A 122,084-nucleotide genomic window follows, 5' to 3' on the forward strand; every position below is an offset into this window, starting at 1 on the left:
TTCCACTGTTGAAGAGTTTTAACAGCGTAACTCATAGAATACCACCAGTGATGACCGTGAATAGATGTAAAATTTTGTTTGGTTAAAGCATTTCCACCGTTGAAGAGTTTTAACAGCATGCTCTTTGTGAGTTTCCTGTGTTGTGATCGGTTTCCTATTACATAAGCTGTAAACTGATAAATTAAATTCAAACCAATAACCGTTGGTAACGCACTCTCTAGTAAACACTCAGATCGGCGCTGTAAACCGATAGAATTCAAATCAATAACCGTTGGTAATATACTCTATAGTAAACACTCAAAAGAAGAGAAGGGCTGCAACAAAACAAGTTTTATCGTATGATCATCACCTCCAGTTGTTCGGACCAGCTACTTTAGTACAACCAGCAGGTCTTGATAATTTTCATGTTTCGATTGCGTCATGTTGTTCGAAAATGTTCAAGATGTAAAATCCTGTAAACAAGGGAATTCAATTTTTTTGTTTTAGTGACTATTTCAAATTTAAACGTTTTATAAACTAAAACAATTATAATTTTATCAGTTCTAATAAGAAAATGTTTTAAAATGTTGAAAAACTTTTCGGTCTGTAAACAGGAACAGTGCCAGAATCTCAAATCTTGAAGATGCACAAGTCGACTTCAGATAAAGAAAATGTTTTGCCTGAGAATGAAATCAGCAGGATAACAAAACAAGTTTTTCCTATGATTACTTTTCATAAAGTCAGACTCAAAGGAAAGCACAGCTGGGCATATAAAGGCATTGGAATTAGACCAAAGTCAGTAAAGGAACCCGCAATGCTTACGCTTAAAGATTTGGAAGATTTTGATCCAGGTTATGGATTTCATCGGGAAGTTTGCTGTGATAATTTTTGCGAATGGCATAAAATACTACCAGACAAGTGGAATGGTCAAAAAATGGCGATCGAAGTTAAGATCTACAATTTTATTCAGGTTCAATTAGAGTGGCTGGTTTTCTTCTAGATTTGAACACCATCGGTATGCCAGACATGGAGAAAACCCAAGATTTCTTTACAATGATATTTCATGCCTTGTCAGTGGCAAAAATATGTAAAGGTTTTCGAGTAAATTCATCTAAAGAATAACTTAACATCAAAGGACAATTATATTATATGAAAATTTAGATGAATGTCAAATCATATCAAAATCACTGCGGACAAAAGCTTACGTATCGATTTCCGGTGGCGTGACATCCGGTATTTTAGTCAAAAACACGACCATTTTGGAGGCTCTTTTGACTATTTTACAATGATAATAGATTATAACCTCAATTTACCTCCACAAATGAGTTAAGTGATATCTTACCATTTACTGTTAACGGTTTGAAGTCATTGTGATCTGATTTCAGTGGGGCAAATTTTAATTTTCGGATGCTGACTGGAGACATTTTTAACTAGGCGTTCCTACATTTAAGTCAACCAAGTCGCGAAAAACTGGGTATAACTTGAATACGCATGTCCCAAATTCGATTTTACCGCCAGAATATAAATTTTGAATAAATTTCCCGCATTTTGATACCTAGGATAGATACCTTGGAACTTAGGGGACAGAAAAGAGCCTTAGAGGAAGATTTTGTGAATGAAGTGGCAAAAAGGATGAAAGTTCAAGAGAAACTCCAAAAAGCTCTTGCAAAATTAGAAAAATCTGCAAATTATTACAAGAAAAGATTTAAGAATATAGTTAAAAAGGTTGCTAAACTTAACAAGCAAAAGAGAGGTCCACAAAAAAATAAAAGCTTCCACGAATACACATATAGGCACCAGGCTAGAATTAAAACCCAAATAAAAGAACAAAGTATTTCAACACTTTCATTTCTTGGACAGTATGATTTTATAGCAACAAAGGTAGAAGTATTCAATACTGAGACCCAAGAATATGACACAATCCATCTCATTGATGAAGACAACAAACTTCCTTTCACGGAAACCAATGCCAAAACCCTTACCAATGAAGATATTGATGATATTAATTTATGGATTTATATAAAAGATAAATTCAATATTTCAAATCAAGCCTGGAATGAGCTGTCAATTAAAATCTTCTGATATACCAAATATATATAAAATTAAGAAAAAGATTGCAGAGATTAATGCACAGTGGAAGTTGACTCCTACTCCAGGAGAGACAGATGGAATACAGACCACCTTCAAAGATAGTATAAAGAAGCAAATTAAAAGACTGAAAGATAGAGGAGACCTGAAAGATCAGACTACCATAAAGATCAAGTTAAGTGGGGATGGAACTAATATTGGAAAGAGACTCAAGATTGTCAATTTTACTTACACTATTCTAAATGAAAAAGAAAATGCAATGAGTGAAAAGGGGAATTACATATTGGCAATTATAAAAACCACAGAAACATGACAATCTAAGAGAAAGTCTTTCAGACTTGCAGTCTGAAATGGCTCAGTTAAAGGAAATTCAGGTAGACAACTTGAACTATAGTATTGAATATTTCTTAGGTGGAGATTGGAAATTTCTAGCTTGTATTTGTGGGTTGGGGCCAGCAAACCAAGAATATGCTTGTTTGTGGTGTAAGTGCCCAAGGGATAAAAGATATGACACTAGCAAAATTTGGTCTATGACTGATAAGAAACATGGAGCTAGGACCTGTGAAGATATATCCCAAGATTCAAAAAAAAGGAAGTTCAATTGTCAGCACACTCCTCTCTTTGATTTTATTCCTATGGATCACGTGATTATTGATACTCTGCACTTATTTTTGAGAATATCCGACAACCTAATTGAACTACTTATTAGAGAACTGAGAAAACAAGATGCTATTGATAAATCAAAAACATTTCCCAATGGATTCAATAGGGAAAAGTTCAAACATATGGCTGCATATGAAAATTTTATTAAACAGCTAGGAATTTCTTTTGAATGGAGAGTGGAGCCAAATACCAAAAAGCTAGAGTACCGAGATCTAACTGGACCTGAAAAGCTACGTGTTTTCCAGCACATCAATTTCCACTCTCTATTATTAAACTACAACAATGTTGACAGAATAGAGAAACTCTGGAGTGATTTTATTGAAATCATTGGTGATTTAAAACTTGATTTCCTTACACATGAATCAATTAAGCAACTTCAAGAAAAAATACAATCATGGTTCGAACAATTCCTTTTCCTTTACCAAGCAAAAGATGTAACACCATACATGCATGCATTTTATCATCATGTGCCAGAATTTTTAAAACTGTATCAAAACATTGCATATTTCAATCAACAAGGCATGGAAAAGTACAATGACATTGCTTCAAAGGACTACTTTCGCTCTTCAAACCACAGAGGACTTTCTGCTATAAAACAGCTATTTTTAAAGAAAAATAGAGTTCAATTCTTGGAGGCAGCTGGCTGTGAAAGAACAAAAAATCCTGGAAGATGTTCCAACTGTCAAGATCATGGGCATAATATTAAGACCTGCACAAAGCAATGTAAACTATGTGACTATTCAGTCTGCTGTGGACACCTTGAGAAGGTAGACAATAAGTGGATACAGAAATGCACTTTATAAACAAGTTCAGTTGCAAACAATATATATCAGTGTTTTGAGTTTGAGTGTTCACTCGAATATCCATTTAGGGCATAAATAAATACGCGTTATTTTAAGTTCCTTTGCATGTATTGTCTTTTGTTGCCATTACCTCTAACAAATGCAAACACAGCAAAAAAGGAGTCCTCGATCTCAGATTTAACATATTTATCACCAATATATTTATACTCCTCTATTGGGCGTTTCTTTGAGATCCAGTATCGAGCAGTGTTGTTTTCGACATAAGCAAAATCACCATTACAATTTAAGATCCTTTCGTCCCACTTTGTTCCTAGAAATCCATCTAAAATTCGGTTGTCCTGAACAGTATAAACTTCTTTCCCTCTTTGTAAAGTACTGTTGCTTAATTGACCAAGTCCTGTAGAAAATACATCGGGATCAACATTGATTTCGATTCGTATCTCAGGATCGTCCCTACGACCAGACCACAGCTTTCTCTTGATAGCACGATACAGTTGACTGTGAAATATATTTTTTCTGTCTTCCAAAGATACTTGGCTGGGAACAAAATTATTTTCAAGGCGAATAAAAGGAAAGTAATATTCCTCAACGTCATAATCACGCCACTCGTCGAACTCGTCACCATATCCAACAAAATGAATTTTTAGCCGTTTTCTGTCCTTGTCTACTTCCTTCACTTCTACTTCATACAAATTTCTGTCAACCTTTGGCTTTCGATATATTCTCACAGGTTTCTCTTCACTATATTCACGGAGTTCGTCCATGAAACGGTTTGGAGGACATGATATTCTTTTTCCTCGGTCCGCCATCTTTGAAATCTAGTAAACTGCGCAAGCGCAATAGTGATCCAATCATGTCCCGGTCACCAATATCAAATGTATGCAATGATTTTGATATGCTTTCATTTCAAATTGGACGTACACCAGATACATCCTGTTTCATAAGCTAAGCGGTCCAAGCAACTGGAGGTGAACATATAACTAAAACTTTCCTTTTAAATATCACTTTCAAGGATCGTTACTTTTACGAGTTCACCAAATAAAAAATCCCGCTCCAAAGTTTATTCATTAAGCAAACACTACATCACAGGTAGCCCAAGCTTGCTTTCTGTGGTGTCCTGTTATAAGGAAATGTATGGGGAATCATCAAAAATTTCAATAAAATCATCAAAACGTGAAATAGAGCCTCGAAATTTTACCTAATCATTGAGAAATAGCACTTCTTTCGCTCTGCGTGGTTATTTTTTGAATTTAGCCCGTTTTAAGATTTTCTTTACCCACCACTAAGAAATAAGAGAAGGTTGGAAACTCGGGATCCAAAAGCGAGCCATCACGAGTCTTTGAAACCTCGTACGTCTTCTAATTTTCTTTCCAGCGCCAAATTTTAGTCATAACCCTTCTCTCACATCCCTATAGAACCGAGAAAGTCGCATTAGAGATTAGTCTTCGCGTCTTTAAGCCATGAAATTTGCCTGTATTCACATACTACCTCGCTTGTTCTGACCTGTACTGGGAGCTCACTGTACACCAGTTCAACGGATTTCCTTCGGCAACCGACCCGAGGTCACGCCGGGAGTCTTCGTATCATATTCGCCGAACTTCGACGTCATGCCTCGGCAAACGTATTGTCATAGAGTAACCAATCACAAGAAGACGCAGGGAAGACCCGCTTGCTTGTTGTTTTCCGATCGAACTGTTTTACGATCTCTACTACTTTTTATAACTAGCTAGAATAATACAAGAATACAATCCATAAAAAATTAAAGGAATTATGAATGAATCAATACTGAAAGACCAGGATGGATCTCAGGTGAGGTCAAAATGCGGATTTGGATATAGTCTTTCTTCGAAATTATGGTGAGTGTTTTTAACGGTCGACCGTTGTACTAATTTTTAAATTGAGAAATCAATCTGAATTGCTACTGTACGTAGTAACACTTTTAAAATCATCGCTTTCTTTTAGCATATTCAAAAACTATGAATACAAAGAAGACGAGTTTACGTCAATTGACGACAGTGAAAATAATGGAAATGGAGAAGGAAAATTTAACCCTAAACACATCGCGTCGAAGTATTGGACGGATCGTTATCGAGCTATGGGGAAATCTTGGCGTGAAGCAATCAACGAAGGGAAAGAGAGGTGAGCGTCGAATCAAAGGGTATGTGAATTTATCGACGAGGAAATTCCCCAAGGATTACGAACTTCACTTGGACCCTAAATGGCAAAAGCTTTGCGGCGACGGAAATTCGTTTACCCTCATACGGAACGAACCTTGGTTCTTGAATGGTATGCGATGTTGTACCGAGATTGCAGTTACATCCCAAGAAAATAGTCACAGGTTGGACATAACGAGCCAAGGGTTTAGACTTCCCCATTCTACGCTGAACATAGCAAAGCAGCTCAATGGTCTAACACTACCAGCACAATTACACCTTATGACTAGTTTTCTTGACAGTTGTAGTATTTGTAGTGGATTTCCTGCAGGAATTGTACATCCAGGCCCCCATAATGTTACAAGAGAGAAATTTCATAAAGAGGACCCATCAAGAGTCGAGAGATTAGTTTTTTCCAAAAACTGTCAAGTCATAGCTCCTGATGGTCAATGTTGTGCAGCTTGTTCATATTTGTATATTCCAATTAGTTACATGGCATGGCATAAAGGCACATGTGTATAGCTATAGCTAAACACATGTTAAGCCATACAAATGTGCCTATACGCATGTCCTATATTTGAATTATTATAAATGTATACCCGACAATCTTCAATATATATGATATAACTAATACCAGTATATAACTAATGCTGTACTTTTTTTAAAGCACAACATAAAAAAGATTCGCAATAATTTGCAGAAGAGCAATATTGAGGAAAAGCCAAGATGCCTAACTGTTGGAGGGAAAAAGATTCTTTGGGCACAGTTAGCTAGTGCATACAATTTTGACCAGGTTTCTACTTCCCTCCACATTCACGAGAGGCTTACAGAGCATCATTTCAACCTGGATGCAGCATCAAAGATGCGAAATCACCTTGCAGAAGAAGTTATGAATAAGTCAATGCTTTATCTAATGCAGGTAATAGCTGGATACTGTAATTAATTTAACCAGATCAAGTTACAGCTAATAATACACTGAACTTTAAAAATAAATAAAACAGAATTATGGACTGGTCATAAAGTATGACCAAGTTATTTTCGTGAGATCTTTACCTATTAGTTTAATTATTTTGGTTCTCCATTTTTCAGGCACATAAAAGGTTCTTGGACGATACAGGGAAAGACGGCTCTTCTATCGACGAGACAATTAAGTTACTTAGCCATACCAGTGAATTGATTGATTTTTTTTGCACTAGCAAACAAGCCCTCCACTCTATGTACGACAGCAGGATCAGAAAGTTGGATTCCTTTCTTTCTTATTTCTTGAGATGGAGAGCCGAAAGCAAAAACCAACCCAAGAATTTCATTTCGTCAAAGCTGTGGTTCGACTTGCAGAGCATGGTACATGGTTTCAAATCCATCGTTAAGATTAAGCTCACGAGATTTCCTGAGTCTGCAATCAAACCCTGGATTATAAATCAAGACGTAGTGGAAAATCACTTTTGCCAGGTCAGGGCTTGTAATGGGCAAAACAACAACCCAACCTATCGTTTACAAGAGTCGACCCAGAATTCCATTCGTCTTGGTCAAAATACGATAAGTCGCAAATCGAATGCAGGGTTACGTTGAGTCAGGGCTGGCCCCCGGGGTAGGGGGGGGGGGGGGGGCGGGTACTCCCCATATGGAATATATGGGGATGGTCCGCTGAACAGTGTATGGTTTTTCGAGCTTCTTGTCATGCAGGGTATGCAATTTCACTCAAGTTCCAACTTCTTCCTGAATTTCCTGTCATATTCAGGGATTCACAAATTTGAGGTTTTTTTTGTCATAAACAGGGTACCCCTTTCAGAATCCCAGCAGAACACCCCTACTCAAATCCTGGCAGAGTACCCCCCCCCCCCCCCCCCACGGCAGCTAGACAGAAAAACGCTACTTTCCCCCTACTTTCACTATTGTTTTATTTAATTGAGTTATCAAATGGAGCTGATCCTCGCAGTATATGAAGCAACTTCTGCAGCTGAAAATTGAAATACTCAGAAAAAATTCGGGATTTGAACATGTGCCCTGGCGAGTCATGTACCATGCTCTCTAAGCATCGAGCTACCAAGTCTTATAGAGTGCACGCACTAAAACCGTGAACATTAAATAGTACTAATTAGTACTATTTCATACAGAATCCTTTGTTTTCTATTGTTTAATTATCACTATTTAGTGATAGTAGTAATGGATCTTGTGCTGGCCTGACTTAAATTTTCAATAAAAGAAGCAATTACAATGTATTAATCATACCTTAATCATTGCGGAGGATCGTTGGGAACGGGATTTTCCTTCCATCATTGTCGCTGCGTGAATTTATGGTATGTATTGCAGATATCAATTCTGCAACCATGAGAGATTTTTTGTGGTTGACCTTTACATGTTCTGCTCCATAAGCGCGGCAAAGCTTAAGTAGCTGCGCCTTCACGTACACTCGGGTCAAACCTTCTTTCCCAAACTTTGCCACGAACGAGGACAAGTTGTTGTGACTGTCGATCTTACCAGCGCTTCCATCACTAAGGATTTGGGCAAAAGGAGGGTGCTGTTTCTTCTGATCCGCAACCACAGTTCTTTGCAGAATTCGTTTACGGTGCTCACACGACTTCTTGATGCGGTAACTTCTTCAAAAGTCTCTGAGAAATTGGCATGCACCCATTCTCATATACCGCGTAATGATGCTGGTGTATATTTCCTGCGTTAATGCCTGAATATAATCATGAATAAAAGAGAAAAATCAATGTATGGGTAGGTTATGAGGTTAGATAAGTACTAAGTACTGCAAATAAAATAAGGTGGCTTTTTGTAATTCACATCTCTTGAAATTTCCGTCTGATATTTCTTTGCGTCCTTGGTTTAAGTTGCCCTTTTGATCATATAATTCGTAACCTACCTTTTCTTTTTCTGCAATACCCAGAAATATTTCTCTCCACCTTGACTCAATCTCCAGATCATTTTCGATAGCTAGAATTGCGGTGTCAATAAAACCTTCTTTATCCGCGTCTCGCTGCATTCTTGAGATGTTTATCAAATCAACCCTCTTCTGCTCTAATTCTCGTACAAAATCAAACGCCGCATCACAGATGTGAAGGAGGCCATGCTCTCTATATTGCCTATTTTCGGTAACGTCAAGCGTGCCGGGATATGCCGTATTTTCTTGGAGCCAAGAGTGCTGTACAACGACGTGTTCTTCAAGGAGTAGACACATCTGGTATGATGCTGTCATGGTTTCTTGCGTCGAAGAACTTGGAGAAAACATGTTGCTTCGAACATATTTTCTCCTTTTCTCGAGCTCCTTTCGGAATGCCCAACCTCCAACGTGACGAATCTTTGCAAGGCCTTCTGGAGGCATATCATCAACTCTAATGATAGTGATCTGCTCTAACTGGTGAGATTCCACAACTTTTGCGGCAAGCAGATGAACAAACATGGTAAATAAATCCATACAGAGAGTTGACCCAATAGAATAGTGCTCTTCTTGTAACTCATCGACCAAAAATACTGATCTCAATTCTCTCCTAAAATCAGCAGAATTTAGTAGCTCTATGTAAAAAAAATGAGTTGCATCTGTAAGTTCCTTCCTGGTATACAGTTCGTCGGGATTCTTCGCCAAATGGTTGACAAACATATTGAAAATCTTGATCCATTGTATTCTGGCGAAAAGATAAATCTGAGAATTGTTGGAGAGAATGCCGCGTATGGCACAGTTCTTTTTAGCAGCGAAATCTGTTAAAGGGTCAGTGACAATTTTCTTTTAAAGCAGCTCGTCGATTCGCAGTTCTTCTGGTAAAACAGCCATTTCGTTTTCATTATCTTCTAAAGTAAGCAAAACGTTGCCTTGCAAATCTGCCACTACGGTTTCTTCCTCTTGCTCGAAAAATGAGCAAACGATTCCGTCGGGATAATTATCCATTGAAAGGCTTGAAAGATTCTCGGGCTCATCTACATGCTCCTCACAAAGTTCTTCACGTCTGTCGGACACCTGGAAAAACTCGAGACCAAGTTACTGCTGTGTACAGCAACTGTGATTTTCAATCATTGCTATATTCTTGTCGCATACGCTGATAGCATCTCGTGGGGGAGGCAATAATTGTTTCGGGCTGAAATTACAAAGCTGTAACTGTTTTTCGTTGCGTACGCGTGAAACCGCGACATAAATTAAGCCTGGTACGAACTCTTTCGTACAGTGTACCACAGCAGCAGGCAGGGTCAATCCTTGTACCTTATGGCAAGTAGAGGCATAAAACAAAACTATAGGAAACTGGGTCCGGCTGCCGACCACAGCACCTTCTAGATTGCGCTTTTCCCATGTTTGACGCTTCAGTAAGATTTTACCCTTCGCGCCAAAATCAACTTCGAGCAAGCCGTTTCTGACCATGAGGAATGTTCCTGGTGTTCCATTCTTCAGTTCATCGGTCAGGTTCCACACCAGCATGACCCTTGCGTTCTTCTTTAGCAAAAGTTTCTCTGAAGCAGGGCAACTAATTTTCTCGACTTTGCCAACATCTTCGCACTCGTATTGTATTAATTCCCCTGGCATTTCCGTAATAGCCTTGAAGTTATGGAACTCAACTGAAAGTTTCTTGAAGTAGATATGGATGGCATTTTCCTCTACGATGGGCCTGTTTAAGGATTGTAGATAAAGGCTACTCTCAGCTGAACATTTACCAAGGCGAAGTTGCTGTATGGCTCTAACGAAAGGTTCATCTGCAGTCTCCTGACGTAATGGTTTTGACAACATAAAGCGGTGAGGAACTGCGACGTCAAATAATTTAGATCTAAACATAAAATCCCCAGCATCAAATATATTGGGTACAGGCCGCAACTGAAGAAATTCGCCCACCAAAATCATCTGCTTTCCACCGAATGGCTTACGATTTGAATCATCCTCCTCGTCAAGCTGTTTGTGGATCTTGTTCACGAGCTGAAATATTCTTTTACTGGACATACCTGCCTCGTCCCAGATGATAACATCTGCAGCTTTAATCAGAGCCACCCGATGGGGCATCGACAAAGATTGAGATGTAACCTTATGTGAAGGCATATCCACTGTAAGGAGGCCATAGTACGAGTGTACGGTCTTGCTTTTTATAGTGCCATCGAAGACCGAAGATGAAATGCCGCTCGAACACACGACAACAACACATCGATCTAACCTTCTTAATCTTTGGACGATTGCATTTACAACAAAAGATTTTCCGGTGCCAGCTTGACCACTCAACAACAGGTTATGCCCTTCTTCAGCAGCGGTTAAAACTTGTAGTTGTTCACGAGTTAGGAGCCTAAGATACAAAAATATTTAGCTTAAGTCTAAACTTGTCAACGCACGTGTTTCGGACAGCCGGATAATCACAAAATCGAAATGCTTCAAAGTACTTTAAAGCTTTAAAATCACCTCACCTGAGATCCATCCTGGTCTTTCAGTATTGATTCATTCATAATTCCTTTAATTTTTTATGGATTGTATTCTTGTATTATTCTAGCTAGCTATAAAAAGTAGTAGAGATCGTAAAACAGTTCGATCGGAAAACAACAAGCAAGCAGGTCTTCCCTGCGTCTTCTTGTGATTGGTTACTCTATGACAATACGTTTGCCGAGGCATGACGTCGAAGTTCGGCGAATATGATACGAAGACTCCCGGCGTGACCTCGGGTCGGTTGCCGAAGGAAATCCGTTGAACTGGTGTACAGTGAGCTCCCAGTACGGGTCAGAACAAGCGAGGTAGTATGTGAATACAGGCAAATTTCATGGCTTAAAGACGCGAAGACTAATCTCTAATGCGACTTTCTCGGTTCTATAGGGATGTGAGAGAAGGGTTATGACTAAAATTTGGCGCTGGAAAGAAAATTAGAAGACGTACGAGGTTTCAAAGACTCGTGATGGCTCGCTTTTGGATCCCGAGTTTCCAACCTTCTCTTATTCCTTAGTGGTGGGTAAAAAAAATCTTAAAACGGGCTAAATTCAAAAAATAACCACGCAGAGCGAAAGAAGTGCTATTTCTCAATGATTAGGTAAAATTTCGAGGCTTTATTTCACGTTTTGATGATTTTATTGAAATTTTTGATGATTCCCCATACATTTCCTTATAACAGGACACCACAGAAACCAAGCTTGGGCTACCTGTGACTACATGGGTTTTTTGATTAAGAGCGAGTCCGTGTGAAAACCATGCAGGCAGGTCTACATGGTACCTCACCGATTTTCTTTAAACTTAGCTTGTTTGTACATCTTGATGATCTTACTACTCAAGCAAAGTTGTTTGACCTTAGCGTAAAAAGCGTTGGAGTTACAGCTGTTTGAATGTTTTAGCCTCAAAACGGCCAAAATTAGCATAAAATTTTCCTGAAGTTTGAGGGTCTCGTATTTTCTCTACAGTTTAGATAGAGAATTCATATCTTGTCCACGACTGACTTGTGACCTTATAAGCATTGTAAAGTAAATAAAAATTTAAGTATTTAAAATTTGACTGTTCTGTAGATTTTTGAATTATGGATATTATGCAGTTGTTTTCGAGCTTATAAAAATATAGATTAGAAAGGAGCTATGTTCAAATATGCGGCTTCATTTCCTTTGACTTCGAAAGCTATCACAGATATATCAATGATAGGGCAACCTGTTTAGCAAAAAAAATCTTTGTAAAGGTTTCATTTTTCTAGGAAAAATTACATCTCAAATGGATGAAATTTCGCTTGTTAGAAGGTGTCACGTGACCCAACAATACGTCCATGACGATATTTTCAAACAAAAAACGGCGTAGACTTAGTTCATATTATAATGTATAAAAACCTTTACCGTGTAAGAATAGTAAATACAAGTTCACAATTTAGATTTGTTGTTTACATATATATGTTCTGTGCTCGTTGACTCAAATATAAGGCACTTTGTGTCGATCGATGCTTTTTATACAATTTCATCTTCATTTTAAATTCCCTTATTCGTTCGACATCCACTTAACTTTATGTTGCTATAAACAAAACTACGCTCACATACGATAAACCAAATTCAAAAATACTTTAACATTTTAATATATTTATCTGATACGATCGATCAGGATCGAAATCATTTCAGGCGTGAGAATAGTTGTCTCTGATTGGTTGCGCGGAATTTCTTTTAACTCGGTTCACTATTACATGATCCAGCTTGTTCATCTAATCACGACGAACTTGAAAAATTTTAAGATTCTATAATATTTTCTTAGATTTCTTTGATACATCTTATAGACTTCTTATAGACTTCTTATAGACTTCTTGCTTCAAATGTGTTTTCATTAGACGTATTTAAATACACACCAAATTTGCATACATTAACAGTGGAGACATTAAAAGTGACGTAACGATCGATAGTTAATTATCCTTCAATCATTTCTTTAACTATATGAGAACCTTGTTTTGGTTCTGATAATGCAATGGCGTTTTGCTCTTTCCAAAAATATTCGAAAAAATCTTGTGGGATTTCTAGGCGAAACAACAAACAGACGTTTTTTCTTCCACTAAAATCATGTACAAATAATGTCTCAAATCATCTAAAAGGCTGCTTCCAGACTTCACCGAATGATGTGAACGCGGAATGGAAGTTGTGTCTTCTCAGAGCGGGATTATTCAATGAAGAGGATGTGGACACTTTCATAATATGCCCACTCCACAGAGATCAGTTTGGGCTGGGATGGCGTCCAAGCAAATCATGCAAACATCCAGCTCACGACAGCAAACAAAAACCGGTTAGAGGCGTAACAAAGCGACTGTCATCAGAAATATTTGAAAGTTGGGGGGTTTTGTGCGAAATCGGTCAAGGTACTGCTTTAATTTACTTTATTCTTCAGTTTTGCTAATTAGATTTATGAAAAAGCTAATTCAGAACGTTGTTTACCATTGTTTCATGCAGGGATTTGCATGAAATGTTTAGGAATTCACAGAAGAACTCTAGAGGGCTCAGTATCGCAGGTATGATTTTATTTATCCCATGTTTAAGTCGGTCAGTCAGTCAGTCAGTCAGTCAGTCTGTCAGTCGGTCCGTCGGTCAGTCCGTCCGTCGGTCCGTCCGTCCGTCGGTCCGTCCGTCGGTCGGTCCGTCCGTCGGTCGGTCCGTCCGTCCGTCCGTCCGTCCGTCCGTCAGTCAGTCAGTCAGTCAGTCAGTCAGTCAGTCAGTCAGTCAGTCAGTCAGTCAGTCAGTCCGTCAGTCAGTCAGTCAGTCAGTCAGTCAGTCAGTCAGTCAGTCAGTCAGTCAGTCAGTCAGTCAGTCAGTCACATGCAGATGTGCCAGATCTAGAAGGGTTGTTAGTCCATTTAATTTTTGTCTTGTTTACATTTCATCCCGCCGGTTGCAAGACTCAGCCTGTAGCTTGAACGAAGAGAAAGGTATTATACCTCCTCTAGCCCTAGCCGACAGCGATGACGAAGTGGCGGCCATCACAAGAACAAAGCGAACAGAGGTTCGTATGTCTGCATGTGTTTTTATCGTCCGGTATGGTGTAAACGCAGCCTAAGTCCTATCCATATATGTATCTATTTATAGGCGCAACCTGGGGTATACTTTAAGTTAGAAAACAAGCATGATGATTTGACGTCACCAGTGTCTCATTTAGTCAGTCAAACAGTCTTTATCTTTGAATGATCAAGCTGACCAATCTGATCAAGAATACATGCCTACTCCCCTTCCAAACCGTAAACTTCAAACCCTGAATCGACACATTACCAGTTTGAGCGACAGGCGAGTGAGCCCGGTGCGATTTCAACTAAACCAAGCCATAACAGAAGTTGCCAGAAGCACTCGTTCTTATATTAAACGAAAGGCCAATGAAGTTGTCACAACAACTCTTGAATGTATAGCGCCCGGACAGTCTGAAGAACTTCTCGGGCTAATAACGGTATCTTCTTCAACAATTGATGACAGACCTGAAAATGATGTCATGAAGACGCTAATTTCACTATACAATGGGGCCACATCACGGCACACCAAACTGACATTGTTGTCAATCTTCGTCAAGCACTACACCAAAACGCAACTCAAGGCAATGGTTCCTGGACTAACAACATGGCGAATCGACGAAGCAAGAAAATACGCAGTCGCTGGAAATTTGTGCGAAGGAAAAAACCCTGTGATTCGTTATCGGTTAGGTGAAAAGAAAGTCGATCATTTTATAGATTTCATCAGCAGCCCTTATTATCTTCAGGACGTGGCATACGGAACAAGGAAGCTAAAGTTGTCGAATGGAGAAGTAATCGAAATACCAAACATGGTTCGGACTGTGATAAATTCAAGAATGATAAGGCTCTATGAATCATATTGCCAAGAAACAGGCTTTACACCACTTGGACGATCGACGCTCTTTTCCATTTTAAAGGTATGCATTTAAAATCAAACAAACATTATATCTTTTCAATGAAAGAAATTAAACTATTTCTAAATAAAAAAGACACTAAATGAAAATAAATCCTAAGGGGCACGTGACACCAAAACTCTGAGCTCTAAATAGCAATCGAACGCATGATCCTACGCAGGCTATCTGCGTACTAGACGGATAATCTAATTACTAGGCTACAGATTTTTGCGGAGTCCAGGCTTATGGTTAATTTTCATGCAGTGTGTGTGTTCATTTATTCGTTTGTACGTTTATTGATCTATCCACCCATCCCATCCCATCCCATCCCATCCCATCCCATCCCATCCCATCCCATCCCATCCCTCCCTCCCTCCCTCCCTCCCTCCCTCCCTCCCTCCCTCCCTCCCTCCCTCCCTCCCTCCCTCCCTCCCTCCCTCCCTACATCCATTCATTTATCCGTCCGACCGACCGACCGACTGACCGTTCATTCATTTATTTATATGACATATAATAATTTGATATCTGATCTCAATGCATTTTCCCATTGGTATGTGCATCGTTTCAGAAGAAAAGTCTTGCAGGACTAGACAACACAGCGACTGAAGGAGCGTCAGCTTTTGACACCATGGAAATGATCATACATACCATGGCATCCCTCGGTAAACATCTATTTTGCAACAAATGTGATGAATTATCTTACGACCCTCTTTTCTGACTCTTAAGTGGCTTATATAAGATCTTCTTACCCCTTTTCTTATGTGTACAGGTTTATCTGTTGATCATGCCAACAACTTCATACAAAGGATTCAAACAGCTAAGAGATATCTGAAAGCTGATTACAAACTCCATGTAATCGAGGAAAATCCCTGTGCTGATCATTGTATACGATTCGCACTGTCTTCAAATGAAAATCAGTATAAGTCAGATTGTAAACATGATCATGATATGCTATGCGATCGGTGTCAGGACTGCAGAGACGTCTGTGAAGATATATTTTCCGAGCTCGACTCAAAGGCTATTTCATACAGGTATAGTCAAAACTTTATAACGAGCGCCTGTGTCTGCGAACAAAGTTTTGCATCGTTTTCAGTGCTACATTTAGGGTGTGTTCAATTTGCTTCATCACAACATGTTTCGATGATAAACAGAGTACCATGAATATTTCATTATTTCATTTTTAATCAGCACTCGATCTTTAAGTTATAATTTCTTCCCTCTTCCCTTTAAGTGATAGACCCTTTGCAGTTAGAGGTCTTGTGACCTCACCTACCTAAAAACAAATCAGCAATTGTCGTCTAACTAAACTCGACCTGTCCTTTCCATTTCTGGGCATCAGTTTGGCACTGCTGATTGATTTAAGGTAGGTGAGGTCACTTGACCTCTAGCTGCAAAGGAACTATTGTAACGATATTCATACAGAATAGCCCGACTTATCCACAGGTGCTTCAAATAACTATTTTAACCTTATTATTCCTAGTTATCCAGAGCAACAAGAGCTAAAACATGATGCCGAAAAAGCAGCAGAGAAAATCCTAGATTGGAAATCACACATTGTCAGGGCTATCAACCAAGAAAGGGCCAAAAGAGAAGTTCTTGACAACCTTGCTTACGAACAGACGTTGATCATAATGGATTGGGCTATGAAATGGCTCCCTCAAAAGTACCGTGAAACCCAGAACGAGTGGTTTGGGAAAAAGGGAATTAGTTGGCACGTTTCGGCCTGTATAACAAAAGCAACTAGTAACAGAGAAAACGACGTCGAGGTACTTTATTTGTCTTTTAGTAAGAATGTAATGAATTGCTTTTTATACAAATACAACAAATTTGATTTTATGATTTTATGCATGTTTGCTACTGTTCACAGGTGCGCACCTTCGTTCATATTTTAGAAAAGTGTAATCAAGATTGGTTTTCGGTGCTGTCGGTATTAGAGAATCTGTTTCTTGAACTTCCAAAAACCTTGCCAAACATCAAAGAAGTATTTTTGAGAAGCGACAATGCTGGTTGCTATCATAATGCTGCCTTAATCACAAGTATCCATACCATTGCTAAGAAACAAGGGCTGATTCTGAAGAACTACAGTTTCAGTGAGGCAAATAGTGGTAAAGACGTCTGCGACAGAAATATTGCACCACTTAAGGCACATATTAACAGATATTTGAATGAAGGTAACGCAACTTTATTCTTTTTTTTTTTTTTCAACGTAAATCTATTGCAGGGAATATGGCTGGTGATATTACTTTACTTTAATTGATATATAACTATTTTTACCTACTAGGTCATGATATCACTACTGCTGAACATCTGAAAGAAGCTATTGATTCCTATGGAGGGTTGAAAGGATGCCAAGCTGCTATAATTGAGCTAGATACAAAGATACAAAGTGCTACGAAACCTTTTAAATTAAAAGGCATTAGCAAGCTTAAACAATTCGAATATAACACTGATGGAGAAATGACGGTATGGCAGGCGTGGAATATCGGAAAGGGTATGAAAATATCGAAGACTGGCAGTCCTCAAGGTGAGACGGGCGTAATCGTAATGCGGCCATTTCTTTAACCAAAAGTGACGTCTGGCATTTTAAAGAAAACTATAGTGGAACCTTCATCATGTCCAGCTGCAAAAAATGAGCCAAATATCCCTGATGTAAAAGACAAAGAACCTGTCAAGTTTTATTGTCCCGAAGAAGGATGTATTAAAGCATATAGCTGCAGTCGCTATCTTAAACAGCACCTTGATATTGGAAAGCATGAATTCAAGCTTCACGAAGAATCACAGTATGATCAAATACGACGGAAATGGGCGCAAAAATGCACTTCTCTAAAACCTCCAAACCCCTCGTGTCCACCAATGGTTAGCTCAGCTTCTAATTCAGAAGAAGTACATGTTCCTGATCTAGTGACCGGCTGGGCATTGAAAAAATCGAAGCAGTGCAACCGATTTCCACTGCACGTGAAGAGCTACCTTGTAGGGCAGTTCCTGATTGGGGAGGACACAGGTAGGAAAGTGACGCCAGCAGAAACATCGACACGAATGCGTTCCATGCGTGATAGTTACGGGAAACGAGTCTTTGATAAAGAAGATTGGCTAACGGTACAGCAGATCACCAGCTATTTTTCAAGACTGGCGGCGATGAAAAAACTTGGTCAGTTGCCACCAGCACCTCTAACTGAAGAAGAAGACGAAGAAGTCGAAGTTGCCGTGCGTACGACCGAAAGATATAATCTGCGGGAGAGAGTCTTGAGGAAGCTCACTTTGTGACTTCTTTAATCGGTCTAGCTAGAGTGTATTTTGGGAGGACCTTGCGATGACTCTAGCAAAAATTTAAGGGCACCGGAAACTAGTTTCAAATGATGTCGCACATGTAATAACAATATGATGTTGCAGCTTAAAACATGAAATGGTCGGCTTTGAATGGCCATGGTACCACTTGGAGGATTATATTTGCTGTATTTTGATTTTTTTTCTAAACAAATGTCTTTTAAACTTCTTATGTTGAAGATATATCAATACCTAAAGACGTCCAGATCAATGAATGTGTACTGTATTTTGGTGTATGGCTTTTTGACTTTGTTAATGTTGTATCATTCTCTCACAAACAGTAAGTAGCAGAGCTAAATATCTGACTTCTTCTAGATTTTTTTCCTTTATTTACTACTGGTTTGCAATGGTTTTTCATTTGATGAGTTATCTTTGTTGTAATCAGCCATTAGCTCGTTGTGTAAGATAATCGCTAAATCACGCAATTTGCGGTGCTCTCATGCTTCACAATTAATACTTTACAAAAATATTTTTTCGTGCACTTGTTTCCTATTATCTATAGTAAAGAAAAATCAAACTGCGTACTTTTCGAAGCCCGCCGCAGCGAGAATATACGATGTTTATTTCAGGCCAAAAATACCTGTTTTAAATTTCGATTCCAACGACTTAATCGTAAATTACCTTAATTATTTTCTTTCGAATTGCTATGATAGTTTGATACCTTCATCGTAGTGTTCAATAGATATACTACACTTGTATAAGTTTCCATTTCGAAAAGAGCTGTAGTTTTAGAGAACTGTTTGCGAATTTCGCTCTAATTTCAAGTAATTTGCATAATTTGTCTGGGCATGATTCATTCGACATCCATATCTTCTCGGCGTTTTAAAATTTTCGTCTGATATTCCACACATTTAATAATCACATCAAAGTACATAACTGTGCAAAATATCAAGATAATCGGAGATACCCCATGTAGACACATTTTTCAGCATTGCATGGTTTTCAGGTGGACTCGCTCTTAATAAATTGGCTTTATAAATAATTTGAACAGGGGTTTTTAAATCGGACACTTGCTTTGTTGCAGCCCTTCTCTTCTTTTGACTGCTTACTAGAGAGTGCGTTCCACACCACAGGCTACCCATAAGAAACACAAAACCAACGGTTATTGATTTAAATTTAATCAGAGTTTGCCTAATGGTCGTGGGTCGTGGGTATGAAGTCGTGGGTTCCAATTTTTTTCCAAATTTATCATTTATAAATTTCAATTTATCACTATACTTCCAAAACGAAATCGTGTTGCTTTGTTCCTATAAATTCGGTGTAATTGTGGGTGGTGCAAGGTAGTCTGTCTGATTTGCGTGACAGTGTTATAAAAATACACCAAAATTGGTGGCCTGGAAAACCTTTTAGCACTTTCTTACATTTCATTTATATTGGCCTTACTGTTCAAACATATATTTGGCGGAAAAAGAAAAAGAAAAAATAACAACAACTAGTCTTCTACCTTGTCTCGCTTCAACGAGGAGTCTTCAATGGACTTTATCAAAATGTTACCTAGAAACTGGAGCGACAAGCCGCTGCAAACGTGTGAAGTTGATAGACAGCAAATTCGCGTTGTCGGCATCGCGTTTCTCCTCGTTCTATGTTTGTTTAGATTAAATTTATGCTAATTATTGAACATTGATTGTGTGACTTATGTCACGTGGACTTTTATCACGTGTTATGATAACATTGATTTATGTAAATGAGTATCAAGACACAGTTTTTTTGGTTTTCAAAAATGTATGACACGTATTTTGCTAACCTGGACTATCAAGACGTTATTGCTAACCTGTACTTTACATGATTGGAATTTTATGGAAGTGTAAGAAGTATGTCTTTATATAGTCGCCACAGAAGTAAGTTGTGTGAATTTTATGATTCATTATACACGATTGTAATCGTAAATATTAAGCTATGTGATCTGCATGTTTTAGATCGAATACACTACATTACTACACAATAAACAAGTGCTATACGGTTTGTGGTGACTCTGGTAACTTCTTCGCGGTACATCATTCGATTTCTTTCAAATTCGTCCGTGGAGAAGGGAGAAGTGATGGAAGAAGAACAGCTGAAAACAGCCAAGAACAGTAGAAGATTGGCGAAGTCAACGCTAACACGATGTGGTAATGCTTTAATGACGTTATTAGATAAACAACGGCCTTCTGATGAGGTAAGAAAGTCCTTAGCTAAATTAGAAGAAGCCTTCGAATCACTCGAAGTGAAACACGATGAGTATACGTTACTCATAGATGATGATGATGCGTACGAAAAGGAAGAACAATGGATTGCGGCATGTCAAGATCGTTTTTTGGAATTACAAATCGCAGCCAAAACGTATTTATCCAGTTTAGACAGCCACACGGGATCAGACGACCAGAATTTAATGCCTAATGATACAGAAAATGTGATTCCAGAGAATGGCCCAGGCAGTAGCTCAGGAATGATAGGAATGCAAGCTGAGCAGGGTGCGGCTCAAGCAACTTCCGATAACACCGATGGAATCATCGGAATGCAGGCCAATAATTCTAGCATAAACCACTCTATTGTTGTCACAGAAAACTCTAGCACAAACAATCACGATAACACTGAAAATCTCAACGCAAACAGCCCGACGGTTAATAATTTTCCTGCAAACAATAGCACCATTGATGTTCAGGACGGTGAAATTAAAGGCGGGTTACAACCCGAGAAAACTCTGAGTTTCCAACTAGAAAAACCAAAATTACCAAGCTTTTCTGGTGACGTACGCGAGTACGCTATATTCCGAGCAGATTTCAAGCACGCAATCGAAGCGAATTACAGCAAACGCGATAGCATAATGCTATTAAGAACATGTTTGACAGGAAAGCCTCTTGATCTAATTAAAGGCATCGGCACCGACTATGACGCAGCGTGGAGCTATTTGGATTCTATTTTTGGAGATCCAAGATACGTATCAGACACGATCACACACGACATCACCAAATTCAAGCCATTGCAAGATGGCGAAGATATGCGATTTTGCGACCTAGTTCATCTAGTCAACAGATGCTACAACACGTTAAAGGAAGTTGGACTGCCAAGCGACATGGATAACAGTCATATGCTGTCAATCATCGAACAAAAGATGTGTGCCGACGACAGGAAAGTCTGGTCTAGAGATCTGGAGCGTGAAAAGACAAAGCCGACATTACAAGCGCTTATCACGTGGATGACAACAGTGATGAAATCAAGAATGAGAGCGGCGGCTCCTTTGAGAGATGCTAGTCATCACAAGGGAAATGTACGTCAAAGTGTACATCACGTTACAAGTACCGGTAGCAAAGGCAAAGCGACGAATTGGTACAAGTGCTGGTACTGCAAATCTTCTGATCACTGGGTTGATCAATGTCAGGTTTTCAAAGAAAAGCCTGCAAGTGATCGATTAAAAGCAGTAAAGGACAACCACGCTTGCTTCAGCTGCCTCAAAAAAGCGGGAAGAGATCACAAATCCCAAAACTGCTCAAGAAGACGTCAATGCCCTGAGATGATTAACGGTGTACAATGTACACAATACCATCATCAGCTGTTACACTGTAACTCTGTGCGCGCTAATGTTGCAGCGACTAGCAGTTCAGATGATGCCCTGTTGCCTATTGTCTCGGGTAACATACGCGGAAGAAATGGTTTATGTCAACGTGTGAACATCATGCTTGATTCTGGTGCGCAGTTAAGTATAATTTGCCAACAAACGGCCGACAAACTAGGACTTACAGGAAAACCTGTATCAATAACCCTGAGTAAAGTGGGCGGAGAAGAAGAGGTCCTAAAGACGCATGTCTACAAAGTCCCCATCACATCGTTAGTCGACAATAAGAGTTATACCATCAACGCAATCGGGCTAGCACGCATTACTGATGACGTCAGCGGAGCGCCAATTCAGACCATAACAGAACGACTAAACCTGAGGAAAACCGACATCAAAAGAGGAAAAGGTACTGTACACCTGCTAATCGGGGTCGACCACGCCCACATGCACACTGGAGAAACGAGACAAAGTGGAAATCTGGCTGCAAGACACTCTCCCCTGGGATGGGTGGTTTTCGGATCCCCATCTGACGACATTGATAGTACATCAACGAAGTTAGCATTACACGTGAAGTATGCGCAACCAGTAGACCTTACGAGTTTCTGGACAACAGAAGCAATGGGCGTAAATCCGAAGCAAGGCTCCTTAGATCACCTCAGTACTGTCGAGAAGAAGGAGGCTGAGGTAATAGAGAAATCCTGTGTAAAAGTGGGAAATCAATGGCTAGTACCCTATCCGTGGATAAAAGATCCAAACCGGTTACCCGACAACAAGGCCCAAGCACTGAAAAGCCTTGAGTCTACAGAAAGACGACTCTCAAAACATCCTGAGCAAGCAGCCATCTACGACAAACAAATGACTGACCTGGAAGAGATGGGATTTGCGAGAAAGCTCACGAGAGAAGAGGCTGATAACTACAAAGGGCCTATACACTATATAGCACATCACGCTGTCATCCGGCCAGAAAAAAAGAGTACCCCAGTGCGCATTGTCTTCAATTCTTCATCAGTTTACAAAGGTCATCGCTTGAATGACTACTGGATGAAAGGCCCGGATTTGCTAAACAGTCTATTTGGTGTCCTACTGCGTTTCAGAGAAGATATCGTAGCGTTCGCAGGAGATATTTCCAAGATGTATCATAGAGTCTTGATCACTGAGCAAGATCAACATGTTCACCACTTTCTGTGGAGAAACCTAGACACGACACGAGAACCAGGTGTTTACGTCAAAACTGTGCTTACTTTCGGCGACAAACCCGCTCCCGACATGGCTCAGATTGCTCTACGCAAAACAGCACATGAAAATCAAGAGAAGTACCCAGAAGCAGCACAGACACTCAGAGAGAACACCTATATGGATGACATCTGTGAATCAGTACACACCAAAGAGAAAGCTGAAAGGATTACCAAAGAATTAGATGAAGTACTAGAGAGTGGAGGTTTCAAGGTAAAGGGATGGATTTCGAACAAAGTCTTAGACGGCTCTTCAAATCAGCAACGACAGGAGGTCGACATTCTACAAAGCGAGGAGAAGATACTCGGAGCTGTGTGGAACAATGAAGAAGACACGATTACCTTTAAAGTTAACCCGAATCACATTAGGTGTGAAGAACAAAGCAAGTTGACAAAGAGAACAGTGCTGAGCCAAGTAGCAAGGATATATGATCCCATAGGATTCGCATCTGCCTTTCTCATCAGAGCAAAAATCGGTCTACAACAGTTATGGCAAAGAGGGCTTGGTTGGGACGACGAGCTTCCAGACGATATCAAGGCAGTATGGGTTGCACTGTTCGAAGAAATGAAGGAACTGAACTCTGTAACATTTGATCGTTCTCTAACTCCTGACGAAAGCGCACATTCTCCTATTCTATGCATTTTCACTGATGCATCGCAAGATGCATTTGGAGCGTGCGCATATATCAGATGGCACGTCAGCAATGGAACATTTGAAGTACGTTTCATAGCAGCCAAGTCTAGAGTAGCACCTATCAAAGCTCTGACGATACCACGATTGGAACTCCAAGGCGCGGTCATAGGATCTAGACTATCCAGAAGCATCCAAGAGGAGACGAGGATTGAGTTTACTAAGGTGATGTTCTTCACCGATAGCGAGATTGTACTAGCTTGGATACGTAGCCAAGCAAGAATCTACAAGCCATTTGTATCAGTCAGGATTGGAGAGATTCAAGACAACTCTGATCCAGCACAGTGGAATCACATTCCTGGCAAGCACAATGTTGCTGATGACCTGTCACGTGGATTGTCCATCAGACAACTTGATGAAAGATGGAAACATGGTCCTGCATTTCTGAAATGCCCTGAAGAAGAGTGGCCCATTACGCACAACGAATCAAACCAGCATTGCAATGATGCTGACAAAGAAATCAAGAAACCAAAGGCAGTATGTACGGCAGTCAAGTCGCCAGACCTTATTGACTACAGCAGGTTCTCCAGCTGGAAGACGCTTATTCGTGTTAAAGCATGGCTTCAAAGATTTGTAAATAATCTACACGCAAGAAAGAGCCCAGCTTATACCAACAAGTCAGGAACGCTCACACCACAAGAGTTGGAACAAGCCAGGAAGACCATCATAAAGAATGCTCAAAGAAGTTTGAAAGCAAGAATCAAGAGCAGTGAGTTAAGTTGCCTAAGCCCGTTTGTGGATAATGAAGGTCTTATACGAGTTGGAGGAAGAGTTGACGAATCTGTTGTTACATACGATACCAAAAACCCGTTACTTTTGCCACAGGAAAGCAGAGTTTCCTACCTAATCGCCCTACAGAACCATGAGTCTAGCCATTCCGGCATAGCAAGCACCGTTGCGAAGATCAGGAGACGTTATTGGATACTGAAGATACACCGTATTGTCAAAACGATCAAATTCAGATGCGTCACATGCAAAGCTATGAAGCCACAAACAGAGGAGCAGCTTATGGCCTGCCAGAATGCCGAGTGACCCCCGAGCACTCCACCATTCTACTATACGTCATGTGATTATTTTGGCCCAATTACAGTCAAAATCGGACGTAACAAAACAGCAAAGCATTATGGTGTTCTATTTACCTGCCTGAACACTAGAGCAGTACACTTAGAAATAGCAACTGATGCTTCAACCATGGAATTCATTCAAGTGCTGCGCAGATTTTTTGCTATTAGAGGTTACCCATCGCTCATGATTAGTGACAATGGAACCCAGCTCGTAGGAGCAGAGAAAGAACTAAGACAGATGGTTAAGGGATGGGACCAAGATAAGCTGCGAGATTACTGTGCTGACAAAGGCATGGAATGGAAATTCATAACCCCAGGAGCTCCTCATCAGAATGGGTGCGCTGAAGCCTTGGTAAAGAGCTGCAAATATGCTCTAAAGAAAGCTATTGGCAAACATGTTTTAACTCCGTTCGAGTTATATACATGCCTATTAGAGGTAGCCAACCTCGTAAATCAACGACCAATTGGCAGAGTCCCTAACGACCCAGATGACGGAGCCTACATATGCCCTAACGATATGCTGCTCGGAAGGGCATCCACCCACGTGCCACAAGGTCCCTTTGAGGAGACAGCCAACACTAGACGAAGAGTCGAGTTTGTTCAACAAATAGTTGAATCCTTCTGTAAACGTTGGTCGAGAGATGTATTCCCTCAATTAGTACCACGTCTGAAATGGAAGACCGACAGACGAAACATTCGTGTTGGAGATGTGGTCATGATGAACGACCAAAATGCAGTCCGTGGTAAATGGACCATTGGCAAGATTATTGAAGTGTATCCCGATCGAGACGGTAAAGTACGAAATGTACAACTCAAGACAGCAACTGGTACGTACTCAAGACCAGTCTCGAAGGTAGCGGTTATTCTCCCTGTTGAAGAAGATGCTAATTGAAGATGAAGACTATGCCCTCATCGGGGTGGAGGATGTTTAGATTAAATTTATGCTAATTATTGAACATTGATTGTGTGACTTATGTCACGTGGACTTTTATCACGTGTTATGATAACATTGATTTATGTAAATGAGTATCAAGACACAGTTTTTTTGGTTTTCAAAAATGTATGACACGTATTTTGCTAACCTGGACTATCAAGACGTTATTGCTAACCTGTACTTTACATGATTGGAATTTTATGGAAGTGTAAGAAGTATGTCTTTATATAGTCGCCACAGAAGTAAGTTGTGTGAATTTTATGATTCATTATACACGATTGTAATCGTAAATATTAAGCTATATGATCTGCATGTTTTAGATCGAATACACTACATTACTACACAATAAACAAGTGCTATACGGTTTGTGGTGACTCTGGTAACTTCTTCGCAGTACAATGTTTTTTGTCGTTGTGAGAAAGCTTGTTTCAATATTTCTTAGTAGTTCTCTGTGTTAGTATGGAAATCCTGAGTAAACGACTCGAAAGTGCGGGGTTTACCGTTACCTACGACTCCAAGGTTGATAGGGACTGCTTTTATGCAGCGTCAGCGTATCAGTTAGGCTTAAATACCAGGAAGGTCAAAGAAGTTATATTCAGTAACTTAGAGAAGAACCGATTTGATGTAAGTATAATCAAAACGATGTTTTATTCTTGATTTTGCGGGTCTATACCTAAATTATAAGGAAAGTAGAAATTCCAATAGAGTCAGCTCTTGAAAAATCATGTCCACCAACTACATGGAATGAATAATCGCCGGTTTAGGAGATTCCAACACGTGTCTCCATCTTCATCTTCATCACCAGTCTCAAACCTTTTATTCAGTTTTATTGAAACCAAATTATAATTTTATGTCTTAATGTATACGAGAGATCTAGTATCTTTTCGTATTGGGTGCGACTGGAAAGAGCCTAGCTATGCCATAGATTGAAATATTTTACTCCGCATTGCTCACGCTGTGTGGACACTACAAAAACTTTTTTGAATTTCGAATCATTCTCAACACACTTCTAATTCGATCGCTTTTCACATAGTCTATTTTTGCTTCTAATTGTTGGTGTAAAGTTTATGGAAATATCTGATAAGATGCTCCTTTCGTTTTCTATTATCAAGCCAAAACTCAAAATATTTGCTTTTAACAACTACCAATGACAAACAAGAGGTCAAGATTTGTGTGACTAGCTAATTTTGAGGACAGCAAAATTTGAGGATTTTATAGACGTTACCGGTTAATCCTGGTTCAGAGCTTGGTTTGCCTTTTCAAAAAAAGGAAAAACCCTGAGTTATAACGCGGGGAGCTTGCGCAGTTTTGAGAACCACCTTACTGAGAACCACTTTGCATAGTAGAGTCGTTATTTAAACCTATAAAAAAACCTATAACTTAATAATAGAGACAAAAAGCTATAAGCTTTACGTTAATACTTCGAGTCGAGTTCGCGAATTTACAGGAAGAAAGCCACACAATCTCGTTTTAGAAGAATAGTGAAGAAATGATAAATTTGGAAATTTGGAAAAAAAATGGAACCCACGACTTTGTACCCACGACCCACGACTTCGTACACCCACGACCCACGACTTCGTACCCACGACCCACAACCATTAGGCAAACTCATTTAATCAGCTATCAGTTTACAGCGCCAGTTATATTGCAGAGTTATATTGGACTCTACTCTTAGTTTAAATAGACACATTTCTAATGTCTGCAAATCTGCTTTCTATTCAATTAGGTCTATTTCAAGAATCAGAAATTTTCTTAGTATTGAAGCTGCAAAGTCTCTAATACATGCGCTTGTAACCTCTAAGTTAGATAATTTGCAACGCGATTTTGTACGGTTTCCCAAAAAAATCAGATCCAGCAATTGCAGTATGTATTAAATTCTGCCTATAGGTTAATTAAATTGTCTGGGAAGCACGGTCATATATCTCCCGCTTTAATGGAGCTTCACTGGCTACCCATTGAGCAAAGGGTAGAATTTAAAATTTTATCATATGTCTTTAAAGTAGTTAATGACATGGCACCGTCTTACCTCCAAGAACATTAAGAACTTTATAAACCAACTCGCAGTCTTAGGTCAGGAAACAATAAGTTTTTGAAAACTCAGCCATAGAAGTTGAAGTCTTATGGTTATAGGGCATTTTCTGTGTACGCCCCTCAGTTATGAATTACCACTAGAGCTAAAGGAATGTGAGTCTGTTCTCAGATTTAAAAAGGTCCTGAAAACATAACTTTTTAGGAAGGCTTATTTTTGATCACATATTTTGTTTCATTTGTATTTCGTAATTTTAATAACTTTTTAGCTCTGGTTTCAGAGTTTTCTTGTATTAATATTATCATTTTTAGTTTCTTTAGTTTGAATGTGTATATTTTAGCTAGTGTAGATATTTTAAATTTATAAAGCGCTTATGGACTCTAAGGAATAAGCGCTATATAAATAAATTATCATTAATTATCAAAGTTATTTGAAAGTCATCAATTCAAGCTCTTCCAAGACTCTAAAAACCTAGAAATGAAAAGGCTCACATCGAAGGGAATTGGTATTGAATAAAGGCAAGCAGATCAAATATCAGAAGAAGAAAAGGAAACTATGTGGAGACAAGGAGTGCTGGGAGATAGTGACCCGAAAACATTGCTAAATACTTAAGTGTTCATGTTTGGAAAATACTTCTCTATACGAAGTGGAGAAGAACACAGACAGTTGAAGACCTCAACAAGAAGATGCACAAGATGACCGAAAAACCAGTTCTTCATGAGAAGTTAAACAAACTTTTGTTCGAAAACCCACTTATGAAACCAGAACAGGTAGCTGACCATATGACATTCACTGATGAAGAAATCACAAGAGTTTCTCGAAAAACTATATAAAGTGCAAATGCGAAGATGGAACTTGCAAAAGTCAGGCTTCATCACATCTTCAATAGTCCATTTCACGGTTACCTGGACGCCATCTTGGATTTGCACGAAAGCGAGGCTGACCTTGAGTCGTCTGGAATGGCTTGAAAAGTTTATACGGTAGTTCCGGTAACTGTTCAAGTAAAAATGAGCTCAAAACGTTTAAAAAACGAGAGAAAAAGCGTAGGTGCGCAATGTGCTGCCTATGGCTGTACGAACGCTTTTTATAAGAATCCAGACTTGAATTTTTTCTCTTTCCCGAGTGACAAATCAAAGCGAAATCGATGGTGTATTCTTATAAAGAGACAGCACGGCCATGATGGTTTCTATATCATGAGGTCAACAGTGGTTTGCAGTAGTCATTTTTCGGAAAAAGACATTTATAAAACATTAAGTGGGATCAAGAAACTAAAAAAAGGTAAGCTTAAAGGCAAACTTGCGTTTTTTCTTGGTGATATAAGCAAACCGGATCAAGCAAAAGATTATTATTGTTTTTGAAATCTACATCATGCAGACTCGGAACCATCGCTTGGTCATCAATGGAGTAAACCTAAAGATACCAACAAAAGAGCACTTCCTAAATCAAGAGAAGTTGAGACACTGGACAATTCATGCTGAACAAAAATTAACCAGCCCAAAGTACAATTACTTTTTGTTAAACTGCAAATGCAAGATGATCTCCCCACTTCAAACAATTGTCAAATTTTCTCAAAATAACTTCATACTTTGGGATAGCTAATTTTTAATCTTTGAAGTCTATTTAACCTATCTACCAAACATAATATCAACATAGAATAAATGCAAAAAAGTTCATTGAATAGGCACAGGAGTGTTTAATATGCTAATGTTGCAATAGCTTTTATGCTTAGGATGCAAACGAAATAATTTGCCGCCATATTGATTCTGACATCAAATGCAAAAAGTGGATACTGAACAGAAAGTAAAATAGTACTTGCTAGCTCGCAGCAAGTAACCTCATATTTTCCTTTAAACACTATGCTAAAGTAAGGCGAAAAAGAGAAAAACAACTTATGCTTTAGAAAACTTTGGTAAAGCTTGTATTAATCAATAGAACAGTGATTCATAGCACGCATTCAAGAACACTCACTCAATTAATTAGTTAACCCTTTGACTCCTGGGGAAATAGCGCGCGGACTGCCCCCTGTCCCTGGACATTTTTCAAGAATGCATAACAAAATATAACGCGTAAAATAAACACTATGCGCAGTAAATACAGACAAAAGATATAGCTTCCAAATAAAGTTTATTCAAAAATGAGGTGAACAGAGGACCAAATGGTGCCAAATATTTTACCAAAAATATTTTAAAAAGTCTAAAATGAGAAGTTCAAAAATGCCAAACACAATTTTTTGACGAATGTCCTCCAACTGTCAATTTCGTACGAGCACTAAACAAAAGCAAAAAACAGCTAAACATCGGGTCAAAATAATTCCAAATCACATCCAAATTTAAGGAACAACAGTAAATTATTTCGGTTTGGAGTTTTAATTCACAGGAGTGGAAAAAAAGAAAATAAAGACTAGAGAGATGAAAGCAGCTCAGCCGTCTTGCCATATTCAGTCTATCATGCAAAGGCATATTTCGCAATGAAGGAATTCAAAGATGGTCTCATTTGGTCGTCCTTTGGGTGTTTTTTCTCCTCTTTTCTTCCACTGGACACATCCTTTTTTGCTCCCATTGATCTTCTCAATAAATTGCTTACCTGCTTATCCAGATGAAGCGAAATGTTCTCTCTTATTGTTGTGAGACGAGTCAACGAAAAAAACAGCTAATGGCGGTTGCTTTGCAAGACTTGCTTAAACTTACCTGTCTTACCTTAGATTACCCATTGTCTGACTTCAAAAAAATGAAATAAAAGAAAAGAATTTCATATAGGGACCTCTATAAGGAACCAAAATGAATACCTATACCAGTTTTACGAAAAGAACGCTGAAAATACTTCTCTCTAAAGCGCGTAAACTACTCGGTGAATTGTGTGTGTGTGTTGAAACAATGGGGGGGCGTGAATGGAAATGAAGATGTGCAAGACAATGGAAGTGAGAAAGAAGATGTTGGCGGTGATAATTGTGATGATGCTGGCAGTGATAATGGTGGCAATGTGAGTGGTAGCAATGTGAGTGATGGCAGTGGGAGTGATGGCAGTGGGGTGGGAAACCATATTCTACCAGACATGTTTTGAAGTGTGAGCTTTATGTTTTGTTTTATGAACTGGAATGCGCAAGAGTGGCGAGAAAAGCCAAAGAAATCGTGCATGAAGAAATGGGTAGGGGCCATTCTAACTTGCCAGAGTTAATTCCATGTGCTAACAAGATTTCGCCCCAGAGGTGTAAATCTGCGTCAACTGCACTATAAGTCCGCTACTAATGTTGGCCTGTGCCAGAGCAATATGACATTCATGTATAAGCACATTGGAGCAGATTATCATTGGATGAGGGAGTTGCTAAGTTTGATAGGCCTCCCAATATCTGAACGAACTGATGATATATGGTTTGCTGAAAACCAAAACAGAATGTCTGGCCTTGAAAAACAAAAAACTGCTGAAGCTAAGAGTGCAAGGGCAAAGAGAAAGCAGAAACGACTACTGAAAAGTCAAAAAAGGTAAAAAAGAAGTTGCGCATCAAACAACCAGTGACATTTATTATGGTTGCCGGATGATTGCAATATTCAAAAGATTAACTCTATATTCAAGAATTGAATTATTATTCAGTAAAATTATATTCAGTAAATGAGAGATTATGTTGTATTTTCTCACCGTTTTTATCTATTTATCTATCTATCTATCTTTGCCATTTTCTTGAGCAGAAGACGACAAAAAAAAAGTATTTTACGACCGTGTTACCACAGGTATCCCGCTAAAAAGAACATGAAGAATATCTTTGACGTTGAACTTTTCATTTTAGGATTCGTTTATGCAAACTGAGCCTTTAGTGGAAAAGTGTCATAGGTGCCAGGAACTACTTGGAAAGACGAGATTATTGAACAACAGGATTGTTGAAATCCAAAGCAGGGAACAAGAGAATCAAAGGGTCAATTCAAACTTTGCAATCAGGTATGTATATGTGTACCTTTGATTTACCGTATCTGATGACAGGGCAACCTGAAAGTCAAGTATTCAGGGTTTTACATGTAAGTTCAGTGTGTCTTCATAAATCACCACCGAACTTCAAAGAGATAGGTTATTGTTTGAGTTTTTCGAAGTCATGTGACAATGACAGTGCACACTCATATGCAAGATGGCGTTGTTAACAAGAGTTGTGTAGTTTTGTGAATTACTTTAAATGCTTAGAATGTAGTTCTGTCAACTTGGATCGTGTCTCATAAATAAATTCCAAATGCCTGGCGTTAACTGCTCGGTCTTTGGTTGCGGTTCATGCCGACAAACCAAAGGAATTGGCATTTGGAAACTGCCAGCTCCACGAAATGCCAAGTATGAGACCTGGAGAAAAAACTGGCTCAACGAGCTTAGCAAAACAAGAGTAATCGACAAAGATTTCCAACAACAGATCAACAATGACAGAGTGTTTACATGTGAAAGACATTTCAGACCAGAGGATATTGAGAAATTTAAGTACTGTTGTTTAAAATCGATCTATAACTTGGAATCGTTACCCAAGTTGAGCTCGTGTGAGATTCGTCAACATTACGTTATAAACTTAGCGTGACACCTGTATTCTTTCGTTTCTATGAGCTTTTTCATTTCCTTATTCTGTTTTAAAATAGGTTCTATTTGGCTTTATTTCAGTTTAATCAGAAAAGATGATGAAAAAGCCTATGGTTGGCGCATTACCAACTCTCAACATGCCAAAGCGAAGCCACGACACGTCAAAAGTCATCCCTGCTCGTGCCTCTAGATCTGTGGTCAAAGAAGACAACTCTGTCACTACTGACAAGAAATACTACCAAGGACTTACTGATCTACGGAAATGAGTAAAAACTTTGAAAGCTCTAAATCGCTGGACAATCAAAGAAACAGAAGATAGGGTTGTTTTAAGAAAGAAAAGCTTGCTCATTCTTCCACAAGTTGAGATAATAATCGATGATAGTCTGGGTTTCTCTGTATCAGTATATGGATGGCTTCTGCCTAATGACTACGAATTATACACTTCAAACTTGAGACCTGTCAGAAATGTAACCGTTTCCGACCTAGTAAAGAGAATTGACACACTACTGATTTGCCCTGGAGTTAAACCATTTGAAGTCTCAAGCAATTTAGTGCACCATGTCATTCCAAAGTCTGTTGATCCTTTGTTCAGTGACAATGAAGATGATGATAATTCATTCCCCCATCAAGAATATTGTAGGACTCGTGATTGTGAAGTTTTGTTTGAGCATGATGAACAGTGCTGCACCTGTTGTACCGGTGGTGATGTCTGCTACCGGACCATTAACTTATATGCACCCCATCGGTACATATTTCTTTTCTGATGCACCACACTTGGTGAAGATGACAAGAAACTGCCTTTACAGCTCTGGCCATGGATCTTGCACCCGGTAAGTTTTCGTAAAATGACTGACATTATTTTTCTTTCTTGAGAACTTTGTAAACCTGTAGCAAATATACATAATGTAAATTAGCTACAGTTCTACGAAGTTCTCAAATGCATTACGTTGTATCGTAACAAAATGGAATAAAAGTTAAATCTATGCACCACAAACAGTATACTTCTGGCATTTCAGAATAATTTATTTCTCTTTTGTTATTCTGGCTATTTTGATCTTGACTATCAGATTTTTTGTGGTGAATAGATTATGTTTAGCATACTGTATACACTTGTTCCAATACATGTTTTGTATTTATGTTTTTATTACTCTTTTTTATTGTTGACATTGCTTATTTGTTGAATGTTTGTTTGTTAATGGATAAATTTGTGCATATGTGTTGATCATAAGATGTATTATGTATTGTTTATTAAAATTTTACTATCGCTTTGTAGGTACCTGTGGAATGATGGCCATTACATCCTGTGGCAGCACTTTGTTCAGCTGTAAGATATTTAGAAGTGTATTGCTGATTTAGTTTTCATTAAATACGAGGTAACGAAGGATACCCACGAAATCTAGTTGTATTATAGTTCTCGATAAAAACATAGCTGCTGATATAAGTAAGTATTGCTGATTTAGTTTGCAATAACAAAAAAAGCTCCTATGACATCAAGCACAGACCATCGATTGAGCCAGATCACATGGCTGGTTTGAACAACACCATAACATATAGTTTTCTATCATATTTTGAGTAGCTACAGACGATTATAACACTTACTTCATCAGCTGCTTCTTTAAAATGTTCGTCGAGCTCTTCTTCGTCCTCTAAAATGCCTAAAATAGCGTCAAAATCATCTCTGAATAAAAACAAATCGTTCAAGTCCGCCATATTGTTTAGACTACACGCAATCCAACCTCAGGAGCGAAACAACAGGCCGGCTCTTTGAAGTTCGCTGGGTTTCATAACCATTCCCCTCAATTAACTATGCTGTGTTATACTGTGTCAAGCTAGTTAGCCGTTCCCTGACTTAGATTACTTTAGAGGTTGTTTCAGGGTTTGTTGTTTGAGCTAGCAACGAGTTACATGACTCTGATGACCCCAGGAATTGTTTCTAGCTTCAATTGGTGATTCAGGTTGGAGATTTTCAATTTATGAATTATATGTCTATCTTTTGTAATTGTTTACACTTCAGCACTCAAATGTGACTCAAAAGAGGAACAAACTGAGAAGGACATCAAAGGTAACCATAGTGATGAGATGGAGGCACTAAATGAGAAGTTTCATTAGCACTGAAGTTGAACCTGGAGTATATAGTAAAAGTGAATATTTTCCAACCCTCAAGAGACCCAAAGTGGAAACAGACACAGAGGATGAACTAGAAAATGAAATCCCATCTAAAAAGTAAGCGTATTTCTCTGTTTACTTTGTGGATAGAAATAAATTATTCTTAAAAATTGAAAAAATGCTGACTTAGGGTTCTTCATTAGGGGTAGATTTATTTGTGGTTTACACAAATAAGTCAGACAATCCCCTTGTACAAACAGAGTCATTAGAGACAATGGCTACAGCCAAGACATTTTGCTCAGATCCAAAATGCCCCAAGAAGGACCACACCTGGAATAGCCAGCTTATAAATGCCTGGAACAAAGATGCATGCTGGTAACTTTCTGCTGTGTTTCACCATTCTTGCTGTTGGTGGCACAGCAAGTGAAGTTTTCTGGATCTTTTTCTACTTGGGCATGTGCTGCATTTCACTGAAAACCTACTTTTCATATCAAAAGGTAACATTAAGATTTTGTGGTCCCCCCGAAATTATAAATATCACTAATATTTCTTGTTGCATCAAAAGAACAAGATATTTCCTGCAATTTATCTTCACTGGCAGAGATACCAAAAAAGATGATAGACATGTATTGCACAATGACAAAATTCCCTACCGTAACCCCCTAGGGGAAATGTGACAAGGGAGAGTTATGGAAAAAACCACAAGGAGATAAAAAAGATAAGTGATCATTTTTCTAATAATTTACCTTTTCATCATTATTAGTTTTCTAAGCTGTGATTCTTAGTTCAATTTACGCGAAATATATACATAATTCACTCCGTCAGAATCCCCTACAGATTTTGTAAGTATTCAATCGTTTATACTTTGATTTTATAGAAATGTTTAAGACAAATTTTCACATATTTTGTAATTGTTATAATTTTCAGTTGACACTCACCTACCTAACTTGACCTTAAGCCAAGTGCGCATCGTACAGAAAATTAAAGGTTTTTGACAACGGAGTAACAGTGTAGTTTTTAAAATCAAGTAGCGCCCCAACACGAGGGAGTGAAACAAGACACCCTGGTAGGGAAGAAGGACCCTATTGTCATAGGCAGTGATGCAAAGCACGACAGTATGGGCCATAGTGCCAAGTATATACAATCTTCTGCTGCTGTACTACTGCAATTATTCACTTGGAGGATTATGCATTATGCATGGAGGATTATAAATATGAAAACGTTCTCTTGTCCATTTGATGTTCATACTCATTGCCTGTGTTCACTTGTGCGACTATCATGTTGGGCATTTGGAAATAATTTATATTACTCTATACACACATGCATTATTCTCAATTTATTTACTGCAGAGAAAGGTGAGTATATATCTCAAGTTAACCATTCAGCTTGCATTTCAAGCAAGCAATTTGAAATTCAATTTTCTTGTAGAGAAATCAAGCTGGCAAGCAGTCCTGCCATGGAATACATGGGGCTTCAGCAATGTATGGAGTTTGTTTTGGGGCCAGGTGCAGTTATTGGAACACTAATTACTGATTGCCATACATCCATTGCGAAGCACATGAGAAAGAGACTTCCTACCATTACCCATTACTTTGACTTATGGCATATTAAGAAAAATATGAAATTTGGAGGACATTGTGTTTTTTATGCTGCTTATTTATGTATTCATTACAATAAAGTGAGTTATCAAACACCCACATAGCTGAAGCTGCAGAGGTTTATAGGAAACATCTTAGATTCGCCATGTTCTAAACGAGCCGGGATCTGGGTTCGAGTTACGACCGCAAAGCATCTATGGATTGTTTGGAGGGACAGCCAGAGTCCAAACAATATGGCTGACAGTGTAAATGTAGATACTAAAATAGTAAAACTAACAGAAAGTGACATTCCTGGAGCGAAACTTCCAAGGGATTCTGTTGAGAAATGTAGTTGTGTTCAACTAAAGAGGTGGCTGCTTTGTAGAGGCGCAAAAACAACAGGAGTAAAGAAAGTTTTAGTCTCAAGGTTCGTATATGGCGTTACAATTTAACTTATAAGACTCGCATATCATACAGGCTAGATTTTCGAACTCCAATGCAGCATAAAGCCTCATTTCATTGATATATCTTATTATTTCAAATTACAGAGTACAGGATTACATGAAACATAGTCTTGACGTTAAATACTTGCGTGATCCAGACGGTGGTGTAAACCTGCTACGAAAGAAGGCAAAACTTGGCGTCCTTGACCACCAAGAACCAGAGATCACGGAGACTTTCCCTAAAGAAGGATTCGAAGCCGATCTAAAGGGACTTCCAAAAATATCATTTGGAACTGTGTGGAGATTCATGATAGAGGGAGTAGAGTGCAAAAAGCAGCTCTCCACTGCAAAACCACTTGTAAAGGGCTTCAATTTCTTCAAATCTGGACATGTCCTTTACATTGGCCACTTACATGAAAACGGCAAACACTTTATCAAGAGTCAAGTTCTGCCATCAATGAAAAAAGACAAAGTCTACACATGTTTTTTAGTTATTAGCTCATTTGGCAAGATGCTGAGGGCACACTGCAGATGCCCTGCTGGCATAGATGGCCGATGCAACCATGTTGCATCAACACTGTTTGCACTGGAACAACATTGTAAAGAAAGACAGAAGATAACAGTAGTAGACACAGATGATTCTTGTACGTCTAAACCCTGTAAGTGGAATGTCCCTCGAAAGAGAAAAGGCCCTGTACAGCCAATAGCTAAAATGAGTTTCGTGAAGCATGATTATGCAAAAGAAAAAAAGATACCCAAGCTTCATCACTCCAAGGAAAATTCAACCACAGAAAGTTGTCAAGATGAAAAAACTGCAAAAATGTTAGAAATGATGAAAGAGTATCAAAAGCTATCAGGGAATATTCTTGCCTGGACGCATATTCTGCCGCAAGAAGTAAAGAAGCCTGCCATTTCACCAGTAAAATGTCATCCTGTTTCAGCTAGAGAGTGGAAAGAAAAATTTGATAAAGTTAAGAGAAATCTTATGGTTGATGATTTGAAAGTGAAAGAAATTGAGAAACAAACTAGAGGTCAATCGAACATTGATTTGTGGCATCATCACAGACAACCAAGGATAACTGCTACGAAATGTTACCGAGTAGCTGTACAGAGAGAGAGCACATCTCCTACCAAGATTATCAGAGATGTACTTGGTTACAATAAAGGATTCCAAAGTAAATCAATGTAGGAAGGATTAAAGATGGAAGACCAGATTATCAATGATTACAAGCTTTTCAAGCAAACTCAAGGAGCTGAAGGCATCAAAATCTCTAAGTGTGGTTTTTTTGTTTCAAAAGATCATTGCTTCCTTGGTGCAAGCCCTGATGGTCTTGTATATGATCCATCAACTGATGATTCAGAAGGACTTATAGAAGTAAAGTATGTTCAGACATCAAAAGATGAAACACTAGAGATGGCATTAGTGCGCAAAGGCATTTGTAAACAAAACAATGACATTGTAAGATTAAATGAGAGACATAAATATTTTTACCAAGTACAACAGCAGATGTTTGTGGCAAAGAGAAAATGGACAGACTTTGTTGTAAAGGGTTCAAGCTGTAGTTCACTGTTTTGTGAAAGAGTGAATTTCTCAAGGGATCGCTGGGAATCTATTTTGCCCAGGCTAGAATCATTTTTTAACAACTGGATTGTGCCAGAACTTGTATACCCAAGAGTTAAATTTGGAATTTCTAAGTTGGATGCTCGTTCACTTTAAAAACACTTTTAAAGCATTTTGTAAAGTAGAGTAAAAACACTAAAAGTGTGCAATACTTTTCTCTATTTTAGTACTAAATAATACCAATTTAATAATATAAAATTATATAATTCACACAATTTAGCTTAAATTAGTACTATAAAATGTTGCACACTTTAAATGTTTGTTTTTTATTATTTCTAAAGAGTTTTCAATGAAAAAAATCCATATTCATACTTGAATCTTTTTATAATCATAATTCTTTTTATTTGTCTATTTGTACATTAATTGATGATGCTATAAACTATGATGTTGTAGAGTATTATTCATTGATTTATTTTGTTTGATCTAAGTAATAAATTTTGTTAGTGTTATAAACTGTTATATTGTCAATTGATTAATGGAGGGTGAAAATTAGATAGTGCACCCACTACAAATAGCATATCAGTTGCTATTGGAGAAAGAGTAATGGGAATTCTATGATCAAATATGTGCCAATTCTTCACTCTTTCCATTAATCTCTCAACATGTACTCTTAGGCTTGCGACTGTCTTGTTGTGGTTGGTCTCTTCTTTTGAGAATTGTTTCTTTTTGTCCAAAAATGCTGGCCTTATTAGTTCTGCTCCCACAGAAGCTAATTCATCAGTGCAGTTGAAACCTTTGTCTGCCATAACTTTATCATGTGGTAGTAGTTTGCCCAAAAATCCACTTTGAGCTGTGATCTCCTCGTCTGATGTTGAACCAGGAAATAGCTCACTAACAAAACACAAAGCACCACTGGGTGTGATGCCAAGCAAGGCCTTCATGGTCGTTCTGGACTCGTATGATGAATAGCAGGCAGATTGACAGTTAAGAGAAGATGGTTTCTCCATTTCAAACTCAGTACAGTCCACAATTACCACACAATCAGGGTAAAAAGACTTTAAAATGTCAGGCATGTACATTTTAATGACATCTCGTGGAGGTATGGTAATAAGTGGTTCAAACTCACTCCTCAAGAATCTAATCCAGGCATTAGTAACTTTAGATACTGTGGATCTTGACACATTAAAACGATGGGCAAGATCCTTCTCAAATAGTCCAAGTCTCAATCTCATTAATACTAATGTGAACTCTTGAAATTTGGTCAGACATCGAGGTCTTCCTACATTTCCACAACTGACCCTTTCATGTTCATATACAATGTTATTAGCAGAATCTTCAACCATCTTAAAACAAAGAAGCATTGCCTTGTAGTCAGGGAAACCCGTGTAAAAAGCAATGTCTTCATTTTTGTCTTTATATTTCTCAACATCAAATCGAATGTTTTGCAGAGAATATCTTAGTCTCTTTACTTCTTGTTCAAGCTTACAATTGGCCTGGAGCAGGGTTGTATTTTCATCGCTTAACTTCACATTTTCGTTTCGCAGCTTCTCCTTTTCTTCAGTCAGTTTAACAATGTCCTCTTTGTGTCTCTGTAAATCTTTCAGCAGCGATTCAATGTCCAAGCTCGTAAGAGATGTTTGACTGGTCGTATTTGTTTGTGTTTCGATGGCAAGGACTTGGAACGTGTCGTTACGTTCGCCATCATGATCACATGTCAGAGAAGCCTGACTTGAGTTTTCCTTTAGCAGCCTTCTCTGTCTCTTTTCTTCCTCGATTTCTTTAATTTTATCAAAACTGACTCTTTTAAGTTCTCTTCTTTTGATTTCTGGCTTTGTCCAGGGGAATATCGACGGCAAATGAGTGCGGCTTAGTTTCGCACCACCTTCAAAATGTTCTGAGCAGATCCATGTACTTGTTGAGTTCAATTTCAGGCTATCATTCTTCAAAATAACTTTGTAGGATTTTCTAACAGCCTCATCTTTCGGTATCCTGTAGTAGTGTAAATGAGAAGCGCTTCTAAAGCTATTTGTACAGCCAGGAACACAGCAATTATAGTGAGACATCTCAACATTCCTATAACTGCTTTGTAAACATGGCGACTCTGTCCCTCCAAGCAATCCATAGATGCTTTGCGGTCGTAACTCGAACCCAGATCCCGGCTCGTTTAGAACATGGCGAATTGAGAATGCTCAAAACGGGTAAACTGTAACTGGTAAAGGATCTCAAGGTTATCAGTAGCTACTAAGTTGTTGAAACGTAAAATCTATCCACCCATAATACTTGTCAGTCTAAGTTTTCAGGGTTTTTGCTTGGCCTTGTTGAAATAAGTGATAAAAAGAAAGTGGTTCTTATAGTTATTCACCATAAGGATGATAATGAATCATAACATTCCATGAATAGGGGAACATATGTGTTGGGAGAATTCATGTCATTCTCTTATTTTTTTTAGATGGTACAAGCAAGATGGCTGACGGACTTGTCCATTACAGCTCTCTGAGTAATGTTGATGATTTCTCCACTGATGGTACCATTTGTCTCTACATATTCTATAAATCATCTACCTTTTTCTAATACATTAGTAGAAATCCGGTACAACATGGCAGCCAAGCATGCGCTTTGCTTTCCTGATGTGGACTTTAAATATATTTGAGGGATTGTTTTACAACAGACAAATGTATTAGAATTCCAGCATTAGTATATTTTATTCGGTTTTAATGAGAAAACCGCTATACTTTTCCAAGTTTCAAACGTCACGTTTTAAACAACACAACTTCACTAGTGCATAGCTAAATTTACAGACATTTTCAAATAAAAAATCCTGTTCGCTTTCTAATATAAATAATGTTACCTTTAACGGTTTGATTCCAATATATCTACCTAAAAATGTGTAACAAAGCCCAGAAACAGATCGTTCCTCCTGCTTGAAGATACATCCTTTCCTGTTTGCGAAAGTTGGATTCGAATATCCACCTATGGTCCTTCCTAAAAGTCCAAATAACTCCTCAAAATCTTCTAAAAACACCGTTCGCAATTGCTTTTGAAAATGACCAGTACCTTATGAGCCTATACAGCCAACAAAGATGAGAATCAGAGGCACAAAACGGCCAAAATCTCTTCATAATGTTAGCAACAATAAACGCTTGGTTCTCAGCCATTTTGTATCCCACAATTCCAAGCAATGGTGCTTAGTTACAAGCCAGTACGTCATACATCTAGCACTCACAGAGAAGGAATATTGCAAAATGTCTGATGTTTTTGGTAAAATTCAAGCTGAAGAGCTTGCGAAAAATCAAAGTTACCAAACCAAGTTTAGCGTATGCTGCTAAATCTTCATCCAGGGAAGTGATTTTTGCCTTAGAAATACCATATCCTCTTTGTAAGAGCTGGTACGAATTCGTACAAAATTTTTCGCATCAACTGGAAGTGGAAAAGCTAACCGGAAGTGAGAAAAAAGAATATGAAAAGGCCCTAAAATACCCATATGTGGCACTTTTGGAGCATAGTATTCCACAACAGCACTTCTGTTTTTCATCTGTTGATGATGTTAGAAAGGAAGTCAATGAAAATTTAAGAAAAATTTGCTCAAATGTTGTCCAAAAATGCAGGGCATCTAGAGGCATGGCCAGGATGAAACTAAATGACTGTGTAAAGAAATTTCATATGTTCAAAGGACAGACAGAGCCAGTTAAAAAGATGAGAGATGAAATACAAAAATGGAAGGATGAATGCGTGAACCTAGAGGCCAGATGTTCTGACTTGTTGGTGGAACTACAGGCTGCCCTGAAGGAGTCAGAAAGGAAAGACAAAGTCATAGAAGACCTCCAGTGTACAAATCAAGAGCTTTCCAGTTACATTGAAACTCTTGAAAGGGCACAGGGTTTACATTACCAAGGGAAACTTCTCTCTGATGCCAAAAATAAGAACAGGACTATCAGAGAGTTTTTAAACCGAGCCAATGTTGCCCTCTGGTTTGCCAAGGCCTTTGGCATTGAGCTCACATCTTTGACAGTTAGAGAAACCCAGACGGGCCAGGAACATTACCTCACTAACTGCAGAGAAAGCACATCCACATCCATTCAGACTGAGGAAAGTGATGGGACAAGAACTCAATATGACAGGCTCTTGGAAGAAGAAAAGGGAAAGGTACAAGAGGTGCTTTTTCTTTTGGACAAGTACTGTGTTGGGGATAATTTTTACCATGAACTCTCAATGATTTCGAATGGGCTACCCAAGTCTTATCTCATCAAGCAATGTAGAGATAAGTATGATGATCTTTGCCACATTGAATCCCTTCCTGGTAACTACCAAGGATCAATGTGCTCATTTGCTGAGCTTCTAACCATTCATGCTAATGACTTTCTTGCAAATAATCCTAACTTTGACTTTGCTAATGAGCCACTTAAAATTAAAATTAATGGTGATGGGGCTAGGATGACAAGAAATTCTAACTTTATCTTTCTTACTTTTTCTATTTTACAAACAGGCGCTAATGTTATGTCAGCTAAGGGGAACAGAAACATTGCAGCTGTTAATGCCTCTGAATCATATATAACATTGAAAGAAGCCTTTGCTCCTACGTTTCAAGAGAGTAACAGCTTCACTGATTCTGGTACATTAACAATCAATGATAAGACAATTAAATTGGAGTTCTTTCTGGGAGGGGATTATAAATTTATTTTATTGATGCTTGGATTAAAAGGTGCCACTGCAAACTATGCATGTGCCTGGTGTAAAATCCATAAGGATGATCGCTGGAAAACAGACAAAGATTTTAGTTATTTCAATAAGGAACCTATGAAAAGATCACTAAAAGAGTTGATTGAGCTTTCTAAAAATTCAAAAGATAATTATTGTTGTGAAGAAAAACCTCTACTTAAAATTGAGCTTGACCATGTGGTCGTAGATGAATTACACTTAATGTTGCGTATAAGTGATGTACTAACTAAGAACCTTGTTTACCAAGCAATTGACAGAGACAGAGTTGATGACTTTCAAAAGAAGAGGGGGGAGGGTAAAGGCATCCATCTAAAATATCTTATTTCTACCATACGGTCATTGGGCATTCCATTTGATGTTTGGGAACAGCTTAATGCAGATAGGTCATCAAGTGGGAAATATGAATTTACCAGTTTGACAGGGTCAAACAAAAAGATACTTCTTAGTCAATTGCCTGATAAATTACATGATTTACTGCCTGCTAAAAGCAGAGAGAAGATTATCAAACTTTGGGAAAATTTTAATTCATTATATACACAAATCAATAACATGGAGCTATACAATTCACCAGAGAGCATTGCAAATGAAGCTAAAGAGTGGATTGAATTGTTTTGCTCATGCCATGATTTGGCAGATGGTTATGAAAGAGCTCGTGTAACACCTTATATGCATATTCTTTTTGCACATGTCCCTTTTTTCACTCAAAAATACAAAGCCATTAAAATATTCACTGGACAGGGAGTGGAGAAAAACAATGATGTTGCTAGATCTGTTCTCCACAGAAAGTCTAACAAATGGGATTCTGTTGGGGACATAATGAGACAGGAATTTAGGCAATGGGAATTGAGAAATAAGGAAAGGGAGAAAAGAAAATATGTTAAAAAAAGTACAGTTTACTGGGAAGGTGACATTTGTACCTCCAGGCAAAAAAGGAGGAAGACATACTATAGTGACTGAAGAGCAAGACTCTCCAGTCATAATAGAAACTGCAACAGTAGGGACTCCTGAAGTCATTGATCCCAAAACAATGACTGTGAATAAGCTGAAAGAGCAGCTCAAGGCTAGAGGTGTTAAATTTCTAAGTAACAAAAAAAAATCTGAGCTAATAGAGCTTCTTCAAAATAGTTTGAAAGAATAGTTTAAAACAATTAAGTGTATGAGTATACATCTTTGAATAGAGTGATTTTGTAAAACATGTGAATACTTAGAATGGAAATAAACCACAAATCAATGAAAAGATAGAAGTCAGAGTAAAGAAATGCTAAAATGCATTCACAGGCTTATAAAAACACTCTATAGATGTCTATTGACTATTTAAAATTATAAAATTACTATATTACTATTTACAAATTATATATATATATATATATATATATATATATATATATGAAATGTACTAAAAAATATATATGGTTTTATGTAACAGTAATATTTTCCTTAATAAAATCTACTGTCAATTTCTCTCTGTACATTCTCTGGTAATCTTCTTTCATTGAATCATCAATAAGTTTATAGCGCTTGACTGATTTACTCAAAAAAATTCTAATTTTAACAGGATATAAAATTTTCACCCCATCCCCATTTTTGTCAAGATATATATCCCATCTCCTTGGAAAATTACAATCACCAAAATCATCCCTTTCATGTAATGTGTAAACCCCATCCCTTGACTTAGTACCCTTACCACCAAAACAATATCTATAGCAGTCATGATGGAATTCTATGGTAATGGGCACCCTGCTTCTGTTTTTAAGTTTTGCCTCAACAGCTACTCTCAATCTGTCTAAATTGTCCTGTAGGCGAGACGCTTCCACGGGTGGTTTTTCAAAATTCCTAGGGTGAAAGAATAAAACTTTACTGAAATAACTAAATAAATATTTTACATAAAAATGGAGTTACATCTGTTTTTTCTACACTCTATGAGTAAGGAGCAAAAAGAGTGAGGTCGTTTGATTTTTCGAATACATGCCTAATAAGATCATCACTCAGATCATCCTCGTCTAACCAAGAATTTTCATAGGCACTGTATCCTGCCCACTTTATGAGATATTGTGTCTACAATAGAAATGTTCAAATATTTTTGTCAAAAATTTAATATACAAACACAAGAGCGGACTTTTTTCATATCATAATATTACTAGTAATCATACGAACTCTCATTGTATAAAGTAATGCTTTTCCTTCAAAATATCATATATTTTGAAGGCAAAGTTTATGGGGAAAAAACAAAAACACTTCGATTAAGATTTGGTTGACAACTCACCTTTGTAACTTCAATACGTCGTGAAACAACTCTTTCCACGGGAAAAATCTTTGGATCTGTATTCTTCATTCTCTTTTTCTTCTTTTGGCTGCTTCCCCAAAGCAATTCACCCGTGCTTGCCTGGTCTAATTGCCTATAATAACCTTTTCCCTCACGTACTCTCTTCTGGTCCGCCATTTTGAATTATAAAATTACACTCTAGTGCTCATGCGCAGTAAAGTTAAAAATTAAAAACTGCGCCCGTAATCGTATCCGCTGACTGTACAAGATTTCTACTAATGAAGATTCATTCCCTATGGAACGGCTCTATTGATGATTTGAATGTATTTTGTGCCAATGTTCTGAAACTCAATGATCTCATGATCCAACGAAAGGATGGGTCAACTTAGCTTAAAGTTCTTTAAGGAGGCTGGGGGTAGTTTTGCCACATTGAAACGGCTACAACTTCGTATTTAATGACTCAATCTGTAAGCGCTTTTCACACAATGTCAGGAAAGGATTAAAGGTTTTAAAAATGATAAATTAGTTTAAAGCAGCCTTTTCATCATGACGTAATGGTGACATCACAGAAATCTTCTATCGCTTACTTTCTCAAAAACTAGACCTTACCTTTCAAAGCAACTTGCACCAGTTGATAGTATTCATCGAGACACCCAACTTATTGCAATATGAAAAAAACTTATTAGAGTATTTTCCAAATATTATGTGATGAATATTTTCATGGACTTCTACTATTATTTCCAACGTGTCAACTATACACCCTCAAAATCAGGACTATAATTTAATGGTGTGATGAATCTAGAAATCACCAGCTTATCATTATTTTCATGTGTTATTCCTTGTCACGTGCTGTTCAGATCTTAAATATCTCTAAACGTTCAAAGGGAGCAGCATCAACTGCCCTCGAGGTACAGATTGGTGGCCCTCCCACGCCCGTACCCAAGCAATGGGGAAAGTACATCACCAACCAACAGAACAAGATCAATCTCTGTGACTTCTTAACTCACTCTTTGTGCAAGCTTGGGCAAGAGATGTTACCTTTTATAACAAGAAGCTGGTAATCGGAGAAGGATTCAAGGACGGGAAGAGGTGTGTGCAGATCACCAGAGGCTGCTGTAGAGATATTACAGATCTGAAATCAGACCACGAGGAGGCAGACACTTGGTTAATTCTGCACGCCAAGTATGTTTCCCAAACAGATCGGAGGGTTGTTATACAATCACCCGACACTCACGTGCTCATCATTGTTTTACTAAGAAATAGAGGAGAAAATGCCAACCAATCGATTAGGCTAGTTTTCATGTTGGCACTATTACTCTCATTAAAGCCAAGCCGTGGCACCATTTTACATTAAAAAAGGTATTTTAAGTATCTGAAATGATGCTTATTAGCTAATAGAGTCATATATAGTAAAAAAAAACCTGTTGAAATTAAACTCGAACTTTAATAATGCTTAAAAAATGAAAATTCTCTATTTCCTTGCCAAATTTTGTCTCAAGACAGGTCACATGTTTGGTCACGGGACATCCCCTAACACCAAAAGTGTCTTTCATGACTCCATTTCATTGTTGGTTTGCTTTATTTCCTATTTTGAACAATTTTTGCAATTAAAAAGAGAAGGCAAAGCTGATTAAGTGACCAGCCTCGATTTCATGCTGATATCTGGCATTACGTTAAAAACTACTCTGGGTTATCCAAGGGGTCTTGTGCTAACAAAATCCAGTGTCAAACCTTTCCTAGCCTGTGGGTTGAACGAAACCCCAATTTTCCAGACTCTGCTACTGGACTAGATCAATACAGCAAGCATTTCTTCCAACGTTCTTGGTCCTGGAAGTTTGTTCTACAAGTGCAGCTTACAGAATGTTCAAGTATTTATTCAGCAAGCAATCCACTAAGAAAGCTATTAAAAACTTTTGTTTCATGTTTCAGACGTAAATGAATCCTTATTTAAAAGATTTACATGTTGTTTTAGTAAAAGACACTTTGAGTAAATGTATTTTTCAGTTGACAAATAAATATCTCCTCGTAAACCCCTTCATGTGTCATCTGTCGAAATTTTACCAATCAGATAGTCTTTTTCACATTTTAAGCAAATCATCGCATCAAATTTGTTTGCGTGAGTGTGATGACATACATACATACATACATACATACATATTTTATTGTACCAAAAAGTAAAATAGAACTAATACAATGTGTATATAACGAATTATAAGGTACAGGCTATCTGCAATAACCATGAGGCTAACCTAGGCAGACAGCTTGACATGAAAAATAATTGCAAATTTGGTACAGGAAGAGAATGAGTAAAATTATATAGTGCAAGAAAAAAAGAAAAAGAAATTACTTTAAAAAAAAAAACTAAATATAAGTTAGTAATCAATACTGACAAATACAATAAGAAAAAAAAACAAAAAAGAAAATTAGACAAATAGGAAGTGGATCAGTTCATTTTAGATTGTTACAATAAATAGAAAAAAGAAAATTTTTAGTAATTAACAAAATTTTGATCTATTAAGATTATCATTTCATAAGTTGGTATAGATAACACTTTTTTATTTTATTTTATTTATTTTTTAATTAGAAGAAGAATAAGCCTGCAGTAATTTTTCTTTTAAGGATTTCTTGAACCTATCTTTGCTATATGGTTTTAAGCACTCCTCAACAGAATTCCAAACTTTAGCGCCAGCATATTTTATATTAAATTTTCCATAATTGGTTCTAATTTTTGGTAGGGAAAAAGAAGTTTTAGAAGCAAATCTTGTATTGTAAGAATGCTTCATGCTTACCGAGTGAAAAAATGACTTAAAGTAAATAGGTAAATTTCCAGAATAAAAATCATGCATAAAAACAGCAGTATGAAAGTAGACCAAGTCACAAAGCTTGAGAATTTTTTAATTAATGAAAATAGGATGAGTATGGGCATTGTAGTCAGCAAAGGTCATTAGACGTAGAACTTTCTTTTGGAGAATAAACAAAGGATCAAGTGTTGTGTTATAAGTGTGTCCCCACACTACAATACCATAGGTTGAATAAGGATATATTAAAGAATAATATATGTTAATTAGAATATCCAAATTGACATAATGGCAAGCCTTGGCTATTATTCCAATGCTGCGTTTTATTTTATTTGAAATAAATGAAATATGTGATTTCCAAGTAAGGTGGCTATCAATCATGACACCTAAATATTTAATTTGATACTCCCGCTGAAGAGGTTGATTATCTATCTGAAGCTGAACATCATATAACAATTTCTTTTGAGCTGGATGAAAAATAACAAAATTTGATTTTTCAATATTCAAGGAAAGTTTATTAGCACAAAGCCAGGTGTGCACATCAGATAATTGATTATTAATGATCAATTCTAGAGATTTTAAGACGGCATGTCAGTAAAAATCGAACAAGAAGCGGCCACGGTTGAAAAATCGATTTTGCTCAAATTTTGTCCAGATGTACTTTATCATATCACAAAATGCACTGCATAGTTTTTTAAGGAAAATATATTTTTATTTTTGAGAAAATGCCGTTTTAAAAAGTCCTCCCGAAATCGCCATTTTAGTGGCCAAAATTTGCATTGAGTTTACCGAGCGAGTTCAGTACAAAAATCGATTCTGATCAACTTAAAACCCATAAGACCGTGTTCTATGCTATCTAAATATCCGGTTACGTGACTTACAGGAAATTTGAGTTACTTTTTGTGACATAAATAATCTTAGTTTTAAGACTCGTGATTCTAGGTGATTGACGATATCCCCCAAACAAAATCGATTTTCACCATGCGATAAAGCTCCAAACCCAACAAGTTTCCGAGGGTTAGTTCTTTAAGAAACAAGCTTTCAATTGATGTAAACATTTCTTTGGGCAAACAAATATTTGTTACGCGACGGGTCATTCAAATCAATTTTTGACCTTTCGAAGTCATACGCCATAACTTCCCATCACTCACAAAATAAAAAAATCTCGCCTGGCTAATCTCTTATTCTTACTATTTTACCCTTACAGGCCAAAAAATACACTTGTTATAGCATTTCTTACCTTTTTAAGGCGAAAATCTGGTCTATTAACCTCGGTATTCGTTATAATGGTATCACAAGTCTTGACCATTATCTGTCAGTTGATAACTTCCGTTTACTATCCAATATGTCAACCGTCCAGCGCTTACTAAACGGCGTTTAAAACCCTTGTCGAACAGTCAAGATTGTTTTCCTTTTTATCTGAAGTTCTACGATATCATAATATATCAATATGATTTCAAAATTTATGGTACAGCTGAATTTCCGTATCGAATTTAGAGTACGTAAACAAATGGCCTGGGATTATATGCTAATCAGGTAGACTACGACTTTCTAGGGTAGGGACGGTATGTCCCATTTGCCTTTCTCTGACATCCCAGCGCTTACTAAAAGTTATTTAAAGCCTCTGATTAACTGTTAGATCAGTCGATGTTGTTAATATGCTTTTCGAAGAACGAGTTGGGTGTTCGGCTTATATCGTCAAAGTCATAGTTCATGATCTGCAAAATAATATAATTTTAATTAGTTACAGGAACTGTGTACACAGGAAGCCCAACTGGCGGCGGGGAAGGAATTGGGGAGGGGAGGGGGGAGGTTAAGCTATGAAATGATGATGATGATGATGATTATTATTATTATTATCATAAACAAACAATAAGACAGGTTGAATAAATAATTACCTTTTACAGCTGCAATTGCCAATTAACTCCATAAGCAAATCAACATATTGCTGTTTTCTTGTTCCCTTGATTGAAGAGGTATCCTGCTCATAAAAAGTGCATATTTCTTGCAGCATTGCTATGGAGAACTTTGAAAGCTTCGAGCTTGTAGCTAGTTCGCATAGATTGTGAGCTTCAAACATGATGGGATGACCGAGTCCGATTTCCTTAATTATGTTGTGTGCAAGCTCTTCAAACTCTTCCTCGTCGAGCCTTGCCTCCTCATCTTCCTCCATCTCGTCTTCTAAGTCCACGTCATCCACTTTAACCTCCCTTCTTTTCTTAGCAAGACGTGAGAAAAAACTTTTTATCTGCTTTGGTGTGAGGTACTCATTTGAATTAAACATAAAAGAACCATCAAGGTTTCTTGCCTTTCTCATAGAATTAGATACGGTATTAGCATCCACTTTGTGCCCTGTCTGCTCTCCAAGATCGAACATCTTGGTAAGATAGTCCTTTTGAGCTTTGTTCAAGCGTTTCCTTTGAACAGTGGATGACTTCAATGCCCAGCCTTTTGATAGAGCATCGCCATATGCCAGTGTGCGGGAAGTACTTGGTTCTTCAAGTGGCTGGTTCTCCAATGACGCATTTCCTTGGTCAAGTTTTACGGCGTATGACAGCATCGCCTTGTCTAGAAGTGTTTCGCGTTCCAGTACATATTTATGCTTACCGACGTCAAGATGGCGTTGAAGAGATGAAAAAAGCTGGAACGATTTAATGCAGCCGTCGTCGGGACATGGAAACAGCTTTGTCGTTTGCTCTTCATCTTCTGAGCTGGAGCTTTCAGCATCTGTATGCGTAGGCTGGGTCTCGATACTTTTAGATTTCGCTGCTGGTCTCTTTCTTGCAGTTACCTCTGTAAAAGTGGCTTTAGGGGGAGTAGCTTCTTTAATGACGTTTAGTTTTGGCAAAAGAATACTTTTTGGCAGGCTAAATGCACTCCATTTCAAGGTCTTACCCTCGCCAATGCCATACTCTCTCCATACTTTCATGCCATTCTTATTGTAGGAGATGTTGTTGATGAAGCTAACTCCATCCCATTTCAAAGGCACTAAATTTGGGACTGAAGGCGGGTCGCATAGCATAGCTCTTACTCCATTGACACCACTCAATGATTCGATGGCTATTTTCATCTGTTCTGCAGTTTAGACATCTTTTCCAGAGTTTAAGTATGCCTTGATGTGGTTCTTTATGGTGGCAGCTTTTCGGTCACATGACCCTTTACCGCCCTGAGGGTCTGAAAAATCGACCCTTAATTTAACTTTGTGTTTTTTGACTATTTCTTTCATGGACAGTAAGTTGAATGCGCTGTGGTAACAGCCGGCATTGTCCTGCCTTAGAAATACTTCCTCAAGCTCAGGCCTTTCAGTTTTCAGTTGCCCCACAACATCATCAATGATAGCCATTACTGAATAGCTGTCCTGGGTACAGCTTTTGAAAACATGTACGAATGTCAACATTTCCAACTGACCTTCTCTTTTTGTTGTAGCTACTGCAATGTGCCAAGAAATACCTTTCTTTCCATACCAATCAGACTGGCTTTCACGGTATTTCCTTGGGAGAAACTTCATAGCCCAGTCTAATACTACAAGTACTGAGGTTGGACCCAGACTCTGCAGAACGTTCAACCGGGTTTCATCTTGATTGATAGCACGCAGCAGGTGGGCTTTCCAGGCTTGGATATTTTTCTTTGATTGGGTGATGACATACATCATCTCTTTCTTCTCTTCATTGTCAATGGCCAGATCCTCCAAAGCCGAATGAACTTCATCAAACACAGATGGAATCAGCTCACACCAGTCACATTTTAGGTCGTGCTGATGGTCACATTTAGTGGTGAAATCCAAATCACTTTCATGACTGAGAGCGTGCGCTCTACAGTGGTCGGGGACTCGTGAGCTTTTTGACACATGAACCTGCAAATATCAAAGATTTGATGTTATCGTTTTAACGTCAACCAAAATCCTGGACCCGCCTATGATTTACATACCTTGTAATCACTTTTCAAATAGCGCTTTGCAATTTTCAATTTATTGATTTGATTCTTTGCCCAGGAATGACCTTTTCCGTACTCATCTCCAAGCTTTTGGACTACTTCCTCCATTTCATCAAAGGCTTGAGCACCATCGGCAGAAAAATAGTCAAGCCCTTGTAGTGACTTCCTTACGGAAGCACTACATACACCCAACACTCTACATAAACTGCTACGGCTCATTGGTTCAAAACAGGTTTCCTGACAATAGGTAGTGTATTGGTGCACCACCTGTTCAGGTATTAATGTCCTTACAACATTTGGGACTGTGATCTTTGTATTGCTAGATAACTTCAATGTCTTTTCTCCAAACGGCAAATCTTGGATCACTTGACCACTTGTGATAAAAGTCAAAAAGTGGTCAAGTTTCTCAGTTGACACATAAATACGCGGGCTCTTTGTAATGGTAACGGGAGTACCTCTTCCATGAAGCAATGCGTGGTGGCGGGCCACATTAAACCTGTATCTGGAGAGACCGGGAATCCAGTTTTTCAACGCTGAATAGGGCATCTTATCTGCCATTATCGACAAGATCTGCCTTCTTGTGCTCCAATGACTTGCGTTATTGAAACATTCAACAAGAGCATCCATCAGTGATTTATCAACGTTCTCATCCTTTTGCCCAGATGACTGTAATACACTGAACAACATTTCTGAGCTTTCAGGCGCAATTTCTTCTAAAGCTGCAAAGACAACCTGCTTTGCTTTACGCGAATAGCGTCGCTTAGTTCTTTGCGAAGCTTCATCCCATGGTGTAGTCAGCTGGTTTCTAATAGGACTTATGTCCCTTGCGGCTAAAAATGAATTTAGCAGTTCTCTTGACATTGGTTCTGAGTTGTCTTTGTCCTCCGTTTCTGTTAATAGCGAGCGTTCTGAGGGTTCATAGGCTGTGCATGGTGTTTCAGGTATAGTAGTATTTGGTGGGCTCTGAAAAGCTGGACTTTGTGCGCTGGCTTTAAAGGTTACCTCATCGTCTTCCTGTAAATTAAATGTTCTAAATGTTAAACTTTGTGTGAGTAGGAGGGGATTGATGTTTTAAAATTTGTGTAGCTTTTCTTGTCGTTTGGGTGGGCTTCCTGTGCCATGGCATCAGATTCATAAGATGAATAAGAAAAATTCTAAATAGCTAAGCCATAAGTACCTGCATATGAAATATATCTTAAGCGTGTAGTCTTGGTACTGATAAACTAATGTGAAGAATGACGACTGACCCGTAAAATACCGCACTTGTAAATAATTACTTCAAGCACCTTCAAATGGCCTCACTTCTTTACCTGGCAGTATGTACGTGTAAATGATAATCGCATGACAAATTGTCTTACCAAGGTCAACTCTTTTATCTGTTCACCCATAGCTATGACATCCGACTTTGAGGAATCTTTACTTTCCATTGTTTTAATGAGATATCGGCATTTCTTGCAAATACCTGAAGTAATATCGATGTATATATTAACGTAAAGAGACAGTACTGAGTAACTTATAAACAGTCACTAGTTATATATGTTCTTTGAAAAAAACTTACCTGATCCAGGAGCGACAAACACGCCAGTATTGCGTAATATAATAGATGATTCTTGCTTGCCTAAACCTCGATCACCTTTAGGCCAGGTTCCTTTACCCTTTCCATGGTCTGAAATCTCCTGCGGAACTCTACATCTTGTACCTCCTCCTCTGGTCCAGCTTATCCCAAGCGTCGCGCGATGATAAGGGCAGATGGTCATCGATTTGATGCTCTCCTTCCACTTATCATACAATGCTACTCTAGACAATATCAGATCTACCTCATTTTCAGGACCTGAAAAACTCAGGGTGGACAAGTGCCTTGCGATATCTTTTGTACAGGACATCAATGGTACAATTTGGGTTTGGCGCTTTCGATCTTTGGCATCAAAACCACAAGAAGTACCGACGATAGACCTAAACGAACAACACGCAGCTTCCATTTTCTTTACAACATCTGCACTAAACCATCGCTAATTAATAACTGCGGTTTTCGATAGTCAATGAACACAAGCTGGAATTTTTTTTTTTTTTCCTGCTGCCTTCAATCAAAAAAAGTCAGGCGGTACCTTTTATGTTCTTCACTGATGGCAGTAAAAAGCAATTTCACAAGCTGTTGAAATGTTTGAGTTCGTAGATTATCTAAAACTGATTTCATCTTTGTTTATCTTTCGATCGCGATATGTAATACCCAACTCAATTGTAAATGCATGTCACATCATTAATCGATCTTTTTGTCGTTGTTTGTCTACTGTTTGTATATTATTTCATTTCTTTTTCCTCGTGTTTGTTGTCTACATCAAACTGACACAAAACATGACTAAAGCCTAACTAGGAAACTATATGGTTTATTTAGGCTCCAGGCATTTCCTCTCATTACAAACTATATTTAGCTTTGTTTATTTGACCAAATAAGTATTTTCTTTTCAATGATCTAAATATATAATTTAATGTAATGTAACATAAAAGGAAATGTGAATAAAGACGTATTGTATCGTATTGTATTGTAAAAGCACTTGATTCCCAGCGAATCGGGCTCCCTGTGTAGTACAGAAACGCAAATTATATTATTTTACAGTTCCTGATTATGACGATATCCAGCAAACGATATATATCATTGGGGTATATTAACAACATCGACTGATCTAACAGTTAATCAGAGGCTTTAAATAACTTTTAGTAAGCGCTGGGATGTCAGAGAAAGGCAAATGGGACATACCGTCCCTACCCTAGAAAGTCGTAGTCTACCTGATTAGCATATAATCCCAGGCCATTTGTTTACGTACTCTAAATTCGATACGGAAATTCAGCTGTACAATAAATTTTGAAATCATATTGATATATTATGATATCGTAGAACTTCAGATAAAAAGGAAAACAATCTTGACTGTTCGACAAGGGTTTTAAACGCCGTTTAGTAAGCGCTGGACGGTTGACATATTGGATAGTAAACGGAAGTTATCAACTGACAGATAATGGTCAAGACTTGTGATACCATTATAACGAATACCGAGGTTAATAGACCAGATTTTCGCCTTAAAAAGGTAAGAAATGCTATAACAAGTGTATTTTTTGGCCTGTAAGGGTAAAATAGTAAGAATAAGAGATTAGCCAGGCGAGATTTTTTTATTTTGTGAGTGATGGGAAGTTATGGCGTATGACTTCGAAAGGTCAAAAATTGATTTGAATGACCCGTCGCGTAACAAATATTTGTTTGCCCAAAGAAATGTTTACATCAATTGAAAGCTTGTTTCTTAAAGAACTAACCCTCGGAAACTTGTTGGGTTTGGAGCTTTATCGCATGGTGAAAATCGATTTTGTTTGGGGGATATCGTCAATCACCTAGAATCACGAGTCTTAAAACTAAGATTATTTATGTCACAAAAAGTAACTCAAATTTCCTGTAAGTCACGTAACCGGATATTTAGATAGCATAGAACACGGTCTTATGGGTTTTAAGTTGATCAGAATCGATTTTTGTACTGAACTCGCTCGGTAAACTCAACGCAAATTTTGGCCACTAAAATGGCGATTTCGGGAGGACTTTTTAAAACGGCATTTTCTCAAAAATAAAAATATATTTTCCTTAAAAAACTATGCAGTGCATTTTGTGATATAATAAAGTACATCTGGACAAAATTTGAGCAAAATCGATTTTTCAACCGCGGCCGCGAAATATCGAATTTGTTTGATTTTTGCTGACATGCACTCTTAAACTCTTATTAGCATAAAAAAGATTGCTGTCACCAGCAAATAAATGAAAAGAGAATTTATTGGATGATTTAGAGAAATCATTTATATACAAGAGAAAAAGAATGGGTCCAAGGACTGAACCTTGAGGAACACCACAAGATATAGGTAAAATTTCGGAACAGGTGCTTCCAAGAGAAGTAAATTGTCGTCTATTATGGAGGTATGATTCAAACCATTTACCTGCTAACCCACGTATTCCATAATAATCTAGTTTTTGGAGTAAAAGTTGATGATTAACAGTATCAAAAGCTTTGCTAAGGTCAAGAAAAATTCCACAAGAATAGATGTTGTCTTCAATAGCATTTTGTATATTATCTGTTATGGAAAGAACAGCCTGTAAAGTGGAATGCTTTGGTCGAAAACCAAATTGCTTATGAGATAAAACAGCTTCTTTATTGACAAAGTTAATAAGTCTGTCAAACATAAGTTTTTCAAGAATTCTATTGAAAACTGAAAGAAGGGGAATAGGACGGTAGTTATTAACATTGACTTGAGAACCCTTTTTAAACACAGGAATGACCCTAGCTAATTTGAAACTTTCAGGAACAATTCCAGAAGAAAAAGAGTTATCAAAAATACGTTTAAGAGGTTTTGAGATAAGATGTTTAATAGATTTTAAAACTGCAACAGGTATACTGAAGGGCCCAGTGCTCTTTAAAGGGTTCAGTTTATCTATTTCATCCTCTATTTCTTTAAGTGTAACAGGAGTTAGAAAAATGCTGTTAAGTGACTTTTGAGGCAAATAACTCAATGAAGATACATTGCTTTTTGGGACTGAACTAGCAAGATTAGTACCAATATTAGTAAAAAATTCATTAAATGATTTGCTATACTCTTACAATCAGTTAACTCAACATTATTAGATGTTAGTAATTTAGAAGGCAGATTAGATAATCCATGTTTAAAACCAATAATATCTTTAACTCCTTTCCAAACGTTCTTAATATTAGTTCTATTGGATATAAAATAGTTATTATAATATCGAGTTTTTGATAATTTTATAAGGTGATTAAGCTTATTTCTGTATAATTTGAATTTATCAAAATAATACAAAGATTTGGTTTTAATATATTTCTTATACAGTTTATTTTTAATTTTAATTGATACTTTAATTCCTTTAGTTATCCATGGTTTACATAATTGCCTTACATCATTTTTACTAAGTTCCCTAATAGGAATATGCTTATTAACTACATTAGACAGTTTGGAATAAAAAATATCAAATAACATAGAAGCATTAATGGTATGTTCAAATTCTTCAGTCCAATCAATAGCCTTAATTTCATCTAATAAATCAGCTTCATTAAATTTAGAGTAGTCTCTTCTAGATATTTTAATATTTTTTGGAAGAGCTGATAATTTATTTATAATTAGAAAATTTGGAAGATGGTCAGTTAAATCATAAACAATATTACCACTAACAGTATAGTGAGTTAATGAATTGAAGAATATATGATCTATTAGAGAAGTAGAATGATCGGTAATGCGAGTAGGTTGAAGTATATGAGGATTAAATGAATATGATTGAAGAGTGTTAAGGTAATTTTCAGTATCTGAATGGGAAGAGGATTTTAATAGATCAATGTTAAAATCCCCCATGATTACACAAAATTTGTTTTCTCTATTAATTTTATCAAGTGAACTTTCAAGATAATTAAAAAATACATCAAAGTTACTATGAGGATGCCTATAGATAACCCCACGCACAATATTATGATGTAGATCACTTTCTACTTCAATCCATAGAGACTCAAATTCAGATTTAATAGAGCAAGAAAGATCACTTCTAAGGGAAGAAGATAATTTGTCAGAAACATAGAAAGCTGCACCACCTGCATGAGATAAGGTGGGCTGAGAAAAGAATTTATAACCATTAATAAAGTTATTAAATGGAATTCCAGGTGTGCTTTTAAGTCTGGTTTCAGTAAGACCAATAACAGAAAAATTATGATTTAGTTCCGAAAGCATATGTATAAAATTGTCAATGTTGGCACTTAGACTTCTGATGTTGGAGTGCAAAACTGAAAAACATTTACCAGAAATGCTACTTTCAATTTCGAGGTTTTCTGAAAAATCTTGGGTAGAATAATACTTAAAATTAGATTGAGTTGGAAGGTGAGAGTCAGGATCTAAATTATTCAAATCATATATATCATTAAATGAACTCAAGTGTTGTAATAAATCAGTTGAATGACACATAGAAAGTTGAACATCTAAGATTACTTAGCTTCATTCGTATAAGTTATCAATGTCTAGATCATTGGAGATCGTGACCACAGGACTAGATCCATCCTTCCTCAGCGATATTCTACCATTATTAGTCCATATATATTTATACTTTAGTTCTCTTCTTGCCTTGAGACATCGGTTGAATAGCATTTGGTTATGACGCGTCAGGCTCTCTGCAAGGTATATTTTCTGTGTTGGAAACCTTACAAGACCAATATCTCGGGTTGACTTGTCACGTAGATATTTTCTAGCTTGGTATAATTCATCACGAAGTTCGCGTCGTACGAATTTAACTATGATTGCAGGATCATAGTTCTTGTTTTTCTGTCCAGCTAAACGGTGGCTCACAGAAATATCATCTACTTCAATATTAACATCCACAAGATCACCAATTTTACAGACAATTTCGCTAGTGTCTTCATCGTCACTGACAGGAATCCCTCGAATTTCCAGGCAGTCCCGTCTTGAGTACTGACCAAGATTATTGCATTCCTCCTTAATTTGACTTAGTTCGTTTGATAGACGATGAAGTTGAGTGGATAAACAAGTATTTTCCATCTTGATTTGATGATTTTCAAGCTCGATCTTCTTCATTTTGGTATCAAACTCATCATATTTCTTGCTTAGAAAATCAAGTGATCGTTCAAATTCTTCTAACTTTGAGACTTTCGCTTTAAGTTCGCAAAGGTCGCTAATTATTGGGCTTAATTTCTCATCAAGTAACTTAGAAAATGTGTTTATAGATTCTTGATCCATCAGAAAAGTAATTAAACAAAAAAAAGCTAAAGAAAATATCAAATTTAGAAAACCAAAACACTAAATTTGAAGAGCGCGGGAATCGACATCCTCCTTCCTCGACCGCTGACCAGTACTCCGCTACCGCTGACAGATGCACACTCTTTTCATAAACCTTTTTTTTTTTTGAAATTTTACGCTATTTTTCTCATGAAAATCTATTATATAACGTTTGTGATTTCAATAACTTTTTGAGTGTCCTACAGAGAACAGAACCTGGCTAAGCCTGATCTATTTGTTAATTAAAATAACAAGGTCATGAGAGGGGACAAGTCAGAAATAACAGAGTAAATATTTACCTAGACACTTAAACCATATATTATAGGTTGTGCCAGAAGCTGACAAAAAGTAGAAAACTGTTACAATTGATGTAGATATGGAAGACATTGAACGTCAAAGTCAAATATATGACACCAGCAAAATCAGTTCTAGTCACAAGATGTACCAATATTTTACTAACGTGTGTGATACTTAAAGAAGCACCAAATTCGGGAAAATGGTTCTGCACATCATGCTCAAAGAAATAAACCGTTGAATTTTGACCCGGTTTGTCAGAGTGCTCTTCAAAAGTTTATTCTGTTCTTATCATTTTCACAGTTGCCCCTGAGGGTGGGGAATTTTAGGGTGAATTTTACCCCATACTCTGGGGGACTATTTCTTTAAGATTACCATGCTTCGTTTTCCAATTCCCCCCACTATGTCCCGGGGGTAGGGGGGGAGGGGGTGTTGGAAACAACTGACTTCAAAAGTCAGAAGTTTGATGAGGCCGTAAAATCCAACAAAATCGCACAAAATATACACATATTACCAGCAAACATTGCAAAATCGGGAATCAAGCATTAGAGAATAAATATTTCAGGTTATTTCAGTCTTTTCAAGCAATAAATCGTTCAACTTCAAGCTAAATTATTGAGAATGAATCCCGCCAAAACATGGCGACAAGCAACCGAACTCTTTACGCTCAATTCAACTCTAAAGTATCGCTCTAAATAAACAAATTAAACAATATATCGCTAATATAATAGTTAATTTACCTTTAGGATGCAGTATGAGCCCTAAAGATCCATAATTGAGGAATAAAAGAAGGATTTTTAGTCAGAAATATTTCCACAACAACTTTTAACGTTCACTCAGTCGATATCACGTGGCTGCCTCGTTTACATGTCAAGACAAACCAACACCAACGGGGGAGGGAGGGGATTGGATTCATGGTTTAAAGTAATTTCGTAACATTTTTCACAGTGTGAATAAAATATTTCGAACAAACAACTCAACGATATCTGCTTTCAAGAGTCGACAACGACTTTTTTTCATGGTATAATAAAAGTCAATTTAGTGATTTTTTAACTTCCTCCAATCGGCTCCAAACATTTTCGCACAGGATAAGATAGGAAAAAAAAGAATAGAAAAATGTAAAAAGAAAGTCTACAGCAACAGTTATTCCCAAACGGTCACCCATACAAGTGAACCGGTTTTTTCTCGGTGGTATGGCCGTAGACAGAAGTAACTGCAAAGCTTTAGTGCTTTTGCACCGTATCAAGTTTTGATCACCAACAAAGTACTTTATATTGGATCACGTTTGAAGCGCCGACAAACGTTACGGGGAAGAAAGAAAACTCGACTAGAAAACAAACAAAAAAGGACAACAAAACAAGAACAGCAATGAAAAGAATAGAAAAACAAAAAGTGAAACGAATCAATTGTCCAAAAGCAACTGAAAACAACAGGATAGGAAAATGCAAAAAGAAATTCTACAACACCAGCTATTCCCAGGCGGTCACCCATTCATCTACCGATGCTGGCCCTACCGAGTTTCCGAGTTTTCGGACGATAATCAGTTCTTTCTCGGTGGTATGGACGTATTATTAATAATAAAGGTTCCTTTTTTTAATCAATTATTATTATCATTATTATTATTCCAGAATATTGGTTCTGTGGGCTTTGCAAGAGTCTACCTAGCTCGTCCTGTATTTCCGGTTCTTCTAGTTCTTCATTTGTTAGTGAGCAAACCTGAAAATTTAATAGGTAGTACATGTAAGAATTAAATACATAGTGGTAAATTTACAATTGCAAATTATTTTTTAACAATTTTGAGTAGTTAAGGATTTGAGTAGGGGGGTTGTGCAAAACCCCCCAAAAAAATTCGAGCACAGCTTTAAAGAGTAAAAAAAATCGTGCATAAGAAAAGTGCCACAAAAAAATTCCTACACAAGTCATGAGGCGTAAAAGAAATTCCTGCAAAAAGTAAATTGCCCAACCCCCGACCTCCTCAAAACTCTAAGTGGTCCGTCCTCTTATTCCCTCTAGGGAAATGAGTTGCATGTGACAAGAATGATGAAAATAACCACGTGCACATGATCTGAACGATATTCTTTCGAAATGTTTAGTGAAGTTATAATGAGTTCCTGTATTTCATTGTCAACAACATAAGTTAGGCCCCGTTCACACGTATTTTTTGCGAATACGAAGATGTTTGCGTCCACACGCAGCGTATTCGAATCATTTTCACCGTCCACACGTATCCGTTTTCGTAAAATTTGCGGATACGGACACAAAAATTTGCGGACACGTGTGGACGCAACCCGTATCCGTAAAAAAAATTGCGGATACAAAAATTTGTGGATACGTGTGGACGGGGCCTTAGAAATTATTGACACTTAAGCTAGAAATCTAACCAAGTTTTCAATAGGCAACCCTTTAAGTTTTTTTAAGAGAGGAATACATCTAGAAAAGCAGTCAGCATTAAACAAGGTTCTAGCGGTATATGTTTGAAATTTTAGGTTTGTTGGAGACCATCAACAAAGCAATACGCCTGAAGCGAGATGACGTTTTACCCCCGTCTCTAGACCATAATCCTTTTCACACTGCTTTTGTTCTTTAATTATGACTATTGTTCCTGTATTCTCTAAGGAATCAAAAATTTTAATATGAAGGAATTTTAAAAACTATTATGGTATAGGGTCGGGGGTAAAACGTCATCTCGCTTCAGGCTTATTACCCCCAGACAAAGCAGAGTATTCCAGAAGATTTGATACGAAAGTTGAATAGGGTTAAGAGCGCTCTTCCCGAGACTTTTTTTAAAAGAAAAAGATGAAACTGTAATACGTTATTTATCGGACTCCCCACAAATCGGAATCGAAAACTAAAAATCGGGAGGGGGAGGGGGCATTTGATAAAAGTCTTACCGTTGAAATCCTGCTCAAGAACAACTTCATATCGGAAGGGGCGTTTTCCAGTTCGCGCGCCATAAAAACAAAGTCAAACCCTTTATACTCGTTTCTCGATGTTTCATTTTGATTGATTGATCCAGGTATTAATTCTATTCATAAGTTAACAGATGTAAGCAGAGTGGCGCATTGGAAGCGTGCTGGGCCCATAACCCAGAGGTCCAAGGATCGAAACCTTGCTCTGCTATGCGTGATTTTTTTCTTGTATTTACGTTGTGTTTCGTTCTTGTGATAAGGTGGTCATTCCTCTTTATTTGGAATCACGATTTTAGGTGTGAAAATCTCCCATAAATTACGACAAATTTAATATTCTTCTTACTTTTGGCTCTTTTTCTGGTTTAAGACGGCAAACTGAAAGGCGTATTTCATTGGCTGAAATCAAGGAAACATAGTACCCCAATCGTAAACTTCCACTTATCGTATTCCCACATGGTGTAGTGGCTAGGATTCGGGTTCGATTCCCGGTGTGGAAAATAATTTTAATCGAACCGTACATGATTCTGTCTAGAGATCCAGCCACACCAAAAACGTTAAACAAAAGATTTATCCACTTCCATAAAGAAACCCAACTAAGACTACCTTTTACTAGAATAAAAGCACGGCGTTTGGTTAAGGCGTGATTGCACGGAGCAATTTTCTCTGAAACTTGACTCGCAATAGCGTTGCGACACCAGTTGCAATGTTTACATGGTGCAAAGAAGAGGCAAACAATTGTCGCAACTTGTCTCGCAACATCTTTTTCAAATTGCGCTGTAGGATATACGCTGTAATACTCCATACAACTTGTGTCGCAACGCTGTTGCAGAAAAAAATTGCTTGTGTAATCCCGCGGGAATTTTAAGAAGATGAAGTCGTCAGCAAAAAGATTTTTGCAAATCAGAGTGCGTTATTCACGATAGCGCGATTTCAATACAAAACTAAACGGCCTTTCAATCATTAAAGTGCATCAAGGCAAAGCATAGATCGAAGGTAAAACTATCTAGCGCCTCGTGGTCCTTACCACAGCCTACCCAAGGTCACGTAAAGTGACCCAAACACTCAATAACATATTCAGCCTTCGACCTCATTTGGGCTGAGGGTCTAAATGTTAATTTAAATAGAGCTGTTTGACGTATCGTATTTTAACGGAAAGCATATTTGTTATAGAGATTGTTATTGATTTGTCTTTACAACAGGATTTGTTTTACGAAGCTCTGATTATTTAATGCAAAGTTTAGACCTTCACGTTGCTTGGATGACCACGGTAATCAGTGGTCCATGTTTCCATTGAGATGTTAAAAGGGGACCCAAGAGTTTATCAGTTTGTTTACTTTCAAGTGCCATCCTCAAAACAAAAAATTGATATGATTTACTCTAATTTATCATCATTACCATCGTGGGTATCGTCGTTATCAGTACCATCATCTATTCATTTATTATCTATTATTTATTCGTGATTTTGGCTGGTGTAGCACAATAGAACACAGGACGCAAAATACCTATCCAAAAGCTCGAAACCCATTATGAAATTATTAGTAATGTCCAGACACTAAAGGGGTGGTCACTGCCAGGGGTTCATTACAACTTCAGTGTTTCTTTTACGGTTCTCCCTCACAGAGGGAGTTAGGACGTTATCAGCCGAGTAATGTGAAGGTCTAACCATTTATAGTTGTAATTACAAAAGCCGCACTTTCTCCTCAGTTATTTAAGACCTTAAGTTTTGTTCTCATCATCATCACCATGATAATAATCATCATCATCAACAACATCGTCATCATCATCATTTTCATCATCACCACACCACGTATATTCATCATCATCGATCACCACCAACATCATCATCATCATCATCACCATCATCATCACCATCATCATCACCATCATCATCACCATCATCATTACCATCATCATCTTCACTATCATCATAATCAAGTAGTAAGTAATAAGGTCGAAAACAAAAACTAGTGCAAAGGAAACGATATAGTGCATAATTTCAATTTGATTTTTTCACTTCATGGTTTTCATTTTTGGGGACATTATCTTCATCTCGAATTAAAAAAATAATTGAAGAGTTTTTCTCGATTATATTTTCACATTTCAGTTTTATATAAATTGGGCTCCCTGTGCCCATTGGCAGCTCCTCTTTTAGACAGTGCCTAAACTTTATATATTCAACACGCCAAATTAATTTCGACGTCGTTACATGTTATAGCGGAGCACCATACTTAAGAAAAATTGGTAACCCATCGATTTGTTTCTTCCGCATGGCTTGAATAGGTCACTTCCGTCCGCCCGTCCGTCAGTCGTCCTTCAGTCGTCCGTGCGTCATTTTACAATAACTTACAACTTTCTCGCGCGCTGATTGGTTATTCTTATCATCAATAACAGGACAGGACCCAGTTGTACGAAGCCTGGATAGTGCTATCCGTGAGATAAATCTTATTCAGTGGATAAAATTACTGGACAACTGCATCGACTTATCCACTGGATGAGGATTTATCCGCCGGTTAGCGCTATCCAGGCTTCGTACAACCGGGCCGTGACAGATAAAACTGACGTTCAATGAGCGCGCGCTCTTTCCTTTGGTTGTTTTGATTACTAAAAACGAGAAGTTTTTATCGCTTTTGCTATTGTAAAAGACAAATAGACATCAGTTTTTTATGTGTCTGTCCTCTCATTGACGATAAATTTCGTCATCACATCGTCAAAGTAGTATGCGGATACCCACATGTCACACTGATGTCTATTTGTTAATTGTACATATACCCCACAGAACTCCTGTTTCCAGTTGATTTAAAACGATCACCAACGAAGTTTGGGATAAACAAAATCCGTAATACTAACTTAAAGTAAACAAAGAAACAAACCATAGACAGGAATAAATTGAGAAAAAAGCAGAATATGATAAAAATATTGGCTCCGCCACGTGCAACTCTTACGCTACTATCGTGCTCTCCCAACTATCCGCGTGCACCATCAAGCACCATCAATAGATTTACGCACGCTAAGCATTGACCATTGCTTAATTATTAATGAAACCTGTACGTAAATAGTTAATATTCTCTTTTTCTATATTTCCTTTTAATTTATTTATAGTGGAAAAACTATTGGGCTTGATAAAATCGTTTTACCCAGTTAGATACTTTTAGATTCCAATTATTTCAAAAAAGCGAAATTGCCACAAATTGCTACCAGTGGATGTGGGCTTCTGTGCTTTATCTCTAATTAAGTCTAGCATTATTTTTTACTAGATGGGGCAGCCGTGTAGGATGGACTCGGATATCAAATAAGAACATGCGTAATAGGTAAATTACGAGCCTTAGATGAAACGACTGAAGAAGAGTGCCATACATGCCTTCCACAACTTCAAGTTGGGTAAAAAATGAGCCAGCTCAACTAGAAACCGAGGACAGCTGTTTCGGCCTGTATTGGGCCTCGTCAGCACGGTGTATCTAGTGATCTGGCAATCCCACGAAAAAGTGGGATGGGTTCGGATATCAAATATGAATTTTACCTATTACGCATGTTCTTATTTTAGTGTCCGAGCCCATCCCACACGGCTTAATGCCTCATATATCTAGTACTACTTTAATTTAAATTTGCAAAACTGCGATGTCACTTTTCCTCGCTTGAAATCACGGATTTTCAGGCCAGAAAATTCAAAAAAGAATTGTTAATTACGTGCTTGATAACACAATAATAAATGAGTTTCATACTTTCATCGCAATAACGGGCATGTCTTTATTTAACAATGGCTGGCATCATATCACCGCAGTTTGCAGTGACGTCATTACAAAGCCACTATTTCAGAGCAGCTGGAATAAATTTCAAGCTCAGTAATCAAGTTGCAAGATGTAGTATGCAAGATGCAACGAAATCCTTACATTGTTTTGTTGAAATATACCATTGCTACCACTACCACTAACCTGACCATACCCAGATATATCCAGATAAACAACACATGACGTCTTGTGAACCACAGTAAGACCAACTCCTATACCACTACTACTACTAACCTGGACCACACCCAGATATATCCAGATAAACAACCTTATGACATCCTTTACCATTAGCCATGTGACATGACGTCATGTTAACCACAGTAAGACCAACTACTATATTCCACTACTACTACTAACCTGGACCACACCCAGATATATCCAGATAAACAACCTTGTGACATCCTTTACCATTAGCCATGTGACATGACGTCATGTTAACCACAGTAAGACCAACTACTATATGCCACTACTACTACTAACCTGGACCACACCCAGATATATCCAGATAAACAACCTTGTGACATCCTTTACCATTAGCCATGTGACATGACGTCATGTTAACCACAGTAAGACCAACTACTATATGCCACTACTACTACTAACCTGACCACACCCAGATATATCCAGATAAACAGCCTTGTGACATCCTTTACCATTAGCCATGTGACATGACGTCATGTTAACCACAGTAAGACCAACTACTATATACCACCATTACCACTAACCTGAACACACCCAGATATATCCAGATAAACAACCTTATGACATCCTTTACCGTTGGCCATGTGACATGACGTCATGTTAACCACAGTAAGACCAACTACTATGTACCACTACTACTACTAACCTGACCACACCCAGATATATCCAGATAAACAACCTTATGACATCCTTTACCATTGACATGACGTCATGGTAACCACAGTAAGACCAACTACTATATACCACCATTACCACTAACCTGACCACACCCAGATATATCCAGATAAACAACCTTTTAAAGATCACTAAAATACGAAGATGACTTTATGGGAAATTACGGGCGATGTCAGACTGCACAAGCGTGGGTTTTTTATTTCTTCGGCTTACGCTGCCAAAATTATATAAAAAAGGACATTGCACCCCGCTGTCGAATCAACGATTCAAAACAAACCTGCCCATTCTTCGTGCAACTCAATTAGTGATATATATTTCTTTAATTCCAAACATCCTGCTGCAGCTTCTACTTGTCTGGTTATACGCTAAATCGGGTTCAAAACATAGAACGGAATCAAAATTGGCAGGTATCCTCTGATGTATTCAAACACAGTCAATACGACACGTGTTAAAAGCATCCATGCTTTCTGTCATTGCAACTTCAGTAAAATTTACGAACAATCCACGAGTTGTAGATCACTAGATACAATTTATTTACGTACTTACTATGTTACATTTCGATCTTATTGCGATGTTTTTTAATCCCGAGAGTGATTTTGCAATTGTGTGTATGCAGATTACATGACTATTATATCAAAAGCTCTATTATGAAATACGTTATTTATTTAGGTAACTCCTAACTATACTGATTATTCTTCTCATTGGCGCATTTGTACTTCGTCATTGCTAAGAAGTGTGATTACCGCTTTCATTGCTATCTTTAATGAGATCCACATGAGAACCAAATGCAAATTGCTATAAAAAACCTCATGTTATTGCAGGCAGGGCTTCCAGATACCTGTTTATTAAACTGAATCGTTCATTCAAGCTACTTCTACCAATAATCTTAGAGCGAGAGATGCGTTCCAAAGCCAAGTGTTGTAATTTTCTCCTTTCCTAAGCGCATATAATGACAATTTCTTGGTTAAATGACTTGAGGCTAGAAATGATTAGAAATTGTGGTTGACCACAAGCCGATTGCTTTTCAGTTTTGGTGAAAGCTTGGGGTTTTGCAAATCGCCTTGATTTTTCATTTTTCTCAGTTTCATTTGCTTTTTATTTTTGGAAAATAAGTAGTTCTACAATCATCGTGATTAAGAATTAATACCCATTGAAACAAATCTAGTTTAATTTATCTCATTCAGTTAGTTTAAATTCATGGTTAATAATATAAAGATCTGTAATTATTTTTTAAATCACCTCTCCCTTACGATACCATTCACTGACTGCTATGTCCATCTATATCAACTTTATCTTTGATATTTTGACACTATGTTCTGATTAATTTTCAATCGTATGTTCTGCAATTACTAATCAAATTACAAGGTAAATTGAATGCAATGTTCAGTTTGCTGATCCGGCTCAGTACAAGATCAAAACTCTGTGCTCTAATGCCAGCTCGGCAGCCTGGTAGACATTTTTATCCATCACCAACTTTGCTCTCTCGTTGAACGGAATATCGAGGGAATACGCCACAATTTTTGGCATATTTTCCATTGCTTTGATCCCGGATTCAATGTGTCTTCCTAGCTGTTCTTGCCAAAGTAGAGCTTGCCCGATATATGAAAAAACGTTTCCTGTACCTTCTTTATGGCTTGAGCCAGGAAGAAATACGCCCAAGAAAGAGAACTGACCACTTCTGAATGCAAGCACTGGGCATCCTGTCATTGTCGCCTCAAAACCACCAGAAAAGTCGTACATTCCGAGATCCAGGATTTGGTAAACACGGGACACCTTGAATCCGAGATGAAATCGTTTCTGGTCTTGGTCGTTTTCCATTGCATGATATACAGTGCAAAGGATATCTTCTTCATGAGGTTTGGTATCTGTGGCGGAAACAAGGCCCAGTTTATTTGTCATCAAGTTTAGGAAACTGAACGGCTTATGGCTTTCTAAGAGCGCTTGTTCCTCATTTTCCCACGCTGTAATATCTTCTTTCCTTCTCCTTCTTGTGAATTGTACTCCAAGCTTGATCAAAGTCAGGTCACGGTTGTGATAATCTGGACGGCGTCCAGGTGGCAGCATTCTGTGAACGAACGCCCTGCGGTCGTCTCTTGCCTCAAAGCAAGCCATTCCTTCAGCTGAAGAAAACATGAAAGAGGCGTTCTTGAGTTGGTCTCGGTTGCGAATGACGTTAGAAGTAGTGAGTACCCATCCATCTCTTATGTGGAACCCACTCCCGACGTGATGATGCTGTGAAGAATCCGGCGAATCCACCTTAATTAGACAAACTCCTGTACTGTATTCTTCGAGGTCTTTTAACACCGCCACTAAGTTTGACTCTCTCGCAATCTTCAGTTTCAACTTATCATCTATGGGTAACGATGTAATCAAGGATTTTATGGAGTTTGCTTCTTCTTCTATTATTTGTTCGACTTCTTGTTCGTAAAGGAACTTTCTCCCCCGCGAAAGACGCCTCGACTTACTACTTGCCATTATGTTTTAAAACGCGTTACCTACTTCGGAAACAGTTTAACAATAGACCCGAAATCGTCTTTAAAGGATGGTTGTCATAGTGACTGTCCATCATGGGTTAACCTGCTAGTGGTATTTCATTATTTTGGCTAACACTGTCAACAGAATTTTGATCAAAAGGCTACGAAAAATATTCTATTTTGCTTGAATATAGACATTTCGCGATTTCTTATGAATTTCTACAGCTTTCAGTAGGCTGTGGTCTCAGCTGGAGAGGCAAAAAACTCCAAACAAGAAATATAATATGTCTAATTCGAGTTCTGCTACTGGAGCTTTTTTCGTTATTCTATATTGTCTCAGCGATCTCAAACGCTCTTTCTTTCAATTGCAAATAAATTCAAGCAGTGAGGTCTAATTTGCATATCGACTGAAAACACAGCTGTCTTCCAAACATTGTTTTCGAATTCCAGTTTACCTTGATTTGATCTTTCTTGACATAATGTCAATCTTTAGATCCAGCAATCTTCAAAAAAAAATCATTTCTTAATTTCAAATTGAAAAACTCGACTAATTGGACAAAAGGCTAGCATTTACCGAGTTTTTTTGATCGCTGCGACAATAACAATTCTACAGTTGATAGCTTTTTAATCAAATCAGCCAACGCCAATGCCAAAGATCAATGCAATTGCATGTGAAGTTTACTTTAACTGAAAAACTTAAATGGCCTTTCTTACATTTTATCCTCATTTGACGAACAACACAATTAAGGGTTCCCACGTACAAAGTAGCAAAACATGTTCTTTTTAAAAGCTAGAGGAACCAATTAATTTTCGTTATTATTCAGAGCTTCCCTCAGACACATTTATAAATAGCCTCTTGTTTTGAATCAGACGTGTTTGTAAAGAGAAAATAAACACACCACGACCTTTTATTGTTTCAATGACTTTCATATCTACTAGACGTTGGGTCCTGCGAAAGCATTGCATTCGGAAACCATTAGTTCTGAGCACGTGTACAGATACAAGGGAGGACTGTCAAATCGTCGGAGAAAAGGCATATTAAAGGATTACGGCGGATAAAGCTATTGATTTTTGCATTAGCGTCTATTTACAAGTAGCAGATTTAAGTCTACACTCTAAATCAGAAGTCCTTAATTTTTCAAGACCGCGGATTTTTCAAGCAGTTTGAAAGGCTTTTTATATTCATGGGCACTTAAAATGGTTGAGCCAGTAAATTAAGCTGAACACCAATGCTTTTTAATCCGTTATTTATTACACATTAAGGTTGGATATCAGTTATAAACTGGAAACTGTGAGTTTTGTTTTATTGTTTCGACCCTAAATGACTAATAAACAAATTATGGACTTGCTTGTTTGCCATATGATATGGTGAAAATTCGCGAATAAAAACGATACCAAGCTCTTGACATAGCTTAACATGTGATGAAATCTATTTATTATACATATTATAAACTCAAATCTCACTTCTCATTGGCTGAGAGCCCTCAAACGATCCGTGATAGTGATATCGCGTTAACCATGATTTATGCGACTTCGGTTAAATCATAGTTAATAGAGGGGTTCCCCTCTATTAACTATGGTTAAATACGATATCATTGTATAATTTTCAGCATAATGATGATGATAGTTATCATTTTTAGTATGGTTTTAGGCCTGGCCCAATGTGAATCGCCAGCATGCGTATATATCATTAGGAAACAACCTAAAAAAATAGTTGTCTCAGTTGCATTACCTTGATCTTAAAAATCAGTATTGTTTATAATAACCAATATATTTTGCCGGTTGTTATAATCCCAAGTAAATTGCTTATAATAACCAATAATATTATGGTGGTTGTAACCCAAAGTAAATCGTTCATTTTAACCATTTTAAAACTGGTTGTCTCAGTTGCATAAATTCAACCAATATTTTTTGGTTGTTTCAACCAGGCAGTTTTTACAGTGTAGGTTGGCCCATAAGGACCATAAAGCAAGTAAGACGGGTTGCATGTTACAGGAGTTGCTGCATTGTAGATGTGGGTTGCTGAAACAAGTTCCTGTAAAAAGAAACGAGTTGCTGTATGTAGAGTTAATAAAATACGAGTTGCTACATCTTATAGCAAGTTGCTGCAAATAATCAAGAACGAAAAAAAAAAAAACGTTTTGGGCGCTATAGATCCCCCGCGGGTGTACTCTTGCCCGTTTAGGGTATGGATGTGCCGCTGAGCCCTCTGAACCCTGAAACTGTTCCAGAGTAAAAATTGTTGGCACGTACCCGTATAGCGAATATAGAGGAGTACCCCCCCCCCCCCGGATAGATCCCTTCTCCCCTTCCCTCCCCCCTCTGTCACTGGGACTTGTTAACCGTAAAGCAGTCTAAAGGGAATGCCACATAAAAGAAGTGCAATTGTTCTACTATAGTAAACAACCTGCAAACGTTTATAGAGCGTTTTCACGTGATGTCACAGCGGCCATTATGGGGTACCAAAACAATACATTTTCTATCCTCCGGGAATTGTGCAGAAAGTTTCTATTGTTTATGGCTGTCTTCCGACGTGAGTAAAAACGCTTGACTTCCCTTAGGTTTCGTGTGGGTTTCCTGTGTTTAAATCCCATAGTTCCCTGCGGTGACAGGAATCAACATGGCGGAAAAGGAGAATCAAACTGTATAACAAAAACGAAAGAAAACAGACTGGCTTACAGCCACTAGAAATGGGAGTCACGAGGTAATACCTAGCTTTATTCATTCAGGCATATGCAGGGAGGGCTTTGTTTGTTTTATGAAATACAAACAAGCATTTTGAGATCAATTTGATAGTTTATCGTAGCTAGACGTGGAGCGCGGTTTAAAGTGAAGGGGCCGTATGGGGGCTTTCAGCTTGGTTCAACCCTTCTTCTTCCCCGAAAAAAAAAATGTTTAAACTATATTTCAAGGACCGCGGAGCCGGGGTACTGGGGGGCTGTAGCCCCCTCACTTTTTGCGCCAAAAATACGAATGTAAATAAAAAACGTTTTCCCACGAAATTGGATTGAGAGTATGCTTAATTTTCAAATGCCAGCCCCCCCCCCTTCCCCACTTTTCAATATGCTCCGCGGTCCCTGTATGTTGCATATTGCATCTGAGTGATTGTGCTCGCTACATTTCATTTAATAAATTTAATAATGATAAAAGTTGAAAATAAATGTGATTTTTTTTTTTCATGCTGTAGCTCAACAATAAGTTACATATCTTTAATGATACATACTAATTGCAAGAACTTCGTCAGATAAAAAAAATAACATAACTAATAGGAATTAAGTATCATTTTAAAGTAAATTAAAGGTATAGACTGACATTTTGATATTACAGTAATGGTAAAAAGGTAAATTATACACTGTGAAAAGATGAAAAAGCTGACTGACAGTAATGGTAAAAAGGTAAATTATACACTGTGAAAAGATGAAAAAGCTGACTGACGATTTGGATGCTATCCTTCGTCCTAAAGTCAGAAAGTTTTTTCATCTTTTCATGGTATATGATTTACCCTTTTACCATTACTGTTTCATTAAAAACACTGACATAGCTCACATCGGTTTTTAGCTAGTTATCTCGTCTTTTGATATTACAGTTATTTTCATCATTCTTAGAGGGGGGGTGGGGGGGTGGGCTTTAGAATGAAGAATTTAAAAAATATATATAATTGAGTCCTATTTGTTATATTGTTATCTGTTATGTTTGTACATGAAGATATAGAAATATAGATAAGTTATAGTGCTTGGGAACGAGGTTATTCCGGGTGAAAGCCCTTGGAATTAAATTCGGAAAAATTAATTTCCGACCTCGCTGGGAATCTGTTATGTTTGTATGACAGTGTTCTTGTATTTAGGTGTAATTATTAAAAAAATAATAATAGAGAAAGAAATCGCTATGTATATAAGAAATGGAATGATTTATTGCAACCATATGAAATATGAGCACTGAAAAAAGACTGAACTCCAGATGGTTGGTGTGAATAATTTAATATATTTCCACCATATATTACTTTTCAACTTCTATGGTATTTATCTTTGTATAAGGGTTGGGTCACAGAACATATGAAAAAAGTATTGATCTTGTTCAACAAACTAGGATACCATTTAACATTGCCACTGTCCAACATTCATTCAGTAAACTTTGATGACACAAAAGCATTTAGAAGGCTTTCCAGTAAAATGATAAAAATCATTGGTGACCTAGAAGAATACTTCCAATAATGAATGAGTTTAAAGTTTGACATGATAGATGGTGATTGCTTGTTTGAACAGATTAATAAACAGTTTGCTGAATAGTCTGAGCAATGTGCCATGAATGTACAGTAGGTGATTCTTGATGAACATATGTACTGCATGTCCAAAAAATCATTATCAAGGACAAACACAATTGATCAGGATTTTTTATGTCAACTAGCATACAAGGATTCCACATCAGGAAATTAAGTGTCCCTGTTCACCTGATGGTGTCTGCAATAAAGAGAGCAAAGTTCTCTATATTTGTATGAATAATTATAAAGACTTAGCATATAGATTTTACGAATACAGAGGGAGGAGGGGTACCTTTGTGAATATCTGTATTACAAATGATATTTGATTACTAAAAAGCAATAACAGTTCATAAGTTCAGCATCCCCCATCTACTTTAAACATTCTCTGAGCAGTCCCTCTTTCTCCTTGTTTCTACAAAAATGCAGTGGCTATTTATACGGTAACAGTATGCTGACTTGCAATTTCTATTCATACGGATATTTAAATATTTCAATATTGTTTCAAATATGAAAAAAATCAGAAAGCATCCCAGTGAATTCTCTTCGTGGTTAGGTTTAGGGTTAGGGTTGGGATAGGCATTGTATATCATTTGGTGCCAAGGGTAACAGGTTCGAATCTTGCCTGCCATTGAATTTTTTCTCTGAGCAAGGAGAACCAAAATCCTCAAAGTCCCACTTTATTTAAATATCCGTACAAATAGAAATTGCAAGTTGGCATACAGTTAGGAATGCTATTTCTTATCCCCTTTTAGTTCCCTATCAATATTATATAATTTTTTATTTATTTATTATGAATTCAGAGTATTTCCTTGGGAGATTGCCGAGGGTAAGAGTGGCCAGCAAACAGTTGAAATGCTACAAAAACGAGCTGAGCTACTTGGTGCCACCAAAACTGGTAATTGGTGTGTTGACTGTGACACCTACATGTCTTCATCAAATGGTATGCAATCCCCTCTCCCTGAATGCTTTATTTGATTTTTAGATATAGTTAGTATAAATACACAGGTGATTATTTAAAATCTCACGAGCTGATTGGTCGAGAAACTCAGATTATCACATGATAATCACCAGCTCCAGCAATAATCCAAAATGGCGGGCAGCCGCTTTGTTGCTGTTACTGGGAAAAAATGTGTCTTTTATCTTCTTTATTTTCTTTTTTTTGAAGAAATCACCTGTGTATTTATACTAAAACAATAATTCACCAACTTCATTTAGGTTATTATTCCCTGATATTCACTTTGCTTCGGCGATTGTTAAATAATGTACATTTCAAGGCATGCTTTTTTTCAGTGTCTTCATCATCCAGCAAGTACATTCATCTTGTTCACAATACGGAATTCCCTTACACCTCGTTTGCAGTTCTTGAAAGTGGTACTTGTCTTGTTGCAAGTACTGGATTTGATTCTTTGATGATCAGAATAAAAGCTTTTTATGTTCAGAGAAAGGCTTCAAAGATAGAAGTGAGTGCTGGACTATATTTGCAAACTTATTTTAAATAGCATGACCACAGTAAATCCGTGAAACTTTAGTAATACTAAATAGCACAATTTTATGCAAATTCCATCATTTTCTATTTTTTAACTACAGTAGCACTATCTTGTACTATTTAGTAATTAGTGTTTCACAGATTTACTGTGGTCACTCTAGTCCATAAGAAAAATAAATTTTGCATTTTACATTTCTACATATTGTATTGCTCTTATAGCAATGGAAACCCACAATGTCAAAGGAAATTTTTAATATTCCTAATTTGGAAATATTTAAAAATATTAGGGATAATTTTGGAAATTATTCACGACTGTTGGCAAATTTGCAGTAATGTGGATAGAATTTGATTACTTTCCCTTGTAAAACCCAATATCGCAGATGCAATGAAAATTCATATGTGAGACCCAGTGTTGTGAATGGAATGTTGATAGTTTCCCATGTCAAATGCATTGTTGTGAATGGAACCAGTCTAGACTGGTATTTGCTTTCAAACTGATTGTCTGTTCACAGGCAGCCCAAAAAATGTTCCCTTGTATAGTTTATAATGGAATGTATGGGAGTTATGATGAAGATATAGTGATAAAATCTTTCACTCAACAATTTGCTTCATAACTTGCTGCAGTCATTGCTTGATTTAGAGAAAAGAGCAAATTTTGAAAAAGCTACTAAACGTCCCCAAATCTAGCTGAAACTTTGCTAGAAGACTGAACAAGGTTCAAGGAACGACTGTAGCAAGTTATGAAGCAAATTGTTGAGTGAAACATTTTATTGTTATTTTCATCATACCTTGCATACATTCATTATAAACCATACACAGGAACCTTGTTTGGGCTTGTTTTTTTCATATTTTACCACGCACACACAAAAAAATTCATTGTTGTTTGTTTACTCTAGGTAAAGGGAACAAGATATGAACATGGTGACTTTATACTAAAAATAGGACAGGTCCTTATTGGCCCAAGCGTCAAGGGTGTGGTGATAGAGGTATTGTTCAAATAAACACCTGATAAAAGAAATGATTAATTAATCTATTCATAATCGTAATATAGATAGAGTGCACGCACTAAACCTGTGAATAATATGTAGTACGGTATCCAATTGTTTTGCCTACGCATTGGTTCGCCTACTGAAGTTCGCCTACGTATAAGTTTTGCCTACTGAAGTTCACCTACGCAATACACTGGCACCGATTCATAAGTAGAAGCATTAGATGAAAAAAGAGGAAAACTTTTATGATCAAAAAGGCAGACACAAGAAAGTTTATGAAAGTCTCAAGGGAAACTAATCAACAGAAAAATTAGTACTAATTAGTAGTAATTCATACAGAATCCTTTGTTTCTTATCGTTTGATTATCACTATTTAGTACTAAAAATTAGTATTTGCTTCACAGGTTTAGTGCTAGCACTCTAACACTATTAAAAATATTTACAGAGAGAATTCAAACTCATATTTATTATAATTGATGATTGTCTATTTATTTGTAAAGAAATTTGGATGGTTTTTTACCCAGGGAGGAATGGGTGATGTAGGGGTGAGAATGCTTGTCTATCACCAATGTGACCTGATCACTCATCGTATCATGTTATCACTCTCAGCATATATTTTAAAATATATATATATATATATATAAATTCATAAATTCAGACCCTTCCAACCTGCCTGCCATACCTTTAACTCACTAATCAATATTGAAAACTCATGAATAATTCATGAGGAAAACACGAGATAAATCATGACCATGAAGGAGGTTTTATATCTGATATAAATTCGTCTTCATTTGCATAAACTTGAACTTGGATTTTCTCTATCAAACTTGGTTCATTTTGTAAAGAATTCGGTACAATATGAGAACACACATCATTGGCTATGCCTCGTGCTTTATACCCGAAAAGACACTCCTGCTTGTTTATTAAACATTATGTAAAGAAATTCTGATGGTTTTTTACCCAGGGAGGCATGGATGATGTAGGGGTGAGAATACTCGCCTATCACCAATGTGACCTGGGTTTGATTCTAACACTCATCATATCATTTTATCACTCTCAGCATATATAAATATAAAAATATATATATTCAAAATATATAAAAATATATATAGCTTCAAAAATGAATAGTTAATGAGCATTTAGACCTATCAGGTCCTTCAAATCCATCACTTGCATGAATCTTCATACCTGATAATAGTTCAACATGGATATCTTTATATAAAGATTTTGAAATCGTTGTAAAGGACCAAAAGAGTGCAGGAGCATGTCACGAATAAGGACCCTTAATACTCATTAATTATTCATGAACTTTTGAAGTCGTTCAATAAACTCACAGATCGTGTTTTATCAGGTCGAAAACCCAATAAAACACTCCTGCTCATTCATTAAACTATACTCAAACCACCCCAGAGTTCATTGAATCCAGCACATGCATTCTGGAGTGAACCAATACACCTAAGTCCAATATGGCACAGGGCCGAGTGTGTTACATTGAAGACGAGGCATCCAGGGCTTAAATGCAAAAGAAATAATATGGTGTCAATGCAAAGTATACACTTGTTCACTTGTTCTGTCTTTCTTTTCTACTTACATTCAGGAGCGCAACAATTTTGCAGCATCAATTCATTAAAAAATACTGTAAATTTGGCCCCGGATGCCTCGTTTTCAACTGGCCATGCGCCAATTTGGATTTAGGTGTATGTGAACCAAACTCTGTTCTCTTACGCGTAGTTTACATCTTTTGCAGCTTGAGTACCTTCCTTGTCAAGATGTAGATCAGTGCTGGAGTCTAATTATCGAATGGGCTGCTAGCTTCCTTGGAAGTTCATTCTCTGCTCCTTCAATTCCCAAAACATCCAACAAAGAAACTGGTTTATTTCGCCCTTCAGACATTATACTTCAATATATAGATTTATTTAATTCGTATAGAAAGGTACAGAGTGGGCCATGACATTCTCATACAACTGGCAGGACTTAATGTCCCTTTCTTAACCAACCTCGCATTTTGCATCAAGAAATGTTCTTGATTAATAATCTGTATATAAACTCTTAGACTCGCAAAGATTGAGTGTAAAGATTTGTTAAAGAACTTGTTGTCGTATTATTTATTGTTACTGACTGCTTTGTTTATCACCCTCCACCCTTGATTGTATTGCCCTGTATCACTATTATGTCGCAGCTAAGAGAGACTAAATGTTGAAAAACGATAGTCCCCTTCACAGTTCCCTGTGCCATCTTGAAAGGTATCCGTGCCTTTGCATCGAAGCGAGACGAACGGTGAGCTTGCAATGATAGTCTTTTAATTAGTTATCAAAACAATAAATGGGAAGAGCGCGCGCGCGCAAGATTATGATGAGTGAGGATGATGGTGATCAGTGAGGATGGTGATGATGATGAGTGAAAATGGTGATGATGATGAGTGAGGATGACGATGATGAGTGAGGATGGTGATGATGATGAGTGAAGATGGTGATGATGATGAGTGATGATGATGATGATGAGTGAGGATGGTATTGGTGATAATGACGATGATGATGACAGGATTTGTTGTCCAAAGTTCATATTCTTTTGGAGGAAGGTTATAAATCCTTTGAAACACTTCGCTTTATTCATAGCAGTTGTTGTCAGCATTTGGACCTTGAAGTAATTGCTAAGGGTCATAATAGGCTTTTTCGATTTATTAAAATACTGCTGTGTTCCTTGACTACAGATTCATTTACGCAGAGATAGCCTCGATTTTTTAACATCTGTAGAAAAGCGTCCAAAACGCTTTACGCTCTGAGGTTGCTGAAGGGGAGTGCTGTCCCTAATGCCATCCTGGTGACAGTTTATTTCACCTGTATTGGACCCACACTTGAATATGCATGCGATATGTGGCGCAGCACTCCTGCAATTGTATTTACGTGATTAGTTGGAGGCTATTATTTTAGTTTTGTATACATGTTACAATATTTGTAACTCGGTCTGTACTGAAGGATGCTCATTAAAGATTATTATTAAAAAGAGAAAAGAAAAACATCAAAAGTTATCAAAATTCAAATTCAAAAGTGTTTGTATTGTTAAATTTGCGTATTCTTTACGTTACTGTTGGTATTTTTGAATATTTTGACGTTAAAATGAGGCTAGCCCCGCGTATGTGAATCCGTCGTCAAGGTATTTTACCAATACGAAAAAGTCTATTGATTCTAACTAATTAATGATAATTAATCGTGACGTCATAATTACGCCTTCATCACAAATTGCTGAGCTAAATGTAGAGGAAATCAGATATAGACAATCTTGCCATTCAACGGCATGAAACCTCGTGAATTTACCATTGTACTGGCATTTTTGTTTAGCAGCTGCGTTGCTGATGCAAAAGGCTTGAGCACAACAGGTAAGAATCAAACTCTTGGCATTTAAAGCAAAGCGCGCGCGCTTGTATGTATGTGTTACTCGAAATAGACAGACAATAGACAAAAACGTGCAATCACGAGCCTAAAAGGTACGAAACGACAAAATGGTCTACATTCCGCGCAACTGAAACGTTAGAGAGTTTTAGATTGACTTTTTTTTCTCCCCACAAACGGCAAACGTGACCACGTTTTCATCGTTTTCCTGTATTTTACTTTACCTTTTGCAAACCTTCTCACCAAAGACAAATATTCTTTTGTTTTTCTACTACTTGGACTTTTTTGCGATTCTTTTTCAGTCATTTAAAAGAATTTTTTACTGGTCAACTGACGCTTCACGTTTGCCGTGAACGTAAATCTAAAATTCTCTATTGTTACACACCTGTATGAATGCACTGTCTTATGTCCGTCCAACTACAAAAGAATGCAAGAAAGATACATCGAAACTATCAAAAACGTCCTTTTTCAGTATTTCTTATTCGTAATGATTTACATTTTGACATACATAAAAATGGGCATGATGGTCACTTTAAGTGCTGGAGTAAGCTTTTGTCGTTGAGTCAATTGTTTATTGAGGAATAACTTTTGATAAACTATAAGAATTGAGGCTGAATTCACCTTATCGGCGTTAGCCTGGATTGTGTTACGGTCACCAAAACGTTCGGACATCGTTCTTGGATTTCCATACAAATTCACTGACTTTAAAGAGAAAATTTAGATAGATTTCTTTAGTTAGCTCTCTTAACAGCAATAAGAAAAGCATCAATCAAGCTAGAAAATGATCAATTACTTGTATTTAGAGAACTTTCTAAACATTTAGGCAAGTAAATAGTTCATTTAGATTCAGTTCATTTGTACGGAAACTCGAGAACAATGTCCGAACTTTTTGGTGTCTGTAACACAATCTAAAACAATTTATACTCCCGTGACGGCCAGCGCCGAAAAGGTGAATTATATTTGGTGTGATCTTTTGATTTTTTGGATTAATCTGGTTCCGTAGAAGCTTTTCACAACCACAGCCTTACTACGACCCAATCAGCACAAGTATTCAATGCTACAAAGCTAAACAGTACCCACCCAGGTAATTTTACGAATGAGCCGACGATAGAAGCAACCAAGGCGACGCTTACTAATGTAACAAAACCAGCAGTGATTGGTTCTACGACTGACTCGCTAAGGCCAACTACAAAAAAAACTACTACAGTGTTTAGTTCTATAAGTAACTTGGTGACGGAACCTGCTATGAAGATTGTGAAAGACATACCTTTGCTAGGACGACAAGAAGACTCGTCTAAATCAGGGAAAAAGACGTTTTTGAATACAGTGTATGGAAAGCTCGCTCTAGGAAGCGGACTGGCCTTTCTCTTGGTGGTATTAGGTGCAGCAGCTTTTCTTTTCGCGTAAGTCAGTAAAATGCACTCACCTTTTATCTCTTCTGTTTGACCTTTTTTGTATAGTTTTGTTTTATTTCTTCGTTTGGTTTTGTTTTCGTTTTTCTTTCTTCCATTATATTTTGTAATCTCATTTTTTCCCGTTTTCATTTCTTTTTTTTTTTTTATTTGAAAAAATTACCCATACATTTGGAATATTTGCTCTTTTTGGTCTTTTTCCTCTCTTTCCAGAGCAAAAGGTTGTTCGTAAAAGTAAAGTTATATAGCACAAGTAAACTAAATCATACAATACAGTCCGTGAATATTTGAATTAACTGAATCCACTTCTGTTTTTTGCCTAGATAGTCATTATTTTGAGAAAAGATCCAAAAACCCAGTTTTTGAGACATAATTTGTATGGGCTTACATGAGGGGGCGTGAGCTTGAAATCGTAGCCTACCAAATGTTAACAGATTTTTTCTGATGTTTCTTTTTTCCATTTTCATTTCTTTTTCCGCTTTCATTTCTTTTTTCCGTTTTCATTTCTTTTATTGTACTTGTCCTATTTCGAGTCCACTTTTAGGTCATTACATTCATGTTATACATTTTGTATGATAATTCCAGTGGTTATTACTACGACAAGAAAATGGAAAGCAAAGAGACTGTAATAATGGGAGATATAGAAAGCGCTGATGATCAAGACGATGAAGTCAATCGTAAAGGTGACAAATCAGGATACGTCAAAATTAGCAGTAAGTATCAGACATTATAAAATAACTGTTATGAAGCTCGCGTTCTGATTGGTTGGGAGCGCGTGCTCTATGAAAGCACACAGCACGCGCGCGCACTTTTAGTAGCGTCGTTCCTATCTAAAATAACAGTTATCGTAATTTGTATTTTATAAAAGAAATAAAAATCTTGTTTGCTGTGCTGTGTGGAATTATAAAGCACTTGGGGATTGGCAGAACAGTCAAGAAGTGTCGAGAAGCACTCCGCGTCTCCTAACACTTCTCTCGTGTTCTGCAAACCCCCGCGTGCTTTATAACTGCACACAGCACGCGCGCGCGTTTTCCATTTCTTCAACTGAGAAGTATACGTATTCTTGGGGTGCATGATACGTCATAGCCGCCATTTTGGTTCACGATAACAAGGCATTCCTCAATTAGCTTTTCTCGTTAGATCAACCAAGATGGCGGCTTTTTCATCGGTATTAAGGGATTTTGAGTCATGTTGTTGCAATCAAAGAATACGTAAAGTAGTTAGTGTAGCTCGTATTCTTTTCTGGTGGAAGCTAGAGTAGCTCACTAGCTATTTTTACTATTACTGGGTATGGCGTTGATTGCTGGATGGATTTCTTATGACTGTGAAACGACAGTACCACAAAACGATATTCATTCATTTATCAACAACATTTATACAGAGATGCCCAGTTCATCAAATTAAACTTACAGACAGAAAATATAGTACAGAGTACAAAATACTAAGATTAAAACATGTGTTAAAACATGTAGTAGTACTGCAAAAAAGGAAATACGAGAAGCTTCTCGTATTTACTTTTATAATACAACTATATGCCCGAACCAATATATTTATGTAGTATTGATGGCTTTCACGTCGGCCATGTTGGAGGAATTTAACAAAAGAATTGTCAATGAATTCTTTTGTTATATCCTCCAACATGGCCGCCGTGTCTTTTGTCATTTAATTCTCTTGTGAATGGTTGAAAATCATGGCGCACAGGGTTAAATCTTTTAGCGAGAACTAAAATGCTTTTTAAGACCAGACTTGAGTCTTGTTAAGTCTTGTACCCTCCACAGGTACACTCAATCACAGCGCGCTAGATCAATGGTTAATTATCGAATGAGCCGGAAAATGACCCCCGGTTGGTCCAGACACACTAACTAACCTTTTATCTTTCCTTTGCTTTTAGATGATAGGGATAACTAATTCCTTCGCTTCAATCAGAAAACTGCATTCTTTTGTACATGACTCGCTTATAATTCTCTATGCATTCATGCTCATAGAGTACACACCTATACTGATATGCTACAAGATATTATTAATGGAAGAATGAAGTGATTAAACAATTATTGAATGTATTTGAACATCGTATTGTAAAAAGTACCATGACCAAGGCGAATGGGCAGAAAAACGACAAGCCCGCTACTTACACGTTTTTTTTACTTAACTGAGTTTAAAACTCCAAATTTCTTTAGCGTTTCGTTTGTGTCACTGCTGCTGGAAACGTGTGACGAAATTTTGTCGAATTAGAGTAAATATCAAGACTTAGTCATATTTCACAATCTTATAACACAATTGTGAAATATGAAAAAAAAAGACTTAGTATTTATGAAAATATCACCTCTCCCAAAGTACACGGCTTTATATCTCAAATACGTATTCAAACAATTTTGGTCGCTTTTGATATTTTGCTATTTGGCTCCAAAAGAACTTGTTTACAAAATATTGAGCTCAAAATATGTAAACCGTTTTTCTGCCCTGTCGACCAAGGCTGTGTTGTCAGCAGAAGCCATTAAAAAGGTTAAAGTTCGTATTTTGTGTTTAAAAATACACATGCATACTTGCCGCAGTAGTGTTAGTAGGATGAACTCGAAATTTCTTCATACTGCATTGAGCGTTTAAAATTTTCTATTTCATTCAGTCAAAGTGTGTGTATTTGTAAACATCACGTTCACTCACACCAGTCCAAGGGCGGATCCAGGGGGAGGGTCGGGGGGGTCGCGACCCCCCTGTCATTCCTGAGGTCAAACGGGCTTCTTGTGGTAAAAATGCGACTGGGATTCCTTTGCCCACAAAATTTACCCCTGAGATCCCCCCTTCAAAAAACCCTGGATCCGCCCTTGCAGTCTCTTGTCCCTCCACCCATTCTATATTTATACATACTGTCAGTCACTTATCAATGCTCCCTAAAATAGCCGGGTACATACGTACTTACCGGCAATTGAGTATATTGACTATAGCTCAGTCCAGAATGTTTTGTGTTAAAAGCTGTCATTCGTACATTCCATCGACGGTCAGTTATATATATGTTGAGTGATACTGTACAAGATGGCACTGCACTGCAATCCCGAGGGGAAGACTCCTATAATATATAGAATTGCGGGGATGTTCGTCGTAGCTTTTAGGGTTCCAGATCTTCAATTTGGTACCTCTAAGGGTCTCGCAAACCTAAACGGACCCCCAAAGAGCAATTCAGTACCTCTTAAGGGTGTTTTTTGAGGAAAAAGATACCTTTGATTATATGATGACGCTCAGATGAATGCCAGCTGCAATTTAGGATATTTATTTTCAGTTTATTGTCTGACAGATTAGGAGTCATTTTCAAAGTTTCCGACGAGCATCCCGCCCTTCTATATATATGACACCCCCCCCCCCTCCCCCTTCCGGGGGACTGCAATAACTTGAATGAACACCATAAACTTAAAACGTTGTTATTTTTCTAAAAGATGATTCCTGAAATGTTTTATATTTTGTAAAAGCTAAGAAATACGAGCAAATTTTAATTCAAGAACACTTTAGGGTAACATTCCCTCATTTGACTTTGCTTTTACATAATTTGGATAGAAGAAATCATTCAATTTCTTTATCCATTTGAAGTAACTTTTGTTGGATTCCTTCTTTGCTGTTCTTGAAGCCATAAAAAGCGTAGATTAAACTACCTAGGATATAAGACAATAAAGTAAAATTTCCAGTTGCAGAGCATTGAATTTAACTATATTTACAATTTAAAATATATTCAGGACCGACCCTCATCAAAAGTATCGTGGATACAAGGCTGCTGGGGTGCCAATGGGGGTATACCCGATTGTTAGTTAAATACTAATTTTTCAGACAAATGCCAGTTAACTGTTTACTACTAAGGACTGCGTTCATAATGTATGGCAGAAATGTCCAGAATAATTCTTAACACCACCCTTAAAGTCATGCAAAAAAAATACGACCTTCCCCCAAGCAAGGCTTGTAGCTTCTTCCAGAAATTGTGCATCCCCCCTATTGTTCCCTTTTTTGCTACTGAAATTTTCTCGATCCCCCCTCAATTTCACCTGCCCCCCCCCCCCTCTGCCATACATTATGAACGCAGCCTAATTGTAGGTCATTTTTCAGTTAACTTCTGTTGTATTGCCCGATTGTCACTGTTAGCTACCAACCCCATTTTCCAACATGGAAAAGCAAAAGAAATCACACTTTTTTTCGATGCGTTTTGTGGCATTCCTTTTGTATTTCTATGTTAGCCTCACATTCAAGACAATTTTAAAAACGGTTCATTATACTTTTAGAGCACGATATACTTCTGTACAAAGATTCAAAGTTAAAACAACAACATTTAGCAGCTACTTGATGGGTATTCAACATTTCTTGTGTAATTCAACCAGGGATGTCGAACTTTCGATACCGTATATTGTCAAGACCCGGCGTATATTTTTACTCTGTACAATTGTATACAGTCTATTGAAAAAACGTTGTCACCGTCTCAAGCCTTTCTATACGCGACTTGACCAAAAGCAAATATGAATAAAAATCACTGAAGTGGTTAAATATTCGTTCTGAATTAATTATTCCCACTAGTAATAAGACGATAATGTTGAGCACAACAATCCATTAAATGCATGTCTTTGGTTTAGCGAAAGGAAAACAAAGTAGTTATGATTCAATTCCCAATTTAGAAAATATTTTGATGCTTAAAAGCCATGAAAAAAATGAAACGTCTCCGTCAACAATGCCCGCTCGCCAGCGAAGGAGTGTTTTTTTAAACCCTAGGCATAGCTAATTAGATTGTAAAATTATGCAGTCAAGTGTTTCATTCCTTCTACCCGTAGTCTCTCTGTCCAGACGCGTAGGCTTGAGATGGTTGACGACAACACTTTTTGAATTGACTGTATATAACGCACGTATTTCCATAGTGTGTTCATTGTTAAATTATTTCTCCCCCCTACCACCCCTCCCCCCACTTTCTCAATCGGATGTTACACTGGTCATCCTGACAACTTTTTTCTTACTTACCTATAATCATCCACACTCCAAACCTTACGTAAGTCCAATAATTCAAATTCACAATCAATAAGAAGTTAATGACCAGCGTCATTATGGGAAGAGCAGGGACCATGGGCACCATGAATGGAAACGTGGCTGAGTTCCTGGGCAACTGGTACAGAAATACTATGACTGATATAATAATAGCTCCACTGATACAAGTCACTAAAATAGCCCATCCCTTCAGTAACCTTATCTGATTGTGTGCAAAACTGACCATGATGCAGAAGATAATCAGACCCGCTGAAAGTGCAAATATGGCTACGCTAGCATAGAAACTAGATCTCTCAGTTGGTTCACTCTTGTTCTCGGGTTCATTAGGTGATGCCTCTTCGTTAGTGCTATCAGAAGTGGTCAGTTGTGTGTATTCTGCTCCATATTTCCTGGTTTCATCTTTCTTATCTTTGCACCACAAAGCCTTTAGCCAGACTTTCACCCTATTACTCCCTTCTTCTTCTTTTTCTTCTTCTTTAATTATTATAGGATCATCATCGTAAACACTCTCTATGCCACACTGAAACCTCGTCAATAACACACCGATAACTACTAAAGTGTATGCAGTCAGTGTTCCAATGGAAAGCATTTCGATCAACTGTTCCAAATTTAGTATGACGGCAAGTGTTCCAGAGATGGTGGTAGAACATAGGAGAGCACGAAGAGGGACGTGGGTCTTACTGTTGATGCTGTCTAACCATTTGAATAATAATCCATCTGAAGCAATGGCGTGAATGAGTCGCGGTGCACCAAACGATACTGCGAGTAGGCATGTCAGCATCGAAGCGATGGCCCCAATGTCGATAATATACTTGGCTGCAATAAATCCTCTTTTGGCAAATGCTTCAGCGAGAGGAGAAAACTCGTCAAGTTGGTTATATGGCAGCATTAATGTCAGGACGGTAGATATTCCAAAATAAGACAAGAAACTAACACCAATTGTGACCAGAATTCCTCTTGGAAGTACTATTTTTGGATTGAGAGTCTCTTCTGCCGCTGTTCCGATCACATCGAAGCCTGCGAAAGCATAAAAAGAACTGCCAGCTGCCGTGATGACACCCTGAAATCCATAAGGAGCAAATTTTTCCCATGAGGACCAGTTACTGGTATCTGCATAGTATGATCCAACGCATAAAGCAAATGTTATAACTAGAAGGTTGATACCTGTAACCGTATTGTTAAAAACGGAACTGTGCTTGACTCCAGATCCAATAATAATGGACATTAATATCAAAATAAATAGGGCCAGGAAGTCAGGAAATTTCGCAAGTGCAGGGCTTTCCCACCAGCTTAATTTGTCGAGGAAATGTTCGTAAATGTATCCTCCAGATAAAGAGTTGATGTACTCACTACACGCTCTGCCAAGTGCTGATATTCCAATGATATACTCAAGAATCATGTTCCAGCCAGCAATAAAAGCCCAAACTTCCCCCAGAGATAGATATGTATACGTGTATGCTGATCCTGATTTTGGAGCTCGACATGCAAACTCTGAGTAACATAACCCAGACAACAGTGAAGAGAGTGCTGCCAGAGAAAACGATAACACGATTGATGGCCCAGCCATATCCCGCGCAAGTTTACCTATAAGAATGTAAACCGTGATACCAATGGTTGAGGCTATTCCAAGTGCAGATATGTCCAACGTATTCAGACATCGAACGTAGCTGTTGGGCTCTTCTTTCTTTGAGGAAACATATTTTCGTTTCCTTGTTAAGTTTTTAAAAACGGTAGCCATTTTTAAAATAGTTTCTTATATTGATGGTTTGACTAATCGGAAATCGAGTGTGTATGTTCAATGATCTGTTCTCTGGTACCTGTAAGCGTTCTTTCGCTCAGAGAGATAGATGTCGCTTGGCACGATTATATTGAATATCCACCTTTCTGTTGCAAAGTACCTGCTTAGAATTCAATGTTTAAAAAAAAAAGTCATTTATCAAGATGTATGTTAATTTTCAATTAAAAAGACAATAGGCTATGTATTATAATATTATTATGAATCCGATGAAGAATTAAATAAAGAATTAAAAAGATTAATGTAAGATCTTTCATATATGGTTTTCAACAGAGATTGGTGAACATCCATCAATAAACCAGGATTAAAGTTTTGTATATATTTTACATTGATCTATAAGGAAACGTCTATGCTAAGAGCTGCTGTTTTGACATTGTTGTGATGTAGGAAGGTGTGTTGGTTACCGTGGTGTCCATGTCGTAGAAAGTGTAAAATCGTTAAAACAAAGAAAAGAAGTAAACAGATAGCAAAGTATTCATCGTATTTCGTCTTACAAAACCTTCAAAAATTTCCCTGTTGTCCAATAGTTCTATCTTTCGCCGTTCACGTAGTTTGCGTGTTGATATAATCATTATTAGCGTTGTCTGCATAGGTATGAGTCACTCAGCCGAACCACGTGCTCTGCGTGGCATGTATGCTCTGTCTCGCAACGTTTTTGATCGCGTGACAAAACTGCTATATATTGGGGTATTAAACAAACTATTTTTACTAGAAAATAAAATCTATTATTTTGGAGCAGATAGTAATAAAAGTGTTGTCTAGATATACCATGAAGCCAATATAGGCCTTCTGAGTGTAGGACAGACATTACATCCACTTACACTTAGCTGTTAAAAGCTTTTCACTCAAACGGCCACCGGTTGGCTCAGTTGGCTGAACTATGGACTGTTGTGTGGGAGGTCGTAGGTTTAAGCTGAGGCGGACCAACACTCAGAGTCTTAAAATATCTGAGCAGAAAGTGCTTCCTTTGAAATTACATCTATAAATGGTTAGACTTTCAAGCATCTCGGGACTAAAATAACAAGGCTGTGGGTTCGAGTTCTAATCAGGGCATATGTTTTGTTGTTATATATTGCATAGAGAATAAAGTAAAAAGAGAAAGTTTGTGGTCTGAGTAGGAATTATTGTTGGTAAAGTATTGCGAGTCGTCTTAGGCTTTTCTCTTTCAGAGTCGACTTATCAAATTTTAGGGTTAGGGAAGCCCATGTCTTCTAATCTAACACCTATTATCTTAGGATCGAAATTGAAGTATAATGAGTGGATTCTTTAATTTCAGCATATTACAACAGACGGCAGAAAAATATTTAAATAAATAAATATGTAAAAGCTAGGGTCAATTCATGAATAATAATAATTAAAAAACTACACTGTGCTACACAGCTTGGTCCATACAAAGGTCAGTCGGCAAAGTATAAGCCTTAAACTCCAGAATCAGGAGTCTTTATTGATTTCGCAGTTTCATTATTTATCAAAACCGATATTGAGCTTCAAATTGCCAGACCAAATCACAGGAAAGGATGATAATAACCTTTTGAACCACAAATTGTTGACTTCTCAGCAAGTGGTAATATTGGTCGTTTGATCAGGACGTCAGCCACAGGCGACGTGAAAGGTAGAGAATTGGCCCTAAAACTGAGCCCCTAGGTACACCACGTTCAGACCAAGAGGTTCGAATTTTCCGTTTGTACAAAATGCGTGCAATATACGTTTTTGTATTTAAAAATACAACTTGAAACGCTTTTAAATACAATTCCATAATACTAAGGGAAGAGCTTGCGAGACGGCACTTCACTCTGCATTGATTGACCAAAGTTGGTGAATTATAACGTGATCTTCTTCTTTAGCCAAAGTCCGTTTCAACCAAAACCATCCGTGCATAAGAAGAAGCGAATATTAATTTATGAGTTTGAAATTACGAATTACTCGCTTTGTATTTAACTTGGAAACAATCTGTGAAAATGTTCTGCAAGAGAAATTATTGGTCTACAGGTTTACTTGGGTTTAGAGCAAAGAAAAGCTAACGTGCATGCATAAAATGTGATGCCCTGAGTCTTCAGCTTTTCAGAAAATTGCTAAAAATGATAGAATATTATCCAAGATTAGGCATTATATTGATTTAGACACTCTGAGGAAAATCTATTTTTCCTTGATCTATCCTTTATATCTGCAATATGGAGCTATCGTATGGGGAAATACGTATAAGTGTTATGGAACGACTACTCTCGGTACGAGCTCCGAGATATTCATTCTACTCTCTGTTCTTTGTGTTGAACTAATTACATGAGCTCTATCTATAATAATTCTATGACAGGTGTCAGTCTCTAATCAATGTAATAATATCGTTGAATCATGATTGGCTAAAAGAAATAGTAAATTCCTGAGTGTGATATCTCATTAAAGAGTAATAGGAGTCAGGAAATCTTGGAATTAAACATAGCTTAAACTAAAGTTAATATATGAATATATTGTAAATGTATAGAAAAGGCTACGAGGAATATTTCTATCATAAGATTCAAAAAGAATAGTGCTAAAATAACTGAGCAAAGGGGTAAAAAGTGTGTAGGGCGTAACCAGAGATACAAATGCTAATGGGAGGAGCTAAGAGGTTTACTTGTGAATTCAATGCATACCATTATCTGAACTTGTGCGTGATGGTAGCCTTACTGAAATCTTATATCGATATTTTTATATAGCTAATTGATCGTTCTTTATCTTGTTTTCATACGATAAGTAATAGTAATTAGAAAACTGATTTCTAGTTTAGTTAGTCTGTAAAAATAATCCTTTTCTCTCTCATAACACATCTAAGACACATCTAAAACCATTAAATGTATGAAATAATAAAGCTCTAAGACTATGACATTTTCTCACTTCACAATCACATGCACCAACTTTATATAAAAGCCTAGGAATTCTTCAATTTCATGACATTATTTTTATTCAATAGCTAAATAGATGTATGATTGTTGTAAAAATTTCAGCTAATAAGCCACGGATCGAGCTAAAACTTTATACAGCCACCAACTGAAATGCAATAAACAATATGTCAAAGTTTTGTCAATTATATTTATAAAAAACAAACCTTACTTTAGTATCTAAGCAAAATAACCCCATACATTTACAGTAAATGATATACACAAGAACATCGAATTTTTATTCTTAAAAAATCTCCACCGAAATTAGGGAGGGAGGGCGGGAAAAAAACCAAATAGCGTTTAGCGTGTGGTTGCCAGAGGCTAGCGATAGCGAATATCGTAATGCAAACGATTCTTGGCGAATTTAAGGTCAAGCTAGCGTGATCACATGGATAGCGTGCGATCGGGTTGACCCATTAGCAATAAATAGCGTTGATCGATATCGCGGTAATTACCGATCAAATAGCTCGGCGCTGCTGATGACCAAAGATCATGCTAGCGTAACCACCAGTATAGCGTGTGATTGTAATAGCGTGTGATTAGTGAATATAGGCGGCTAGCATGCAGTCAACAAACAGCGGTTATCGTAGACTATTCGCTGCTACACAGATCGAGTCGAACTTTGCCTAAATTTCATTTAACCACATAACAAATAACATTTATTCGCCAAATGCGAAGTAAATATCGAGGAATATTTACTGAGACGCGAGTGAATATAATACATAATGGAGAGAGAGTTTTCCCCTCCCATTTTCCCATTCTCATCCCAATCTAGAGCCTTAACGTACTAACAAATCACTTGTGATTGTAAGCTGCACGGCTGCTAATAGCGCCTTAATATGCAGCCAGTAAAGTCCTTCACTGAGCACAGATGTAAAGCGCATTGAGCCATCAAGATAAGATTTGGGAAATCTCCGACTTACAGAAAACGTGCTTGTGCGGAGATATTTTTGACGTTGACCATGCGATGATTTGCAGCAGGGGTGGTTTTGTGATACGACGCCACAACGAGCTTCGAGATCTGGAAGCTGAACTGCTGAGCACTGTATGTAGTGATGTTGAGGTGGAGCTGGTTCTTCAGCAGATAACCGGAGAGACTATGAACAGGGGAGCGAATAGAGCCCCCGACACCCGTCTCGACATCCACGCCCGAGGTTTCTGGGTGCAGCAAAAAGCTGCATTCTTTGATGTCCGGGTATGCCACCCAAATGCAGACTCCTACCGTGAGCAGACTCCCGAGCAAGTGCATAGGCAACATGAGAGTGAAAAGAAACGCCAATATGCCAACAGGGTCATGCAGGTGGAACAAGGAACGTTTATGCCGTTAGTGAATAAATTGAATAAATGAATTAACTTTATTTATCCACGGTAAACGACTCAGTTTCACTGCCTTTCAGGCGTGCCGTGGAGTATTTAGTACAACAGGTGGAATGGGCACAGAATGCAAGATTTTCCACAAACGCCTAGTTGAGCTTTTATTGATTAAAAAGGGAGAGAGCTATGCAAGAACCATGTCATGGGTTAGAGCCAAAGTGTCATTTGCACTCGTTCATTCTGCTCTGCTCTGCCTGAGAGGATCACGATCTATTAGAAGAACACTTGACACTTAAAACGTGGACTTCTCCCTCGATAACGCTACCGCCCGCATAACCAACTTTTTTATAAAAATAGGCTTTATCGATTTGCTTTTTTATATGTGTATGTAAATATAAGACCGATATTTATCTGCGCTCATTTTAATCTTGAAATTTATTTAGCAATTACAAGCACATAAAGTTTTCAATTATTATCATTATTATTATAATAAATAGATATATTTTTATTGTAGGATATATGAATACAAAATACAATTGTTTTTTTTTTTCTTAGTGAGAAATGTAATTAATTTTGGTAGAATCTTATAAATTAATACAGAATAAATTATTATTATTATTATTCAAAAGAGTTATTATTATTATTATTATTATTATTATTATCATTATCATTATTATTTTATCATTATTGTTAGATCAGTGAGAAATGTAATTAATTTTGGTAGAACCTTATAAATTAATACAGAATAAATTATTATTATTATTATTCAAGAGTTATTATTATTATTATTATTATTATTATCATTATCATTATTATTTTATCATTATTGTAAGATCAGCTCTTCTTTGCCTCAGAGGTTCGAGAACCCTATATATATATATATATTTATACAGATATTTTTCATTATTTTCTGAAATATATATTATTAGGATTAGTTTTTACCAAATAGATTATTATTATTATTATTGTTATTATTATTATTATTATTATTATTATCTTTATTTCACAATACATGACCTAAAATGATATCAATGATATTTAAATATAATTCTAAAGATAGTATATCTCAATCATGATTCATCAAAATAATCATCTATATCATGATACTTTAGTAAATATGAAATCTTATAAATAAGCAAATTATATAAGCAAAAAAGGCAATATATTTAAAATCACTATACTATTATTGCCCATCTTTTTAAAAAAACTGGCAAGACAATCTATCATATAAAGATTTAAAATATAAAAGAATGTTAAAATTTTAATCCAGCGAATTGCTACTTCTATAGTCTCAATGTCAATATCACAGTTCTTTACATCACATGGAGCTCGTCTTCTTGTCCTTGACCCCCTCAGACATATGAGGGCCGATCTTAGTACTGTAGTGCAAATGAGGTCTTTGCTAGGATCCACGAGATAGTTGTTGCGTACTGTTCTCCTTTCTTGTTGGCGATCAGCTCTGCTAGTCGGCTATGGTATCTCAAATATTCCTTTGCCACTGATTCCGCCAGTTGTTGTGAACACCAGGGCCCGGTTGTACGAAGCCTGGATAGCACTATCCGGCGGATAAATCCTTATTCATTGGATAAGTCGATGCTGTTATCCAATAAATTTATCCACTAGATAAGGAATTATCCGTCGGATAGCGCTATCCAGGCTTCGTACAACCGGGCTCTCGTGGATCCTAGCAAAGACCTCCAGACCTCCACCCCCCAGAGGTGTGAGTGATCCATGCTCAATATCGTGAACTTTCTTTGAGTAAAGACGCTTTTCCTCGTTTTCGTGCAAAGGATAGATTTGCAGTGGTTCTAGGTCCCTATATAAGTCAGCATTAGGGAGGCAGACCCTCACATCAAAGGATGCTGACCGCTGGTTCTCCCAGAACCCACGCGCATGGATGTCTAATCTTGCATCTTGTGACTTATTCGACCCTCTATTTAGCTGTTTTCTGGAGTTGTCTTAGAGGACAGGTTCGACTACGACATCACTGCATACCATACTCAAGAAATCAGCTACCAGGTCTTTCAACTCATTGTGGCGCGGAACGATAAACCCTCCTTGCTTGTAAATCATAGCGTGGTCTACTGTAAAGACCTGACCGCACACACATGTGGAGGGAAGATTATCAATCGGCCAATCAAAGCGTAATCTTATTATCATATGTTTATTTCAACTTCAGACATTTTTGCTACATGAATACAGAATATTGCGGGCATGTATAGTCTAAGCAAATATCTGCATGACTGGTTTTACAAAGATGTATACAAATTTAACAATTGCACAGACGTTTCACAATCTCACAGTTCTGTGAAATAACCCATTTCTGACACTTTCTTACAATTTTTATACCATCAGTGAGGCCTACATCAGCCAGTTTACTAATCGAATCCGTGTGATACCCAGATAGAAAATCAAATACTATGTTGACTTGCGTTACTTTATATCCAGGGTACATTCTTTTAAGACTAGATCTTAAGTCAGGTCGCAGCCTCAGAGTACACAACGTCAATCAAGACAACTGCTCCACTTGCTGAACAAATAATATCACAAACGCATAAACCACCAAATGACACTACAATAAGAAAATTGCAGCAAAAATCAGTGCACGTAAGGAGAAAGATGAAAATCTACGTGAGTTGGTAGAGAATTTGAAGAATTCCTTACCCCGAAGGACAAAGAGAGCTGCTGAGCTTGCTACAGAAAAGGGCGAATCTAATTGGCTGACGATAATCCCCATCAAGGACATGGACTTCGATTTGAATAAAAGAGAATTCAGAGATGCTATCAAACTTAGATACGACTGGGAAATCACTGCAGCCCATCGGTATGTGTGTGCGGGGATTTGTTTAGTGTGTACCATGCTAAGATCTGTATACGTGGCGGATTTGTTATTCAGCGCCACAACGAGCTGCGCGATCTTGAAGCAGAACTGTTGAGCATGGTCTGCAATGACGTTGAAATAGAACCAGTACTTCAAGAAGTTACAGGAGAAATCCTGACCAGAGGTTCTAATAAAGCTTCTGATGCTTGCCTTGACGTTCATGCAAGTGGCTTTTGGGAAAGGCAGAGATCTGCATTCTCTAATGTTAGGGTGTGTAACCCAAATGCAGAGTCCTACAAAGACGTCCCCCCCAGCAAATATGCCACCTGCATGAGGATGAGAAGAAGCGCACGTATGCTAGCAGAGTTGGGAAGTTGAACAAGCGACTTTTATGCCATTAGTATTCACTACAACTGGAGGTATGGCAGATGAGTGTAGAAGATACCACAGCAGCCTCGCCGAAGTAATTGCTAACAAGAAAGGAGAAGATAATGCTACCACTGTATCCTGGATACGAGCAAAGGCTTCTTTCTCCCTTTTGAGATCAGCTCTTCTATGCCTTAGGGGTTCAAGAACCACAAGAAGAGTATTTAGGAACATAAAGGATGTAGACTTGGGTGTTGAGACTGCAAATGCAGAATTAGCTAAATATTTACATAGTTATAAATCATATTATTATCATTATCATCATCATTATCATCATTATTATTATTATAATAATTATATATCGAAAGAAAAAACATTATATTAGAGAAGGCGATTCCTGTTGCTAGGCACAAGGCGCGGGGTATTAGAATTCTTCATTAAAATATATCGTTCTTGCCAAGATCAGTGATATTCCTACCTGACGTGGACTTGAATGGAAAGTATTCAGCAATATAACAATGCATGTATGGATGTTAAGCATGGAAAGCCGAAACTATAGCTTTTTTCAATCATTTCATTGAATTCTAGAATAGAATTCTTTCTGGTTGACAGCACATGGTATTTGGAACAGATAATGAATTCAAAAACTTTATCAGCTGAGAGAAAGCCAGCAATGTTTGGGGAAATTTGCATTAACATGGATGACTCATTTTTCATTTGAGCTACTCTTGAGTTTATATTATAGGGAAATGTTTTGATAGAGTTTCGAAAGACCATTATATATATCATGCAATAATTGAGATACTATAGCGATAAAAGAAAGGTTTAGACTCATAAGACGGTGATTAATTGCAACCCTGTGAATCATTATCGACAAAATGAAAAGACTCCTTAAAGATATCAGCAGGAAACGTAATTACACGAGTTCAGGAAAAGAAAATTCCAAGTACATTCGCTGTCTGAATTCTCTGGATTTATCTGCATTAGGAATAGCGTCAGTGGTCAGTTCTGGATTTTATGTGCTCGTTGGAAAGCTCGCTCGAGATTTAGCGGGGCCGGCAATCGTTTTGTCATTTGTTCTGGCAGGATTCTCTTCTCTATTATCAGCTATATGTTATGCGGAATTTGGAGCTCGAATTCCCAAGTCAGGATCAGCATACACGTACACATACCTATCTCTGGGTGAAATTTGGGCGTTTATTGCTGGCGGGAACATGATTCTTGAGTATATCATTGCAATGTCTTCCCTCAGTAGAGCGTGTAGTGAGTACATCAACTCTTTATCTGGAGGATATATCTACGAACATTTCTTCGACAAATTAAGCTGGTGGGAAAGCCCTGCACTTGCGAAATTTCCTGACTTCCTGGCCCTATTTATTTTGATATTAATATCCATTATTATTGGACTTGGAGTCAAGCACAGTTCCATTTTTAACAATACGGTTACAGGTATCAACCTTCTAGTTATAACATTTGCTTTATGCGTTGGATCATACTATGCAGATACCAGTAACTGGTCCTCATGGGAAAAATTTGCTCCTTATGGATTTCAGGGTGTCCTCACGGCAGCTGGCAGTTCTTTTTATGCTTTCGCAGGCTTTGATGTGATCGGAACAGCGGCAGAAGAGACTCTCAATCCAAAGAAAGCAATTCCAAGAGCCTTAATTATCACATTTGTGGTCAGTTTCTTGTCTTATTTTGGAATATCTACCGTCCTGACATTAATGCTGCCATATAACCAACTTGACGAGTTTGCTCCCCTCGCTGAAGCATTTGCACAAAGAGGATTCATTGCAGCCAAGTATATTATCGACATTGGGGCCATCGCTTCGATTCTGACATGCCTACTTGCAGTATCGTTTGGTTCAGCTCGAGTTATTCATGCTATGGCAGCGGATGGATTATTATTCAAATGGTTAGACAGCATCAACAGTAAGACCCACGTCCCTCTTCGTGCTCTTGTATGTTCTACCACCATCTCTGGAACACTTGCCGTCATACTGAATTTGGAACAGTTGATCGAAATGCTTTCCATTGGAACACTGACTGCATACACTTTAGTAGTTATCGGTGTGTTATTGACGAGGTTTCAGTGTGGCATAGAGAGTGTTTACGATGATGATCCTATAATAATTAAAGAAGAAGAAGAAAAAGAAGAAGAAGAAGGGAGTAATAGGGTGAAAGTCTGGCTAAAGACTTTGTGGTGCAAAGATAAGAAAGATGAAACCAGGAAATATGGAGCAGAATACACACAACTGACCACTTCTGATAGCACTAACAAAGAGGCATCACCTAATGAACCCGAGAACAAGAGTGAACCAACTGAGAGATCTAGTTTCTATGCTAGCGTAGCCATATTTGCACTTTCAGCGGGTCTGATTATCTTCTGCATCATGGTCAGTTTTGCACACAATCAGATAAGGTTACTGAAGGGATGGGCTATTTTAGTGACTTGTATCAGTGGAGCTATTGTTATATCAGTCATAGTATTTCTGTACCAGTTGCCCAGGAACTCAGCCACGTTTCCATTCATGGTGCCCATGGTCCCTGCTCTTCCCATAATGACGCTGGTCATCAACTTCTCATTGATTGTGAACTTGAATTATTGGACTTACGTAAGGTTTGGAGTGTGGATGGTTATAGGTAAGTAAACACAAGAATAAACACAAGTTATGTACATACACGTTACCAGCAGGTTTTAAAACCTTAGCAGGTTAGATGCTTAGAAGCACCTTAAAAAATTCTTTCTGTTGCCTCTTTAAATTATAAACACTATATTTATTTGAACCATGGTTGTTGAAGACTTAAAATGCGAATTCAGTCACGTGAGAGATATATGTGTACATTTGTATTTTCCGTTTAGGGCAACCTCCTTGGGATGGTATGTAGTTGATTTTCATATTGGATTCATAACAACCTTGATAAATAGGACCTTTAAAATCGACAACACTTGGCTAGAGTCCCATAGGGATGTGGAGAAACTAATACTCATTTTTACGGGAAAAGTATCTTCCCTCTACATATCATCGGGAGGGTAATAAATAATTGATTTAAATAGTGTTCATACCTGTGACTCCAGCTCATCTTCTCTTAACAATAACATTGCAACGTTGAACTTCCTAACTAACAAAGCCTTTTTATGCGATTATGCAAAAATGTTGATATTAAGCTTGTGTTTAATTCATTTAAAATGAGTAGCGTGTTTAGCACAAAAGGTCTTATCCCCAGTCATTTGGTCATTTTTCTATGTTTCAGGACTTCTTATCTATGGGTTCTATGGCCGTAAACATAGCAACGAAGCAATTAACAACCAGCCTGTTGACATGGGACAAGAAAGCGAATGATCCACTTCATAATTAATCAGGAAAAGCAGAGACGCATCTATGTTATGAGATTGCCACTGAACTCCTTCACATTACTACACCTTTTGCCGTTCATTAACAGAAAATGTACATTCATTTGTGCCAATAGTTGTATCAATAACGTGTAATGTACTTTCATCAACACCACAAGTAACATCATTAGCGCGAATCAGCTTTCGATAACGATATTTGAATATGCGTGTACATTCATAGGCATCAATGGACAATCAATAGCGCGTTTGTACATTCATATGCGCGGAATGTATTTTCTTGTGCGCGAAATTCAACTTCAATAACACCAAATGACAGACAATTGCATTTATAGACAATCATTTACCCAAAAGTAAAACAATCATTAGCGATTTAAAAAAAAAAACTGTTTTAGCCTTCAATTTCTTCGCCATTTATACATCGTGGCAAATACGTTTGCATATATATGAACCACTGATCACATTTAGCGATAGTGATGGTTGCCACATTTCTCTGGAACCCTTTTATTAGCAACTGCTTTCTGTAGAGACCTAGAGCAATCCCTTGTCGTCTTGCCTCAGCCCGATCGTTCGTATGTTGTTGGATCTCTGGACGGCTGAGGTCGGCTTTGATTGCTGCTTTAAGTGAGCTAATTGCTATTCTCCTACGCAGCCGCTATTATGGAGGCAGTTTCCTGAGTTTTTTACAGTATATGTATTAAAGTGATAAAAAAAATTTAAAAAACGCTAATGATTGTTTTATTTCTCTTATTGTTTATTCGAATCATGCAAATGTTTGTCGAACCACGCTATAGAATATAACGTTGACCCTCATGATTGTCCAAACGCGTTATAGATTGTCAATGATTATGCTAATAGCACTAATGAATTTTCACTTTTGGGTAAATGATTGTCCATAAATGCAATTGTTTGTCATTTGGTGTCAGTTGAACTTGAATTTAGCGCACAAGAAAATACATTCCGCGCATATAAATGTACGAACGCGCTATTGATTGCCCATTGATGCCTATGAATGTACACGCATATTCAATTGTCGTTATTGAAAGTTGATCCGCGCTAATGATGTTACTTGTGGTGTTGATGAAAGTACATTACACGTTATTGATACAACTATTGGCACAAATGAATGTACATTTTCTGTTAATGAACAGCAAAAGGTGTAGTATGGGCAGGCCTTCTTTCTATGATATTGATGATTTTTGAACCAAAACTTTCCCATTAATTAATCGTAAATATTAAGTAGTTTTGAAGGGACGTTACTAAAGCAAGGAATGGGGAATGGGGAATGACCGGGAATGGGGAAAGGAAGACTGGGACCAGCGATCAGCGGTAATACCCTTACAAAGTGTCATGGCGCTTGCAATCTAGTTTTTTAGTTCGAATGTCATCAACTTGAAAACCAGTTTTTATCAGTCGATTGATTTGGTGAGTCTGTCGCAGCTTTTGATTGACTAACAAACAAAATCTAGCAAAACTGGTTTTCCTTGTAATCGTGATCGACCTCTGATCTTCCTCTGCAAAGAACTGCAAAGTGATGACTCAATCGTTGAAAGACAGCAGTTTTATAATACTTAAAAGCTACTTAAATCGTAAAATTGAACTCGACATTTACCAGAAACAAAAGGCAAAAAAAAACAACAACAACAAAAAAATAGACCTTATCAAGCAACTTGAATGGAAAAACAGTGAAATATAATCATTGGAAAAGGAAGATCTTCGTTCACTATGCCTGATATGATTAATAATAATAACAATAATAATAATAATAATAATAATAATAATAATAATAATAATAATGATACTTAATTCAAATTTAATATCAAAAGAAAAAGAAATATTAGCCCTATAGTAATGTCCCCTAAAAGTAAACAAAGGTTATTCTCACAAAAATGGTTAATACAAGACGGAATTATTGTAAAAATATCCTTTTTTGAATAAAAGAATTTATTTGAGCAGTAGTGTTGCACCATAGGCAGTATATAGACACGCGCGTCGTTTTATATTCCTAATATATATTTATGTTCTGTTTAACAAATAGATCAGGCTTAGATATGTTCTGCTCTCTGATAAAACACGACTGGAGCTCTAGTACACGAAAAAAGTTATAGAAATCGTAGTCAGTCGTAGGCGGACCTTGATCTCTGACCCATGTAAAAATACTGAGTTCGCGCAGGCGCAATTATAAATATCATGTATGTCATGTCATTGTGGAGCCTTCTTCGCCCATCAATCTGCGATGGCTTTATCAAAACTTACGAGAAAATTCAACCACTGGAGTATCAGCAATTTTCAACTAAGAAATATCTTTTTTTGTCTACCCTGGAAATGGCAGATTCGACATAACTTGACAACATATCAGGATTGTGTTATCAAAAAAGAAAACCAGACGACTGAGATCGACTTTTCATTGATTGACACGACAACACGCTACAAAATTCTGTGTGCTTCGATCCTCCCGCGACCCATTGCACTGGTCAGCTCGTGTTCCAGAGATGGCTTGATTCCAAACTTGGCTAATTTTAGCTTCTTCATGCCCGTTACTAGTGATCCCGCTACTCTTGCATTTTCTGTGACCAGGTATGTGTTTGTAACTCGCGGACTACTTACTCTTAAACGATATAACCGAAAAATCCTTTTTTTCTAGTATAACCCGAACTATAACCTCTAGCCTTTGTTAACAAATAATTACAAAATGCGTAGATCTAGAAAAATGGCTTATCCTAACATAAGAATACGAATAAACTAATCTAACTAGCATGACGAACGAGCAAAAAAATTGTACTTGTTTTGTTATTAGAGTAAGAGTACTCGTAGTTCTTACATGATTCAAAGTAGTCATTTGAAAAAAAAGCACTAAGTTTAGTAGTATGAGTATATATCAGCGAGGGAACTTCTTGTATTCTACAATTAAACAACAAATCCAAGAGATGTGTGACAAAGTTTATACGAGCTAAATAACATTGCTAAAATTACCGACAAACCAGCAACGAACTAGAATAATAATAATAATAATAATAATAATTACATGTTTTACCAGGGTAAGCTCGTCAGCAAACAGCTGTTATCAAGGAGCGCCCTGGGGGCAACAAAAATTATCAACAAAATAATAAGATAATTAAATATATATATACTGTAAAATACTAAAATGTTAGTAAAAATCAATACAATTCATTAAAACATTTAAAAAATATCTTTGAGATTAGACTTAAATAATAATAAAGAATTAATCTCTTTAAGAGAGCTAGGTAGACTATTGTAAATGATAGCTCCAGAATAATAAAACGTTTTCTTGGCTGATTCAGTCCTAACTTTTGGTATGATAATATTTAAACCATTTTGTCTAGTATTATAGCCATGTGAGACATAATTAAAGTAACCATTAAAAATCTCAGGTGCAATGCCATTTAAGCACTTAAAAATAAAAATAAGCTTATGAATTGAACATCTATTTCGAAGACTCTTCCAGCCCAATTTATCTATCACCTTATCATGGTCTAAGCTACAATCCTTTAAAATTATTCGGCCAGCTTTCGTTTGTAAATGATCTAAAGAGACATTAATAGAAGCAGCCAAATTGATATTCCATGTAAAATCACAATAATCTAATTTTGGTAAAACCATAGTGGTATAGATTTTGTTAGCTGCATACGTAGTGAGACTATTTCTCAATCTACTCAGTAAGCCAAGCTGACTTGAAACTTTCTTTATAAGTCTGTGGACATGTTCTTTAAAGGATAGCGATTGGTCTAGGTATACTCCTAAATACTTATAAAAGCTCTTACGTTCAAGAATATCGTTATCTAAATAAACATCAAAGTTTAAATTAGAGTCAATTTGATTAAGTTTCATATAAGTTTCATATAAGTTTCATATGAGAATGACAAACGAACAAAAAAAAGCGTAGCTGTTTTGTTATTATAGTGAGAGTACTTTCATTTTGACTTTCATTCAATAATTTTATAGCTTTCTACAGTTAGCTCGTTTAAATATCGAATGACATATAAAATAAAACAAATATTCAACTGTTTATCGGCTTTTCGAGCTAGTATGATTATAAAGATGAGCATAAATTTGTGTCGTTGAGAGATATGTTGTTGTATAATTTAATCACAATAAATGATTAAATTATTATAATTATTATTATTATAAAGATTGTAAAAACATTTACAACTGCCAATTTACTGACAAAGAAAATTGGTATTTTGTATTTTGCATTGCATTTTGCATTATTTTCTATTTTGTCTCAGTTGTTCTTGTCAAGTTTACAGTCAAACTACCTCAAGCGTGAACACGTAGAGGTCATGAATGACTTTATTTTTGGATTCTTGATTTCATTATTCGATTCGAAGATTCATTAATAAAAACGAATCTTCAAAGCTTGGCATACAATTATTTCAATAAAGTTAGTCACCTGAAAAGCTATAAAGCTGAGGCGGACAAGGATTATGGGTAGACTCATTTTACACGTTCAACCGCTTGATAACTGTTCATGGACTTGCGAATCTTTTACCGGTTAGAGTCTCACCTCTTCTGAGCATCATCGAGCTGCAGTTTGTATTAAAAAAGCTTTGTATATATATGCTTTTTTGATATGAAAAGTTTGCCATAATGCTCAGTGATCTCAGCTTTCTAGGTTTTTGGTGATTAACTTTATTGAAATAAGTGTATACAAAAGCCAAGCATATATGCAACTGAAATGCAAAAAAAACTTTTTGTGCAAGGAATATGTAATATTAATGACTTACCTTCTGTTTGCGCTATAAACAAGAGCCGACAAGCCAAGTTAATCGAATTTTTCAAATTATTATTATTTTTTGAATATTGAAGATTCGTTTTCATTAATGAATCTTCGAATCGAATAATGAAATCAAGAATCCAAAAGTAAAGTCATTGATGACCTCTACGTGTTCACGCTGAGGTAGTTTGACTGTAACTGAATGTAAACTTTGTTTTCCGAAAACTCTTGTCGTTTGTGAATTTCGTACCTTTCTCACACATGAAACAGCTGAAAACTGGTAAAATAGAATCTCAAAATGTAGTAAGCTTAAGTTTTCAAGCTTAAAAGTAGTTAAAGCTTATATACATATATATATACTACCATTTGCGAGCTACCATGAAGCGTGACGCGCCGAACCGTTTTAAAACGTTTGAAGCTTTTTGTTTGCTTGTCAAAGCTGTCAAGTTTGTCGCGACGTACGTCGTACTTACTAAAAGGCGTAATGTGCTGCAATGAGCTACAATGAGCTACAATGAGCTACAATGAGCTACAATGAGCTACAATGAGCTACAAAGAGCTACAATGAGCTACAATGAGCTACAATGAGCTACAATCAGCTACAATGAGCTACAATGAGCTACAATGAGCTACAATGAGCTACAATGAGCTACAATGAGCTACAATGAGCTACAATGAGCTACAATAAGCTACAAGGAGCTACAAGGATCTACAATGAGCTACAAGGAGCTACAATGATCTACAATGAGCTACCAAATGATCCTCAATGACCTACAGTGAGCTAAAAAGAGAACTAAAAAAATTGAGTTGAAAAAAACAAAAAAAAATCTTCCTGGACTATTTAAAAGTTAACAAACATGGAAGAGAATTCCGTTCTGGAACAGCACTGTCGGAGGACATGCGAAGACTCGATGTTTTCTTGATGGCGATTTTGGCGTTATTGCTTTGTCTACTCTGAACACCGTCTAAAATTATTGTCATAGTTCTTTATAGATGATATGCAACGAACTGCATCTTCGAAATCGTCGTCGTTTGTCATCGTAACGAAACTATCTTCATCATCTCGATATTGAATTCTTGCCGGATACTTCGCTTCCCATTGACACAGCTTTGAATATTTCCGTTTGAAAAGGAATCGAAATCCATCACTACCAAATCATCTCGTTTAAACGTCTTGACTTTACATCGGTCGTAATTACTTCCACCGTAAAAAACTTTCACTTTAACTGACTAACTGTTATTAGTACTAGTACTGTATGTATTATACTATTCTCGTGTGTACGACAATGTACTACAGAAGCGCTGTGAGGCTTTGAAGATTCTTCGGAAAAGAAAAAGTTTGTGGCGCCGTTTCGACCTACAATGAGCTACAATGAGCTACAATGAGCTACAATGACCTACAATGGCCTACAATGACCTACAATGACCTACAATGACCTACAATGATCTACAATGAGCTACCAAATGATCTTCCATGACCTACAATGAGCTAGAAAGAGGAGAACCAGGAGAACCAGAAGAACCAGAAGAACCAGAAGAACCAGAAGAACCAGAAGAACCAGTAGAGCCAGGAGAACCAGGAGAACCACACGAACCAGAAGAACCACACGAACCACACGAACCAGAAGAACCAGGAGAACCACACGAACCAGAAGAACCAGGAGAACCAGAAGAACCAGGAGAACCAGAAGAACCAGGAGAACCAGGGGAACCAGAAGAACCAGGACAGAAGAACCACACGATCACGTTAAAGATCGCATATATATAACATCACATAATAAAAAAACGCTAATCTGCGCTATACAAATGTTATGTTATTACTATTTATCAGGAATTGAATTTATGTCGATCGTGACGTCAGCTGTGGCTATTACACCGGAGAACAACCTAAACTTTGCATTGTAAATTTAATAGTTTAGTTTCTATTTATAGTAATATTCCGCGAACATGACAGTATTTTTTTCCTTATATTTCCACTGACTCAAACAGGAGAGTTTTGATTATTTGGGACTTTGATGTTGAAGATCAGACTGACTGCTTTACCGGCACTGACTGATCCACACGCTGAATTGCCTTGGTTGGACATTAGAAATTGTAACTGCATTTGTTCTAAGTTTCCAGAAAGAGGAATAATTCCTCAAAATTTTGAGACAGATGCTGTGAACGAAAATGAAGAAAGTAACATCACACAAACTAACGCATTTGAACAACGGCTGACTTGTGAGGGTCGATGACAATTCTCAGTATTATGCCAATGAATTTTCCTATTAAATCGATTAAAAAATCAATAAAATAAAATGATAACAAAATTACGATTTCATGTTTTATCAGTTTTCATGTGAATGAGGATAGTAGCGTTACGCGGGTGATCCCCGCCATCTTGACAAGATATGCTTGATAGGTGACATAGTACCATGCACAACATTCAGAATAACTCGGAAACGGTAAGAGGTCCACCAGGGTTCACCTCGATGTTTTTGATTATTAGGAATTAAAGCTTCAGAATATCTATAAATACAGACATATTATCCTTCGTAAAACCAGATGACAAGCGATAAAGATGGACGATATTTCAACCTTCAGTGTCAGCGTGTGAAAGCGATGGCCATCTTAATATTATAAATTTACATAGAAATATGTCTTGTCTGGAAACGAGACTTGGTGTACAGGAACCACTGCTATTAATCCACTTTTGCGACATTTAGAAAATACGAGGTTATGATAAGTAATATGAGGGGAAAGTAATGATTCTTTACGACGACTATGAAATTCTTGTGATATCTTTTGTTGCCTGTGATCATGATTGTGATTGGTCGATTATTTCTGGGCCTACTCCTTTAATATTTAGTAAAGCAGAATACTGTACAACAGAAAATGGGCTCCCTGTGTTAATGACGTATCTGCGATGTTTCCTAGTAAGTTATTGCAGGCTCAGCAATAACAAAGATGGCGAGTTTTATCGAAGGAAAAGGAGGTAAAAAGATTATTGAATTCATGTTTATTCATCTAACAAGCAATAAAATATGGATAGAAAGATCCAAGTGAGTAATTAGCGATTTATTTGGTCTACTAACAAGCATTTTCCCCGTCACAAACCAAATATTCTCTTACAGCCCATGATATATATTATATCAGTTTTACTCGAAGTTGGTGTAGAGAAAGCTCACTCCATATATGGTATGATCAATTCCATATTTGGATTGTGCGGAAAAGCGGCAAACAAAAAGGCCTTCGTTTTATAACGAATTCGACATGAACATTTTTGAAGAAGAGGAAGATAAGAAAAAAAAAAGACAAGTAAAAAGAGAAAAACTTTGTAAAATCGAGGAAGGATACGGGGACGATGCTAACTCGTGGGTCTGTCTCGCAGACAACAGACACAGGAAAATACGACACTCAATGTTCGATATGTGAAAGGAATGAATATATTTTAATGAAGAATGGCCTTTTGTCACCCCCACGTGACAAAAAATCGTGCCTCACTGTGATTGGCTTATATTTCTTGGAGGGCAAAACAAACTTGATATATTTGCCAAGCGACGAGATAAGATCACTTAAGAAAAGTATAATTTTAAGCTATAAAGCTGACAATTTAAAGTCTACGGAAGTGTAAGACCAAACTGCAATGACCTCTGCTATTAAAAGGTGAAGGATGTTTGGATGTGAAGCAGAGCTCGAAAAAATGGTCGCTTCGTTTCATTTGTTTACAATGGCAAAGATAATCACCTATTTCATTGAGGCTTTCAGTACTGTAAATCACTGAGGGAATCTTCTTTCCAGATGTTCAGAGAAGGGCATATACAAAAGATAGCTATAAAATGTGGTTATGGGACTATAATGATTAAATGTGACTGCCTGCCAGAGTTGCGGAGAGATCGAGTGTACAAAATCATGATGTCAAGATGTTGAAGCTTTTTCAGCCGCATTAAGTAGATTTTCGATTGATCCTAAACCGGCATTTTTTTCCGGGAGAATTTCATGTTGTTTTATCGATTCAAAATTACAATAAACTGGGTAAGTACAGGGCCGTAACCAGGGGGGAGCACAGGGTGCACGTGCACCCCCCCATAAAAGCTTAAGGTCCGCTCATCTATCTCCTTTTGCTTTATTTTTTTGGTCCTGCTTTTTTTTTTGGTTCTGTATATTGGAAGTATAAACCTTCATAACTTAGAAACGCATCACTCAAAACAAGAAATATTTTACCATTCAACTATTTACTTCTATAGAATCAGTACTTAAAGTATTGTCGAAGGGTTAATTTGCACTTTAAAATTGTAATTCCTCCATTGATCTTTTTCTTGAAGAAAGACTAGTGGTCGTCAGTGGGTTGACGATTTTAGGGAGATTTTCAACACTGTTTTCTTTTAGTAAAATGTGGTAGAGTGCACGCACTAAAACCGTGAACATTAAATAGTACTATTTAGTACTATTACATACAGAATCCTTTGTTTTCTATTGTTTAATTATCACTATTTAGTGCTAAAAATTAGTATTTGTTTCACGGATTTAGTGTGAGCACTCTATCTGTATCCTATATATGACTCTGTATTTCTATCGTAGGAAGTACAATCACGATAAGAAGGACACGTTAGTGAATATAGAAGAAACTGGTCATTTTGTAGTTAATCATCTTCCTCATTACATTTTTGACAAAGCCTACAAAGGTAAGTCCAAGGGGGGGGGGGGGGGGGGGGGGGTGGGGGCAAAGGGGGACTTTTCAAAAGAAAAAAAAACAAAAACAAAAAACAAAACAAAACTGAAGAATTAGATGCTTTTTTTGTTGTTTTCCGTTGTGTTGACGGAAGAAACTCAATTAGCCTTCCCCAAACTCAATTAGAGCCCCCCCAAACTCAATTAGCCCCCCCCAAACATTTTGGCTGGATCCGCCCTTGAAGTGAATCTGTTTCCTTTATCTCTAGTTGTCTTAAAATTCATTTTCATTATTATTTATGTACAATATTCTTAGCATCCAAAGAATTTCCTTCTGATGTAAACGAGTTCCAGGCAGTCGGTCTGACACCTACTCCATCAAAGTGTGGCATAGCGCCATGTGTTTTAGAATCGCCTATCTCTCTGGAATGCAAACTTTTCCAGTTGGTCCAAGTTGGCTCAGGGAAGTATGGATCATCAACCCTTATTATTGGTGAAGTCGTATACTCTCATTTCAGAGGGGTTTCGTACGAGGACGGTAAAATTGATGTGCGTTCGCTGAAAAGTGTTTCCAGGCTGGATGGAATGAATTATGGAAACGCTGCTATAAGTTTTACAGTCGATAATAATGAAATATGGAGTTTTAAGCATTGGTAAAAATTATATGTTAGAGGAGCAGATACGACTTCAACATGCTTTCTCTATACTAAATATATCCCTGATACTAATGTGCCTAACAACTAAAGCAAGAGAAAATGAACTAAGAGAAGGAATCCCCGTGCCCCATCATGTGCACACTTTGATGCTATTTTTAGAATCATCGATGCTATTTTTAACTCGTTACCATGCCCGCGCAATAATCATGCTTCCTTTAATGCCTCGTTTTAGGACACGAAAAGCGACAAAAACACAGGCTTTTGTTTACTGCAAAACTAGAAGCCGCCTACCCTCAAAAAATCAACCAATCAGGTTCTTCGCTCAAAATATCTCCAGGCTAAAAATAGCATTAAACTGTGCACATGATGGTTACAAGGCTATATAGGTAGGATTCCTTCTCTTAGTTCATATTCTCTTGACTAAAGCCTCAAGAGTGATAATTTCATCTGATGTTTTTAACAAATTGACGTTAATTTTTTTTGTAATGCCTCGTGGATCCACACTACTTTGACAATGTGATGACGCAATTTATCGTCAATAAGAGGACAGACACATAAAAGCTTAGGTCAATTTGTTTTTTACAATAACAAAAACGATAAAATCTCGTTTTTAGTGATCATAAAGCACGCGGGGGTTGGCAGAACACGAGAGAACTGCTTCTGGACACTTCTCGAGTGTTCTGCCAATCCCCAAGTGCTTTATGACTGCACACAGCACAGCAAGCAAGTTTTTTATTTCTTTTATAAAATACAAATTACAATAATAGGGAATGACGCAACGGAAAGTGCGAGCGCGTGCAATGTGCTCTCATAAAGCACGCGCTCCAAACCAATCAGAACTCGACATTCATAGCAGTTATTTTATAATTAAAAATAACATATCTCTGGAAAAGAACGAAATCACAAAAAATATAATAGTGTTAAACTTAATTTCTTTATACCTTTGTCCCTTTGTCTATTATTCTGTTTGTTCATCGCCTGTTTGTTTTGTCGAAATTGTATATACTTATTTCAGTTAAGTTAGTCACCAAAAACCTAGAAAGCTGAGATCACTAAGGATCATGGGAAACAATTCATATCAAACAAGTGAAGCTTTTTTGATACAAACTGCAGTTTGAGGATGCTTAGGAGAGGTGAGACTTTAACTGGTAAAAGATGAGCAAGTCCATCAACAGTTATCAAGCGGTTGAAACATGTAAAATGTATCTACCCATAATCCTTGTCTGCTTCAGCTTTATAGTTTTTCACGTGACTAACTTTATTGAAATAAGTATAATTACGCGGAGGAGGTCGGTATATATACATCAATCAAGCGTATATATATATATATACATATACACATACACTTGATTGCAAAAAGGTTGTAGTATACATTTATACAAATATCTAATGAGACGCAAGATATCAAATGAGATGCAGAATTTAAAACATGCGTAATACGATTGCTTAGCCACAGCATTTTGGTGGGAAATATTTTTTATGTCGAAACATTCTGTAAATTCATTTAGACTAAAGTTTAACTCACGTCGAGCCTTGCATCGCGACGCACTAGTTTGCGAAAGAGAAGACAGGAGACATTGGTTTTGGAATAATTTTGGCCACGCTAGTGGCAAGTTCAATAATCAATAAACCTATGTAATCAGGGGCGCCAGGACAGACGGATTGGGTTTTGAATATGTGTGATTGTTTCAGTTATTCGTAGATTTCTAATTGAATTGATATATATTTGTTTCTAAATGGATACTAAATAGTGTTCACTTATCTTTAAAAATAAACGTACTTTCCAACCAACGGTCTTTCTGGTTTGAATCAGCTGTGCGATATGAATATATTTACCACGTCCACCAACTGTCTTTCTGGTTTGAATCGGCTGTACGCTCTGAGTATTTACCGCTGCACTATCCGTGCCAAGCAGCGCCGGCGGCGCTTCGTTAGCGATTACTCACCTTTAATAAGTTAATTAAATTTACCTTCAGTACAGTTTGAGATTGACCAGAGATTGACCTGTGAAGAAGTAGCCCATGTCTAACCAACTTCAAGAGCCAGAGATTTAGCGTGTGGGTTAATTGCGTGGCCAAATACTCTACTTAAATATAATATATATAACACGTCGATATATCCGATGGCGATAACACAGATAAGCAGCCCCTGGCTGACCCTACCTGTGTCATCAAGCGGACGCGTGAACATGCTTGAAATTCAATTGGCCTGAGCAGTAGTATTCCTCGCATCCCGCGTTTTTAGTGTCGGTCGTCACGCAACGCTCCCTCCCCACAAACGGCTGCTTGCATTCGAACTACATTCCTTTCTCATTGTTCGGCCAATCACAAGACGGGTTACATATTTAGAGAACCGTTCGCGGACTTTTAATCTGACCAATCACCGTACAGCTTCTATTTCGCATTCTCAACTCGTTCATAGTCGTTCATAGATAGTCTCCCTCGCATCCGTTTTTAGTGTCGGTCGTTGCGTGACGACTGACACTAAAGACGGATGCGAGGGAGACTAGAGCAGTAGGTGACCTAATATAAATTTTAAAGGCGTCAGATTTCCAGCGGCCCAGAGTACGTATTTGGGCATCAGAGAAACCATTGTCAGCAGCGTGGCAAGTTATTTTTTACTTTTACACCTTAACTGTGTAAGTTATGGCTGAAAAGCGCATTCTTATTCTGGAACATTCCTTTATTCGTCGTCTCCACGACTTCATCGAGCGCAATTCCGATCTTATGCTTCAATCGGTCAGGCAATTTCTGCCGATAAACGTTTGGGGGCAGGCTGTTTTATGGCGAACTGATATTAAGTCAGCTTTTCGGATCCAATTCATCCTACTGACTATCCTTTGCTGGGGCTCAAGTGGAATGGTATGTATTATTTTGACAAATGTCTACCGATGGGCTGCTCTTCTTCCTGTGCCATTTTTGAAGCTTTCAGTACATCTCTAGAATGGCTGTCGTTGACACGTCTCGGTGCGTCGGCTGTGTTACATGTTTTAGACGATTTCTTATTCATTCCACCTACCGAGGATAAGTGTCGTACAGATCTCAAAAATTTCATGGGCATGTGCGGTCACCTTGGAGTCCCATTAGCTCCAGAGAAAACGGTGGGCCCTGAGAAAGCTCTAATATTCACGGGTATTACTCTAGATTCTGTGAAAGGCGAGACCCGATTACCTGATGATAAGCTTCAAAAATGTCACACTCTTCTTCGTTAGTTTTATAAAAAGCGGTCAGTAACGCTAAGGGAATTACAATCATTATTAGGCATTTCAAATTTTACTTGCTCTGTGATCGTTCCAGGTCGCGCTTTCCTGCGCCGCATGATTGATCTTACCAAGGGTCGCCTTAATCCCTATCATCATATACGTTTAACTCAGGAAGTCAAAAAAAGATATTCTCACGTGGTGTACATTTCCAGACGCCTACAACAGCAAATCGTTTTTTCTGGAGGAAAAATGGGAGACGTCTTCTACCCTCGAACTATACACAGATGCCGCGGCATCACTAGGTTAAGGGGCTATCTTTGGTAAGCATTGGTACAGGAGAACTTGCTCGACTGCGAGAATAAGAGGCCTCGTGATAGTAAGACGCGCCTTAAGTACTGTTACATATTGGATTACCGGATCTAACAACAGTATAATGTTTCGACATAAATGTCATTATGCTGTCAGCATAATGTTGTTTTCCACTTCAGTTTGTGCAATACCCTTACTTCAATAGACGCTTAAAAGAACTCGAATTGGTGAGATGAATGACTTGCACAGAAAATATCGTACTGAGTAGACTTTGTTTACTAATGAGGCCTTACTTAACTCGCTTCCATTCCATTGTCCCTAGTCCCAACCGAGTTTGGCGGCCATTTTTGAAAGTCGTGTATTCCGCTACATTAACTATGGTAGGACTTGATGGTTAAGTTTTCCGGTACAATGAATCGTTTCATTGTACATTGTTCAAATAGCTCAACTGATAATACGAAGATAGAAACTTTTGCACCATCACGTGCCGGCGCCATAATTATCCAGCTTGGGCTGCCTGTGGTTAGATGGCAGAACTATCAAAATCCCTGTCGGGAATTGAATTCTTTCTCATGTATTGTTCCTGCCATCTAACATGGCTGCCGTCACGTGATGGCGCATAACCTCTATACAAGACCGAAGGCCTTCTCTTACTAAAAGCACACGCTACTCGACAAAAGTAAAAAACGTCTGCGCATGCTCTGAATTCGTATGCAAATTTGATTTTCAAACATGCCTGACAAATTGGGCTTCATAAAATGCCAAAACTTAGTGTCCATGCTTGAATTTTAAGGCTAATTCTTTCATATTGTGTTTGTTGATACAGTATCTTGGTCTGACAAAAGTATACTCGCGAAATCTTTTGTATACTTGGAGAAAACAAACATTTATTTTCTCACTCAAACTCTTCAAAATTCTTAGAAAACGTGCTAAAGTGCACGTATGCGCAAACTTTTTTTCCTGGTGTCACGGTACTCAGCCAGTACTCTACTCATTAGATTACGTAGGAGATCGAGTTAAAATAATAACTCCAGCGGCCCAGCTTGTGGCAATGAATATCTAAGAATTATACATTATATTTAAATATTATTAATATTATACATAGCACATAACATTAGTTCCGCTACCACAGGTAACCCAAGACGACTTTATTAATACAATATGAGCTAACCAACCAAATAGTCTTCTTTACCTTGGGCGTAATGTTTTCTTATTTCAGATCACGTGTAATTCTCCTGAGAATAAGATTCTTTGTTTGCATTGTATCCATATTAATGTGTCTTACCATGCGCAACCATTAAACAAAGGTATAGCACTCTAAGGAATGACACGTGGTCTAAAATGGGACAACATTACGTCCACGGTGTAAAGGTCAATAATACCTTAGCTTTATCAAAGCGATTAAGGGCCCTGACAAATGGGACACAATTTAATTATAACCTAAATTTGAGCCAACTTTTGTTGTTACAATGTTGGCACGTTGTTGCGTCGCGAAAAACGGTCATGACAAACGAGCCCAATATTCATCCAACATCAAAAATCACTTCCCAACATTGTTGGCAGACCAAATGTTGGGTAAAATGTCAGGGCTTTTTTTTAAACTGAGGAATAAGCCAATGACGAAGCAGATTGTTGATTTGATTTATTTTTGTCCTAACTTTCGCTTGAACCAATCACAAAGCGACATTTATACGCGTGATTTGTATGCAAATTAGCCATCTTTTTAGTAAAAAAAGGTGGATTCCATTTTTACCATCTTGGATATGCGGTGATGATAGTGAAATATTTGGCTAAGTAAACGCTGATTTCCAGTACCTTCGAAACATATTTTTATGTATGCGTTTTCTTTTCTTTTCTTTCTTTTCTTTTTTTTTTCATTTTAAATTTTCTTTGTTTTGTTTATTTTTCGTTTTCTCCCCGTTTTTCCCCCCGTATGTTTTCTTGGTTTATTTTATTTTTGTTCTTTCCTTTTTCTTTCTGAGGAAATTCAGATTTCGGTTTATTAAGTTACTCGTTGCTCACTCCTCTTCCGTCATCGTTTTTGTTTCGCTGCCACGCTTCAAATTTATCTATCACGCCTTCAATTTTTTACGCGCGATTTTTATATCGGCCAATGATCCATTTTACAAATGTTAAGCAAGCTAGGCTTTATACGCTAAAGTTAATCGCTATACAAGCTATCAACTCAACACCGGACCAACATACAGTTTGCATGGCTTTATCACCTAATCTTGTAGTTAGGTGTCAGGTTTTATTTACAGATAACCATAAAAACCAAATTGGAAGGATTACAAGAGAGTAAAACGTGGTATGTCGTAGAGAAACCCGAACGAGGGATCCATTACGTTTGAGGAGACAGTGAGCGCTGCCGTTGCAACAATGCATGGCTCAAACTCCTCGCCCACTTTGAGTAAAACAACATGCTATATACTGAACTGATTACATTGCTTTAAAGACAAAATAAAGGACTAAATTAATGCATGTCTGATCAATAAAGCTAGTTTTCGCTTATAAAATGAGAGTGGAGCGTATAAATATGGCCTTAGAGAAGTTGAAATGAACCTTTCATCGCAGATTTTTACACTTTGTGGTCGGCAATGTTTCGAGCCTGGGTCATTTAGTCCGTTAGGTAACTGTCAATCTAACTGCAAGTGACGTAGGCAAAACGCGGACTAGGCGTTGGACATGAATATCAGTTTAGTTCAGCAACAGGTGAGGCTTTTTTTCGATTCGCTTAATTACACTTTCTAATTACCGAAACGAAAAACTAATCCGATATATTTGGTCTCATCCATGCATGGCTTGCGCGGTCACACGTGGTCAGCGCGATTAGAGTAGCCGTGTACTGGATACAATCTGATGGGTCACCTTTCAACTAGTAACCGGAACTCGCTTTGTTCCTTTCGTGAACCTGCAAGGACTCGGCCATGTAATCTGGGTATTGCTGGAGATTGTCTTTACGCCATTTGATTCGACGGTTTTGGAACCAAATTTTCACTTGAGTTTCTGAGAGAGTAAGCGACGAGGCTAGCTGTTGCCTCTCTACTCCAACAAGGTATTGGTGTTTGTCGAATTCATCTTCCAGTCTTTTCAGTTGCTCTGATGTAAAAATCGTTCTTTTCCGTCTTTTCTTGACTTCGGATCTTCTTGATTCTGTTGAGTGGCGTCGTGGTGAAGCAGAGCCTGGAGAAAGAGGAGAAAGGACATCAAATGTTTGTATACGAAAAAGCATCAAAATAAACAGAGCCAAGCTTGGAGAAAGTACAGATTCTAAGATAATTACATCGTGAATCGTGATAACTCTGAAATTACACTAAACTCAAGCAAATAAAAAGCGGGGGGTGGTGAATCTTGCCTGAACAACAGTAGAAAATTAGTCAACTGCAAACCTAAAAACGTCAAGAAAAAATTTGCAATCTTTTGAGTTGGTCTATTTGAAAGACTGAAGTTACTGTAGCTGACAAGTCAAAACACTACTTTGAAATACAGCTCAGCACTGATTACATGTGCTTACCCAAAAGGTCGTTTTTTACGCGACATGAAGTTGTGAAAGGCCCATTGGCACTCTTCTTCAGTCGTTTCATACAAGGTTCGTAATTTACCTATTACGCATGCTCTATATGATTTCCGAGCCTATCCCACACGGCTTACCGCCTCAAAAGGTCGTTAGTGCATTTTGACCTATTGCAATTGCTATTTAGAATTACCGGATTTAAAAAAAAATTTTTTAAATATAGTTGCGTCACTAGTACATGGAAAACGCAAAGCCTTGATGTGGAATCTAGCGCATCTTCTCGTATAAAACAAAGCGATTAGGTTTGTTACTCTACCTCTTGTTTCTGATACGTGACTGGTAGATTTCGCACACCCATGATTGTCGCGAGAAAGTTCCGCTCTTTCTGAACTGCTAAAGTTTCCCACAGGGCTCCTCCAATCCGGGTGGTATGGGCTGTGCGCTGAAGGCACCCAATAATGCAGAGGACCGTGTCTAGGACCGTGTGGCATACCAAGCATTGAACTATCCGAAATTTTAAGATGCGAATCTGTTAATGGTCTTTCAGGGTAGGGCCACGGTCTTCTGAAAAGAGCGTGCCTCTCGTAAAGACACATATAGCAGTGAAAGCCAGCATAGGTTGGCGCCATCAATGATGGGGAATATTCCGCTCGGTTATGGCAGCGTTCTGTGGGTTGCATGTCTCGGGCTTCTTTACACTCCGAGCAGCAAATCGCGTTAAGACCAACAAGTTCAATCAATGGGGATTTAACTCATGGTTTTATTTCGAATAGAAACCCGTTGCCGGTGAACCAAGAGGTTTTTCATCAGAATGTGTTCACAATTAAGCTGTCTGACAAATCGTAATTTAAACATTATTATACTTACTATTAGCTGCTATTAACAAAATTGGAATAGATTTAGAATCCATCGCAAGGTTTAGGGATCTCTTTCTGCTTAGGTAATGGGGTAAACTCGAAGCAGTGTAAGAGTTTATTGGATTGTATTTGCACTAACACATGGTCTATACCATAGCATAAAACTTTGGCTCTACTGAGATAGTCGATAGAGAGATCAACTAAGTTTCCACACTGTTTGTTTACTAGAAGTATAACTTTAATAACTAACATTTAAAGCGAAACACAAAATGACCAAATAGATGAATAAATCATCTTCTGCTCGTCTTTTTTTAGTGCTCTATTTTTTTTAGCTTGTAGCGAAGTCCATTGTTTTTTCTTCTTCTAAATGAAATTTCAGTCCAAAACATACGAGCTATTAATTGCATTACTGGTCAATCCTTAATCCAACAATGAAAAGACTAAAGAGACCCCACAAAGCCAAGTGTAAACAGTTTTTCTTTCATATGAAAAGAATCCCTTTTTCTTTACATAAGTGTCTAAATTGCCTCCCTTGCTAGAAATTACGTTGACGAACTACTAGATTTCCAGGGGGACAGCCTGATAATGAAAAAAAAGTCGTAAAAAATGGGCGCTATTATTGGGGGTTGAATCATTCTGTTGAAATATCTATAGCTATAGATAATGCCATTTGGTTTTATTTATCTGCTACAGATAAGTATAGCTTTCATTAAAATAAAACCAATTCGAACTAATGACATAATTCAACAAACACTGCTTCTGCAGTCGTCAATCAAATTACATAGCAACCCAAGTTTTATGTCCACATTTCACAAAATGATTGAGAAGCCAATTAATTGATGAACAAAACTGGCTTCGGTTTGCAAAACAATACTCAGGTATCGCGTTTCAAATTGACGCCGTTAGCTTTTTTTAGTTTGCTTTCCTGTTTCTTTGAGTTTTGGGAGAATTTCTCCCTATATGTCAGTAAAAGCAATTTGTAAATGAACAACAATTAACGGTAATTAAGGGCGTACTGCGTTGTGCCAAAGACTCGTCTCTTAGGAGACTTAATTTTTCACGCAATCATGTATTTGCTAAACGTATTCTCAGCATTGGTAAAAGCCGACTTTTAAGATCGTTTCTTTATTTACTGATATGTCATATATCGTGGCGAGGAAGATAGCAACCCCATGCGTAGAAAGAGCAATATGATACGATATTTGAAAGAGATATTGAACTATAATGGTCTAACTATACAAAAGCGAGACCATCCATCTCGATGCCCAGATAATCATTATCGCTAATCCTTGTCCACTAATAGCTTTCATTCACGAGTAATTCGTATGAAATGAGCATTTTACGAGAGGGGCTTTTAGATTTAATGAGACAAATTTGCAAATATTACTGAACAGCGAAAAAAATTAGGCTTGCCTCACAATTAGAAGCTTTTTTGGCTCTGCATACTGACTGGATTTCAATGAAAACACGTTAAAAGACAAAATCTGAGGAACAAAGAAATCCAAACTTAAGATAATTAATCTGCGGTGACTATTAAAAGCACATGTGCAGGAAGCAAATCTTTTGATTGACTGACAATAGGAGCATGTAACTTACTGATAGCTTTACAGCTCATCAATGAAACTCAAACCTATCGTATCCATGACAACTCGAAGGCCAAGGGAAGTATTCTCAACGGTGACAAAGAAAGCCTTACTTTTAGACTAAGCCAGCATGTCATTGGGTACTTAGTTGCCTAGTAACGGGGGTACTGGTAAGATCGCAAGTAATGGTCTCTAAGTGGTTCATTTTGCTGTTTATTGTAATTCAATTAACTTGAATAATTTAAAAAGATTTATATTTTCTACAAATCTAAAAATCGGTAATGAAATTTAGCTTATTTTAAATATTTTCCGGCCTAGAATAATCAACCAGGAAATTATTTTGTTCAATGAAAAATTTGAAGGCCAATATAGCTGTTTAAATAAATAAATGAAAATGAATGCAACCAATCAAGTGTTTTCAAATTACAGCCAAAAAAATACTGTCATTTTCCACTTCCTTGTTGGCTGACTTTCCTTTTGATATGCTATATATGGGGGGAGGGATAGGGGGCGGCCAACCTCTCGCGACTTCGGGAAATTTTCGAATAAAAACCTTGATCTGACGAGAGATGAGGGCAGTTTACTTATAACAAGTCTTGAGAGAAAGCCTAATCTATAGATAAAAGTAAAAAACGAAAACGAAATTAAGTTTATAAAACTTTTTAACGCAAATGACTGAAGTGTGAAATCCATGCGTAGAAATATCTTACACTGGAGGAAATTGCAAACTGCCATCCTCCCTGCAAATACAATTCGCTTTCAACCACCGTCTTCAGTTAAACCTAGAACTTCCGGCTAATGGAAAAGTTAATGGGTTTTACTTTTCTTAAAACTCATTTTCCTCTTCCTTCCTTGTAACAAAAAAAAAAAAAAAAAACAAAAAAAAAAACAAAAAAAAAATCTAACTCTAACCGAAAAAAAATCTAAGCTCAAAATATCGAGACGTTCAAAGTTTAATTATTATCTAGGATTTGGCCCATAGTGATTTTGTTCAGTATGAAAAGGCTCTAGCTTTGATGGGCCAGATTCCAATGACCCGTTTTCAATGAGACCCACCTATCCCCAAAAATATTTTGAAACTCCAATAGCCCCCCTTCCCCTGAGGAAACACTTCCCCATGATTTTTGTCCACTCCCAATGATTAAACCAACGGGTTCCCCCACCCCCACCCCCACCCCCACCCAAACCAAAAAATGATAAACACTCCCTAAGACTAGTTTCGTTCTTGAAAAATCCTTAGACAAAGGTTCTCCATGACCGACTTCATGTTTGTGCTTCTTTAGGTGACTATATTTGGGAAACGTTCAAAGATACTGAAATAATCCAACACAATACTGATCAGGTTTTAATAGTGACATTTCCAGTATCTTGGATTTTTTCATTCAACTCCCAATTTAGGAGATTTCTGTCCTTTTCCAGGAAGGAACATTCTAACATCTAATGATGTCGAAAACGGGTAAAATTTTTTTCCTGACTTTAAAGAAAAAGAAAAAGTTTCTAATTTACTTTTGTCAGATCGTTTTTATAATAATTCAGTTTAGAGTATCTGTTTCTAAATACATGATATAAGAGACAGAGAAAGGTATGGTAAATGTTACACGAGCCAACGCTTGCACGGCATCTGGTAAAGTGTTTTTTTTTACTTATTTTATTTACTTATTTGTCACTCTATTTACAATTCAGATGGGAACTAATTGTTATAATATCTAAATTGCAGCTTTTATCCTATGATTATTAAGATAAATTGGAGGTTTTTTATAGTTTGCAGAGGGCATCTGGTAAAGTGTTTTTAAAAAACTATATTGAAAACTCTGATGTCCTAAAGAAAATTTAATGCCGTACGTTCTCTCTTTCTTTCGTGTCTGCGAAAAAGCGCAGCAAAAATGGAGGATTTTTGTTTAGTCAAGGTGTATTTTAGGGTGTAGTTTTGCCAACAACCCGGCTCGATTTTGAAGGGGAAAAACGTTCGCCAAAGGGTTTTGATTGATAAGATAAAACTAAAGATTTTGGCTACTATCCAACAATTTTCGATATTTACAGACAACGACTCTTAAAAGAGATGATTTCGTAAAGGTCTTTGGACATAAAGAAAGAAAAAAAAATCGTAAGAAAGGAAATCTGAGAAAATTCATGGTGGGTTTCCTGTGGTTGATACATGTGAGTATTCCTGAATTCGGGTCAGGTATCCATAGTAACAACACAGATCCTCAAAGTATCAAGATGGCGGACATAACAACTGCTCTTTTAGATGATCAGTAATTGAATGGTCTTTTGACACTTCATTTCACTTCCAGTATGACTTCCTTGAGGTCTTGTGATCCAGAATTAAGAGAGTACTTGCTGGAACATCGTTTGCCAGACGTTTTTGAGGTAACATATATGTAAATATATGTAATTTAATAACTAGTTTTGTTGCTCAGCTCGATGAGCTTCAAAGTTATTTTTGAGTAACATTTACCTCTTTTTTCAGTTAGACTTAATTGTAATAAATGTATTTTAGGGTAATAATAAAAAATTGTTGTTAAAATTTGGCCTTACCTTGACCTAATTTTGTCTTGTATTGAATCCTCAAAGGCTGACGATCAATTTAAGCTGCTAAAAGTAGTTTTTAAAAAAAATTTACGGTGTAGAATTTTGTTATTGTTTATCATAAGGTAAAATCATGTGCTTCAATAACTTTACAGACATCAAAACAGCTATATCTTCAATACACTGTAATCTTACTTTGTTTTAATTATTTTGAATTTCATATACTATCCTTTAGTTCAAATTACCCAAAATCAAGCTTACACACTTAGACCTTACCAGTAAATACTTAATAATAATTAAGCTTAACTTGCTTTCTTTATATTACCTGAAGTTCTGCGACTGCTAAGTAGCACAGTCTGCATTTGTCACACACTGCAAACATCCTTTGCGGGAAGTTTTAAGATAAATTGTTTATTTTAAAAAATATTTTAATTAATTTATGAGTATGAAGGAAATGTGTGCAGGGACAGGAAACTCTGAAAAAAAAATTCTGACTTTCGGAAGGGAATACTCCATTTTACAGTTCCGTTCAGTGACCATGAATAATAGTTCCTAGCCGAGGCTGCAAAGCAAAGCAACTAAAACTACACGCAACAACTAAAACTACACGCAACTCCAGCCTCGGCTAGGAACTATTATTTGTGGTCACTGAACAGAACTGTAAAATGGAGTATTCAACCCACAACCTTTCGTATTCTAGTCGGACGCTCTAACCACTGAGCTATTGGGAACTCAAATGTTAAGCAAGGTTGTTTAGACACAAAGACTGCATCCTGCAGTCACTATAATGCCGAGGCATATGTCAATTATTTAAGTAGTTTTTAGAGGACATTACATGGCTGCGAAAGATCTTTTAGTGTTGAGGTGATATATTAAGAGTGATCACTGAGAACGAGTAAGATATTCTCGGCACGAGAAGATAACATTCGTATCTCCAATTGGCCATATGATATTTATGATATTAAAATTAAAATTTTTTCACTATTTATTGTGATTCCTAAGAAATCTTATCAATGGTGTTATTTTCACATGTGAAGATATTATCATAAATAGATGTCCATTTAATTATGATCATATATCAAACATAATTTATTTGTACATAATATAGTCTCTCTCTTAATTGCAAAGTTTCCTCTCCATAGGAAAAAAAAACAGATTCCCAAATTGGGAATTGGTTGGGAATTTCCTTGAATTCCCAACAAATTCTCATCCAATTCCCAGAGAGACCGGAACGAAATTGAGGGAACATGGCACGGATTCCCAATGTTAGTTTGTGGGAATTTTGGTTTTCTATTGTGTTAGGAATATAGCAGGACAATTCACAACATAATCCCCAAACGTTGTGACGAATGGGGAATTCAAGGAAAGTCAACACTTCTCAATTTCGGAATCAGTATTTTTTCCTGTCCAGGTGCTCTGTGGTGCTCTTTACTGACAAAACGAAAAAACATATATGACCTTGATCAGCCCAAAGGGTGTTTGGGGTTTGATTTTCATGCTTTCTTTCGTTGCTACAGGGCAATCTGACGCCATGGCATACAAACTGTCATGAAGATAAAAGATTGCATTCTAAGAGAAAATTAATATTCTTCTTACCGAGAATACAAAGTGTTTGTGACCTGCGTGGTAAATTCAGGCTAAGCATTAGGGAATATGGAATAGTGAATGTGTCGTTCCAGAAATATCCATAACATACCAACCTAAGATATTGGAAATTCTGGAGGAGAGGGGGGGGGTCAGAGAAGACCAAAATTAAAAATGTTTGATATGGATCCAAGGGAAATTGAAATTTCTGGGGGGAGAGGGTCATTTATGATCCCTCTATGGTGAGGGTATGGGTATTTTCTAGGACGAATTTAAAACCCGAGATTACAGCTTATGCAGTCTTTCAAAAGAAACAGGGGTTAGTAATGTACAATTTGTGCAATAAATTTTTAAACTGGTTCGAGATTTATCCATGCAGTGATGATAATATAAAATTTATGGAGAAGGTGAGCATGAACATGTATCATAATTATCAAGACCGAGGCCAGCTGATCGCTGGAATAGCTGCTGGCTGGATAAAACGAACAAG

General features: G+C 37.4%; 18 protein-coding genes, 1 long non-coding RNA gene and 5 pseudogenes across 19 annotated transcripts; 13 read left to right on the plus strand and 11 right to left on the minus strand.

Moving 5' to 3' along the window:
* Positions 1–6,356: 6,356 nt before the first annotated feature.
* Positions 6,357–7,268, plus strand: LOC148908844 (uncharacterized). Its single transcript, XM_089035601.1, has 2 exons — positions 6,357–6,605; positions 6,776–7,268. The coding sequence occupies exons 1-2, from the start codon at positions 6,549–6,551 to the stop codon at positions 7,253–7,255; spliced, it is 537 nt and encodes a 178-aa protein (XP_088891727.1). The 5' UTR covers positions 6,357–6,548; the 3' UTR covers positions 7,256–7,268.
* A 1,017-nt stretch (positions 7,269–8,285) lies between these two features.
* On the minus strand, positions 8,286–9,287 carry LOC148908845 (uncharacterized). The gene is made up of 2 exons (XM_089035983.1): positions 8,553–9,287; positions 8,286–8,366 (listed from the first exon to the last, which is right to left on the minus strand). Exons 1-2 carry the CDS (start codon positions 9,285–9,287, stop codon positions 8,286–8,288), a joined length of 816 nt encoding a protein of 271 aa, XP_088892109.1.
* Positions 9,288–9,413: 126 nt separating this feature from the next.
* On the minus strand, positions 9,414–11,070 carry LOC148908846 (ATP-dependent DNA helicase PIF1-like). The gene is made up of 3 exons (XM_089035985.1): positions 11,060–11,070; positions 9,882–10,941; positions 9,414–9,641 (listed from the first exon to the last, which is right to left on the minus strand). The coding sequence occupies exons 1-3, from the start codon at positions 11,068–11,070 to the stop codon at positions 9,414–9,416; spliced, it is 1,299 nt and encodes a 432-aa protein (XP_088892111.1).
* Positions 11,071–13,288: 2,218 nt separating this feature from the next.
* On the plus strand, positions 13,289–18,464 carry LOC148908847 (uncharacterized; annotated as a pseudogene).
* A 1,480-nt stretch (positions 18,465–19,944) lies between these two features.
* Positions 19,945–24,786, plus strand: LOC116299994 (uncharacterized). Its single transcript, XM_089035986.1, has 2 exons — positions 19,945–20,137; positions 20,216–24,786. Exon 2 carries the CDS (start codon positions 20,338–20,340, stop codon positions 24,784–24,786), a length of 4,449 nt encoding a protein of 1,482 aa, XP_088892112.1. The 5' UTR covers positions 19,945–20,137; positions 20,216–20,337.
* Positions 24,787–24,819: 33 nt separating this feature from the next.
* Positions 24,820–26,144, plus strand: LOC148908848 (uncharacterized). Its single transcript, XM_089035278.1, has 2 exons — positions 24,820–25,994; positions 26,073–26,144. The coding sequence occupies exon 1, from the start codon at positions 24,946–24,948 to the stop codon at positions 25,708–25,710; it is 765 nt and encodes a 254-aa protein (XP_088891404.1). The 5' UTR covers positions 24,820–24,945; the 3' UTR covers positions 25,711–25,994; positions 26,073–26,144.
* A 5,681-nt stretch (positions 26,145–31,825) lies between these two features.
* LOC148908849 (uncharacterized) lies at positions 31,826–33,087 on the plus strand (annotated as a pseudogene).
* A 449-nt stretch (positions 33,088–33,536) lies between these two features.
* Positions 33,537–59,716, minus strand: LOC148908850 (uncharacterized). The gene is made up of 3 exons (XR_016120718.1): positions 59,568–59,716; positions 33,923–33,978; positions 33,537–33,645 (listed from the first exon to the last, which is right to left on the minus strand). It is a non-coding gene; the product is annotated as an uncharacterized LOC148908850 (long non-coding RNA).
* Positions 36,194–38,166, plus strand: LOC116290316 (uncharacterized; annotated as a pseudogene).
* Positions 38,535–40,277, minus strand: LOC116290315 (uncharacterized). The gene has a single exon (XM_089035521.1). The coding sequence runs from the start codon at positions 40,071–40,073 to the stop codon at positions 38,535–38,537; it is 1,539 nt and encodes a 512-aa protein (XP_088891647.1). The 5' UTR covers positions 40,074–40,277.
* LOC116290314 (uncharacterized) lies at positions 42,427–43,683 on the plus strand. The gene has a single exon (XM_089035247.1). It carries the CDS (start codon positions 42,442–42,444, stop codon positions 43,681–43,683), a length of 1,242 nt encoding a protein of 413 aa, XP_088891373.1. The 5' UTR covers positions 42,427–42,441.
* On the minus strand, positions 44,142–45,648 carry LOC116290313 (uncharacterized). The gene is made up of 3 exons (XM_031697313.2): positions 44,990–45,648; positions 44,696–44,781; positions 44,142–44,559 (listed from the first exon to the last, which is right to left on the minus strand). Exons 1-3 carry the CDS (start codon positions 45,164–45,166, stop codon positions 44,142–44,144), a joined length of 681 nt encoding a protein of 226 aa, XP_031553173.2. The 5' UTR covers positions 45,167–45,648.
* On the minus strand, positions 48,962–50,211 carry LOC148908851 (uncharacterized). The gene is made up of 2 exons (XM_089036064.1): positions 49,686–50,211; positions 48,962–49,505 (listed from the first exon to the last, which is right to left on the minus strand). Exons 1-2 carry the CDS (start codon positions 50,162–50,164, stop codon positions 49,499–49,501), a joined length of 486 nt encoding a protein of 161 aa, XP_088892190.1. The 5' UTR covers positions 50,165–50,211; the 3' UTR covers positions 48,962–49,498.
* LOC148908852 (uncharacterized) lies at positions 50,870–53,233 on the minus strand. The gene is made up of 3 exons (XM_089035250.1): positions 53,079–53,233; positions 51,715–52,734; positions 50,870–51,640 (listed from the first exon to the last, which is right to left on the minus strand). The coding sequence occupies exons 1-3, from the start codon at positions 53,145–53,147 to the stop codon at positions 50,870–50,872; spliced, it is 1,860 nt and encodes a 619-aa protein (XP_088891376.1). The 5' UTR covers positions 53,148–53,233.
* On the minus strand, positions 57,556–58,594 carry LOC148908853 (uncharacterized). The gene has a single exon (XM_089035595.1). It carries the CDS (start codon positions 58,492–58,494, stop codon positions 57,739–57,741), a length of 756 nt encoding a protein of 251 aa, XP_088891721.1. The 5' UTR covers positions 58,495–58,594; the 3' UTR covers positions 57,556–57,738.
* Positions 59,717–67,547: 7,831 nt separating the features above from the next.
* Positions 67,548–69,208, minus strand: LOC116305623 (uncharacterized). The gene has a single exon (XM_031715566.2). It carries the CDS (start codon positions 68,870–68,872, stop codon positions 67,799–67,801), a length of 1,074 nt encoding a protein of 357 aa, XP_031571426.2. The 5' UTR covers positions 68,873–69,208; the 3' UTR covers positions 67,548–67,798.
* Positions 69,209–71,473: 2,265 nt separating this feature from the next.
* LOC116305616 (mediator of RNA polymerase II transcription subunit 20) lies at positions 71,474–77,693 on the plus strand. Its single transcript, XM_031715561.2, has 5 exons — positions 71,474–71,575; positions 73,930–74,069; positions 74,420–74,589; positions 75,512–75,601; positions 77,352–77,693. Exons 1-5 carry the CDS (start codon positions 71,562–71,564, stop codon positions 77,553–77,555), a joined length of 618 nt encoding a protein of 205 aa, XP_031571421.1. The 5' UTR covers positions 71,474–71,561; the 3' UTR covers positions 77,556–77,693.
* A 1,205-nt stretch (positions 77,694–78,898) lies between these two features.
* LOC148908854 (uncharacterized) lies at positions 78,899–82,440 on the plus strand. The gene is made up of 4 exons (XM_089035251.1): positions 78,899–78,980; positions 79,997–80,396; positions 80,991–81,118; positions 82,297–82,440. Exons 1-4 carry the CDS (start codon positions 78,899–78,901, stop codon positions 82,311–82,313), a joined length of 627 nt encoding a protein of 208 aa, XP_088891377.1. The 3' UTR covers positions 82,314–82,440.
* A 1,409-nt stretch (positions 82,441–83,849) lies between these two features.
* On the minus strand, positions 83,850–87,360 carry LOC116305622 (cationic amino acid transporter 2-like). The gene is made up of 2 exons (XM_089035527.1): positions 85,389–87,360; positions 83,850–84,046 (listed from the first exon to the last, which is right to left on the minus strand). Exons 1-2 carry the CDS (start codon positions 87,148–87,150, stop codon positions 83,958–83,960), a joined length of 1,851 nt encoding a protein of 616 aa, XP_088891653.1. The 5' UTR covers positions 87,151–87,360; the 3' UTR covers positions 83,850–83,957.
* Positions 87,361–89,378: 2,018 nt separating this feature from the next.
* LOC148908855 (uncharacterized) lies at positions 89,379–91,828 on the plus strand (annotated as a pseudogene).
* A 1,800-nt stretch (positions 91,829–93,628) lies between these two features.
* Positions 93,629–95,283, plus strand: LOC148908856 (uncharacterized; annotated as a pseudogene).
* Positions 95,284–95,310: 27 nt separating this feature from the next.
* Positions 95,311–98,298, plus strand: LOC116305624 (high affinity cationic amino acid transporter 1-like). The gene is made up of 2 exons (XM_031715568.2): positions 95,311–97,266; positions 97,879–98,298. The coding sequence occupies exons 1-2, from the start codon at positions 95,502–95,504 to the stop codon at positions 97,965–97,967; spliced, it is 1,854 nt and encodes a 617-aa protein (XP_031571428.2). The 5' UTR covers positions 95,311–95,501; the 3' UTR covers positions 97,968–98,298.
* Positions 98,299–100,180: 1,882 nt separating this feature from the next.
* Positions 100,181–109,807, plus strand: LOC116305625 (uncharacterized). The gene is made up of 3 exons (XM_031715569.2): positions 100,181–100,552; positions 107,271–107,374; positions 107,677–109,807. Exons 1-3 carry the CDS (start codon positions 100,212–100,214, stop codon positions 108,015–108,017), a joined length of 786 nt encoding a protein of 261 aa, XP_031571429.2. The 5' UTR covers positions 100,181–100,211; the 3' UTR covers positions 108,018–109,807.
* Positions 109,808–113,740: 3,933 nt separating this feature from the next.
* LOC116305626 (uncharacterized) lies at positions 113,741–115,786 on the minus strand. Its single transcript, XM_031715570.2, has 2 exons — positions 115,358–115,786; positions 113,741–114,710 (listed from the first exon to the last, which is right to left on the minus strand). The coding sequence occupies exons 1-2, from the start codon at positions 115,719–115,721 to the stop codon at positions 114,403–114,405; spliced, it is 672 nt and encodes a 223-aa protein (XP_031571430.2). The 5' UTR covers positions 115,722–115,786; the 3' UTR covers positions 113,741–114,402.
* Positions 115,787–122,084: the final 6,298 nt, after the last annotated feature.

The sequence above is a fragment of the Actinia tenebrosa genome, unplaced genomic scaffold, assembly GCF_029948245.1.
Source record: "Actinia tenebrosa isolate PJP-AT-01 unplaced genomic scaffold, QUT_ActTen_1.0 PGA_scaffold3__52_contigs__length_22856419, whole genome shotgun sequence".
Lineage (NCBI taxonomy): Eukaryota > Metazoa > Cnidaria > Anthozoa > Actiniaria > Actiniidae > Actinia > Actinia tenebrosa.

Excerpts from the sequence above, each read along its gene's own strand:
- LOC148908844 (XM_089035601.1), top strand. The coding sequence starts at position 6,549 with ATGCGAAATCACCTTGCAGAAGAAGTTATGAATAAGTCAATGCTTTAT. Across the intron at positions 6,606-6,775 it reads CAATGCTTTATCTAATGCAG|GCACATAAAAGGTTCTTGGA; the intron begins GTAATAGCTGGA and ends TCCATTTTTCAG.
- LOC148908845 (XM_089035983.1), bottom strand. The coding sequence starts at position 9,287 with ATGTTTGTCAACCATTTGGCGAAGAATCCCGACGAACTGTATACCAGG. Across the intron at positions 8,367-8,552 it reads GTATTGCAGAAAAAGAAAAG|GCATTAACGCAGGAAATATA; the intron begins GTAGGTTACGAA and ends GATTATATTCAG.
- LOC148908846 (XM_089035985.1), bottom strand. Across the intron at positions 9,642-9,881 it reads ATGCCTCTACTTGCCATAAG|GTGTCCGACAGACGTGAAGA; the intron begins GTACAAGGATTG and ends GAGTTTTTCCAG.
- LOC116299994 (XM_089035986.1), top strand. The coding sequence starts at position 20,338 with ATGGAAGAAGAACAGCTGAAAACAGCCAAGAACAGTAGAAGATTGGCG.
- LOC148908848 (XM_089035278.1), top strand. The coding sequence starts at position 24,946 with ATGGAATTCATTCAAGTGCTGCGCAGATTTTTTGCTATTAGAGGTTAC.
- LOC116290315 (XM_089035521.1), bottom strand. The coding sequence starts at position 40,073 with ATGTCTCACTATAATTGCTGTGTTCCTGGCTGTACAAATAGCTTTAGA.
- LOC116290314 (XM_089035247.1), top strand. The coding sequence starts at position 42,442 with ATGACAAGAAATTCTAACTTTATCTTTCTTACTTTTTCTATTTTACAA.
- LOC116290313 (XM_031697313.2), bottom strand. The coding sequence starts at position 45,166 with ATGGCGGACCAGAAGAGAGTACGTGAGGGAAAAGGTTATTATAGGCAA. Across the intron at positions 44,782-44,989 it reads GACGTATTGAAGTTACAAAG|ACACAATATCTCATAAAGTG; the intron begins GTGAGTTGTCAA and ends TTTCTATTGTAG. Across the intron at positions 44,560-44,695 it reads CTGAGTGATGATCTTATTAG|GAATTTTGAAAAACCACCCG; the intron begins GCATGTATTCGA and ends CTTTCACCCTAG.
- LOC148908851 (XM_089036064.1), bottom strand. The coding sequence starts at position 50,164 with ATGTTCGATCTTGGAGAGCAGACAGGGCACAAAGTGGATGCTAATACC.
- LOC148908852 (XM_089035250.1), bottom strand. The coding sequence starts at position 53,147 with ATGGAAAGTAAAGATTCCTCAAAGTCGGATGTCATAGCTATGGGTGAA. Across the intron at positions 52,735-53,078 it reads AGATAAAAGAGTTGACCTTG|GAAGACGATGAGGTAACCTT; the intron begins GTAAGACAATTT and ends TTTAATTTACAG. Across the intron at positions 51,641-51,714 it reads ATTTGAAAAGTGATTACAAG|GTTCATGTGTCAAAAAGCTC; the intron begins GTATGTAAATCA and ends TGATATTTGCAG.
- LOC148908853 (XM_089035595.1), bottom strand. The coding sequence starts at position 58,494 with ATGGATCAAGAATCTATAAACACATTTTCTAAGTTACTTGATGAGAAA.
- LOC116305623 (XM_031715566.2), bottom strand. The coding sequence starts at position 68,872 with ATGGCAAGTAGTAAGTCGAGGCGTCTTTCGCGGGGGAGAAAGTTCCTT.
- LOC116305616 (XM_031715561.2), top strand. Across the intron at positions 74,070-74,419 it reads CTACATGTCTTCATCAAATG|TGTCTTCATCATCCAGCAAG; the intron begins GTATGCAATCCC and ends GCTTTTTTTCAG. Across the intron at positions 75,602-77,351 it reads TCAAGGGTGTGGTGATAGAG|CTTGAGTACCTTCCTTGTCA; the intron begins GTATTGTTCAAA and ends CATCTTTTGCAG.
- LOC148908854 (XM_089035251.1), top strand. The coding sequence starts at position 78,899 with ATGAAACCTCGTGAATTTACCATTGTACTGGCATTTTTGTTTAGCAGC. Across the intron at positions 78,981-79,996 it reads AAAAGGCTTGAGCACAACAG|AAGCTTTTCACAACCACAGC; the intron begins GTAAGAATCAAA and ends CTGGTTCCGTAG. Across the intron at positions 80,397-80,990 it reads GCAGCAGCTTTTCTTTTCGC|TGGTTATTACTACGACAAGA; the intron begins GTAAGTCAGTAA and ends TGATAATTCCAG.
- LOC116305622 (XM_089035527.1), bottom strand. The coding sequence starts at position 87,150 with ATGGCTACCGTTTTTAAAAACTTAACAAGGAAACGAAAATATGTTTCC. Across the intron at positions 84,047-85,388 it reads TGGAGTGTGGATGATTATAG|GTAGTTTAATCTACGCTTTT; the intron begins GTAAGTAAGAAA and ends CTTATATCCTAG.
- LOC116305624 (XM_031715568.2), top strand. The coding sequence starts at position 95,502 with ATGAAAAGACTCCTTAAAGATATCAGCAGGAAACGTAATTACACGAGT. Across the intron at positions 97,267-97,878 it reads TGGAGTGTGGATGGTTATAG|GACTTCTTATCTATGGGTTC; the intron begins GTAAGTAAACAC and ends TCTATGTTTCAG.
- LOC116305625 (XM_031715569.2), top strand. The coding sequence starts at position 100,212 with ATGGCTTTATCAAAACTTACGAGAAAATTCAACCACTGGAGTATCAGC. Across the intron at positions 100,553-107,270 it reads CTTGCATTTTCTGTGACCAG|GAAGTACAATCACGATAAGA; the intron begins GTATGTGTTTGT and ends TTTCTATCGTAG. Across the intron at positions 107,375-107,676 it reads TTTTGACAAAGCCTACAAAG|CATCCAAAGAATTTCCTTCT; the intron begins GTAAGTCCAAGG and ends CAATATTCTTAG.
- LOC116305626 (XM_031715570.2), bottom strand. The coding sequence starts at position 115,721 with ATGCAACCCACAGAACGCTGCCATAACCGAGCGGAATATTCCCCATCA. Across the intron at positions 114,711-115,357 it reads TCACGTATCAGAAACAAGAG|GCTCTGCTTCACCACGACGC; the intron begins GTAGAGTAACAA and ends CTCTTTCTCCAG.